The following is a 144179-nucleotide window of genomic DNA, read 5'->3' on the forward strand; positions in this document are numbered from 1 at the left end:
CATTTATTTTACATTAGCTTTAGGCTGTGCACGCCCCTAGTACCCATCAGCATCACAGTTGAATGGAGGCAGTGCATGAAAATCAAAGAAGCCAAGTGATTAAGAAACTTTGGCTTTGAATGGCGAGACTGCTTGATATCTATATATTTATCTATCTATCTGTATGGTTAGTGGTAGGTTATCTAACTATTAGGAATTTAAACAAGTGCAAATACATTATTAGAGACTGTTGCGAAGAGACAGCATACAAAAAATGCAATGTAAGGTCTTCCTTACATTGCAACTCAGTAAATTGTTGTTCACCTTACTCTATGGCATCCTGTCTGCTTCATTATACATGGTGTCAGAGAGTTAAAAAAAAGAACTCAAAATCTATGTGCTTTACTCTGCTATAAGCTGTGGATGTTTTTCTCACTTAGTAAATGCTTGGGGAGCAGCTTAGTAGCAAAAAGAAGTGTAGAAACAGCGATGAACGATGCATGCTCTTGAAAGCAGAGAACGCCAGCGAGTCTGCTCGAGTCTGTGAGGTGCTAGGCAACGGGGCCAGGCTAGATACACACAGGGGGAGAGAAGAGGAGAAACAATGGAGCGGCATAAAAGTTTTTCCTGTGTGTAAAGTAACGATAGGAAAGACAAAATGGCAATGGCAGCTTCTACAAACATAGAATATTGAAATTGTCGCAAAAAAAGGACATTATGCTGTACCCTTTCGCAGTCGTCAAGCAATACACATAGTCACACATCAGGGAGTGATGCTGAGGATGACTATGAGCTCTTAGGGGAAGTGAATTTATAAACTACAAGGCCACATATGGGAAAAGTGAATCTAAGTGGGGAAGCCATTCATTTCAAGATTGACACAGGAGCAGATATCACATCCATACCAGAAAGTGTCTTCAAACCACAGTGAGATGGGAAGCTGGGAAGACCACTTGGTTTGGACCACGTCACAATCTACTGGCCTATTCAACTGAAACGTGGACCACATCTGACTCAGAAGCAACCACCAAGTATTTGTTAATAGCAATGTCATTGTGTAGCCTAAATAGTTGTAGCACTGCGAGCGTGGTCTAAAATTACTAGCTTTCAGGAAGCAAAACCAGCATGATACATATTCTACCAATCGGGATCTTTCAGATCAACACTCAATGCTTTCTCATGTGACACAATTCTGATCACGCTAATGTTGAGGCTGAATGTGTAACCATGCTCCACACCAGCGCAGTTACTGATGGGGGCCCTACCCCAGCCTCCAAGTAAGCTGGATCCTCGGGGGTCAGAGTTGTAAGCTTTTTGCATGAAGGATGAGGAAGGGAGGCATAAACAAGCTGCACACTACAACCTCATACTAAGGGACATTCTAAAGAGGTACACGACCCACATTAGAGCCACAAGAAATCAGTCACCAAATCAGGCAAAGTGTAAAGGGTGATCGTAACCTAAGTTCATATGAGGAAAAAAAGGACTTGACAAAGTACAATGCTGTTCATAAGTGTTAAAGAAAAAGAGGCTATAGAGAGTTGTGTTAAATGAATGGCTTATTTTAAAAAGTCTGTTGCTAAGCTATAAAGAGGAGGTGTTGCAGTAGAGACTACAGCACCCATAATATAATGTAAAGTTTTAAATTGTTGGTGTTCACCTAAACCCCCGTGGCTTCCCCCTACATTATACAGAGATATACTTAGAACAGATAAAAGCAGCATCTCTATTTTTTGCAGTGATGTTTGCCTCTCCTCTTCTCAGTATCACCCAATTAACACAACCTGCCACAGACAAATCAAAATACACAGAATTCATACACTGCTAACCCATTCTTTTCAGCGGTGTCAGAATCAGAATGTACAGGTGTAAGGTGTAGGCTAAAAACATGCGGTATACATGTGGAGATAGTTGAAAGTTCAATAATCAAACATTCGCTGAAGTTCTTTCTCATTAACCTTTCACCAGCTATCCCCAGATGTGTTTTTCAATGCAGTATAGACATTCACTGATTCACTCGTCAGGTGTTACTTTTACTTGAACTTTGTGTAACTTTTCAGTAGAAGAGAAACTGATGAGCTGAACTTAGGGGCTCAAAAGTTCATGCATAAGGTCTAAGAGAACTATTTCTAACAGCTTTTTCAGTTTTCTTCATAAAGGTTTACATCTAAATTAGCGCTAATTTTAATTGACTTTCCAGAAAATCTGCAAAATAAAATCCAATTATTTCTGTAATGTAAATATTTGGCTTAAATCGTTGAGATAAATAGCTGTCAAACCTTGAATGACAAAGTAGAAAACAATTATGGACATACATAAATAAATGGCATTCATGTTTGTTTTATCTATCTATCTATCTATCTATCTATCTATCTATCTATCTATCTATCTATCTATCTATCTATCTATCTATCTATCTATCTATCTATCTATCTATCTATATATCTATCTATCTATCTATCTATCTATCTATCTATCTATCTATCTATCTATCTATCTATCTATCTATCTATCTATCTATCTATCTATCTATCTATCTATTTATCTATCTATCTATCTATCTATCTATCTATCTATCTATCTATCTATCTATCTATCTATCTATCTATCTATCTATCTATCTATCTATCTATCTATCTATCTATCTATCTATCTATCTATCTATCTATCTATCTATCTATCTATCTATCTGTCTATCTATCTGTCTGTCTATCTATCTGTCTGTCTATCTATCTGTCTGTCTGTCTGTCTGTCTGTCTGTCTGTCTGTCTGTTTTTGTTTGTTTGTGTTTTCCACATGAACATTTGTACCCCTTCACTTACGACCGGTATATTCAGGGCTAAAAAACAAAACAAAACACAGATTAAGAATGTCATTTAGAGTAAAACCAGGAGTTTAACAAGGTCTAACATCCAATGATTACTCCATATGAATCCAAACTAACTCTCTAGACTTATTGTTAATTTAATTGCAGCCACATTATTTCACTCCTGAGAGGATAAACAAGGACACAATTATTCTCTAAATAAACAAGTTGAAGTGATGTATAGAATAAAGAGTGTGCAACTGATCCTTTTGGAAGAGAAAAGCACACTGAGGCATTTTGTTTATGGGGCTTTAAAACCGAGCAGCTTCTCACACCACCAAACAAAGCCTCTCACCAGGAGAATCTCATTATGACTCGTAATGACAAATTCACCCTTTGCAATTATTTGCTGCCATTTCAAAGCTCTATCTTGTGGAGAGAGGATTCAGTTTGTGCATGGTTGGCCATAAAGCTGGTGAGGTAGTGCACAAGGCTGGACAGTGATATACTCTCCAACTGCAACATTACTGATGAAATGGTATAGTGTACATGGGACATCGGTGTTGTCCTTGCTTTGGCTGAATAGAAACCACCTTCTAACTTACATATAAGAAGTTATTCAGTTCTTGAATATGAATTATAGCACTAAAAGTTTTCTTACAAAAAATATCTCAACAATAGCCATGGAACATTGTAATTGCTAATGCAGAATATGGTAATCAAATGTGCCTGCAAATTACCTCAAACTCATCAACAAGAGCTTTTAATGAAATAACATCCTTAAATGAACACTGGGAGAGAGTGAAAAGTGAGCAATGGCTTTTCAGGGTAGTTTGAATTTTTAATTGCCTGTCGGGAGAATATTAGATAAAGCTTGATTAGAAATAAATTGAAAATCTCTGCTGAATGCATCTACTGATAGACGCACTAAAGGAGACAGGCAATGAAGGCAGGGCATCCATAAAACGGCCTTTGAAGACTTTTGATTGATTTTCTATCTATAAGTGTTCTCCCTTAATATCTTAATGACCATCTCACATATGCACAATTACAATATATTAGCTTTACATAACATCCTTTTATTTAACATGCAACTTGAGGGTTTTACTGGACACTGATGTCAGTCCCAGTGGTCGGCTGCTCTCCTTCAGTACATATGTCTCCCTCATGCAGGTTTCCAACCTTTGACTTCTCATTCTGATATATCCTGCATGTCTGCAGTCATCATTGCTTCCTGGGCACTAGTACAGTAATACCCAATTAAACCTAAAGGTCTACAGGCTGAATCAGACTGGGGGAAAAAAATATTTGAACTGTAGTTACGTAATTTCCACCTCTGCCTCACATGAATTCACTGCCTTTTATTTAATTGGCAATATCAATTCTTCAAATGACTTATTAATTTCTTTAACCTCTGATAAGAGCAGTGAGCCACACCACATTTTTCACTATTAACTATATGAGGAGTTAACATAATCTGTGTCATTGGTATAATGTAAGTATTTGATTTTGCTGCTCATTGTGGATCTTTTTTTAATTTTTATCGTAATATAAACTTAAAGACTTTAGTGAAAATGAAGTTGTTAACCTTGTTAACATGTCCATAGGGAGTTTTTCTAATGTAAAGACATGTCACGAGCAAAATAAGCAGTCAACTCCATGGCTGATCATTTCCACTTAGAAACGGCAGTGTACCAGAGACAGTCTCAAAAAAACGAATTAAGTCAGGCAGGATTTTATACGTCACAAATTTAAGGAAGCGATCATTTATAGAAAGATAATTATATTCAGAGTCTACTTCTTCTGGTTTTCCCTATCCACTGATTCTGATCTGCACAGAAAAGTAGTTGAAAAGTTGAGCCCGTCATATTGCTGTTTATCCAAGTTTCCGTCAGGAGAAAGAACATCAATAGTTCCTCATCATATCAGTCAGATCAGATCTATTTTGTTATTCAGTGAGCGAACGTTGACCAGAAAGAGCGATGGAATAGCTGGCCTGGTCATGTTAGCTTTTAGCTTGGTCCACTAACCTCTCTTCTGCTTCTGTGGATACTACTCCCCCTCACCTCTCAGCCATTGTAGTCTGCTACACCAGTCCTCTGCCACAGGGCGTTGTGCCCTCAGGAGCTGCAGTCTACTGAGTGCTACTCTAAGCTTTGGTGGAAATGAGGCAGACAAGTTGTTGATAATGTTCAGAAGATCGGTTGAGCTGCACCTTCTTGGCCTAGTTAAACTCTTTACACCATGAAGTCTGATTCATGTGTCTGCATTGAATCTATGCCATAGCTATGCTGTAGCCACGTTCCTGCACTGTAGCCTGCTCAGAAATGTAACTACATGTTGCAGCGACGCAGACAGCAACTACTTTGATTGGCCTGCTTAGTAGCATTGCATTTCCTCCTATGTATTTCCAGTTGCTCTCTGAGTGGCTGGACAAACACAAAAATTTCACCCTTCTTCATGCATGCCATCCCCTCAGATGTCTCCTCTCTTTTCTGTGTTCTACAAATTTCAGTAAAAATAACTGTTCAGGCTTTATTAGCTCCAACTCCAACATTTTAAGGACCTGTAGAAAACCATAAGGAACTCAACACTGTGGCATAAACCCTAAAGCCAACTAGTGTTCTGTTGGTGTAATTGCAGAGCGATGCAGACACACCAACACTCAAGTATAAATGCTCAAAATGGCATAACCCACTTGCCTAGCCTACTCTGTTGGCTCTGCGTAGTTTTAACGCAGAAGTATAAATCAGGCATAACTGGGAGCTGCTGCACTGCTGTGCGCAGCCGTTAATTAATTTGCATATTTGTACAGTCTGGAATTGTTTATGAGGCAGGAGTAGATGTCATTTTAAAGATTTTAAAGTGGTTCTATATATATACATTGATTTATGAGTAAATATTTCACATTTAAAAACAGTGACTTTTAAACAGTTTATCTTACAAAAAGACTAAACCAATGTTTTTGAAGGATGTATACCCACAAATCACTGATTATTTACACTACTGCTGTCTACAGTAACTTTCAAAGAAAATAATGTTTTCCTTGCCTTTCCAGTGGTCACTGGTTTCCATTCATCCAAATAAGTATTGTTTTATTTTTCTTCAACATTACTTTATTGTGTGCTAATGCAGCTAAAGAATGCAGAGTGATTTAAAACCAATGCATTCATTTATGGAGCTTTGATGTTCTGCTGGAAGGGTTGGACACCCCGGATGTTGAGGGTCAATGGCTGGAAAATTAAACTCAAAGTCACTCCACAAATAAACATGGAGGTTATGAAAATTGATGATGTGAATTTGTTACATTATTACAGTAAAAGATATTTGCTGACTGTGTCATAGTATTATAACAGGTTATAGCAGAAAAATGGCTTTACAATAAAAAGTATCATATGCATTATTAAAATTGTATTTTCTGTTTTCTGTTTTCTGTGTTATTTCAAAAGGTGCTTACTGTCCTAAAGAGAATAGCAATACAATACATTTTAATATCAGCACTATAAAAATGTGGTTAATTTGTGCATGAAACACTGTGATAACACACACACACACACACACACACACACACACACACACACACACACACACACACACACACACACACACACACACACACACACACACACACACACACACACACACACACACACACACACACACACACACACACACATTGTCAGGCAAAGAAAACACTTACACTGTAAAACATGAAGACTATCAAAAGGTCATAATTTTGTAAAATGAGAATGGTATGAGGGCAAAAAGTACAGATGTTCGTGCCATCTATAATATCCAAAAACAGTAACAAACCCAACTATCCAAAGGTCACTTTATTAAAAAAAAATTTCAGAAAAAAAGGTCAATAAGAACAAAGGACCACTACTCCTAAGGTAATTTGGTAATTTATTTACTTCATGTGTAAAATTTGAAATGGAAAAATCATAATTTCTGCTCAATGAAATATCAATTAAGAAGCAACATCATTGGGCAAGATTTTGAATTCCCATCTGCAGAGATAGTTGACTCTTAATGGATTCATAAGGGTGCATAGAACATAAAAACCCTCAGTGTTAACTGAAATATTGCTCTAAAGATGATTGCTCAAATTCCTCTTGGAGTAATCTCTTTAATGATTATTTTCAATAAAAGACCAGCAGTGAGGGAGACCATCTATATGAAATAACTGCTTCCAGATAACAGAGGCCATCACAGTGACAGGCGGGTCAAGAGGTCGGCAGACTGCAGAGCATGTGCAGTGGGCTGTGTGAAATAAAGGACACAGGGGACAGTGAGCTCGGCTCATCTGACCAGCCACAAAATATAGGCTGCTCTTTACTCACAGAACAGAAAACTATATAAACAAACCTGAGAAGAAAATATGTACACAGTGTATCTCACTGGATATGACTTGGCGCTGACATTGCTCTTGGTAAAAGGTCTGAAGCATTAAAGATATGAATTATATTATTATTGTGGTGTTTTATATTATGTGTTGTCTTAACTATTATTAGGGTATTGTGTTGCAGAGGTGCAGTTTTGAGGATTATTTTATAGAATTATTAAGCTAGTCACAATTATGTTTCCTTTTTTAAAAATATGCGTTTAAACAGTGAAAAAGGAGGCAGTAGTTTTTCCAAGCCATCACTGCTAAAGCAACTCCACTGAGAGAAGGCAAGTGTTTCATTTATTTGGATCACTATAGGTACATTGTTTATTGCTTGCTTTCTATCTACATTGAAGTCTGCCTGAATCCAGACGGCCAGAAAAAAGCTACACAAAGAATTCAAACTGCTTATTTAATCCTGTGCATCACAGCAGTTGCATGACCAAAAATTGTACTGAGCATGTGTATGTGCTGAGATGGAGGGGAAAAAAAGATGTATTGTTGAAATGTGTCTGTGTTGTTTCATATATCATTGATTAGACAAAATAAAAAAGCCATAACATTGGGTCAGGAGAACATGGGGCATGGGTGCTGACATTCTATCACAGCAGACACATATTGACTGGTGCTCTGAAAGTAGTCACTCACTCATCAGTGTGAGGCAGGCTGATTGAGTTGCCAGCAGCCACTAAATGAGGCCTCCATCCAGTGTGGGTCGAAATGAACTGCAATCTTTTTAGACACCTTGTTGCAGCCAAGAGACCAAGTGAGCATGTGTGTGCGTGAGAGAAAGAGAGAGAGAGAAAGAGAGAGGGGGAGAGAGAGAAAGGTTTAAAACCCAGGAGGATTTCAAATAAGTTTACTGGAAAAAGCGAGCAAGAGAAGAAAGCCATGAAAACAAAGCAACCAGAGATGCTCTTATTTCAACAATACTGTGCTCCCTTTGTTATCTTATACATTAAGCCTGAGCTGTGTCATTTTGTCATCAAATTATTATACCACATTGAAGAATAACACAACTGGTCAGTAGAAAAGGGCCATCCCAGCACATTATTTTGCATTTTCTCTCCAGCATCTGCACTCTCAGCCTCAAATTGGACTCTCTTGGTATTGCCAAGACAGAAAGCATGCAGTTAATTATGGCTAATGAAAGCTTGTTTGAACAGAAGAGGAGGGGTGTACATTAAGGGAGAGAGAGTCAAGCGGCTTGAACCAGAGGGTTCCACACACAATTTGTTTGAACCTGGGTCCTCCTCACTCTCTGCATGCTAATTTACCTTGGGGCTGCACCGCCTGTTTTTAAATATCGTTAATTGACTTAAGAGCTCATCAACGTGCTTCGTCTTCATTAGGTTAATGAAAAGGCCCAGTGTTTATTTTTCGTAACAGATTGTGGCAATGACATAATCTAATCGGTTACTTCCACTTCCTGAAGGATTGAGTCCTTCTCATGTGAGCTGTTGGTGCCATTCAGATGTTCTGTGTTTGTGGGTGTCTGTCTCTGACAAAGCAGAGACGGGGGAGGAATTAGAATAAACACATTTAGCCCTTGGCATGAATCTATGTTGCCCTTCTCTAATCGACAGTGTGAACTAACAAGAACGTAATGGTAGTTTTGATGTGTGGGTTGTCGGGGAGGCTGGGTGAAAAAAGAGGGGACAGCCTCTGAAAATGGGAGGATTGCAGATTCGTCTCTGTAATCCTAATGGGTTGAAATAAATCAGCCATAGTGGAATGTCCATGACCCATGTCATCAACCTAAGGGGCCTTGTAAGATTCTGAACAGAGGAAGGAAAATATTTCCTGCACTTCTAGGGGGGAGTACGCACTCTAGGACTGTAGGCTCCAATGAAATGAGAATGTGACTGGTGTAAAAATTCATTTTGATATTGTAGGCGACTCATTTTCAATATGTATCAGCTGCTTGTGCAATATCAATTTCAACCCTACAGCCAGATAGGAACATCTATATAAGATATTGGCTATGTTTTTTTTTAAACTTGCCAACCATCTTCACATAGCAACTACATTAATGTTAAGGTTGGGGAGCTATGCTTATGGCAAATTAACTAGTTAAGGTATGTTTGTAGCTAGGGAGGGGCATGACTATTTAGTGTCCAGTTGTCAGAGCAGAGCTAGGCTAACAATGTATGAGACCTCCCATAAAGAAAACAACACGATAGGTCATAATGTCAGTCACCCAAAACATTTGAGCGACAGATGCCATCTATCGGCCACTGTAATTATGACCTGATGCAGTAATGAAGTATATATACGTCAACAATTTCCACAGTCAGAGGGGGAGAGTTTAATGGAGGCATAAACCCAACAGTGGATTTTAAGGGTTTTGAAAAGCGCAGACAGATGAGGTTGTCCTGGTGATTACTGGCGATAGGATCACCAGATTAGAAAGCGCTACAATGTGTCATTCTGGAGTGCAGACATTTGTTGTTCATTTGGAGGACTTGTTGCAGTTTCTAGTCTTTGTGCTGCTAAACTAAGCTAAGCAGTTGCTGGCTCTAACTTTATATTTACCATACAGACACGACTGACTCTTGGTATGAAAGCAAATGAGGCTGTTTCCAAAAATAAACACCTGGTTAAGGTTTAGCAAAAGATCATAAATATGGTAAATAATAATGCTAACATGAATTGCAGGTGTGTGACAAGATGCAAACCTTGGTCACCTGCAATGAAAGCAGAGATTGTCCATTACATAAAGGAACTGCCACTTTCTGCTTTGGTGCTTCATGAAGTGTATAATTAACCAATATGGAGGTAATTCTAAAGGACACTAGTCTGATAAATTTACAATATCAACTCCTGTTAGCATCAAAGTAAACATAGGAGAAAAAACATCAGTGACACAAGTAACTTTATTGGCAGACATCTAATATTTTAGCCTCTCTCTTTGTAATGACAAGATGTACATGCAGTTCTGTAATTTAACCTTCCTTCAGGCATCTATGAGATACACATTGTGTCAGCAGCCCTTACATCGTGACCTCTGGCTGAAGCAAACATACAAAGCCAGGAGGAGCACACATTAGCTGAGTAAGTCTGTCTGAGCTGCTGTAACACTTAGGCAAAGCGCGCTGATCTTCCTCCTGAGGACAGTAACGTTTGAGACCATCTCTAGTGGTGTGGCCCATAAAGAGTGACATGGTAGTAAAATAAATCACCCCCCGCCCCCTTCGACCCCAGACCCCCACCATCCACCCTCCTTCGCTCCTTACTGTCTGGGCCATGTGGCCATCAGAGAGCTGCAAAAGCTCATCAGCGAGAACTTGAGAATCCTCCCAGGAGCTGTTCTGGGGTCAGCTCGGCCTCTCCACGCCATAAACAGCTCCCATCGCAGTCAGGTTCATCACTAACTGTTTCCCCCCACACTTTTCCTCACTGTCCATCCTTGCACTCCCTTTCCGTAGCACCCAATAGCAGACATTTCCAATAAATCATTTGACCCCTCCTCTTGCCTCTTGTCTAGAAGCCCCTGTCTGTCCCCGACTTGGCCTGAGATGATGCGTTCTGCTGAAGTCACTTAAATAAAAAGATCGCAGTGGGAGACATAATGTGTTAAAGTAATAAGATGGTCTCGGGCAGGTCACGGCCCCTTTCCCTGCTCCAGTGCTCCTGTGGAGGCTCTTTGAGTTAATGGGCTGTGGTCAGTGCACTGGTGAGCCATAAAGGCTGCCCTCCGAAACTACAGCCCTATTCAGAACAGGGGATCTTCCAAAAGCCACTAACTGGCCCATCTAGATAACAGCACACCAAGCACTATTTCCACAGTGCATCTGACACTCCCAGGACCTGTAAATCTCTTGTATTTATCATCTCCTCTTGTGCCTCTCCCCCCTGACTGCCATCCTTACACAACTGTCCTTCAGTGTCAGCTGTTAGCTGGATTTCAGTTTGTCTGGTGAAATACAGGGACACAATTTTCTTTCCCAGCACTTTTCCAACTTGTCTAAATGTGCTTGCTCTGAAATTATCGGGATGCAAGCCATGCATAATACCCCCTCTCCATTTAAATCTTACAACACAGAATAAAGTAACTGTGTTTACTAATTAATTAAATTGGAAGTATTAAGATTGGAAAGCTATAACAAATTATCCCATTGCATTTCAACAGCAGGTTATTTTTGTGATGGCTAGTGTGACTTCACTCGGGTGTGCAGGCTCGCTGAACGGAGGGAGTGACCGTTAATGAATGTAGCTTAGGGGATTAATAAGAAGAAGCAGGAGACGTGTCATGGAGAAGTGTTCGGGCATCATGACGACGACACCGCAGCCCCCATCCTCGTCTCCACTTACAGTGATTACATGTGAACCCCTGTCATGTGCTATAAGTGGTTTTATGAAATTGTATTAAATGCCATTGTTTATGCCTCACTTTTCACTTCCTCATTGGTCTTCCACTGTTTTTTTCTTGCCTGCCCTTAGCACGCTTCATTTGAGTCTCACTCCAGATTTCATCATCAAGGCGTTAGCATGTTAAGTCAAATTAACCAATTATTCCTCTTGCCAGATTTGTAGAACCTTGCATTTTTTTAGCCCACTGAATAATTTTGCTCCTGAATGATTAATTTGTGTGGTTCTCATAGAGCTCAATCGGTAACAACAGCAGAGAAAAAGTGTCTTTAGTAACCCAACAGATGCTGAAGCAGGTGGATTTACCACAGCAAATAATTGCACTAATAAAGTTTCTGTTCATTTAAAGGTGCAGTGTGTAGAATTTTGTGGCATTTAAAAAAATGGTTGTATTTTCATTAGCTTAGATTAAGCCCTTTAATGGCGGTCTCCACCATGGAGACCGCCATGTTTCTACTATAGCCCCGAATAGACAGGGCCATTTGCATTTTTCACAAGGTTCTCCTACATGCGTGAAAAGAAGGGATACGGAGAGGCATATTCAGTTGGTTGCAATCTGCAACCTCACTGCTAGATGCCTCTAACTCCTACATACTGGTACTTTAAGCTTGCAGAACAATCCAATTGTTGGCTCATTGGTGACAAGCATTAACGCAGAGAGAAAATGAGGACACACACCAATGTTTTTTAAGCCACAGTGGATGGTTGGCTGATAAAGTTAAGGCAAATCTATCTAGGACCCAAATCAAACAAACATTATTCTGAGCAGTTACTGTTTAATTTAGACATCTGTAAATGTCTTATCAGAATGCACTATATAACTAAAATACTTACATTTTAAAATAATTACATGGTAATGAAAAACATCTAATCCATGTAATTTTATCTAACAATAGGGACTAAAAGAATGATGTGAAAAGTGATTTACCATAAAGTAGCTATTGATATTCATAAGTGATGGATCACATGACTACTTTCATGTCAAAAGGGTGGCTTGGAACCCACAGAAAATTATTACCTGTTTTTGCAGATATGCATTTCATTTCAGTGTTCTGGTTCTCTAGCTCTCATGGCATTGTTTTGGCATCACCGGGCAACTGTTTGGCAAAAACGCTGACAGCTAAAGTTAACAATTAGCTAGTCAATGTAGTGGAGTAGTAAAATAGCTAAAAAAAACAAATATTGCCCTTAAAAGTTGGTGGAGACCAAAATAGAGTTAAAAGGACAGTGAACATAGGCATAGACAAAAAAAAACAAACAGTTGTTGCAGGTGTAAGGGATTTTTTTTCTTAATATTTTTTCTGCTTTTTCAGGGTTATGAGGTCATTTGTTTTGTTGTACTCATTAGCCACACACATCTGATTTATTCTGTGCAACAATAAAAACATAATTGATATTTACTGGACTCAGTCATTTTGTATAAGCTGTAGATGGTCTTCTCTCAAACCCTCCTTTTTAACTGCAAATATAGATATTCTTTCATCTTTATGTGTTTCTTAAACAGTTTTTCCCCTTTCTGTGTAACATATAGACACATACAAAAGGAGAGAGAGCAGCACATCAGACAGAAGGACTGCCTCCCCCCAGCATGGCTATAATAACCTCCTGGTGTTGGAGCAGACTATCTGAGAGATATCCTTGAGCCTCACCTCCATCTCTCTAACAGGTCACGCCGAGATCCAGGAGATAGTGAGCTATAGTTAAGGTCCAGATCTGCTATCTAGACTTGAATGATGGAGGAAACCATGTGGCGACATGTTTATTGTCACCCAGATGGTCCACAATGCAGTGGCTTGGCGAGCCACATCCGTCCCTAATATAATTCATGGGGTGGCACCATTGTGGGGTGACTGATAAGGCCTTCACTTTGCCCTGCACTGGTCACTTGTCTCAAGGAGACTCCAAAGAAACTTCACTCTGTACAAATGGTGGCCAAAATATCTAATCCCACCAAGGGTTGCACTTTAGTGCTAAAACTTGTAGCGAGGTTACGGTGCTGAGAAAGGCCATTTATAATAGGAGAATTCTCACTTTACCATTTGGCTCTTTGGAAGAATCCTTATTTAGAGGAAGAAAAAAAGCAATTTCTTGTAAGAAAACAGGACAGGGAATGCAGAGTAGATGAAAGGGACTAGAATAACTCAGTGCAAGCCCACCCAAAGTGGGACCCCATGGCAGCTGCGGCTATCCACACAAAATTAGGCCCCCAGAGACTTTCGCCTTGGCATGTCAAAACATTTTGGTACCTTCAACTTAAGGAATTTCACTCCAGAGTAAAAAGCTGAAAAAATGTTATTCTTACAAATTATTAAACTGTGTTGTGTTTGGTGACATTTTGATAACAAAGGACACCATCAAACACACATTTTAGCTGAGAAGGTTAAATGGAACCAAATGCACCGTTGTCCAAGTAAAGAGCAATGTGGTCACTGATGAGTAAGATCAGAGGAGATCAGCTTGGTGCTGTGGTGACTCCTCAAATCTGTTTCCCATCAAACCACTGTGGTTCAGATTCTTTAGAGAAATTTTCTCTGACAAGGAAAATATGTATAACTGCATTCAGATATTTAGAAACCTGTTCACCATTATCACAGCCTGTTATCATTCTGTGACTTGACTCACAAATGTGTTATTTCACATTGTTAATGCTCACGGACTTACCTGTTCATCAGTTAGTAATTTTGCACTTAGGTTTTAACACAATCAATATGGTACAAATTGTCAAATGTAAACCAATGCCTGCTTTCTTCTGCACATGAAAGAAAGTGAATATGAAATTCATAATATTATCATTAATTTGGATTAGAGTTTTTCAAAAGTCACGTAGTGATGATGCAGAGGTTCAACTGTATATAACCTCCAGGTATGCAGCAGAAACAAGAACACATCTTATACTATAGATGATCATGTATAGCCTAGGTATAGATAACATGCCTGGATATCTTTCTGCAATAGATATTGTGTCTATCCGTATGAGGCCCTTCACAGCCGCCTTTCAGGTACCTAATAAATATTAATATTCTCTTTGTGATTCTTTATCACCTTTTCGCCTTTCAGCATCACCTTTTGATTGTTTCCGACCTATCGCTGCATTAACAAAATACACAAATACGACAACAAAACACACTGAGCAGGAAAACACAAACGCCAGTATGATGCAATGTAATGCAATTCAATACAGTATCCCTGCAGTGAATACTTCCTTACCTTTATTGCGTGTTTATTGACTGCACTCTGTGGTACAGTCTGAGGCTTTTGTGATGTAATTTTATTTAACCGCCTCATATTTAAATGGTGTTTTTTAAATACTTTCCTACTTCATTTACATATGTGACAGAGCAAAAGAATACAACTGGTTGTTGAAGGTTAACATGGGTCAACAGGGATTAATACATGGTGAACAAACACACTTGGGTAGATTGTGAAAATTACGTTTAAACATAGTTTTTAGTGAAACATTGACTTGTTCTCTTTTTGCTCTCACCCTATGCACATTTATATACAATGTCGCTTTATGTTTAGATCAACAAACTGGAGAGTTCAGAGCTCTTTGCTCTGGTTTCTAATTGAAGAATTTAGTTACTAGTGTTTAAACTTGTAGCTGATGTCGGTAGGTAGCAATTTAAATTTAACATTTTGAATTACAGTGCTGTCAATGGAAACACAAAAGATTTTAGTCTGCAAGATTATGCTAAATATACAGCACTGCATGGTAAGTGCAAAAAGTGTGTAATAAACAAAGTGAAAGCAAAGTATTTTATGAAAGATCATTGTTAGAAAACATCAAAAATCACAATATATGTGGAGTGAATTTTCAGAAGAACTGCTACACCTCTATATATGCAGCATATGCAGTGTAAATAAAAGACTTAAGGCACTACAAATGCATTTATACACACAAAAGCTGTGTTCATGCACTAAAAATTCAAAAGGCATTCATAACTGGACTTCCAGCAGCCAGAGATTATTTTCCAGCAAGACCAATAGTTGGAGTTCTGCCTATCGAAGCAGCATCTTTATTCGGATGGAAAATGAATCCTCAAGGAACATGGCCAGGCGCTTTATTGTGTATGCAGTGTGTGGCCAGGTTCAAATTGGCAATCAATTATCCAATTAAGACTGACAGAAATGCACATCAGGAATTCCAGCCCATCAGTCCAAGCTTCTGATTGGAACACGATTAGAGGGACTTAATTAAACCCTAGGTGCTGGGTGTTTAAACATCATTTGTGCGGCGTCGGAGGGCTTGGAAAATATAAATCTGGACTCTAGATTTTCCACACCTATCCCAGTTACAGCCCAGGCAAGAGAGAAAATCCTGTAAAAATGTCCCTATGACTCCATCCTTTATGTGACCATGTTGGTTATTCAACGAGGTGCAAGGAGCATGGAATTGTAACATTAAAATACATGCCCTTGGGGAGATCAGAAGAAAGAGATAAATATTTGTGAAAATTGCACAGTACAATGCAATAACAATAGCGACCATGATATTGTGCCACATTAGTCTTAAAACCATTCCCACAGTTTAACAGGTTCTGAATAATTCAAGGACATACCATACCATGGAGAGCACTATAAGTGCGATGTGTGGAATGAAATGCAGCTTGCTTCTGAGATTCTTAGGGGTGTTTTCTTACTTGGCCAACCTCTCCTTCTCCTGTGTGGTTGTTTAGTGCCTGTATTGATTTCTTAGCTGTTTCTTCCTCCTATGTCAGACAGTGTGAAATGGAAGGCACTGCATTTTAATATCGGGTTGTGAATTAATCATTTTTCCTGATAGCCAAGCTCAGCTCTGTCCCTGTAGGAGAACACCTTATCACAGCAAATAGGATTCAAAGGGAGAGGAGCAGTATAATCCACAGCTAATTGGATGAAATGGCTGTGCTTCTCCCTCCTTCCAGGGGCTAGCGTCCATGGAGCCCCTTCCACAGGGATCTTGCAGCCACCGAAGAGGTTATTACAGTTTGTCCTAAGGGAGCATTAATACCTTAGCCCTTGTTCAGACATGCAAATAATCTAATTCAAGGTCTAGCTAATTAACAACTTAGCTTCAGTAAAGATAAAGAGGCTCAATAATAAGCCAAAGCTTTTGTAGGAGGGCAATGTACCACCTACCTCTGATATACCAATGTCACAAAAACACAGTGGCCACACTAGAAATTAGGGAACAACCTTGTATTGTAATGGAAAAGAGGGCTTTAAGCAAAATGGAGAACAATTAATACAAAAGGCTGGTGTAGAACTGGTCACTTAAGGGACTGTATGGAAATTATTAAGGGAGGATAGTCTTAATTTTTTTTGGAGGGAGTGGGGGATAGTCTTTAGTGATTGAGCACTATCTCTCCAGAGAGCACGTCATTTGTCACTATGCTTTAGCAGCCTCCACCTTCACATTATTGTGCATCTCATCAGAAAGTAGACCTACATAAAAAAAAGACTGGTATATTTAGTAAAAGTGTAGCAACATTTTATTGTATTTGCGATAATTTGGTAACTGCTACTTCCACTTCGATGGAGCAATTTGGTGGCTATCTGAAAATAATTATCCCATTAACATGTAATAGTCTAAATTGTTTTGAGATATTGTGGGGAAATATTTCACTTCCGAATTTTTGTTTGTTTTTTAAATGAAACATTATGTTCAGCACCTTGCCACACCCTCATAATTTTTACACAGTCCCTAACAATAAATGTTGATGTACAGTAAGCCTAAAATTGAAAAAAGAAATGAAACGGAAAGTGTACTATTATTTCATATTTAGACAGGTTTATTACAGCAAATACAATTTTGTTTTTTTATTGAATAAATGTTTAACCAGTTTAGCAGCCCTGGCTGTTGACCCCTTGGATTCATGTGCTACAATATGTAAAGTGATACGCATGTGATGTTTTCAGTGAGCAATCAGATGGATATGTCAACATTTATTTGACACTTAGCATGCTTAAGTCTAATAAGAGTTTCTCCTTGAGTGCTCATGCAGCATACTATGGGCACTTATTTGAATAGCCTCTAAAGGCTGTTGTCTCATAATAAGCAGCAGAAAATGGAACATGTTTTAAGGCATCTCTGGCTTTTCCAGGGTAAAATGTTAATCCAGCTTTAGCAAGGTTACATGGTCAAGGTTGCCAAATTACCGACAAGCGCTAATCACCCCTGCCTTGGAGCGAGTCTGGCTCAGAAGCAAACACTGTGGAACATTGCTCCCAGCCCCCGCTGAAATGCCTCACCACTCTCACAACCGCTCTCTGTGCCTTTTCCTGTTTATGAAATTGTGATTTACAACAGTTTACATCTGCCAATACCAAATAACTTGTCCTTAAATGCTTGAAATTTCTATTCCAAAGGGTCTGTTTTCTCCTTTGAGCTCATTAAAAACATATAGCATAAGCATATATATCAGACCTAAACAAACATTAAGATCATTGACCTTTGGAAATAATGACATTACCATCAATGGAAAATCAGCACCAATTAACACTGATATATTGCAGATTAGAAAATATGCACAAACCTTTTAGATTGTTTAGATTCTTTTTAAATTGGCCATGAAAATAATCACTAAATATGCTCACTAAGAATAATAGGATTGGCATTTTGGAGAAAAAAAATCAAACAAGTTCAAGAAAGTTCAGTCAGGAAGTAACAAAATATTAATTGCAGTCTGAGTTTTGTCATGTACATATGAGTATATGCATGTTTTTATATACTGTACCTTTTGTCCGATATGTATGTGTGTGTGTGTGTGTGTGTGTGTGTGTGTGTGTGTGTGTGTGTGTGTGTGTGTGTGTGTGTGTGCGTGTGTGCGTGTGTGTGTGTGTGTGTGTGTGTGTGTGTGTGTGTGTATGTGCAATTTTAAATTCTTCTCTTCATCTGTGGGATAACCATAAGGAAGGTATTACTGCATAATGACCACTTAGGTTCACCCGCAAGCAATGTTCCTAACAACCGATGAGGTTTGTAATTTACTCAATAAGACAGGCAGACCTTTACACACCGAAACTGCTCATTGTTTAGTAATAAGTCTGGTGATATTCTGATTCTTTTTTTGATGGTCAACAAATCCAATGAAAAAACTAAAAGCAATAATAAACCATCCCTTCTAATGTTACTAGTCTGGTAAAGTTTATGCCTCTCCAAAAACTATTAAAAGCACATCAGTGAGCCACACCATTGCACCAGGTGATTATTACACTGGGTGATTACATGTTTGTTCATTACAATGAACGTGAGCACCAACCATCTTCCAAATTATACAAAATATGTCCCTGGTTCATGCAACTCAGAATTACACATAGACATAGTTTTCTGCTCTGAAGCCCCTTTCAGCAGTTATCAGACTTCTGAGTCTTTTACACATCACAGCTGAACAATTGATAGGTTTTATGATGTGACAGCAATACAGCTAAGGTGTTATCAGTATTAGACACAAACACAACTCTGTTAGGTTTTTGGAAGGTAGTTTGGATTAAAATCTGTACTTTGTTAAACCTAGAGATACATTGTGTTTTGGGTTTGAATTACTACAAATTAAAAATCTTCCACTATTGGAAAGCTGGAAACAAACAGTGATGGTCAGTGTGTTTTGTTGATCCATCCATCCATGACCTCCCTATGGGAAATTTGCACTGATATCCTCCTCTGCCCCAGTCATTATTACCCTCACCCATGGAGGACGTCTGTCATTTGAAGTAAATATGTTGTCTTAGGGCACCTTTTTTCTTGGGAGGTCGGGATCTTATCCCCTAAGAAGCTGAATTTAAATAATATTGGAGTCTTTCAACAGAAGTCTTTGGCAATCACAATTTATGCCTTTATTAATGATTGAAGTGGGATGAAACACAGTGAGAATGTACATTTTCTATAAAGACAGAAGTCATGGTCCACACACAGACAATGACTAGTTTCCAAATTCTGTCCCAGCCATCAGTTGTCACCATGGGACAATGCATTTACAGCAAAGCAACATACATAAAGTGTATATAACATGGATATACATTGCACTTAGTATCATTTCAAAGGGTTAATGAAAATATAAAATTTGGTATACCAAGTCTTAGAGTCCAATCACTCTCTTTAATAGCTTTGTAGCGGCCAGAAAATCAAGTATTCATGAAGATTGAGGAAGATGATCCAGTGAACTTCAATTTAATTGGTGCAAATTAAAACAATCCATCTTTCGCAGCTGTCTATCTATCTGCTATCACCACTTCATTGCTCGTCTTGCACCTTGATTACAATTATCTTTTAATAGCAAAACTTGTCAGCAATTTCTCTCCCTTCTGATTTACGTCCCGGCCCAACACAACGTTGTTCCACTCATATAATTCATGTTTTAGTGTAATGCAGAGTAAGCCTCCACTGGGCAGATGTAAGATGTATTGACACCATCACCTCATATCTACTGGGTGCTATGACATATGGCAAACTGTCTCTCTGCAATATAGGCTGCAATCTTTCCCCGATTCATACAAAAAGAGCGTGTTTGCATGCCTGCGGTTTGATCCCCATGGACTACGTGCAGAGTGAGTTACACGAATGGATTACAAAATAAATGCATATGCAGACACTATTTTTGCAGTGTCCAATAATGGTTCCAGGCAATTAGACCGAAAGATGACACTCTGACTTTTAATTTGGGACAAAGTGATCTCTCTCTCCTCATTCATCCTCCCCTACCTCTCACCTGATATGCTGAGCTAAGGCCTTTCTCAAAAGAAACATAGCTGTAGCCTTATTTTATCATAAAATGGGATCTTGCCACTTCCTGGCAATGACTGGAAGTTGAAACGGTTGTCTTAAGTGACTTAAGATTTCACAGATGACACGGGGTGGCGGTGCTTTGGGAATGGAAGGCATCAATAGCTGTTGAGCAAAGCAGAACATAACAGATTTGCAAGATCCAAGCAAAAGAACACCATAAAATACTGTGAGTAGGCGAGAACAAAGGGTGCTCTTTTGTATTCAGTGTACGCTCTTCTTCTGCTCTGACCCCTTTCAAGGCAAGACTGAGCACTAACTTTTGGAAATCAAACCTAAGTATACCTCTGCAATAGCTTGTAGTGTCCAAGTGAGGCCAGAGCCAGTGTCAGAACAGCCTTCATTAGAAAAAAAGTGATATTCTGTATAAATCTCCCTTCCAAAGTATCAGCAGCAGACTCATTGTTGCAGCAATAACATTTCAGCCTTTGAAATTGCTGGGTATTACAATAAATGAGCCATGCATGGACAACTATCAAAAGAGAGATTAAGAAAAAAGCAGAGCAAATATATAATTTCATATCAAGATATGTGCTCAATGGGGAAAAAGACCTTTGCTCTCTCGTATTATGTTGATAATAATTATTCACTTACCAGGCATAATAAATGCATTATGCTCCTAGATTTCTTATAAACCTGACAATAAAAAAGGTACTAAAAAAGGTTTACAATTGACAACATTTTTTTTTGTTTGTAACTCATGGATGTAAGTGTTCCCCTAGCTTAAAAAAAAAATCTATAGGTGCTTTGGGGAATTGTTCGGCCATTTCCACCATGCCCCAAATAAACTTGGATGTTCTCCATCCATCAGGTGACTACATGGAGAGCTGACCTGTCATAAATTCACTCTGTGGGGAAGATGACAGGGCCAGAGCCAATCTTCATGAAAGAATAAAAAAAAAGGCAGTAGACCCCCATCCCCCACTCCCTGAGCCCCCGTCCAACCCCAACTCACCCTTTACCCTCAGTACTGGAGCACCCTCGCTCCCTATCTTTCGGCCTATCTCTCTCTGCACCCGTCTATCTCTCTCTCTCTCTCTCTCTCTCTCTCTCTCTCTCTCTCTCCCTCTCGCTCCCTTTCTCTCTCTCTCTCTCTCTCTCTCTCTCTCTCTCTCTCTCTCTCTCTCTCTCACCCCCTTTTCTCTCCATGGGTAAGCAGGTAATCATGAGCTGTCACAGAAAGGTGACCCATTAATGTGATGGATACGGTGTGAAAAACAAATGGTGTGAAACGTGTGGATTGCTGTCCTTACTGCACCTTGGCCTTTTGTTCTGTCATATCAATATCCACACAGGGCCTCATTACACCGCTGCACTACACAATGAGTGGAGAGCCAGGGTCAAGACAGCGCCACGCTCCCTTTGACTGGCTCCGACTGGGCTTTTCAGCTCAACCTCACCCCAAAGGACTCCCAGGTAAACAGTAAGAGGGCAGCCTCTGGAGCCAGAGACAGCGCACATCATCCTAGACTAAATAAGCAACCCCCAGTAGTCCTGTTTCCAACAGGGGCCCTGACTCTGTTGCCTATATATATATATATCTGCAGGCAATGACAGTAGTTGCATGTAGAAATCATTGAGTTTTTGGTTAATTCATGAACTAGTTATTTTGTCCAGTTAAGGTTTATTTTGAATTTTATCAGCACCTGGAGAGTTGAAGTTTCCATTATGATGAAGCCTGGAAATCAGTTGGGTGTTTAAATAGTTACAATCCATTTTTACATTTCATCTACAAGGTCAAAAATGTCTCTTGCTCATGCTGTCGATTTGATCTTTTCTGCAAAGTTTCTGGTTCCTTGGCCATAGATCACATTTTTCCCAGACAATGGCAGGTCACATAGTGATAATTGAAACTCTACATTGCCAGACTATGTGTGAACAGCAGCAAGAGGATCAATAAGTGGGACGTATATGAATGTGTATGGACTCCTAAATTGCTTCAGGCATACTGTAAGATGGGCACTTAGATTTTCAAAGAGCCATACTGCCAGTCAAGGTCAAGAGGGGAGGTAGTGAGGAGCTATCATAGTCCAGGCCTAACCCTGCTCTGTCCATTACACTTCCCCACTGGCTGGTCAAGCACTTATTAAAGACTGAGGCTAATTCCACTGCCAGGACCTGTGATCCACAAAGTAACAGCTAATCACCGATTAAGAAATATTATAGATTACAATCAATTGATTTTATGTGCAGGATTCAGACATATGGGCCCTGGAGAATTATGCCTGAAGCTTCAGAGTTTCTCTCAGGCTTTGAATATCCTGCATGCAGGTCAGACTTGACTTTAGATAATCCTTGCGAAGACTCATATTATATACTATAATTGCCTTTAAAAGGTTCTTCAATTTTTTTTTACAGTAGATTCTTTTTAATGGCAGAAGCTCTGGTTCCTTGCCTTTGATTTTATAGTGGATCATTGCACAGCTGAAAGTGTAACACACCACAGCGGTCTCTACATGTAAACCAGTACAAGGAATGTCGATACAGTCTCTGTGTTCCCCCTGAGGTCTACAGTGGTGGTCTAGTGGACACCTCAGATGAAACACTGGAGACTCTATTAAGGACAGTGGTTACGGGCCACAGACTAATCTAGTATGACAAACTGGAGGTGTCCTGTTATTTCCAGACCCGGTGATGAATCGAGGGCTGTAGTCCTCCATGCTGTCATGTCAGAGTGGAGCTGAAACAGATTGAGAGGGAGCAGACAGCAGATTGATGTTCCAGGCTTCTTCCTTCTCCTCTAAAACCCACAAAATCAGTCCATTAGCCCTCCTCCCATTTGCCTTACATTTTACACAGGCAGCTACCCCCACATTCAAATAGACTCACCTAGCCTACTGTAACCAAAGACACAGAGCAGACCAATTAAGTCTTTATCTTTCTTAGTGCTGAAAATATTATTTTTGTAATTTATTAAAAATTATTATTATTATTATTATTATTATTAAAAAAAAAGTTTTTAAATGTACAATAATTTACAATAAACAATCATGATTCCCTGCAACATATAGGTACAGTTGGTAGGTAGCTGCATGTAGGGAAATAGGTGGAGCCTATTGCTTTCTTACCAAAAATTAGATGAGAAAATTGAGAGAGGGAGTGGAAGTGATTGCACCTGGATTGCCAAGAAATACTCTTGCACATGTAAAAACCACAGGTAGTTTTTCAGCTTCACTTTTTGTAAACAAATGAGACATAAAATGTTAATTAGTGAGCTTTAGAGGTGTCAGTATGCAGACATTGTGGGAGTGGCTAGTTTTTATGCTAAGCTAAGCTAACAGTCTGCTAGCAGTAGCTTTATTTTTACCATATCAATCTTCTCCTTCAGCCTCAATCTGGCCAAGAAAGCAAGGACATTTTCCAATGTTCCTCGAACAGAAATCGACCAAACAGTGTTGGCTATGCGTTATTTAAAAATATACTGTAGCTTGAAATTGCCAAGAAGAAAACTTTCAAAGTATTTCCATTTCACATACACTGTAATGTAAAGTATACACATTGCATTTCAAAAATAAGTTTTATGTTGTTAACTTGATGTACTGTACAACCACTGAGCTCCTAACTTTGAAAAGGTCATAAATCTGAATTATTCCACTAATAATAGCCTCAAAGGAATCTTCAGCCAAGGGGTTAACTATGGTTATCATTAATGGAGGAATGAAGACAATGACAGTGCTCGATAGCAGGTCCTAGTGTGTCTATCTGTAACCCCCCCCCTCCATTGGCCCAACCCTTTCTCACCCCCTCTCCCTGCGATGACCGCATCCTCACTGTAATGTACCTGTGTGTGTGTGAAGGACATCCCGACCGGCAGGGCTATCACAGACACAATCTCACAGCACTTTAATAACTTTGAGAGCGGTCAGCACCCTGTGCTTTAATAACACTCCCTGTCAGCTCACCCCACACTGCGCAAAATTGTCTCGTTGGAATTCTTTATGGTGGAGGCCAAAGAACTCTGGTGATGGGGATGGAATATAGCCACGATCAACCCGCTTCTGCCTCTAAATGGTTTTCCAAGAGTATGTTTTTATCTTTGGCTCAAAACAAACAGAAGAGAAGACAGACACTCGCTTTATGGCGCGACAATACGCTTTTAAAATCTGCACTCTCCTCTTTGACAGAAATGTAGGTGTTTTCTTAAAGTGCGCCTAAAGTTCACTCACTCATATGATAAAACTGTCAGAGCTAGGAGGGCTGTTGAATCCACACAACACACTCAAGTATTTGCTTACAGAACAGCTTGTAAGCCATTGATAGGTTAAAAAAACTAACTGGGATGCACCCCTTCCTACTGTACTTAAAGTTAGTCACAAATATAAAGTTATAAAATAAATATGTAGTGTTTTCAACATCCAAAGATGTTCTTGTTGTGTTTTTGGTAGCTATAATTTGGCATAAAGCCTCAAACGTGGTTGGTAAATATAAGCTGGGGTGTATGTGTTTACTGCAGTCACATAACATGATTTCTAGATATCGAAGTGTTACATTTTCAGTTTCCTCTCACTACCATTTGGAGCTGTTGACATCCAGAGCAGCCGGGTGTAGCTTCAGTGTTCTTATCATTATGCAAATATTTGATTATCTGTTAAGGGAGATCACAGCTAGTAGCTTCACAAATGCAGCATGTTTATCTCCAGTAATACATATTAAAGGAAAATTCAAGCTGAGCATGTGAAGTGTAAATCACCCTGTGATGCACACAGTATGCAGCGGCTGTGTTTCAGAGCTAATGATGGGCTCGGGCTGTGTTTTTGTGATGCATCTGAGATTATAGCCTCTCCTGCAGCAGTGGTGCTGCGTTCCTGGTCATCACTGCCTGGTAGTACTGATTAACATAATCAGCCAACATTAGCTATTCATGTGATGTGCAGAAGCGCTCGGGGGTCAAATTTTTGCCCTGTCTAATAACCTATGTTAAATATTAAAGAAGTACATGGGCTGTCTGATTTACATGCCTCTCATCCTGCCTTTAGATGCACAAGTAGTACGGGAAAAAAAATCACTATAGGCCTGTGGTCCATTACTAGGACACAAAATAGTGTGCTGAAGATGCATTGCTTTGAAGATCTGAGGAGGAGCTGTTGTAATATCACAATGTAAAACAACTGTACCCAATAATAGATCATGTGTAAGACCTTACTGTGTGGTAACCATCATTGCCCTACACAATTGCTCTGCGTGTGTGTGTGTGTGTGCGTGTGCAGTATAAGAGGTTTTTCCACTCGACTTCATCTGACTGTCTGACAAAAAGGACCCCACTGGGCATGCATGAACTGACTTGCTGCATCTTTATGCCTCTGTTTCTTGATTAAGAACAATGAGCAGAGAGGCTAGCCAAGCGTTGAGCTGCCTATGTTGGGTGGGCCATGCACTGGGTGGGTGGAGGGGGTAGACCCTATGGGCTGCAGAGAAGGAGGCCGGTCATGAACCCTGAGGAAGTCATTAGGAGACCAGTGACCTCACTGGTGCAGAGCTCAAAAAAAGCTGCCCAGTGGCATGATGTCATTCTTCACATGTCAATCTTCATTATGGCAACACAGTGAAGAGTCCAAAACTGTGAAAACTGCACCTGGCAGCTTTACCTTGATTTTATGTACAGCACTGGCCTCATCTATGAACCAGATGAGCATCTACAAACAGTCTTGATGAGCATTAATGCATGGATCCAGAATCAAAAGAAAGTGTAAGATCCCAGCAATTTAATGTACAGTTTCATATTAAAGCCTAAGGATGCATATATACTATATATTGTTGTGTAGCATACAAATAAACAGGATTTTTGAGGGGTTGATGCAGGTAAAAGTAAATTCCCTGCTTTTTTATATATATCCACAACATTACTAAAAGAAAACTTTATAGCTTTATAAACCTAAATCCTTTGCATTTTCAAAATACATTTAAAGACCATTACACACATGGTAGTCTTTATTTCAGGAACATCTCTTTGTGAGCTCTCGAGTCCCACAGTATAAATACAAACAGAGCTACAGCAGCAGGGGGATCTCAGAGGTGGCACTATATTCCACTTCCAGACTGGGCCTTTAATGACAACTTGTGGAAGTGAATGGATGCACAATTTATCACCCATATTCCCTCACCCTGTAGGACCAGGAGGACCAAGCATGTAGACTAATGAACTGCAAACTCTCCTCTAGGCTTCCCTTTGTAATGATGGAACAACTCAGGATGTCTTTTTTCTTTCTTTCTTTCTTTCTTTTTTTTAATTTGGTCCTTAAGAAAATAGCAATCCTCCTTGGCCCTGCTCATTACTGCTTGGCTGTGGTCACCATTAGGAAATGAAAATAACTTTGTTAATTTTGTGTAAAGCAAAGGCCTTTAGGCTGAGGCTCTGAGTAAAGAATTTAATTTCTAAATATAACTTCAGCGCTCTCAGGCTGCAGTGTTATATAAAGATATGCTGTGGCGAGCTAGTTTACAATGCCACTAAATTGCAAATATAATCATTGTTTGATGCAAAGTAATGAATAAGTAATTTAAATGAAAATGTAAAAAAACAACAACAAAAAAAAAAACCTTCATTGTTCATTTCCTCATTATCCTTTCATGGGCAGATCACAAGCTACTGTGCGTGACTATGCACGGCTGATCTCACCCCAATATGGTTTCTGTTGTTTTTAGCCCTTGGGATGCATCTTGTGGGCACCCGCAGCAGGTGATAATTTTCCTTTTCACCAGCATGCTGTGATGATGTCAAGAGAATAATTTAACTTTTTCTATGCAGGAGATCAGTCAGCCAGTCAGTTAAACATCATCACATATCCCACTTTCATTTTCTACAAAAAGATATTGATTTACTAAGCAGAATTATTAACTGTTTACTAGTATTGTAAGAATTAGTACCTTCAATAATGCTTGATGCAAAGAGGATATATCTGTCATCATTGAATAGTGAAACTTACTTTGCTTGGACTGAATGGACACAGAGCTTTTTTATTCCAAAGTTATATGTTATTGTCATTGAATATCATAATGAACTAATAATGTATACAAATGTATGGAACACTCTCAGGCACTTATTGGATTAAAAATGTTAGCAATCATAACACTGGAAACTTCCGGTTATGGCGTGGTGCTGGTGAGACGCGCCCTGGTGAGGCTCCGAAGCTAACTTATCGAACCAATTATTCACGAGACCACAAACAGTTCAAACCTCACATAATTTGAAACGATACAACACCACCGACCAGTCTAATGGTTAGGAGATCTCGAAGAACTGCTCGGCAAGGTTCAACGACTTTGAAATCGCCAGCAACTCCGCAAGCTACTTCGAAAGCTACAGCTAGCCCGTCTACCCCCAGCATGGAGAAGACAGACGCCGCAACAGCTGAGCTCAACACTGAGGTTCTCAGCGCCATACGCTCGATGAAAAAGGACTTCACAGAGAAATTCGAAGATGTGCTCGCCGGGATAGGTGGACTAAAGAACGAACTACAAACCCAAGCTCACAGGATAACAGAAACCGAAGACAGAATTGGGAGGGCTGAGGATGACCTGCACGCTATGCACAGCACTATTAAAACGCTGAAAGAGAAATGTGCTACGCTGGAAAGCAGAGTGGAAGAGCAGGAAAATAGAGGACGACGCAACAACTTAAGAATCATTGGCATCCCCGAAAAAGCTGAGGGTCAAGATATGTGCGCTTTTTTAGAAATATGGCTACAAAAAGCTCTTGGCACAGACATCTTTCCCTCCCCTCCCGTCATCGAGAGAGCGCACAGGATAGGGCGACTTATCGCTGGACAGGATTCAAAACCAAGAGCGGTAATTATGAGATTCCTCAACTACAGAGAAAAAGAAAAAGTTATGCGAGCAGCCCGAAGACTGGGAGACGTGAAGTTTGAAAACCACACTGTCCGATTCTACCCAGACTATTCAGCGGAAACTCACCGGCAGCAGCGGCTCTTCGACGCAGTGAAAAGACAGCTACAATCCATGGGTCTGCGCTACGGCATGTTCTACCCGGCCATCCTGGTAGTCACACACAACGGCCAGCGACATTCATTCACGTCAGCCCCCGACGCAGAAAAGTTTGTCCAAAGCATCAAGAGAGATACCGCCTCCACGTCGGCGCCGGATGATGAGTAGACTGAACAGAATACTGCACCGGGGCTATTCCGACACTTACTGCTTCCAGGTGGCCAGAGGTAAACATGACAGAGTAACGTCAGGATGATTGGCAGGCTGAATAACTTCATAGTGACTGACAGGTTGTGACAAGCTATCAATGCGGTACCCAGTAATGTTAACTGCCAGTCCAATTATGCGGTGCAATATTGGAAATTATTCGTTTCTGAACGGCTGCGTAAAAATGACCTGACGCCTAAATATACAAATTAATCTGCCTTATAATAATGATGATAAATCTCAGTTTGGTTTAATCTGAACTTTTTATTTTATTTTATTTTATTTTTTTTCTCTCTCTAGCGAAGCTATTTTACTCTGTCATTTCTTATCTCCTTATTTGATAAGTCTTATGTTGACATATCAAGAGGCAAGGCCCATTACATGTTCTCAGAAATGTTCAAATGGTCAGATTATTTAATAGTTGGCTGGAGCCCTTGCGGGAATGGGGCTCATAAAGTTCTCACGCCACACTGCTCCTCACTATGAGGATCAGGTGTCTAAAATAACCGAAGTCTGTAGTTACCTAAGGGGTCATAATGTATTTCAGTTGGGGAAATGCATAGGGGTTCTCAGGGTTTTTTCCTTACTGTATTTATGTGGTCACTGTTTTTTTTGTTTTGTTTTTTCTTACTTTCTTCATATACTGTTTTCCTGTTTGATAAAAAAGAGAGGGAATGTTGGTTTTCATGGAATACCCTGCTGCATAGCTACTTTTAAGCTTAATGATAGGTGAATCAGAGATTAAGATCACATCCTGGAATGTCAGAGGATTGAATAAACTGGTTAAATTAAAACAGGTATTAGGCAGAATTAGATTACTTAAATCTCAAATTATCTTCCTGCAGGAAACACATTTGATTGAAATGACTAAAGTTAAAAAAAGATGGCCGGGACAAGTCTTTGCAGCCCCATTTAACTCCCAAGCCAGAGGGGTTATTATTTTAATTCATAAATCAGTCCCCTTTAGGCTCAGCCATGAAGTAGTTGACTCAGCAGGCAGATACATTATTCTACAAGGAACAATATTGACTTCCCAAATTACCCTAGTAAATGTCTATGGACCCAATATGGATAATCCCACCTTTTTTAGGAATTTATTTCTCACTATATCCTCTACTCCCGGACAATATATAATTGGTGGTGACTGTAACTGTGTGCTGGACCCACTGAAGGACCGCTCCACAAGTGTTGATGCTTCTCATTCGCAAGCCAGAAAGGTTCTGCTTCAGTCTATAAATGATCTTAACCTAATTGAGGTCTGGAGGAAACTCCATCCTAATAAAAAGGAGTTTTCATGTTACTCCAGTACTTATAAAACTTCATCACGTATTGATTACTTTCTGATTTCCATGAGTCTACTACCTCATGTGAAGGAATGTGCTTACGACAGTATAGTATTATCTGATCATGCTCCCATATCACTTACTCTTAATATACCAGGACTTGCCAGGTGCCCTCCCAGATGGCGCCTCCAAACAAAATGGCTTCAAGATCCCGAATTTGTCAAATTTCTTGGTGTTAATATAGATAACTACTTTTGTGTCAACACAGACCAGACCAGTGCGGCCACGCGGTGGGAGGCATTTAAAGCGTATGTTAGGGGTGTAATGATAAGCTATACAAGTTATAAGTCAAAGTCCCACTATAGAGAACTAACCAGCCTTGAAACTCAGATTAAAGCTCTGGAGCTAGACCTATACCAAAATGACAGTCCAGAGAAACATAAGGAGCTCCTTTTGTTGAGAACTAGGTATAAAGAACTGTCTACTAATAAAATTGCAGCAAATCTCCTTTGGCTGAAACAGTCTTATTATGACCAAGGAGATAAGGCTGGCAAGCTACTTGCATGGAGAATTAAAAAAATGCAGTCACATAGAACTATAAATTCAATTCAGCTAGAAAATGGAGAGCATACAGTGGATCCAGTTGAAATTAACTCCTCCTTTAGAACATTTTATGAATCCCTTTATCGATCAGAATACCCAGACGACACACAGTTACAGTCTGAATTTCTGGACAAACTAGACATTCCAACTATGACAGATCACGACAAAACTAAACTGGACAAACGTTTAACGGTTGATGAAATGTCAGAAGCCGTCCGCAACATGAAAAGTGGAAAGACCCCAGGTCCAGATGGGATCCCAATAGAAATCTATAAATTGTTCCCAGATAAACTGCTCCCCCCCTTGCTAGAAATGTTTGAGGAAGCATATGAGTCAGGAATCCTACCTCCAACCCTACGAACTGCACTAATTACCTTGGTCCCAAAGCCTGGCAAACCACCCACAGAAAGGGGATCTTATCGTCCTCTATCCCTAATGTGTTGCGACACCAAAATACTCTGTAAGGCCTTAGCGAGGAGGTTAGAGAAGTATGTTCCATCCCTGATTCCCAATGACCAGAACGGTTTTCTTCTTGGACGCCAAGCATTTCATAATATACGCAGAGTATTAAATATATTATATGAAAGGTATGATGCTAAAGATAATGCAATCCTGTCGCTTGATGCCGAAAAGGCCTTCGACAGGATTGAATGGAAATACCTGATGGGGGTCCTGGCAAGATTTGGATTGGGGGATAGTTATCTTAAATGGCTGAAGCTCCTATATACAAATCCAACAGCCGAGATATTGACAAACAATCAGATATCCCAACCATTTAGATTACACAGAGGCACGCGACAAGGCTGCCCCCTGTCCCCTCTTTTATTTTTGTTTGCTATTGAGCCACTAGCCCTGGCCATCCGGCAACATCCAAGAATCCTAGGGGTGAAAATAAAAGAAACAGAGCATAAAATTTCACTTTTTGCAGACGATGTTATTATTTATTTGACCAGCCTTGCATCATCTGTACCAGTATTGGTTAAAGTTATAGAGACCTTCGGAAAATTCTCAGGCTATAGAGTTAATAAATCCAAATCCAATATTTTATTTTTGAATAAGAATGAGAGACAAAACCCACAGATTATCTCGCCCTTCTCAGCTTCTCAAAGGGGTTTTACATACTTGGGGGTCAATATTGTTCCAGAAATTGAAAATATTATTGCCTCTAATTATGATCCTTTAGTACAGTCCATTACTGAATCTCTGAATAGATGGATGCCCATGCCCATCTCCATGTTAGGCCGCATTAATGTTCTTAAAATGTCAATTTTGCCCAAATTTCTCCACCTATTTCAATCTATTCCTCTCCCACTTCCACAATCCTTTTTTTGTAAACTCAGAAAGCTGTTCTCAAATTTTATATGGAGCAACAGACGTCCAAGATTACGGCTCTCCTTATTATATCTTCCCTATGATGGTGGTGGACTTCAAGTCCCTAATCTACAATGGTACTACTGGGCAGCACAATTACGTACAGCAATGTTTTATTTCTCTGCTTCTGAACCTCCAGCATGGTTAGCTATTGAACGCGCAACAACATCCGGTCTACCTCTTCAGTCATACTTGTATTCTACTCATGTTAAAAAATTCAAGAAACAGACAAAAAACCCCTTTGTAAAAAATACCCTCTCTGTTTGGCATGAGGCACATGCCTATACTGGAGATGCACCTAAACTCTCTCAATTTGCCCCAATATGGGGTAATGAAAACTTTTTACCTGGTAGAGCGGATGGTGGATTTAAACAATGGGCTAACAAAGGTTTATGTAAAATAGCTGACCTATACATAGATGGGAATCTAATGACTTTTGATCAATTGGTCTGTAAATATGACATACCTAGGAATCATTTCTTTAAATACTTACAATTAAGGAGTTTCATAAAATCACAGGCCCACTCCCTGGATAGACCCTCCATGTCAGTTATAGAGAAGTGTATTGTAAGCAATAAGGATGGCCGAGGTCAACTGTCAGCATTGTATGTTATGTTACGAACCAAATCGAAGGACAATTCTTACTGTAGACTTAATGCATGGAGAGGCGACTTAGGAATAAACATTACAGAAAATGAATGGGAAAATGCTTGTCTAAAGGCACAAACAAAGACTATAAATACAGCACTAAAACTCATACAATACAAGTGGCTATTCAGAACTTATGTGACACCTGTAAAACTACATCTTTACAACCCCAACATTCCCGACAGCTGTACTAAGTGTAATGATAGTGTTGGCACTCTGCTGCACTGCATGTGGGAATGCCAAAAAATTCAATCATTTTGGAAAGATGTAACTTGCATGATATCACGTATGACTAACATGGTGGTCCCACTTGAGCCAAAGCTCTGTATATTAGGTATTTATCCTGATAATTTTGTACCGGGTCGCAAAAATGCTCCCATTATTGATCTATCCTTGCTTCAGGCTAGGAGAGCCATTGCACTGAGGTGGAAAAGTTTGGACAGCCCTACATATGGAATGTGGCTACAGGAAATGGCGTCATGTTTGACACTGGAGAAATTAACGTATCTGACCAAAGGGAAACTAAACAGGTTTAGAGAGATATGGGATGGTTTTATGCAGTTTCTGGAGAGTGATCAGACAGGTATCAACGATTAAACTTGCGCTTGCGGTATGAATAAACAGGACCACTATTGATTTTGTTTTATTTATTTTTCACATTATTATTATTATTATTATTTATTTATTTATTTATTTAATATTATTATTACTATTATTATTATCATCACTATTATTATTATTTACTTATTTATGTATCTATTATGTTTGTTTTTCATTCCTTGAATGTTTATACTGTTGAGGGTGGGGGGAGGAGGGATGTTCATAATGTCACTGTCCCTGTGACTGTATGTTTTATGTTTAATGTGTATATAAAAAAAAAAAACCCAATAAATATATTGTTAAAAAAAAAAGCAATCATAACACTGCATGTCATTGAATCAAATCACAAGTTTTGTATATTTTTACAATTTAAACAAATACTGTACAGATGAGTGACAAATTAAAGGAAAAATAAGTGGAGAGAATGGAGAAACATAATGGACCCAGATGCTTCTACACATGTGCACTGCATGGTACAGTTAAGCAATTAACATCCAATCATGCTTTTTTGCATGTATAAAATTACTGAGCTAAACAACATATACTGTATGAAAGCAATTTATTGTCAGGTATGTTACCTATTTGCTAAGCTATGTTTTCGGACTTTCAGTTGCTAACATTAAAGTGTACCAATGTGTCTTTATCAATGAAGGAATAATGATGAATGCTGAAACAGTTAAAAGTAGCACAAGTAAAGAAAAGTTTAAAGTGTATTAGTAATGTCAGTTATACATAATTGTCTATTTATTAAGTTAGCTAACATTAGCTAATATTAGCCACCATACGCTTCTGTTCACACAAGGCTTAGCAACAAACCCAGTGACTGTCCTGAGTTCAGAAACAGTATTATTGATTATGAAGTCAACTTTTCTTTGTCAGAGATAGATTGTGTTGTTTTATTAGTCTCACAAGCCAGGGCTACATATTAGTCCTGTATACCTGCTACATACAGTCAGATATGAGATAGATAAAAAGATCATATTCAAATAAAGTGTTAATTCACTGGGTTCAATACTGTAACACTGCATAGATTCTGCTCGTGTCAATATTTGTGTCAAAATTGGTTTGGTCTTACTCTTTAGGGAGCAAGGAGCACACATGTAAAGTCTCACAGCGCTCGTACACCATCGATTCACTCACTCCAAACATAAATGTGGTGGCAAGCACGATGTATTTGGCAGAGACCAATGTCCAGTGGTTACTGGATGAATGGGCCACAATATTGCACTGAGTGAGCGCACTCCCACATCGAGGCTGGACTGCTGTTTAAATCAAGCGGGCGGTCACACTCGATGTGTACATCACCACTGAGGCATGGTGAGCAATGAGACGCCTGTACAAGGCCCCTGCCGGCCCATTGCAGGGCTGGACTGCTGAGGCCCCTGGGCTGCCTAATCAAATCTGAAACCATCACATTCACTCGGCTCTCAGGCAAGGATGCATGTTAAAAAAATATATATATATATATATATATATATATATATATATATATATCACCAATCATATATCCCTCCCCCACTTAAATATCACCATTAGGAAAACATAATAAATGAATATATGTAAGTAATGGAAGTACAGTTTATAATTTATTTCTACTGGTTTCCCATCAAAAAGTGGCTTTGTGGTTAAACAGAGGTTAGAGAAACTGCAGAGCGCAGGCCTGTGCTGGTCTATCCTGCCAGAGCAAAAACACTTGTGATGTACAGTACAGTATCTGTATCATCAACCATATGCAGCTGATAACTACAATCTCCCCTCAATCTCTAACTTTCCAGACCTATGAAATTGATGTGTTTATTTAGCGTGTCCAAGCCAAGGCAGAGCAGTAATAGCCTTGTCTAGGGGGTGAAGATGGAATCCCGTTGCTTCACCATCGATGTAGGATAATGGTTTCCTTTGATGGAGATTTGGGCCATCTAAACATAATTAGGCAAGCGTGAACAATGATCTCCATAAAGTGCAGAGTACTAATTAAAACTGTTCAGCATTACATTATTTCAAACATGACAATAAAAATAACAAGAGGACCCAAATGGATTGCACACTGTGCCAATAGTTCCAAAGAAAACATTGTATCAGATATTCAAAGGGCATTGAATTCACTCTAATGGAAATATAGCTGAGGAAAAAAATGTAATTATAGAAATATATGTGTATTAAATCAATCACTTTTTCCTTTATCCCTGCTTTCCCTCTCTAATGGCATCAGTAAAGTTAAAACTAATTTTAAGATTCTGTCACAAAAAACTGCTCCAAGCTGTGAATTAAGGCAAAGTTATTAAATGAGAAATTGAAAATCAGATGTCATTAGTGTATTTGAACATGAGGCATCAGTCTGTTTTTGGTTGTTAGATGCATAACATAAATAGATGCAAACTCTGCAAAGCAAAGCACTTAATGAATCCAGATTTTCTTTTTTGTATTACTTATAGAGTATGAATGCAAATTGTATAAGTTTAAGTCATATGTTTTGTTCACAGCTTTGATCTTGTTTTAAAAAATATTCTAATTAACATGTTTCATAAGTGTTAAGTTAAGCACCATTACCTGATAACATTTTGATAACTAAGTACCTGCAGTCCACTAATGCCGGCTGTCTGAAAGCATTCAAAGCTGAGAAGATCAACATAATAACAAAAAGGTTTACCGTGTGTGTGTGCGTGTGCGTGTGTGTGTGTGTGTGTGCGTGTGTGTGTGTGTGTGTGTGTGTGTGTGTGTTTGTGTGTGTCTGTGTATGTGTATGTGTGTGATTCAAATAGCCAGTCTCTTGAGAGGCGCATTGATTCCTAAATGAATGCAAGGCTAGAGAAAAATGGATTTCTTCCTTAAGATGTGACTTTATATCTCTTCTTTAAATCCCTGCAGCACTGTGTGCATTTGATTACACACTGAGAAGGAGGAAATCTTTGCATCTTTATAAAATATTCATCGGAGTGGATGGGTGAGGCAAGGCTCTGTAGATGGTTGCTGGGTGATGGAGGAAATCTTTGGAAGTTCAAGTGGATGGAAACAGAATTTGGTGTCTGCTGTGCAAATCACATAAGTAGGTCAAAGATTTTAAATGCCAAAACTGCTTAAAATCACTGTGATTTTGTATCCATGTCAAAGATATGGTCTAAAGTATCTGATGAATTGGATCCTTCTTTTTTTATTTTGTTATTTATTTAAAAAAAAGATGTGCATCTAGTAATGAGCTGATCAAGTGATTTACTGTTGTGAATCAGCCACAGTCAGAGGAGGCTTTTGTTACTGCATCTTTCATCCATTTTACACAGACAAAAGATTGATTTAAGATATGACCGTGATTAAATTACAGTTGGATCTTTTATTACCCACTTGGCAGTCTCTGCTTTGGCTTGCCCATGCTAATTGAGGCACTTTCTTATATTCTTCAAGTTTATACATCCTTTTAGTGAATAGTAATTAAAATAACACAAACTATCTCTTATATGTCCTACATCAGTGTGCTATTCTGTACTCCCATCACTGGCCTTGTGTTTAACTTGTATCATGGGTAAAAGTAAAGAAATATATTTATTACCAAACTGGGCTCAATACAGATTGTTGATCTGATAATTGGCCCAGAAAATAAATGGTGAGTAATGATGTTTTAAAACAAAAACACTGAAGCAATTAGCTAGTGTCCTCTCAAGAGTACCTGCTGTTCATTTTCTTTTTCTGCCATGGATGTGCAGGTATATCTCTGGTAAAGACAAAAAACCATTAAAAAAAACATTATACTCATGAAAGTTGTTACCATAGCAATGTTATGAAATTACAACTAAATCATCACTTGAATTATTCTAAAAAGCTTCTTTTTTAATGTATAATTACCTACCTAACATAGCACCAACATCATGTGTACAGTATGTGACGATTGATAGAGAAAGATCCCAAGTTTACTTTAACACAAAAGCACACATGAACATAAATGAATCTGCATTAAACCCTGTCTGTTTGTGCTTTCACTAATTTATAATGAGGATTTTCAATGTAAGTTTTAGTCAGAGTTCCCTTATTTGAGTCACATGCAGCAATCACATAACAGTAACTGAACTATGTGCATGGCTGGTTGAATTGCTGGTTGAATTGCCCCCCAATGAAGGTACAGTAGTTAATGATAATTACTACTTTGCAGTCTTAATGCCAATGCTGCCTGTGTGACTGCTACATATTTTCAATATGAAATAGTCAGTGGCTGAAATTTCAAATCCAGTCATACTTGGCCTTTCCACAATGCCAGAAGGTGTCACTGTTCATGCAACACTTCCACACTTCCACTGGGAAGTTGAGAGCAACCTCCTGGTACAGTTTACCAAGACTGGGCATGAATTACATTTTGAAATGAGCTTCATTACAACAATGACAGATGAAAAATATATTAGAAAATATTGATATATTATTTTGAGATGAATCCATTAACTATTTTAAGTAAATTAATTAAAACAAATACAATTGCAGCTTAAAGAATGTAATTGTACAAATGGGCATTAAATGTATCAATAAAAAACATACTTTCTTTTTTGGGCTGTATTGTTAGAAGTAAACTAATATAATACAGTTACTACAACAATGTGATATAAGTATTCGTATATGTATTTGTAAGCTAACTAAAAAGTTAAAACAGCTGACGTGAAACAACAGCTCTGACAGTATAGAGAGAAAAAAGGTAGGCAGAGCAGAAAATGCACACACACACACACACACACACACACACACACACACACACACACACACACACACACACACACACACACACACACACACACACACACACACACACACACACACAGGTTGAGTGGAGGGGCTTGTCAAACGAGTAATACCCCTTGCTTGGTATCTTCAAAACTGACTGGATGACAAACATGTCTGTCAGCGCTGTGCCAATATAGTTTAGGGCCTCTCGTGATGGGGCACACACCCAATGACAGAAGCAGGTCATTTCCGTTCCCTGGCATCATAAATCCACCGTCTGGCCCCTGTCCGGCTGCTGATGCTGCAGAACACCACACACAGTGGACCTGTCGGAGCACCATGAGCTACGGCGCTGTCCCCATGGCACGCAGAGACACGCACACACAAACACACACACACTGCAAACAATCTCTCCTTACAAAGCAATAGTTGTGGCCAGCACAACACTGTCCCATCTGCTGTTCTATCTATCTATCTATCTATCTATCTATCTATCTATCTATCTATCTATCTATCTATCTATCTATCTATCTATCTATCTATCTATCTATCTATCTATCTATCTATCTATCTATCTATCTATCTATCTATCTATCTATCTATCTATCTATCTATCTATCTATCTATCTATCTATCTATCTATCTATCTATCTATCTATCTATCTATCTATCTATCTATCTATCTATCTATCTATCTATACCTTTACTTATAGCTTACAGAGTATCTTTCAGATTTTTCTTCTTGTCAAAAAAGAAAGCAAAGCTGCCATGCTGTGGTTCACCTGTCCTTTGTGCAGGACCTGACAGCTCATATTCCTGTCTGCAGTAAAAACTGCACTTAATATACAGTAGCATAGCAAGAATACAGTGCGAGCACGTCAGCTGGGGGATGAGGGATACTGCACGTAATATATTCATGTTTGCTTAAATCAGGCTCAAGGTTAAAACAACACCTATTTCTCTTGGCGTCACATCTCTTTGGCAGAACACAGAGTTTCAATGTGCCAAACATGACACCTCCACTCACTAATACAAGAGAAATAAAGGATGAATGATAAATAAGTCTGCATTTTCACCACCTTCCTCTACACCTCACCCTCGCGTTCCTCTCCTCTCCTAGACAGAAATGCAAATAGGTCATTGAGCTTCATCCCCCTTTTGCCCTAACATGCAATGACAGTCTTTAAATTTCCGTTTGAAGCCACATCCCCAAGAAAAAAAAAAATATATAGGAAACTCTTCCATTTCGCATGAAAAGGTATTAATGTAAGGCTAGGGATCAAAATATGTGCTTTAGGGAAGCCATGACCGCTTTCAGGAAGCCATGACCAGGGTTGAGTGGAATGCTAAATGCCATGCATCCTCAAGGTTATCTCTGAAGACAGAGTCCTTTTGGAATCTGCCTCTGCTTTATTTTCTTGAATGCATGCATCAAGTCAGCTGAATGGAAAAGATGAAGGTGACTCCTAGAACGAGTCAAACGCTTTCTCTCTGTGCACGCTGCTGGTGGTTGTGGGGTGTACACCTTGCTCTGTCTGCAATGAATGGTTGTAATTTGGTGGGTCCGTACCAGCCGCGATCTCTCAGTGCTGCGTGCGGTTCTGTCTGTGGACTGGGATTAGGCAAAGGTACAGTAAGCCAGGGGCTAATATAAAGCACTTAAATGTGAACAGTGTCATTTCCATCCCCAAGTCCCTGAATATTGAAATTAGGTCATCAGTGCAGCAGAGGCCAATTTTCACCCTCATATATCATGGCTGCCCCTGCACCCAAGGTCTCATTACACCATACATGGTCAATAAGCCATTAACATGCAGCAGACAATGTGTAATGTTCACTCACACAAAGACAATGTATCTACTGTACAGTAACGATAGTGAGTCACTGTTTGTCACATACAATAATACAGGGCAAAAAAAATACATTTCACTGTAATATGTAGGATGACTAAGAACCATCACTTGAAGTATTTTGATGCTGGTGGTCGTTTGGAAAGGGAGGGAGAAGCTTTTGTATGCAGCGTCCTTTTCCCAACATCAGTTTGCCAGTGTGATATTCATTTGTTGGAAGCTGTGCTGCATAAACAAACAACGCCCAAGGCTACCACTGGCTGGTTAAACAACCACAGGCTGTTTTCTCTTTTCTCCACCATAGCACATTGTAAATTCCTTGTTGGACCACAACATTCTCTGCTATGTTTATTTAACAAATAGCCTACATGTACTGACAATTCCACCTTACAATATTTACCCCCTTGCACCTTAGAAGAGTATGTGTTAGAGAGAGTTTGCTCAATCATGTGTTTGTCGTTATGTGTTCAGGCTTGAAATAATTAGTCAAAATGGCAAACATAAGAATGTGTCAAATATCACCTGAATATGCTTGTGGAAATGTTTTAGTAATGATTGAATGGTTTACACATTACATCCTCCTTCAGTCGTAATGATATAAACGTTCCTTTGTTTGCCGGCATCCTACATTTCTTCTTGCCATTACCACGCAATAAACTGAAGGCATCAACATTCTTCTAACAAACCAAAGGCAGATTGAGGCCCCTGGCTGCCACTGCTGTAACAAATGGGGCAAATCATTGTCACAACCCATGTTTCTTTCTCCTTTAACGTGGTTACATGACTGTGCTGGGACATTTATGGACTGCCTGATCCAGTGCTGGCAGATTAAAACAAAATCAAGCCAAACCGGTTCAAACCTCTTCTGTGACGAGTCATCCAGCATATTGTACACCAAAAAAGCAAACATTTTATTACCAATAAAACATTGTTTTATTTTATTTTCTTCCTCTGATTCAATCTATTCTCCTCAACATTTTTTTCCCAAGTACCTTCTTCCTGCTTGTGAAAATGGGGTTTGTATTGATGAGCTGGGCCCGATATTGATTTCCCATCATTCCTGGTGTGGACATTTTCTGGTCTATTATACTACAGTCGCAGCATATTCCCCTAGCAGCCGTAAAGTGGATATATGGACAACCTGACCTTGGCAATATGGAGATAATGAAATATCCTTAATGACCCTTCCTGAAAGATTTTACAGGCTGGACTATAGACTGCCAACCCATGTACAATAATAGTTAGTGGAGGAGGATTTTAGAGGCCCAACTAAATCTAGAGCTCACTACACATATTGGGAGGACTGTTAACTTGTCTATTTTACTAGGTTAATGTAACCATTAAGTGCACACAGTTTTATGATGGGAGCTAATCTGAAAGTCTGGTTTATTATTTAGGGGCATTGTCAGCCATTGCTCTCTGTCTCATATCATTATCAGAGACATAAGGAAAACAAGGTGTTTATTTTATTTCAACCGCCCCTATTTAGTATTTATAAGCAGTATATAAACACTATTTATATTCATGTTTGGAAAGCTGTAGTAAATAACTTGGTAATCTAGTACGGTATTAACATTCTGCGGCCATCATTAATATTAATTAATGAGTGGCGGACTTTAATTAGTAGTTTAATTTTACTTAATGACCCCTTTCCAGTGTAATAAATGGTTAACAAAGAGGTTTATACAACATTACTAAATATTAATTGGTGAACGTTCTAACCTGATGAATGTGTTTGCGTCAGGAAATGTTTCTATCGTAGCTCGTAGAGATGCGCCTTTATGCTCACCAAAAGACAGCATGTTTTGTATGAACTGCAAGGTAGAATCACACATTCTATTAGTTTTAAAACAAGTAATTTAGTTAACATTTAAATCATTTATCAGTGTCAATAATCCATACATAGTGCACACTTTAATTTAGGTTCCCTTGTAAGGTTAAAAAATGTTAAAAATGTATAACAAGTGGTAAAGCAACATTTATAAAGAGATTGCACACATGTTCAAATCAATTGTGATGTACAGCTTTACACTGTTATACTGTTATATCAATGTATAAAATGATATGTACAAACAAATATTGGCTTATAACAATTTTGTGTTGTAATGCATTTATTAACTGTTTGTACAGATGTGCAGTAAGTTTAAAACTGTATATAGATGCATTTAAAAGTATTAAAGATATATGATAACATCTGCTATACTGTGTTATCAAGCATTTGTTGTTATAGGAGTTAAAGTTATTAATGCTTAACTTATTAAACACTTAAAATGTCATTACAACTTCATTAGATGTGTTATTCTGTGTTTATACGGTACTGAGTACAAAACAAGTGCAAAATAGGAGGGGAGTAGAAATAAAGTGTTGCCAAAATTTCAATAATTTTCATGAATTGTCTACTGCAGACAAAGAAAGAAAGAAAAAAAAGTGAATCCCTGAACTCTAGTAGTACTGTAGGTATTTAGGTGTCAGAGTTGGTTAGACGTCAGCAGGTGAAAAAGGGAGATCATTATTCGCATGTCATGCTGACAGTTGTTTCAGAGATTCGTGCCGATAGCAGCTGATAATCATCCCCAGAGCGACGCAACAATGAACTTGCCCTACCACTCCACTGTCTTCAGAACACTTCAAACATGCTTCACTTCAAACACAAAAGCAGCCATCTCCTTTGATGTCATTGTCAAAAAATGAGTTTTGTTCCATCGCATTTAAACTCCACCCCCTCCGCTGAAACCTAGACGGAGACGTGCCAGGAACAGATTTTGAACATGAAAAGAGCAGCTGTGTTGTCTGATACAGCCCTCTATCCTCAGGCTGCCACACTTCTCCCGGTGCCTCACCAGGATAGGAAATACAGTCACAGCTATGTATTAACACTACATAACCTTTATGCAGCTGTATAGATGGAGCCAGTCAATATATATTTACACTATATATGGCTCAAAAATAAATAATTATTTGTACTTCCCCTTGCTGTTATACCATGACTGCAAGAATCTGTGCTAAGCCATAGAGTGCAGTTGAAATATCCAGAATTACATCTCCAGCCAGTTCTTTGTGCGGCTCCTTTACTAAACGGGACCTGGTTGCAGAGGCAGCTGGCTGAGCATGTCCGCTCCTGATGAAATCTCACTACAGACACGGCTGCTTCATAATGACTATAATCACAGCAGATAAGCAACTAGTGCATGGGAAGGAGGGTGGAGATCAGAGGGTGAAAGAAATAGAAGGAGAGAAAAAGTAATTGAATCTTTTGGAGGCACATTCAGATGAAAGCCATTGGCTGTGTGGGAGATGCTTTTCACTGAATGACATTTAGATTACAGAGGTGCCCTGTTCACCATCATGGTCAATACCTCCTTCTTCACAATAGCACTCCTAAGTCTCAGCAACCCCATGCTCTCAGAATAAAGGAAGAATTTCGGCAGCGATGTGGATTTTGGGGATACAGAGTTTATTGTGTGGATATTCTCAAGATTTAAGGGGGGGGGGGGAGAAAACTGGCTCTGCATTAAAATATGAGAGCATTCTATCTCTACATTTCTGATTTGATTGTAATACTTCATCATCATCATCATCACCATCATTGTTATCATGATGCACCAGCACCACTGCTTTTACATTCAAATATAAGAATATTCAGTTCCTGCTGTGTACGGCCATTTGAAATATTCATTGAACTGCCTTATCAAAATGTAACCCACGGCAACTTTCACCCCAACACCCCCTACTGCTTTTATCCGCTCCATCTCCTGTATTGACACAGACCAGCATATTCCTAATATTAGAAGGATCACATATTGCCCCGGTGACACACTTCAAATGTATCTCAGATTAATGATATATCACAGTAAGGGATCTACAAAAACCATTAGTAAGGCTGACACTTTGACGTCAGATTTTAAAAAATTTCCAAGTAATCTTTTTGATTTATGAAAGTGTGTCCAGGTTCATCGGGAGTGATTCCAGATTTATCACATCCTGGTTAGAATTATTAATGATTTTCAATTTGTAAATCTGATGCTGCCATGTTCAGAGGAGCGCCACGGAATCACCAAAGGCTGATATCAGAGTCCGAGGTTTGCTCCTGAAGCATGATTACTTTATCAAAATATTGCTACCTATGACTTACATTTCACTTATTTTCCACTCTCGCAGAGCCTTCCGCGTCGCCTTCATTTCTCTCTCCTCACGTATGAGTGCCACACACATTTTTCAAAAAACGGGCCTCTAAACACCAGAGCAGCCACAGCTTATGTCATTGCTTGGCTAATCTTCTGAAGTTAGACATTGCACTATTAGTTCCAAGTTCCTGACACATGCACTTTTAAGGACCTACTGTGTCAACATGTCAAATGGATGCAGCCCTCAAACGGCTGTACACTGCAATCTTTCTCACTGTTGATGAGAAGCGCTGCTAAGATCATCATCACTTTCCAAAGATAGCCAAGGAGCGTTGAGGTTTGCTTTGATGTCATGTCAATGCATCAGTACAACTACTTTACTTCCACTTACCGTGCAGGCTCACGGTGAAATCACTGCTATGTGAGGGGCCCTTTGTGTGGCATATGCCCGCTCAGACATGAATAAGAATGGCACTTTGCAAGTAAGCACTACAAACACGTAGAAGATGTATGGGTGTGACACCTTTTGCTGAAATGTGCTTTTCGGTGGAAGCCGTTGGAACAAACCAGTTGACGTGGACAATAAAAATATAAAGCCCTCACAGCTTGGCTTGTTTTGTAGGAACCCCTCAGTAATTACTTTAAAGGCTCTGCTCCATAAATAATTACAGGATAAGGATTTTGCCAGCATTTCTTGTTACTTGCTGTTCCCATTTTGACTTCTTTATGGTGTATCTCACTTCAAAGGGAATCAGTGGACGTGTGAAACTGTTGATAACCCTCTTTATTCCCCGTCCTGTTCTCGGATAAATACAGCCCTTCACCACATCCATGATTCATTGCTGATAGTGCCAACATGAATGTGTTAGTAATAGTGTCTCTTTACTTATTCAAAAGACTCAGCCTCATTGTTTCCTCTGCTGAATACCACAGGCATTGTGGTGATAGTGATACTTACAAGCTTAGTAAAAAACAACAACAAAAAAACATAGATGTGGATGAAATTCCTGGTGAAACATTAGGGGAATTGTTTGACATTTTGGTAAATATGTAAATTTTTTTAAAGACTTAAATGAAAATGTAATCATAAGGCTACAGTCAGGTGATGGTTGGCTTAGCTTAGGATACAGGCTATAAGTAGGGGGGAAGCTTGCTCGGTCCAGCGCTAACAAAATTCGTAATTATGGTCCTTCTGACTCCATTATGACCTGTCTTCCTTTGCATCCCACGCACTCAGGCACCATGCTCTTAACCAGTGATTAAACTGGAAGGATTGCAAATGTTAGGAACACCACAGTGCTAACAAGTAACTTGGCATTTATTTCTTTGCTACAGTGCTACCACAGAAAATCCAGCCAGAGCACAGCGTGTTGCACGTCGAAGTTGGACCAAATTCACTTTCAGACCAAAAGTACACAATATTCTCTGTATTAGTCCCAACACTGCCTGCTGGACTGCTGGTTGTGTTTTGAAGTGATAGAAAACAATGAAGAAAATCTGCTGTTTGCTCACTGCTATATTCCAAAATCGGAGTGGTGTCATTTAATATGGCTGCTTTTCTATTTGATACACTTGGTAAAAATCAAGCATACATATGCAGGTGAATTTGTTGTAGAATCAGAAAATGATGAACTATTTCCAAGCAGCTGTGTCTGAAAAAGCTTAATTCAACAACTGAAGGCAGATACATGCAATACTGACTTTGTTTTATTGCTCTGGAAACCATTTCCCCTGGTGTAATAAATGCTTTGTAAGATTTTGCACATTTCATGTGAGTCAGAGTGGCGAAATTGTCCATAAAAAATGAATGTCATGTTTTCTCTATTGCCTCTGAATTACCTAAATCAAAGACAAAAAATGTGAAGAAACATAATAATCTAAAACAAGGCAAGTGTGGATCATTTTTATAGAAAACATGATAACTGCACTGCTCTGATTTAGTTACATGCCTAATACCTTCAGTAACAAACTGCAGATTGTTATTATTTTACAGAAGAAGACCACAGACATTGCAAGGGAAGAAAAGACTATATTCAGTATAGTATACAGTATATTTAAATGCTGAAAATAAGCAGTAGAGTTTTTTAGAACCAATCAAGTTCAGTTGCACATGTAAAAGATACACAATGACATGTAAAAATGAAATCAAAATACAGATGTTATACGTGTCTTAGGGCAGTAGTTTGACATGTTGGGAAATGAAGGTAATCACTTTCTTTAAATGAAAAAATCAATGTAATTGCGAGGTTAGAGGAGCCTCTGGTTCTGGGGGTGGGTTTTTTTTTTCTTTCTTTTTTTTTAACCATTGTGTAATCCCATTTCAATTAATTTGTTCAACAATATTGTCAATGTCACTTAATATAGCCACATGAGACTCTACCATACAGTTTTAATAATGTCAACTTCATTTCTGAGAAATCATGCTTTGTCTGTAATTTCGGCACTGAAAGCTCAAAATAGTACAGTACCCATGAAACAGTCAGAGGTGTGTATAAGAGCAGCAGCCAGTTCAAATCATAAATTGTATTAAGCTCCAGAAATAATTCACAGTTTTCAGTTTTCAACATCATAGCCTACCTCAAAGTGTTTTATGTACACAGGCTTCTTTCAGCCTTATACCAAATAACCAGATATTTGCAGTTGTTAATCTTTTCTACTGATGATTTCAGGTGGACATTAATAAATGACGGTAAGCTGTGAAAGTAGCCTACTGGCTGTAGCCTTACATTAATAGTAATGGACTGATTCAAGAATAGCATCAATCTTCTCATGTAACTTTATGGAAGGATGTAAAAAGTGGGTATATCCCCAAATGTTAAAACTGTTAAACTATTGCTTTAAGATTGTACCCATATTGCACATAATGAAACATCAAATATGAGATAAAAGATGTACCAATATTCATAACATTGTACATCATAAGTGAACAGGCATCAGATGTGGATACTTATAAACAGCCAGCATCAAAGCTGTTTTTAAAAAAAGTAGCAGAATGAAAATGAAGGGAGTAGTAGAGCATTTATTCAATGTCTTGAGGTCAAAAACAGTCTCAAAATTTTAAGTTTTACCAATAAGGCAAATGGCTTGTGCTGTGTAATTGGTTACTTTTATTCTTGTTTCTTTGGCAGTTGTTTGCCAATTGGTGAGTCAGTGTGATACAATGTTTATTGCTTTTTGTTCAAGAGCCAAAGGGAATTTGTTGTGTATTGCTGTGGCAGTAATTAACAGAGATGGAGAGGTGGCAGTGGAATGACGGCTGACCCTCCACTAGAAGATGTTACAAATTTTCTTTTTTGCTCCTGATTTCTGTGTTTCCTGTTGACGTTGTCCTGGAGTACAGATCATACCTTACCTACTGTATGATGTGATAAGCTTCTTTTTTTTTTTAGATTGCAATGGACTTGTTAATATTCTCATATGTTGAGCATTGACTGTGTCCATTCTTTGGTCAGAATAAAGAAGGGATGATTTCCCAACCCTCTCATCACATTTCCATTATGTGTGCTTGACTAGGGACATAAGGCTGTTAACCCTCAAGAGCTGCCCACAAGAAAGACCATTATATGTGTTACTCTGCTTCACTGTGTTAGAGCTTAAGATGATCTAGACACACTTAAGAGAATTTATATCTGCTCATTATTACCCTGCGGAAGAGTCTGACCCATAAGCCACAACTAAATCTACGTATTTTTCTTGTATTTTCTGTAGCTGGGACATTTGCCGAGGATAATTTCACATTTAAAAAATTACTTATTTTAATAATTAGCATTTTCACTCTTATTCAGTTTTACTGGGAATTTCCTCATAAAGCATTGAAGTTACATTTAATTTGAAGAGGGATGTGTTGTAAAAAGCCAGATGCTCTGAAAAGAAACAGAGACAGTTTGATTTCTCCTGGGGGGTGAAAGATGGAGAAAAGGAAACATGTTCTATCCACCAATAAATCTTGTTTTTAAAATATCTCTTAGTTTAGTAATACGTCTGTAGTGGTATTATATATATATATATATAATGGTATATGCTTTACCTACCCCTATGACGTCAAGTGGTATATTTTACGCTTCGGCTCAGAGGCAAACAAGAGTTTTGTGTAGATAATGTAGGTGGGATCCGAGTGTGAAAATCATGTTGCTCTCTCCCTGCCAGTCTGTGCAGCCCTGACAGGCTTTGACAAAGGGAGCTGCAAGCTAACAGACTTGACAACAAGTGCCTGCGACAACCATACAAATTAAGGATGACTTATGATGAAGTATTGTGGTCTGAGAGGCAAGACAGAAAGTACCAGGACTTAATTTGTGTCAGACTAGCAATGATGGTAATGAATTCCTGTGGTTGGGTTGGACTCTGTGCCAAGGTCTTGAAATTCACGCAGTGAAGATCCTGAATGTAGATTCCAAGTATGCCAGCACCATCATTTATTGTTGGACCGCTTCTTAAATGTATTGCTCTTGTTCCTTTATGTGAATCAATTCATTGATCTTATGTCCATGTCAATTTTGTAAATACATACTATTTTTTGGTTGTAGCTCAGACCACAATTTTCAAGTTCATTTTACGCTATGAGGTTCTCAGACGATGGAGGCTGATCATTTTATCCATACAATAAATGACCTTTTATTGAGAATGTCAATAGGAGGATCTGGTTACCTACGTTGAGGGAGAGGGAGGAACTTAATTGCTCCCAGTGAGTGCAGTCTGAGGACTTGATTAGACCTTGAACCACTTCTCATGTTTTTCATTTGTGTGGTGACGACCTTCCTCCTGACTGAAATCAGCCCGGGCTCATTCCATGTCCACTGCTCTCTGGAGATTCATGCCCCAGTGACTCCAACTGACTGCTGACTTCATTCTGGTAACTCTGAGAAAAAAATCAGTTAGCTCTTTAAAAAGCCTAGAGTTCATCATATTCATTCTGAAAAAAATATTGCATCACTTGGCTGATGAACAGCAGTACATTATTTAACTACAAACACAATTAAGGGCTAATTCATATAAAATCTTGTTCTAATTTATTAGAATTTTGTATCTGTTTTGTAAAACAACACTCAGTTTGGAATAAAAGTTTATATTCAATAGAAGAATCAGTTCAACTGAGGGCCAGATGTCTGCAGCATATACAAACACTGAACTTCAAATCCCGACAATTTGTGATTCTTTGCTTTTAACTGAAAACACAGCTGAATTTGCATATCTACCAAATGATATGGTATAACAAGAGGGAGAACATGTTGATGGCAGGCAGAGCTGTCTTCTTTTAAAGCTGGTTTTGCTATTTTTATTAGATCAAGGAGCCGCAGCTACAAAAAAAAAAAGAAAGAAAGGAGAAAAAAAAGGAAATCACAATTATAGCGCTCAACTGACCCACCTGCCATTAGCAAGATGAATTAGCTGGGTCCATGCTAGTGACAACAGCTACAGAGGGAAAATGATCCTGGTGCCTCATAGACCTGGGCTCCCAGACACCACCAGGAAGCAGACAGGGGCCGCTCGGACCCCAGAGACCCACAGACCCAGAGAAAGAGAGAGAGAGAGAGAGAGGGAGAGAGAGAGAGAGAAATAAACAAGATAAACACATTTACTAAGGCTGCGATTGTGTGGAAGAGTGATAGGGTTTACTTCTCGTGCAATAAAATTAATTATGCAGCACAGTGGTGCACATTGTAGCACAGATCAACATAGTGTATAGTAGCCACACACTAGTTATACTGGCTGTTTGCAAAGGCTTAATACAAAGAAATGTGAAACGTCTAAAAGGGGTTTTGATGAATGCAAATGTACACACGTGTTTGAATGGAACTGCCTAGTTTATCAGTAAGCCTACAGTTATTCTCTCTCTGACTGATTATGACAAACCAGTTCCAGTAAGTCGAAGGGTTGTGGTATTAATATATACTGTTGTTCACAACATACAATTAGTCTTAGCTACAAATGAAGCACATTCTTAGCTTGATTGGTTATCACTGACTGTCATCATCTAATGCACACAAAAGAACGAACAGAATGGTTATACAAAATAAGAATATAATTCATAAGAAATACATAAAAACTATTTATTGTTATATAAGATCATACAGTATGTATTGTTCCAAACTTTTTTGGGTGTTGAAATATTTAAAGCTGCAATAACTTGTTTTTTTTTTACCACATGGGGGCAGCAAAAACAAACCGTGAACATAACATTGACATATTATCTCTTTCCTATTTACACAACGAGTAGTTATGGATTAGTATTAGCATTGATTTAAAATCATGTTTCCTTTACCTGAGGTATTTAAGCCTAATGTTCACACACTAAATGCTGCACTACGCTTATTGCTTACTTTGTCTGTGTACTGTGTGGTGTTGTGCAGGTAGCATTCACTGGGTATTAGCTTTTTCAACAAAAACTGGTTTCTGCTGGAGCTGAAAACAAGGCTGATGAGGGTAGCCAGACTGAACCATTAAAGTTGCAGGCAGTAAAAACCAAAAGTATGAGCTTGCAGACACTTAAACGCATCATAAAGGGTGGGTTTGTCACTAAACACCGTCATTTTACATGCAAATAGTCAAGTTAACACCGGCTGGAATTTGGAAACATACATCCAGTACACATTGTCAGCAGCATTACATATTACACAATATATAAAAATCACAATACACAATGACAAACAGGGATTTGATATAAAGACAGAATTCAGAGTCTTTATTGCAACTGAAAGATGTTCTGTCATTAATTAAAATGATTGATTACAGGTGATTTAAGGTCAGAGTTGTAGCGATCTCACATTTACAAAGGTAATGGAATTAAGAAAATCTTTGGACATAATGGAAATGAAACATACCTTCATCCTGTAATTACACATGGACACAGTGGCTGCTTATATTCTGTATGTGCTTGCTTTAAATGTGCATACAATTAAATTGTTTTAAATTGCAGTGAGAACACTACAGCAACATAATTAGGGTACAATATTGCACTTTGTTAACCCACAGCAAACACATGCTTTAGATACTGTCAAAAGGTGACATTAAAGACCAGAATAAGCAACAAACAACAGTCCAAATGATTCATAAGTGCAACTTCATATATGAAATTAATTTACTTGCCTGTAGTTTTACTTATACTGTGAGAAGTTGTTGTGAGGGCCAAATATGCACAAGAACATGTGGTGGAGGATATTAACATCAGCGGACTAAAGTGACCAGAAGCCAAAGGTTGTGATCAGAAATCTGAGGAAAAAATCCACACACAACACATTCCTCTTAATGATAGTATTCTCAAATGGTCAATATCTGTATGCTGGTTAGGTTTGATGGCCAGCAGTGGTGAAATGACTGATGGCATGTAAAATATGACATCATGCCAGTGGGCAGCTTTTTCGAGCTCTGCACCAGTGAGGTTACTGGTCTCCTTAATAACATCCTCGGGGTTCTTCTTCTCTGCAGTGCAGGGTCTCCCCCTCCACCCAGTATATGCCCTGAAACACTTAGCTAGCCTCTCTGCTCATTATTGTTCTTAATCAATAGCTGAGGATGGATGCAGAAATTACAAATAATTTACAATGTATTATTATGCTTTGTTTACACAGTGATCAGAATAAGTACAGTGATCAAAAACATACATCTTATCAATGAAACTGACCAGGATCTAACATTAACTGATTCATATAAAACAACAAAATACATTTCTAATAAATTAACAATAACTAGATTCCATAGTTCGCACCACATTGAGTGAATTTCAGATATTACACATACTTCTAGGATTTTAATTATGTAATGACATCAATCCTGTTGAATCCTGACATGAAATGTCTCACACACGTCCCTGTGAGAGAAAACTGTGTGATGATGTTTGCAAAAGCTAAAGCTCTGGTTGCTGGACAAATATGTCCTCAGTATAACCGCCTCACATCTGTATTTGTTCTGCTCTGAATCATAGGTGGCCCAAAGCTGTCTTGATAAATAGCTACTCCAGGCAAGTATGGTGTATGCTCTCTGACACTATAGGTCACATAACCTTGTTGTCGGGACTAAGACTAATGCAATGTGAAGTGTCAAGTTATTATACTGAAACTAGACTGTGGAGCGGAACCTGAGCCACTGTGGTGATAGCAAGTAGGTGAAACAAGGCAAGGTGAATGTAAAAAGGTCATAAAAGGAGGAGATACTGAGCAAATGAGAGGGTTTGGAAGGGAAAATATTTAATACTAAGTGGGTCTTGTTGGAGGTGAAGAGAGTCACTGAGGTTCTTGGTAGTCAACGTAAATCATAATTGGCTGCTCCGAGTTGGAGCGATGCAGAGCACAATGCTGACTTGGTAGTCGCACATGATGCCAGGAAAGGAACGTGTTTGTTTATTTCAGGAGAACTAAATAATGCAGTAATAATCCACCTCACCATGTCTCCCGAGCAAATGCCTCAGCACCTGTCAAGAATTTGCAGTATGTTGTCTATTGAGAGAGTTGCAAGAAGAAAACATGTTATTATTACAAAGCCAAGTAAACTAAAGTAATTGTCTGCAGATGGCAAAAACAAGCCACAGCTGTTAATACAGTGTGAAACATAAGATATGAAATATAAATGTTGCAGCGAGGGACTGAGAACAAACTGCATCAGACCAAAAGCTAATGACTTCCCATTACACAATGTAGCCTATAGCCACTCTGCGCTAGATAGTGCATAGAGGAGGGAAAATGTGTTGCAAAAATTAGTTGTTATTTCAAGTAATTACCAGAATCAAAGCAGCTGGGTGCGGAACCTCAGATTTGGATCGATTTCAATAAAAATGAACATTTCACGAATTTATTATGAAGGCCAGTATTGTGCAGTGGTATTTCATTTTCATCATGTACTTTTGGACAATGTGTGCTTTAAATCGTCGCAATGAACGTGATGAAAGGATTCAGTGATGAACACATTGATATCACTCTTATATCTCCTAAATATGAAGCTACAGCAGCAGCTGTTTAGCTTAGCACACAGACTGGAAACAGGGGAAACAGCTAGCCTAGCTCAACTGCTCGGACACAGAGAACACATTGGGAATATATAGAAGTATCCAAATCTGCTATTATATATAAGAAATGATTGGTATCTGTGCTGCTGGGAAGGAGCACTAAGAGTTACTATAGACACAACTCCACAGTGTGTTCATTTCAGAGTCTACTGTAGTTACACCAAAAACAAATGACCGCTCCATCCTCTCTGTAGACTCTTGGAAGTGTAAACCTATTGCTGAAACAACTCCTGTGTTGCAGCAGGGTGAACAATGAGGTTCATCCAGATTATAAATCTGAAATATAACTCTGACTGTAGAGTTTCTTCAGCAGCTCAAAACTACTCTGACTACTTGCAGAAGCTTTTGATAATCTTTCTCAGCGTGTTGTCATCCTCTTTTGAATCATCCCACCTCCAGCGTGTGGAAATGTAGCAGGGGATATATAACAGCCCATTTTATCTTTTTTTTCTTCTTTTTTTTTTTTGGGGGGGGGGGGGGAGGGGGGAAATCATAAACATACTGTCACTTTTGGAAGACATGTCACTTTATGCCTTCTTTTAAAGCTTGTAAATAAATTTAGTCTGTTGTCTGCTATACTTATTCAATGACCCTCTTGTCTAATCTTGTTTAACAATTTGGTTCAGATGCTCTTTCTTTCCAGTAACTGAAGAAAACATAATTTGTTTCCCAGACACAAACTTAGACGGAAAAAGAAGAGTGTTTTGTGTAACATGGCACTTTTAAGTGTCTTGACATGTTAGCAGGGTGCAATGAGTCATGTTTGCATCATATTAATGTATATAATATATCCCTGCTTCCAAAACACAGAAATGACCCATACATATTGTTTTATTTAAAAACTGTAAGGATCAAGCAGGAATTTTAATCCAAAGCAGATGCTGCACCTCTATAGATCAAATTTAAGAGCTGTTCACACAGTCAGTTTTATATTACAGCACTTGAACCTTTTGTGACTTTCTATGAACCTGAGCTCCATAACCTCAATAACTTTACATATATCTGCCTCAGCCACCTCCACCTGCTTTGAACATTGTACAGTTCAGTCAATGTGGAGACATTCGGCTGACTAATGACATCCTCAAGGAGCCAAATTGAAAGGTTCAAACTTTAAATTACTGCAGCCATTGATTTAATAAAGTTACATGATACAATTATTGAATTTTTTGCGTGTGATGTATATGTGTGTGAAAAGAAAGAAATTGACAGAGACAGAAAGAAAGATACTGTTTTTGTTTTTTTTCTCAGTTTTTTTTTTATTTTCAGTGACTCGGTGTCAGGATATTTGAGCAGCACAAAGACAGCCCTTGCTCGCTGACACGCGTCTGCTAAGAGGTAAGGCAAACATCTGTCTCCTGTCACAAGCCTTCACATGCCTGCTTTTGCTCAACAAGGTATGATAAGCCACCATCAGTTCAGAGACGATGCTACATGTGATCCTGAAGCAATATTCGAGCACCTAAAATGGGTGAATGGGTTGAAATGAAATTGAAAATGAACTTCTAAAGATGTAAGGAGAGGTAGGATCAAATGTTAATTAACTCCACTGTTTTAAGCTCAAAGGCCACACAGGACTCATCTCTTAATAGAAGTCAGTGCTGCTGAGGGGATCAGTGCAGGCAGCCTCTGGTCCATTATACTCCTACTCTGTAAATCAAACTACTGTACACTACTCTCAGGCTCATGTATCCAGCTTGATGAGCATCTAATGAAGCAAGAATTCAAACAGTGGGATATTCCAGAGAAAGATTAACAAATTAACCAAATCTGTTAAATCGAAATTATGGGAGATCCAGCATTTTTTGTCACAAAACATATTCTCCCAAAATAACACCTGTTTCAGTAACTGGGTAATTGAAATGGAAAATGTAGAGCCTCAGCAAAACTGACGTATTTGCTTTTCTCTCTCTCTCTCTCTCTCTCGCTCTCTCTCTCTCTCTCTCTCTCTCTCTCTCTCTCTCTCTCTCTCTCTCTCTCTCTCTCTCTCTCTCTCTCTCTCTCTTTTTTTTTTTTTTTTTTTTTTTTTTTTACAGTGGAAGAAAAACATATTTTACTCCCTTATTTGTGTGTTTTGACACAATTAGATTTTAAATTAAATAAAACAAATAATATTTAAATTAAGTTCATGGCTACATCGCATTGTGAGTTTTATTCAACATTCTAATTCCTCAGACTAAGCTACATGAATTGAGTAGGGGTTAAAGAAATAAAATAGGTGCATTTAGCATTTTACTGAAAATAGAAGTTCCAAGAGGCAGACAGCTGATTGGAAGTGTAGTATTGTGTCACTGGTAGCTAACTGTTCTCTTTCATTCTTAAAGCCCTGCTACAGTATGACCATGTAGGAAAGTGTTTATTTCTATTTTCAAAAACATGAAAACTCTTGCCTGAATATCTTACCTATATTGTCAAGCACACAAAAGATTCATGCAATTAAACCCAGAACTTTAAGTGCACTGTCACACTGAGCTAACAATGTATAATGTCTGTCTGAATTCTGCTACATAGTGTCCACCCTGCTGAGCATCAATATACATTCAATCTGGTTTAGAGGCAGCATTTATAGTGCTTTTGATTCTGATAGCATATACAGTAGGTTTCCCTGTGGTTGTGAACACTGCATCTGTCTCTGAAATCTTTGCCCTCTTCGTGGGGAATCAGTGTGCTTTGTGCTTGAAGTCTCTGATGCAGTCAGTGTTTTAAAGTCGAGTATAAGTGATCCTGATGGCTGAAGAACCTGATCACATTAGCTGTTAGCTTTGTGAAATGACATGAACAGTTGTTGTGTGTTATCTGTAATCAGCTTCCGCCCCATTCATTTCTCTCCTGTGAACTATAATCTATTAGGTGCTATATGATCCTTTATATTCTTTATATGACTTCACTCAGACTGACCTATGCTGTTCTCACAGAAAATACTAATTATTCCATCAAATCTGAGGTGAATGACAACGTTGCTGCAGACACTGTTGATGTGATAGTTTTGTGTGTATACCACACTGTGTATAGAGTCACATTTAAAAATGAAAAATACATATATTTTGAATTTCTGTTTGAACCTCCAACCAATTAAATTTAGCAGTAGCGTTGATTCAATTACAGCTTTTTACATTTTGATATAAACAATCTCTCTACTGAAAAATAGTATAACATGGGACTGTGAACAATGCACTATAAGCAATAAATCAAACTGAAAAAAATGCATTCTATATTTAATCTAATATGAACTCTACCTTAATAATATAAATGATATCTTTCTCTGATTTAATTGGCACTTGCTTGGTGTATATTGCTAATGTAATTCTGGATTTCCATATTTAATGATGCATGCTTTTCATGGTGAATTTTACTTAGAAAATGTCATCTTTAATGAACCCTAGAAAAGTCCCTAATAGGCATAATCTCAGAAAATGTTACTTCTTTATTTAAAAGGGTCTGAGGCCAATTTTGCTGAGTGCAGTACTTAAAATCCAATAGTTAGAGTCTTGAGAAAGCAAATGTATCTATTTGTAAAGGTAGAATGAGCAAATAGATTATAATCCAAATGGCAGAGTACAGCAGAACTGGACCACAGTCTCCAAATGCTTTCATAATTCCTGTGAGAGGAAATATGTATGCATATGCACACTTCATTGCTATTAGAAAACAATAGTTTTAAATGAGCACACTAGCTTGTGTGTATCCACTATGTGGTAATTAAAACATTAGAGAAAGGTGCACAATCTTTCCAAAGCAGGATTTAATAATTATCAATAATAATTAAAGTAAATAATGATATGCAAAGTAGTTTGGACATCTGTGGCAAGGGTTTCAGGTATGAAGATATTTCCACAGAAAGGTGTTCAATGAAGTTCTGCACTGGTTGAGTGGACAAATATGCTCTCTCGGGAAACCGTCTGTGCATTGCGCTTGAATTAAAGTCATGCCATGCTGTTACATCTCACTTGTCTTTTTCCTGTCTATCTACGCTTGTGTGTTGAAATCAAAACAACTATACAGAAAGGCTTTAAAGCCCAAATTAGCTGAACATCATGAATGGTGATATTCTCAATTTGCTGCATTGTATAAATACAGTGTGTTACAGCAGTATTTATACTTTCAAAGATCCAGGAGGGTCGATGGCTGAGAGACACAAACGCTGGACACGAGCACAGGAGAGGGAGACAGGAATGAAGAACTCTGCTGAGAAAATGAGAATAAATGGATGTCAATTTCCATGTGGAATTGGTAACCAATGATCCATTAAGGCAGCCTTTCCACAACAGACAAACAAAATAGCCGGAATTAGAAGTGCCTGACATTTCAGTTAATTGCACTAACAATGTCAGCTCCACAGTAGCTGCAAACCAGGTTAAGTCCTCACCTTCTTCCCTCCATAAGAGCCACATACTGTATGTACTGTATAAGCAGGGATAACTGCAAATGATGAATACATTTTTGATAAAATTCTATGAATAAGGAGAATACACAAGAGGTGTTGTTTAATCATTGAGTGGTGCTGGCTTAAATGAGTTCAAAGTTAATATTATTGGACAGGTGCAGCACTCCCTCCATTCAAATATATCCTTCTCTTGTTTATGAGGAGGAAAAGTGGCAATCCTCTCTCATACTGACTCAATAAACATGAAAGAATAAAACACGACTTGCTGTCATGAAAGCAAAAGGTTTATTCATGTTTGAAATTACACAACTACCACAAGGAAGACTTTTCAGTCCAGGGTGTAGTCTGGTTAGAAAGTAACACTAAACATCTTTAATACATTAGAATCACTGCCACAAATCATTTGTCATGACTTTTCAGTTTCAGAATCACATACAATAGAAAAAAGAGAAAAGAAGTTTTGAACCCTGTTGAACAGAGCTGGAAATATACAGTTCTGAATACTGAAACCTCTATGCATTACAGTTTTTATAGTGATTTTTTTCTTTCTTTTTTTGCATGATTTAGTAACAAGATGAGCAACATTCAAAATGTTTTTTTTTCTTCAGTATTTACAACAGTTTTACTGTTTGGTGTTAATTTATCAACAATGTTCATCGCACCACTTTCATAAAAGCCACAGACCAACAACTTCTTCACCCCCCCTCCCCATCTACTTTTCATGGTATTAATATTGTTATCATTTTCATTTTTTTTATTTTCGTCGTTTTAAGCTGCAATACAGCAACGGCATTTTATTAAAAGATTAAAATATACATTAGATTACATAGAGAATGAGGAAGTTTACAGTGTTACAAGATGTAATCAAAATAACTACATAAAAAACATTAAATAAGGGCAGCAAAAGAAAAACTATGGTGGTGATATTGTTTAGAGGTAGTAAGTGAGCACGCTAAGCTACAGAAATGTTGGAAATTGTTTGTTTCTATGAGTTTTAATGAGGTAATAAAGCTGTGTATTGATTGGTGGGATGTATAATTACTCTTAAGCTATATTATGTACAACTTTTCATATGTAACAGGGCCTGATCCTGTGTGCCATGAGGGAATGATCTACTGTGGGGCGGGGTTTGTTGATTTCCATAAGCAGTACAAAAAAAAAAAATGTTTACATATGTACATACTAAACTTCAAATTATAAAATATGGAATGGTGTCATGTTATCGTCAAGCAATCAATTACACTTCTTTATGTTCCAGACTTTGAATAGTCATTTGCTTGTACTAATGCATACGGCTGTAAGGCAAAATAAATCTTGAAAGTAACTACAAAGCTGCCATTGAGCTGTCAACAGTAGCATTGATGAGTTGCTGAACAAGATTGCAAGCACATTACAGTCAAATAAACAGCTGCTTTAATCTATGCATTGTTAGAACTGAAAGAGAAACCAATTATCAAAATGGAAAATAGTAATTAAACCAAGAATCAGATAAATGGCCATTTAAAATGTCATAAAATGTCATGTAAAATACACACAAGTGTCATCCAGTATTTTGAGTTCAGCAGAGATAATTATCCTGAAAGTTTTCTGAGAAACATCTGAGGGCTGTTTGATCATTTTGCATGTGTGTGCTTACCCCTACAACAAACAAAAGGAGGGCATGGTGATTTATGGAGACAGAAAGAAAACACTGAACGATCGAGAAACACTGGGTGTTCATGACGGAGAATGTCATTTGCGTGTGCGGCGTGTTTGCAGGACTTTTTAAGGTACAGGAAAAAATGGATCTGTTGTGAAAATGTTCTTGTATATCCTCTGCAGTTGGTCAGCCAGTTAAAGAGTCCATGCCCAGCTTCAGGCGAAGATGCATTAATAGCGGATCAATTCGAGGTATCGGAGTGCACACTTCCAGGTCCTTCTGTCGGAGATATTACAGAAGACGGAGTCGTTGCATCTTGCCATCCACCATTAGCCTGTAAGACACAAATAGGAAAAAGGTTGAGATTACAATCACATTCTTTGCAATATGATCTTAGTACCCAAAATGTAACCAAACACTCGAAAAATGGAGAGACTTTGAGATGCTGGTAGCACTTCTGTGTCAGCTGATATTTAAATGTTTTGGATACAGTGATGCTGTGTGATCAGTCCAGACTCTGAGCACTCGTTGCAATTCAGTAGCATCAGCAAAGAGACTCTTGGAAACAAATTTGTCTCCTGTCCCGACCAATGGGAACGGTCCCTGAAATCAGTGTCTAAGCAGATTTCAGCAGCGGCCGACAGCTTGTCGCTACATATTCTCCTGTCAGTCAGGAAGAGGGAGGGCTCGGGCTGGGTGAGGTGGGGAGAGCTGAGTGAAAGTGACAGGGCAGGGCCTCTCCAAGAGAGCCAGTCTTAGCCAGCCTGACTTTGCTTTGCTCCAGGCATGACCTAGCCTTTACAGGATCCTTCTACGTCACCACCAACAAAGCTAAAGGTTAGTCTATGCTAATGTATCTATAAGGCACATTCTGGGTTGTTGCTACAAAATAGGAGCTTTGCAACAACTCAACTTATTCAAGAATAATATATTACTGCAACTAATTTTGTTCTGATTCTCTGTTTTCACATGTGAAGGTTAGTTCATTACCGTCAGCTGCTGTTTTAGCAGGGACTGCACAGAGCTTTGTTGAGCCACTAGGCACAGGTCTATACTGCACATGGAAGTGAGAAACCTTGTGAGAAAGTGAAAAAAGCACTTGATCCTGCTAGGAGCTGACATATCTAAAGAGCTTATAGCAATAAGGCTTCAGCAAAGCCAAAATGACACCAAAAGAGCTGAATTCTGGCAAAACTTCCCCATTTGTTTACATAATATGTATTAACTATTTTTTCACAGAATATGGATATTTTTAATTTCCAGTAAAATTGCTGTAAAATGTATAAATTGGATTCTTAAGCTTTAAATAATATCAGACTGTGAATATACCGTGCATTTTACCCAACAGGCATAACAATATAAAGTGAGCAAATACTGAGCTTCTGATATAGTGAGCAGAGAGAGAGAGAGAGAGAGAGAGAGAGAGAGAGAGAGAGAGAGAGAGAGATAGAGAGAGAGAGAGAGAGAGAGAGAGCTGTCTGATACTATTTCTCTCTCTCTTCATCCTCTCTCATCAACGAAATTAATCTTTACTCTGATAGCTTCAGATTATGTGCTGCTTTACAAAAAGGCGCCATATCAAACCTCATCAAGGAAGATGGAATTCATGTCTGGGAAGGGCTGCGGGCGATCACATGTTCATATTTTATCATGAAGATAAGGCTATGGAAAATTCTGTGAAGCATTTCAAAATAGCTAAATGCAACAGATACCGTGCAGAGAAAGCCTTTTTTTCATCTCATTTTGGCTCGCGTCAAACAAAGTATTAAGAAACGTTTATTAAAGTAAAGCTCTGGGTTTCACACCCCTGCGCCGCAATGTGTTTTATTAAATGCTACTTTTACTCTTATCAGCTGACAAAGTGACAAGATGTTTACAATGGCTGATATTTTATGACACATGCTTCTTTACACATGCAAAGATTGGTCTACCTGTATGTGCGTAATGCAATATAATGTACTACACAGTCATTAAACATGATTAAAAATATAACAGTGCAGCAATTTAGAACAGCATCAACTCATATCACACTGCCTACATGTTACTGATGAATATGTGAAACCAATAAAAACTCTACTTACATTTAAGCCATGTGGACTATACATTGTGTTCCCCCCAAGAGCATCATTGTATCCTGCCGTCTGACTGATAACATGGCGCAGGGTATCCACCTGAGGGGACAGACAAGGTGGACATGCTGGTCAAGTCGGTGTCTCGCAGCAGGCCAACACTAACTGTAAACATGCTCGGTGAAGCAACAGATACTGACTAGTGTGAAATCACAAAAGGGACTCCCGAGACACCAAATGTACTAACCAGATTTGCAACACAGCTAATAGATTTTCTAATGAAAAGAAAAAAAAGAAAAGAAAAAAAAGAAAAGCATACTAATGTTACTAGCATGCTCAAATCCATGGCATCTGCTATAGTGGCTATGGATTACTACATATCAAAATAAAAGCATAAGTGACAAAAACATTAAAAAAACATAACACATATACTATGGCAGTTTTAAATTAGTTTTGATTTTTACCTTAATCATGTATAAGCATAGATTGTTTTGCATGGTTGCGATTGTGTGTCGGTTGCGTAGCTGCGTTAAACTTACAAAATGGAAGACATCAACAACAAACAATAACAAGATGAGACAGGAAGATAGCAATATAGAATACAGAAAAAAGGGGGAAAACACAGTACCAAAAACCCAATACCAACCCAAGAGCTCAAGTCAAAGCCAAATGCATTCACAAAAGTGTTTTACTTGAGATATTTGGAATAGTAACCAGGAAATTGCTTTTGCGGCATGATACAGCAGTGGGGTGGGATTATATTTTGGCTGCCAAAATATTCCATCCAAAGCGAAATAGTCAGTAAACACTTTGTTCACATCAGTCGGAGGTATCGGAGGCCTCACTGTGGTAATTTGAACTGCCCTCGCATGAGCAGCATGGTTTTCTTATTTTCTATTTTTGGTTTAATGTGCTTCAGACTGCACTGTGGATGGCTCAGTACACAGGCAAGACAAGGACAGCTTTCTGCACTGGTAGTCAGGAACTGTCCCTGATTGTTGATCCTACCTGTGACTGTACATTGGCTCCGACTTGTGCCCCTTGGTAAGAATCCCCATTCAGACTCTGCATGCTCAAGAACATGTCCCCAGAGTTTGGGAGGTTAAAAGAACCTGAAGAACCTGGAAAGGGAAGATGTAAGTAGCTGAATACATGAGAGGGCTATAAAGGGAAAGCACACACACGCACACACACACACATACACAAACGCGCACACAAATAACGCAGACACACGCACACACACACCACGCATGTGTCTGCATACACAGACCCAACTCAAGCAGACACATAAAAATACACTGAAGAAAGACTCCCATAAAGCAGGCAACTACAAAGGTGAAGGAGGAAAGGAAAAGGAGCAAAGAAACAAACAGAAGAAGACGATATGCAGAAGGACTTAAGAGGATATACAGATCTTTTTACAGATGCGGTGGGGACACAGATGAAATGAAAATCACATGACACAAGGGACTGGTTCTATATGTGGTTGGTCGCTTAAGCTCCCAATTGTTCCACATCACCTACTTCCAATCTAACGTTGGCGGGAGGTATCACATGGTAAATGACAAGGACAATAAGAAGCTTATGAAAAGACCAGTACCAGTAAACATGTTGGTTAAAAGAGTGTTTTTGCTCTCTGCAGAATCCAGCTGAAACTCTTCATCTTTCATCTGGAATCCTGGGTGCAAGAAAAAGGGACCACTTCATAAGCCTACCACATCCCGACGTAGGTCAACCTAGTCCAAACTCAGCATTACATTACTAATTATGCCAGACTAAACATGCCCTTTTAGGCTTTGTGTGTTTATATGACTATAATTCAATATGAAGTACATATAATGTCATTTTGGTATAGTTATATTAAATGCTCCCAGCAATTATGTTTGACCATATTTAGCGAAAAATAAGCACTACCATTCACTGGAACTACATACCATAACATTACAAATGACAGGAAGTTGACAGAAAATCAAGGGAAATCAAATCCCATGGCATCACTCTGAATTCTCGCTTTTTTTATTTTGCCAAAAATACATGTGTTCTTGGTTCACAAGTCAGGAACGCTCTCTTTATGCATGAGTTTGCTTGGCATCAACTGTCTTATAGACAGGAGACACTGTGATCCCCAAGCTGGGAGCAGAGCCTGTCACTCTTGCCTGTGTGAATGGTGCATGAGAGAGTGAGGCAGGTAGGCAGCAGGTTAAGGGCTGAGGTAGAGGGCAGATATTTATTTATTTTTCTCTGTTGTCTATATGCAGGAGTGCCTACCGGAGTTAGGTGTGGTAGGGGAGTTGGCCTGGCTTTGCACTGCAGCGGCTGCAGCGTGTGCTGCATTTACAGCAGTCTTGGCGGCATACAGGTTGGCTTCTTCCTGAAACTTGCCGATATTTTTCTTGTACCGGATCCTTTTGTTGCCAAACCAGTTGGATACCTGTGTGGTAGAGCAGAGGGAGGAGGAGCAGAGGAGTCAGACGTCAAGCAGCCACAGCACCGTGCACTGAACAGTGTGATTGTTTCAAGATGTCATGTTTGGGTCCATCAAGTACCCAATTCCCAGCCCCTGCAGTAATGTCCACTGGGTACACAAGCTAATTAAGCCATAATCAGGAGCCACTTGTGTCTTCTCATGGATGGGAGCATGACATGCTCTCAGTTCTGTCTCCAGACAAAACTAAAACACAAGGGGCTCCTACTAAATAGATACTAAAGTTTTTGTATTATCTATATACAGTATATATATTTTTTATCAATTTTTTGTTAAACATACACAGATACAAATTGTGATGTTTCCCCAAGTGTGAAATATATATTTATATTTTACCCTCTACAGGAAGGTTAATATTTTACAAAAATACTTACATATTAAAGCATGCATACAACCTTCAAATATAATAAACTATTTCCTTTCATTAATGGCTGGTTTGAGCACCGCTCTTACTGGAAGTGCTTTAATATTGATAATAAAAACTTTAATACAGCCATGAGACATTTATTTGTCTGGTAGCATTTGTGTGTGTGTGTGTGTAGGTGTGTGTGTGTGTGTGTGTGTGTGTGTGTGTGTGTGTGTGTGATGATGGTGGTGGTGGGGGTGGGGGAATATAGTGTGCTCAGTGATTCAGAGAGCAACTTTTGTTTATAATTATCAAAAACAAGAGTTAGAGGCTAAAGACCTGTAGACATGAGAAGCAGTAAACACAGATTATTGGGGCAGTCAGAGTTAATTGGTGTGTTGGAAAAGGAATTTTACCAAAGAGAAATGGAACTCTAAAGGCAGGAGGGAATATTATTATATGAAACTGGGTATATTCAGATTTGGAGCAGTTGGGAATGCTAATTTTGTTGAATTGAAATGATGACATCTAACATTACTCATAGACGGAAAAGTTGTATGAACCTTATGTGTGAATGCTGGCTCTGCAATAACAGTGGAATAATAATGAGATGATGCTTGCTTTTAATGGTCCTATAAATTAGAGTGTCTTGTCGCGGTACTGCTGCCCCCCTCTCAGGCCCTGCAGCCCACGGTTGGACCAGCCAAAGAGCAGCTGCCCCTAATGACGCTTTATTTAATTTCCACCCATGTGCTTAAATTTTAATATCCCCAGCAGCCCGCCAATGTTGTGGCGTAAAAACTGACTGGATTTGCAGGACATCAGATCATTTCTATCCTGCACGTCTCTGTGCTCTAAATCTTTAATATCTAGGCAATTAAAATTAATGACCATTCAGGCGAGGCCCACTGTTGGCAGGGTTTCCTTGACATCAATTGTTTGATGGGTTTACCTAGAGGTTAAACTAACAAGCAAGGTTTAATTGGAAGCAATGAAAGCCCTGGCCATCATCCTTTTTACTTAACCTGTTTATAGTGGATTGTAGGGCCAAAGACGATGCAATATTCTCGCTCTTTTAGACAGCTTACAAAGTGCCCACAAACCCCTGGAAATCATAGAAAATGTTCTCCCAACCTCATCAGTCTGTTTAATTTAACAATATACAAAGTGTATTAAACACAAGTAAATGTATTCAAATATCAGTTGAAAGGACTTTAAACTAGTTTACTTTCTACCACATAATATTACTTTAACCAACATGGCAGTGATGCAAAATCCTACAGATTTATGGTAACATGTCACTGACTAGTCCATGTAGTAACAGCTGGAAGATCAACTTTTTGTTTATTCTGCTTCTGCTATCCTTTGGGATAACGTGTGTTATAAATTTATCCAACCACTCTATGGTGTTACAAGGCTTAACAGACTCAGCAGTGTTGGCATTAAATCCTCTAGATGTTACACCACCCTTCTCCGGTCTACACACACATTTCTCTCCTGCCCACTGAACTCTGGCTTTAGTGATTCTTGGGTTCAGCTAAATATTGAACAAATGCAAGGCGCTGTAAGGTGTGGAGCACAACCCAATCTACAGAACTAATTCCCTTTTATCTTGTGGCAGGCCATGCATTCAATTGACTCCTATGTGTGGTGAGAACCAGGTTGTGAGACTGAATTACCTGACATCAGCAGCCTCAAAGGCAGCGATTGTATAATGACCATGCAGACTCCTTGCAAGAACACGATATCGTTGCCTTTTTTGCTCCCCACTGGAGAGGCAGTGGAGCCATAGTTAATAATTCAAACTATTTCACCCTATTTCAGGTCAATACTCCTTGCTAGTCAATGAAAGGCAATCTGTCTATGATCTCAATATATCTGAGCTTATACAGCCCTCAGCCTTAAATACAAATACAAAAGGTCTTGCTAGCTATGATACCATCAATTATACAGGCTGCATTAATAATGAATGATACCTCAAGTCTCAGTTTCTCTAAATTTACTATGATCTGAAATATTGAAAAGTGTCACTCAGAAGAATAAATCCTATCAATGTAGGTAATCTAAATTAATATCTGCACTGGGATCCACTTTCAGTGTTGAACACAGCGTCCCAATCTCACAGATTATATCGGATGTGGCTTCTGAAACATTCATAAACTCTAACACAAACCAAATCCATCCTTTCCCTTGCCTTCATTCAGCACTGCACATGCAAAGCGACAGAGGAAATAAGACGCATCCTGCATTTAGAGAGCCACCCCCCTGGTAATGTCAGTAGTTCATTGAGTTATTAGATATAAACAAGAAGGATTTAGTATTAGTCAAATCTGACAAATCAGATAATAATGTATGTTTAAAAAAAAAAAAAGCTGTGTGTTTGTTCATCACTGAAGCATTTTCTTACAGCAGTCTGAATGAAATAAAACTAGAAGCTCTGCATCTGAACCGCAGGGATCTAGACTTGCACTCGGGGAAGTCGACAGTGCATCACTTGCATTTTAAATGATCCCTGCTAGAATGATGCAGGGTGTTTCGTCAGCGATGATGTATTGAGCAGAGCTGCGGACTGATATTGGCATACCATTCACGACGGATGGTTTTTACTTAATGAACTGCTTGTGTAATCAACAAAGCCCGCAAAAGAGTTTGGGGTGTTTGAAAAATGACTTTGCCGAGCCCTCAGAGTGGCCGTAGAGAGCGGTTTGTGATTCTGAAAGGGCTGGGACACGGTGAGGGATAACACACTTAGGGTGCACTCAGCATCATGTTGAGCCTCAGAGTTTGCTGCTCACTTAAAATAAGCCAAAGCACCAAGAATAAGTCAATAAGAATGTCTGCCGTGGCCTCTGCTCGTCGAGGAATCCACCGCTAATGGGGCCAAAGATGAGTTCAAGTGAATTTTTAAAAGCCCTCTAATTTCTGCATAGACTGATTTGTTCTCATGGGAACTTGTACAGTGGCCTGTTTAGCGAGGCACTCAGAAATCAGAGTGGAGCTCCATTTGTGAAGGTCTGTGCCCATTTCTTTAACTGCTATGAAGCACGCAGTGACCGGAGGTGGGCGGGAGGGAAAAGGGGGAGGCTCTGAGTTTAAATAAACTCAGACCGCAGTTTGAAGATTCAAAAGACCACACAACCTGTCAACGCTCTACAACAAACAAAAATAATGTAGTGAACAATAGCATATAAGTGGAATTTCATGTGACACATTTTGTACACACAGAATATGGTGATAACATGGTGGTTTAAAATATGAATTAATCAAAAAGTAGTCTTGGTACTTGTGTGACTTAAAGGTGGGATGTGAATGCTGAAAAAAGTCTTATCCACTCTTTTTTTTTTTTTAAATGCAAATTCAAATACTGTCATTTATGATAACATGAGCATTGAACCAGCAGTGTGAGGGAGGGAGATTCTGTGCAGTGAAAAACTGTGAGGCTATTACATACATAAATAAACAAAAGAGGTACAAAAAAATGAAAACAGTGGATCAGGAGAAGTTATGACATACCTGTGATACTGTGATGGTGCTTCCCACCCCCTGAAGGCAAAAAAGAATGGGCTTTTACAGTATCTGACTCTTCATGACTACACTCAATATACCCCTCAACACCCCCTCCCCACACAGAACAAAACACGGCAGATTAATCGTTATTGTATAGATTAATGTTTCTTTGATATTGTCTCACGAGGACAACCATAGAACAATAGAGTATAAAAAATCTAGATAGTAGTCACATTCATAGCAGGAAAGGGAGAGCACAGGATAATAATACTTTGGATGTGGGGGGTTAGGTGTGAGAGATATTGCCTTCAGGTTTACCCAACAAGGAGGCTAGGCTATATAAAAATATATATATATATATATATGAAGTGGGAAAGTCACATCTTGTTAAATTTAAAACATAACTGTGAATTAGCAGAGTTCTGCAAGGTCACTTGAACAACAAACATACAAAAAGTAAATACCCAGCATCATCCGGTGTTTTGAAGCACCAGACTTTAACAGCTTTTCTTACAGTAATGGATGATGCCTTTTTTTTCTTCCTAGCTTATGACCTGAGTGACTGACCAGGCAACAGAGAGAGCACACATGGTGGATGGGAATGAGAGGGGGAAATGGCAGGGGACCCAGCGTTGGGGCGGCTAAGGAAGGACAGCATAGTGCTTTGATTGAGGCCAAGATGATATAGGCCTCACCTCCCTGTGGCCCTGCTCTGACTGACTGGGACCAGCCTTGACTGAAGCATCATTAGGCAGTCACAATGTCAAGGTTAGCTAAGGACATTGTCTCTTGGTGGTGTGACCTTCGGTAACTATCCCTCTAAGGCTTCAGCCTTTCCCACCCTGATTACCCACCAGCTACTATTAGTTTAGCAGTACCCACCTGGGAAACTGTGATGCTGCACTTCTTGGCCAGCTCCTCTTTAGCTTCCTCGCTTGGATACGGGTTGCTGAGGTGCGAGTAGAAATATTCATTCAAAATTTCCGTCGCCTGCTTGCTGAAGTTTCTCCTTTTCCGCCTGAGTGGGGAGCAAAACGAGAGAAAGACAGAGCAAGCCTATTAGTGGGACCAGCATTAACTCATCCATTTGGATCGCACAAATTGCACAATCAATCTCACACATAAATGGTGAAAATAATGAGGAATGGGCTCTAAGGGCCCTCACGACCAGAATATCGTGTCCTGCTCCAAGAGCCTCATCAACACACAGAAGACCGGACTCCAACCAATAAACTGACAAGCGCACACACACACACACACACACACACACACACACACACACACACACACACACACACACACACACACACACACACACACACACACACACACACACACACACACACACACACACACACACACACACACAGAACCACAAAACACATACAATGTTTAATTTGGTCTGTTGGTCTCCAATCTCTAGTCCAAGCGTGTAATGTGTAGAGTTTAGTGCAGCGGATGGGTGGGCTTCGTGATGGAGCGCAAAGCCCAGTCGGAGTGCATCTCGGTACATTATAGAAATCATGGCATGCACAGTTGAGCATTGTTCCTGAAGTGCCACAGCCCCAGGGATCTCCAGTAGAAACAAGCAAACTCTAACTAGATCTGGGTCCCCTTCCCTCCCAAGGGCACTACTTATCATGTTGTTGAGCATTTGCTTATTTTGCCTTGTTTACTGCACTTCACACAGGCAGTGGGCAGCAAATGTGCTTCCACTTGGTTTGTTTGGCTCAAACTTGTGCCACTCTGTGCACAGCACCCACTGCACCACACTGTTAGTGATTAGAGTAATCCACAACACCTGCTGATGACCTCTCCTCCATCCATTACACATGACTCGGTCCCCATTTCATTTGGTCTTAACTGCTCTCAGGTGTGAGGGCATGATTGTATTGAAAATGGATAATGCATGGAACATAGACATAATTAAAACCATGCATCTCTGTAGTACTCATACTGTGTGCTGTGCCAGAAAAGTGAGGAAGAAATAAACTTCATGCCTGCATACAGACTAAAAATGACCTCGCCCACCGGATTTGCCTATATGGGTCATACGGAAGCAGGTAAAGTTTCTAGATGCCAAATACACACTCACGTACACACAGACAGAAATGTACATGATTCACTGACCTGGCATCAAGGAATCTGGAGCGCAGGATCATGACAGCCTCACAGGTGCTCTGTTTCAGTTGCATCTGGATGGAGCTGAATTTACGGTGGATGATTCCCACCATGCGCTCAATCTCTTTGGGAGAGATGGGCCGCGTGCGAGACTGTTCCCTCAGCAGGTTCATCACATGGGTAGTGAATTCGTTACATGCCTGCCGAGTGAAACGGAGACAAAAACGGCGAAGTTGAGTTTCGTAAACGTCGCATGAGTACTCTAAAGTTGTATACATTTTTCATATAGGAAATGAGTTCTGTGCATGCTAGCTCTTTTGGTTAAAAGCTTCGACAGAGTGCGGCGTTTATGTATTACTTTGATGACATAATAGGTGAAGTCATCTATGAATATAAATGCCAATTTGTAATTTGGCTTGGGCCTAATGCAGAGCGAATTTAAACAGCTTTTCGTTAAACCAGTAGTTCATACATGATTAATTAGAATAACTCATTTACGTAGTGCACACTTTAGCTCATTACTCTGAGTAAAATTCGTTAAGTATTTACATTTAGATAATTAAAACCTGGAAACACCCTTAAGAAAGATGCATTTACTCCAGGCGAAGTGTTGTGTGCTCCCACAAACCCACCTCCTCTCTCAGAGAGCACGGAGTAAATTAGTCTAATTTACCTCTCTGGCTTGCTGAGGCATCACTGTTACACCTTCTATTTTCGCCCATAACGGCTCTGTGTTTAATGGCAGGCTCAAAGTGCTAGGTGAGGGAGCTGATCATACTTTCATTTAACACAAATGACTAAGGCACTCCTTGGATCTCTATAATCAACTACAACACAGTGAGTAATACAGCAATTTTTATTTCTCCAAGCTGATAACACATTTTCCACCATCATGCATACTCTCAGTAATTTTCTTGCTACAGTAATGCAGGGATAAGCTGTTCTATGTGCTGAAGCAATGTGAGGTATCAAGTTCAACTGAATTGGTCCATTTGAAAAAACAACAAAAAAAACCCTCAAATGTCAAACAGCTGTTGGTCATATGGTTATTTAATTTCTCTTGAAAGGAGAACCTAATTTTTGGAATTATTCAGAGCAAAAGTGCACACCTGAAGGATCCTAATGATGTTCTATTGGGGAGATGCAAGGAGACTTACCTGCTCATACTTCTCCAGCTCTGTGTGGTAAATCTGTCTAATCTGGGTGAGTTTGGCTCTGTAGTCGGAATGTTCAATGGAGTTATCAGCCGCCCCGCCCGAGGCTGCGGCTGCAGCTGCGGCGGCGGCAGATCCGCCACCTTTTTCTGGTCCTGCCACGCCCTCTGCCAGCAGCATGTTGTCTAAACGCATGAGCTGGGGGTCTGGTGGGTCCTCCTCCTGGGCACCACGGATGCTGAGACCTGCAGCAACACACAGAAAAGGGACAGAGGGTCAAATAAAGTCATCCAGTGACATTTCAGACTGGAGGATAAAAAAAACTACTAATAATGAAAAATATAAGCAGATCAAGTAATAAACAGTAAACCCAGACTGAATTGTTAAGGGCATTATGTCTGTGTAGACTGCAACACTGTGATTCTTCCCCTGCAGGTATGTTCTGGGTGCCTCCTGTGTATGTGCTGTGTTCCTGTTGCCCATGTCTATGCCTGTTCTCTTTTATTTACACACTGCGCTGCACACTGTGTGTACGGGAAGGCTGACATGACAGCAACATCCATAAACTGACAAATGCTCAATGGTGAAGTGGCACTTCTACTCTGTGAAAGGATGCTAAACAGAAAACTATACCTCTAGTAAGTGTCTCTGTCTTTGACACAGTGGATGCCAGGAACTCCAGAAAATAACTCCTATTTTCCTCATTTCTGTTTGTTTCTAAGATTTAAATCTTGTATTATTTTACAATCCTGGTTTTGCAGTATTCACCATCTAAACAACACAAATGTGCTAGTGAAATAAATAAAAAAATCCACATAAAGCAAAAATGAGTGCAGAGTAATATTTATGTAAAGTGCTCATTCATTAATTCTGTTCATGCAATCAGACCCCGCTGTTTATTTCCTCTGGTTTTCTGTCTTGCCAGTCTGTCAGCGAGTCGTAATCATCCAGCAGATAGCGCGCACACACACCTGGATGCATTGGCAATGCAACCACGGTGCCAGGCTTTACAGAGAGTAAGCAAACAAAAAAACACTGCGGGTCAGAATTACAACAAAAACAAGCTTGAGCAATCCAGTCTAATAAGTGGATAAAAATGTGGCTCAATGGGCAGTAAATACTGAGTGGCTACTCGAACGTTATGATTACCAGAGTTGTTTCAATTCAATAATCCCTCCTGCAATTCAGGGATTTTCAACAGCTCATTACAGCTTCATTAAGATATGGCCAGCCTCTGGATTCTAAATAAGAAGATTAGTGGCTCTATTGTGTCAGCCAGTAGGCATGCAATCAGAGAAGCCCTTTTACCACGCTTTGACCGACTGACCCTGCACACCATCCACAGGAGTAAATACTAGAGGGAAAGCACTCCATTTTTTTCAGTATCTTTCCTATAAACACAGTCCCGAATGAGAAGAAAAATTAGGAAACACATCATCTTGTGTAGCCACTCCTCTGGTGTTTTCATCTCTGTCGGTGTTTTGTTCAGCTGCAGTGGCACTGAAAAACAAATTTGCCTCTATTTATGGATCGGCTGGCTTTGAGTCTTTTAGGTGTAATGGTGTGAGAGGAGTGGATGAATGTGGCTATTTGTGTTGGAGACATTGAGATGCTGGACAAGGCTCCATCAGGCTTGCAGAGCCAAGCCATCCATGTGGACAATATGCCACTGCTCCACTAACCCTCATCCACATCGCACTGCATCTGCACCCAACTCCACCCAAAGCCCTCGTTCTGGACAGGCTCGGCTGTTTCTCTTCCAGTTTGTGCAGCGTGAAACAAAACGGCACATGGCTTCAAATGTCGACTGACCAGACGCCGGGCTACATATCTCAACATGCTCTAATGGCTGGTGGTTTGCCTGCCACTACAGTTCATATTTTCTTAATTCAGTATTTACTCGCGCTCTCGGATTCCACACAAGCTCAGCAGGACGCACTTTTCCTTTGTGCTGCTGCTGCTGCTGCTGGTAAGTAGGTAGGCACGTTTTTTATGTCAGGTATATTAAATATAACTCTGGGAGCAGCGTACATTTCCACACCAAACCCAGTCGTCACTTTCACTCCACTCACTCTATATCCAGGGGAAATGCAGCTGAGGGAATTTACAGGGCTTTTCAGCTTAATGGGCATAAATCACTGGTTTCATTCAAACTAAATAATCACAGGCCATAAAGAACTACTTGTCTCTTACCATATATTACCACAAAGTTCCTGTGTGCAATAATGTGGCCATTCGAGGCAAAGGAAAACAGAGCGAGACATTAGAAAGTGACATGTAATCCTGTTAGTCCACTGACATGTGGAGTGGCCGTGACATTTTTATCATACGTGTCCATTTCTATTTGGGAAATCAGCGGGATAAAAATGATTACTCCACTGCCCTGAGAAGCAGACAGCCCTGCAGGAGTCCACCAGGGTGTATTTGTGCCACAGTAGCTATGGCCAGCCATTCATAACACACACATGTTTGGAGGGATGATGCGTCTGCCTCGCGCCCAAGCACATAAATACTGAAAAAAATATATATTTTAAAAACAGTACAATGTATCTCTCTCTCTCTCTCTCTCTCTCTCTCTCTCTCTCTCTCTCTCTCTCTCTCTCTCTCTCTCTCTCTCTCTCTCTCTCTCTCTCTCTCTCTCTCTCTCTCTCTCTCTCTCTCTCTCTCTCTCTCTCTCACTGTCTTCCCATGCACCTTTTGTTGGAGAAGCTGAAGATTGCGGATTCACTGTCTAAGCTCAGCATCATCACACAATTTCCACAAAAATGGGCTTGAGTGAGATAATATCTTTAATTTGCTGTGCGGTTGACAAATCTGTATAGTAACTTGCAAAGCCACAGTCACATTCTAACACTGAAATGCTGCTTGCCTGCTCAAATCTTTATCCTTTTTTTGTCTGATGATATGGGTATTAAAACAAGTTTGGGCACCCGAGTTAGCTCTAATCCACCTCCACAGTCAAAGTGGGATTAATCTCAGTGCAAAAGGGAAAGTGCGGGAGTCGTGTCACCTTGGTAAAGCCTGCAAGCAATAGGAACTAGAGATGAAAAATCTATACATGGTCCAGTTATTTCACAGAACTCTAACGATGCTGGCTCACTTAATTACCAGAACGCATTTAATGATGTAAAAGGGGGGAAAAAAAATCAGAAATCCTAATAATAATGTAACATGTCCTTAATCGGCCTCATTTGTCATTAAACAATACAGGTGGAGTAGCAGGGAAAAAAAGCACTTGCCTATATGATTGTTCCTCATTTCTCCTCTGTGGAGGAGAGAAAGGGAGACACTGTGATTAATCCATCCTTATCAGTCAGGGGTGGTTCTTCTTTTCATTTTTTACAGGTCTCACCGTCAGTATCTGATCCGAGGAAGTAACAAATTTGACAGATAAAGACAATGCAGCCCTTTCTCTCATACACTCTCCCTGTTCTCTGTTTATAATCATTTCCGGTTTGGGGCTGTTGTCTCGTACATCATTCCCTGCTTGAAACCCTGACAGTGATCGGAGCACTGCCTCGGGCCGCTCTCCTTTCCTCCCACCTCTTTTCCCCCCTGTGCCCTCTTTTATTCTGTGGGCTTAGCTGACCTTTGGCCCGCTGCTTGTTTACTCTCATCACTGAAGTGTGAGCAGGAGAGCCATAAAGGCAGAGCCCTGCTGGGTTAATGTGGCCTGCTGAAGAGGGAAGGGGTTGCTCAGGGCTTCTCCACCTCATTCTGCTGCACTGACTGCACTGCCAGACGCCAAACAATGTACTAGAAGAGTTGATAAAGCCAGATTTATTTATTATTTTAAGCCATTTTTTTGTAATTCTTTCTTTTTCTGTAGTTTTACTTTCTAAATAGTGTTGTATTAAATAAAAATCAAGCAGAATGTGTTGCAGTAAGTTACTCTTGCCTGCGTTTTTAACTGTGTTTGACAATACATAGTGTGACTTGGTTATTTCCACCGCTGTTTCCAAAACATCCTGTTCATTACAAGTAACCCTGACCTCCTGCGGCTCCTCTCCTAGCCAGTGCCTCAAGTGGATGGATCCGGCCACGTATCAACACTGTGTTCATCTAATTGCATTGATCCACAAAGGTCTCCCAAAGTTAACTAATCGAAACAGAATTTATTTTCTGTCAATATTTGCAAAGGTCATCTCTCTTAAAGCCGCAGAGTAGACAGTGTGAGGCAGCTAAGAGGAGGAGGAGGAGGAGGAGGAGGAGGAGGTAGAGGAGGACCGTGGCATCTAGCCTGTTACTGAGGCTCGTCCAAGGTGAGCTTTAACTCTGGCTTGGCACTCAGGATCCAAGGCTTCTAATCCACCGTGTTATTAAAACCCGCTGCCAAAGCAACACACTAGAGACTACAGAGGGCTTAGAGTATCCATTTCACAAAGAGGCCAGTGTCACTACAGCCGCGTTCCACGTCTCCTTTGACTTCATATCATCTCCTTTGTCATGGCGCCTGGATCAGTGACTTTCAGCTCCAGAAGCGGGGAGCTGGATCAAATTACCATTGAAAATCTTTTGTTCTGACAAATGAAACATAAGGATCCTCTTTCATTGACGTTCTTAAAGGCTTTTTAAAGCTTGGCCTACATCCACATGGCACAAAGAATCTGAGAGACTGCCTGCGGGCTCTCTCTAGCATGTACAGTAATTAACATGCCATTAACACATTAATACACATTAACTATTCCCAATGTTAATGGCAGAGTAATTACCATACCTGATACCACACTGTGGGGAAGCGAAAGCACATTTTGCCAATTTGTGTTTCACTTTCTTTGTCGAGTGAGCTGAAACGAATAATTCAGAAGATGACTCACTTTGCTTTTTCTTCCACACAGGGAGGGAAAGTTTCGTTTTTGACAGTTTCTGTGTCCATGCATACAAGGTCTCCATTTCAAATAGTAAATAACTTCATTGCAAAAGGAAAAAAAGACACAGTGCGCTTCTCATTTTAGGAATGGCTTTAGAGGTGAGGCTGAAATACTGGAGGGGACAGTGAGTCGGGTGATTAAATGCAGAGTAAAAGGAGGCAGGGAACAGGCCCGAAACTGGGGAATCCCTGTCTGGAATGATGATGTATTTCCTCCCAGTGCAGTGAGTGATAAGCTAATCAGCCGCGCTGACAGTGAAGTGTTACAGCCCCCCAGTGCTGGGTCAAGACTTCTCCCATCATACACCACCAGCACACACTAAACAGACAGCGTGTGGAGGTGATGGCGGGGTGGGGAGTGACAAAAAGTGGCTCTGGTCAGAAAAGAAGATCTCTGTCAGTTCAGGTAGCCTTTGTCCCTCGATGATGATGCCCACCCCCTCCACCCCTTCAACCACCACCACCACCACCCCCACCCCAGAAAAAGGGGCTGTGACAGCGGGGGGCGAGGGACAAGTGGGAAAGGAGGAAAGGCGGAGGAGGGGGCTTGCCACTCTCGACCCATGACTCCCAAGACATGCGGGGGAGGGCAAGTGGGTGGGAAAAGACAACCCAAACAAACATCTTGAAGACATTTTGCCAAGCACACCAAAATTAATCACTGTCCCACGGTGGCACTGACATTTGTGGGAAGTGACACACAACATGACAGACTAGAGGGAGAGGATGAAAGGAGAGTGTGGCGGGGGGGCCGGCTGGGATCGGCCGGGTAAACAAGAGCCACTGTCACTCGCTGCGATCATGTGTGCGTGTGTGCGATATGTGCGCGCGTGTGTTTATACGTGGATGTGTGAGTGCCCGCTTTGTTTCCTGCCCTCTAAGACTCAATGTGGGCAAACGGCCAAGTGGTGTAGTGATGGCTGACCAGGCCTGGCGGTGGCGGCCGCACGCAGCGGTTGGGGAGACTGGCCAAATGAGTGGACAGGACCTCCGCTACAGATCAGCACACTGACTGACCCTACAGGACACATACAGCATGGGGCTCCAACATAGGGCTCACATGGGTCACATGGTCTGCTAGTCACAGAATGAGCCGCAATCACTGAGACACTCATGTGTTTTCAGCCAGACATCCCATAACTATGATGAACATAAAGGATACTCAATTGAATAGTCAAATAATATTCCAGTCTCTGTGCTGTAGGTAGACTCACAGTTAAAAGTCTAGTCTGAGACAGTTATTGTGTCTTATGTTTCAATATTTCATTTCATCCCCTTATATTGTGTTAGCATGTTTTGCTTTTTTCTTTTCTTCATTTTCATTTTATATTTTCATGTATTGATGGTCTTGAGCTGCTAGCCTAAATTTACTGCAAAGGTAAGCTGATTTGTTATTCAGACCCCAAGCAAATAATGCAAATGTGGCACTGAAAGCCACTTATGAAATACCCAAAGGCAACTAATCACTCCTCCTCTCGTTCCAGCCTTTCTGCAGCCTCCTAATTAGAAGATGGAGATTGCATGAAACCAGGTCACACAGCAGGTCTTGTACACACCGATAACCAGGCAAATACGCAGGCAAAACTTCATCCAGACACCAAGCCAAGCATGCATTATTTTAAAGGCTAGAGGTGAAAAAATAATGCTATTCAGGTTATTAATCCCATCGTTCAGGTTATTAATCCCACTGTATGCTTCCAAATAAAGGGTTTAGGCTGGAAGCATTTTTGTCCTGTATGTGTGTGTTTCTCTGTGCATACATACAGCATGCGTGTGTGTATCCGTGCATGCATACGCTCATGTCTGCGTGTGTGCGTGTGAAGGCTACACGCTCACATAAACAAAGGAAAGGCATTGGTAGCATACAGCCAACCATGATCCACTGCCAGAGAGATTATTCTTTGCAGTGGCATTTCTGCAAGAGAGTTGACAGTCCATCATTTAGATTTTGCAGTGTATCCACGAAAAGGCTGCATTGCCTGAAGCAGAAGGAGCTGCTCTTTCCTTTAGTGTCTTTTATAGAAGAGAATTCAGCTCTAAATTATAAAGCCAGAATCCTTTGCTAGCTGTGCTAGAGTGTAAGGACTCTGCTACAAGGCAACTGAGGTTATAGCAGTGGAAGAAGACTGTGCTTGACGGGCTGAATCTCAGTGCTTCCATTTGTGAGGACTCATGCAGCTCACAAAAAACACATCTACCATCCTCCAGCATCTTACGTTGCACGCACCTGAACAATAGCAGCGTTTTCTGGAAGCATCCTGAGCCTGATGTTGCAGGTTAGTACTTGGGTCTGCAGAGAGCAGTGCAAAGAGTGGCTGGGCAGATCAGGTCCAGACCAAACAACAGCTTGTGACAGAAGCAGGCCAAAGAGGATGTAGACACGGAGAGACTTAACAGGCAGCCGGCCTGCCATCCACTCTTTTTCAGCTCTCCTTATACTCAACACATCACTTCAGATCCATCGCAAGTGTCTCTCAAAGAACATGGCAGCAATAGAGTTTCACATTACCATAAGAAAGGAGTGAAATAACTACGACGGCCAGAGTTTTCAAAGCAAATGAGTGAATGATCGCTGGGAGAATATCATCTCCCCCTCAATTCATTTGACCAGCCTAATAGTTTTATTGTACACCTGCAGACGACACTCCACCTTTTTGTGTTGTGTGATAGCCCGCGAACAAGGTAGCGAAAAAGGTTATTTAGTGCTAATTATTGCCAGCATGTACTTTACACACCATTTAATGAGTTAGACTGGAGGCGTGGCCATCGGCTGTGACTTGTTCGCCCAGTTATCCAAGATGAACCGTGCAATCTCCCTCACGTCACCCCTGTCATGTGTACCAAGTCCCCCTCCGCATCCAATTCCCTGCTAGGGCTTCACTGGAGCAGAGACGAGGTGCCACTGAAGCAACACAACAGCTCCCGTTGCGTCTCCGCACACCGGCGAGGGGGAGGGGCTGGAGAGGGAGGTTGTGGGGGGGGGGGGGGGGGGGGGGGGTGGAAGTGTGGGGGGTGGGGGTAGAGCTGGGAGCTCACTCTCATAATTACAATAATTAACAGTTGCAGATTTAATTGGAAGGGAAGGCATTAACAGGAGGAACATTGTGGCGGCACATGCAGAGGGAACCTTTGCTGCAAGAAGCTTTTGTCTTCTCTGTACCTAATGGTGCCTTGGCTGCGGTTGGCGAGTGCTGACACAACACAACACAACACAACCGAGCCGAGGGTTCAGACGGTGGGGCTTGTCAGGACTCAGACTGGAGGCAGATAATTAGGTGCCAGGTTAATGAGAGCACAGGCTCTTGATGGCATTTGGTTACTGTATGTGGGCAATTAATGACTTTGTTTTTGTGTTTTTATTGCCCACTTGAGTGGAAAACATAATACATTATTCACCTCAGGCCTGTATGCGCTGTTTGATGGAGTAGCAGGGACTCCGGATAAAGAATCAGTTTCATTCATTGTGGCGGACGGTTAATACAAAACAATACAGTATATATGGAGTTAGCAAAATGTAATCTCAGTTCGCTCATGGCTACTCTGCTGTATGACCTTTTCAGAGTGTACTGCCTCATGTCACCAGTCATGATGTTAAAAACTCCAAAAAATGTCAAGCAAACATTAAAGTTGCAGGTCAGGCACAGGACAATGCAACCACAAAAACACACCAGAACAAAGAAACCAAACCCGTTGGCCATAAGTGTTCAGTTAATTCAGCGTATCACGTTTCATAATGTATTTGCGAAATTCCATACCCCCCTAGAAAATCCCTGCTTTCATTCCAGGGGATTTATTGGCAATGAATCCACTGAGAGGTCTTTAGACATCCTCTTTTTTAGCCCAACCACTCAACGCCTCCTATTTTGAAGTTAGTTGTTCTCTTGCCTGTGGTGGCCAATTAGAGTGCTATAAGATAAATGGGCACCCACAACTTTGATGTCCATCTTTTTAATAAGCTTTGGTTAAGATGACATTTGTGTGAAAGAGTTCAATATCTTCACAGTGGGAGAGAAAAGAGGTTTATTCTAAAATGAAACATCATGTAAATACTGCTGGAGGTTTAGGCTGGGTGGGGGGATCATAGCGTTGGCTGTGACTCTGGTGTTGGCATTCATTATCTTCCACTGCAGTTGTGCAGATTAGTCAGCGAAAGAAGATTTTTAGAGCCTCATGAAAGCTGGGCTTTTATACTACTGAATCAGCTTCAGCATAAACAGAATTTCTTTTTTTTTTTTTATGTAGCATTCAAATATGGAGAATGTATCAAGCCTGAAAAACAGTATGCTGTTTTTTTATACACATTTAAAACAGAGAAAGACATTTAATTAGCCTAAATACTTGCTCATTCAGTGCCGGCAATATGCAGTAGTATTAGGGGGAAAGTACAGTGTAACAATATCTAAAATGGTGGGGTAATAAAATGGTGCATGTATGAATGTAGGAGAGATGGAAAGAGAGCATATATCTAACCTAGCCTGCGGACGTGCTCCTTTATACGTGTGTGTAACTCAGTCAGGAATAATGTAAATGTCTGGAGAGTCTTAAGACTGAGCAGGCCCGTATAAAAGCACCCTGTTTCAGGCTAGTAAAACAAGTCAATAAATACAGCGGAGAAGCCGGTGCTGTCTGCTGCACTCTCCTGAATGAAAACAGAGGTGAACTGCTTATTTTCAGTCTGGCACCAGAGGTTGACAGCAGCATTATGGGCGCTCATACATTCTGACTATCACTCGTCACAAGCTATATCTGTCAACATTACACTCGAGTGCATTTTAGATGTAAAACAAGCATCTCCTGGAAAGACTATTTATGACTTCATGTGGTCAGCTGCTAAATGAGCTAAACACTTCCCACAGCGTGCGACTGACCCAGGTTATCATGTTTTTAAAAGGCTTCTCTTTCTCACCCGATTCATCAGTTTGTCTTTTTGTTGATTCTCACAGACAGAGCAAACACAGAAGTATTATACGCTAAGCCTCAGTAGGCCAGCAGTTACTGTTAGAGAAGGCAGATCCTTCCTGCCGGTGCTCCAAATGGGAAGCCGATGACACAGGCTCAGTCTAAATGGAAACGCCATTAGGTAGGCAAACACTTCACTGCGATAACTGCTACCTGATTACAGCGGGAAAGCACAGCCACAGTTCTCCTTTTTTTTCAATACTGTGTCAACACTTTGGGAAAGCAAATATTTCAGTGACTACCCTGCCTGCGCTTTAATCCATATGGTGCATTCTGTTTGTCACCACAGATGTTACACTCCCAGGATGGGTTTTCAGAGTAGGAAGAGCTACTCCTCTACAAGCTGTGGCTGGTTTGCTCCGTGCTGCACAATGAATACACAGAGGTCACACACAATATCACACCGGGGCCAGCGTCAATCCTTTATTAAATTACCTAGCTATCTTATTTTCTGTCACCACCCTGATATGAGGGTTATCTTTTTCATTTATGTAGCGGATTTTCAGGGGATTATGCATTAAAGATTAAGGGTGTGTATACCTAACACCTCAGCACAACAAAATGCAATGCCTCAGACAGTGCATGGCTGATGTGTGTAAGGGAGGTGCTATAAAACAAATCTTCAGCAGCCAGAACTGGGCAGGGTTTATTCTCCTCAGACAATACAAGCTGTGACTATACAGAATGTTTCAACCCTAAAATACTGTGGTAAGCAATACAAATCCCTTGGACAAAATGAAATGTATTAAACATGTGGATTTCATAAATCTCCCTTTCCTCAGTCTGGGTCAGAGGTATATTCACTATAGAGCTCAGCAGGCACTTTTCCCTCAGCATTGTTACTCTGAGTCGCAAGTGCTCCGAGTGGTTTCAAAATGAATGTCAGCAAATGCTGCACGTGTATGGCAAACAGCAGATCCTCACAGTAAAACGGTTCAAATCACTTACCCCTGCTACTTTATAAGAGTATTACAGCAGTGTAGGGATTTAAAGGTCTGCTATAGAAATATTACAGTTGTGAACTAGCGGACAGGATCTACATTGTAGATGCACCGTGTAGAAATGTTCAAAAGATGAACAGTTGTGGATACAGCAGTTCTCCAGGTTCACTCTACAGTGCAGATAGTGTCAAGAAAAAGGGGGAAAAAGCCATTCGTATCTGAGCACAACACTGTTAAACACCCAACTGGGATGCCTTTAACCTTGAGTAGCATACCAAAGGTAGAGGCAGCCTGGGGCTATGGGGGGAATGGCTACCACAACTCCCAGTGCCATGCTGTTCCACAGTGGGGGCCCAGCATGGCCAGATTGCCAGAGAAGCCGGCAGAGGTGGTGCTACAGCGTTAGCAGGAGCTGATCATTCATCTGCTGCAACATTCATTTAAGTTGCCCCATTATCTATTTGTTTTGTTTTTCTGTTCTGGTCACCTCGCCGAGGAAAAAGCGCACCCGTATTCACCTTGTGGCTGTTAGAGCATCTGTCGGTGGCTTGTTCATGAGACATTCCCACTAATTATTTAGCTAGCTTGATGGATAATCTGTGATCATTAAAGATCAGAAGAGCTAAGAAAAGATTGGGAGTAATTATCATTTCTCAGCCGTTCTCACTAATAATTGAAGGGCTGTGGATACTGTAGTCTATGCAAAATGGAAAAGGAGCATATTTTAAATACTCTTCTTCTAGTATTTTTATTAGCTTCAAACTAAAAACTGGTAAACAAACTATGAATGATGTATGAACGTTACACTTTGCTTTGCTTTGTGTGTGGGGCCTGGGAGAAAAAGATGAATAAAGATGGAAGATAAATTAGTGTGTGAAAGGAATATTCTTTCCCTCAAGCTCACGTTAGGGCTGAAGCAAAACAAATAAAGCCTACAACCTATGAGTCACTTCAGTGCCATTGTATAATTCAATCATTTTTGTGACAACTGACAATTACTTCATCATCGCATAAAGACAGATTAAAAAATTGTCAAATTAAATATTAAAGAGGGACTGCAGGCAGTGGTGAATTTTTAAAGGAATAACACAGATTGGAGATGAAATGAGGCACCTATATGCATATTTTATGCCATAGGGAACGAATGCATATATTTTCCTCTAGGCCACCTACTTTGTAATAAAGAATAGTGAGTGTATGGATTTGGTAATGCAGTACGGCGGAAGTGATATGAAAGAGAAATTGGTTTTACATAATGATGTCAAAAGGAATATGGCTTTGCATGGTCATGCGGAATAAAGATAAGATTCTCTTTCTCCGTGAGTGAATATTTTGCTAATGGTTTCTTCATTTCCTTAAAGAATAAAGAAGCCAAGCTTTGTATGAACCTTGAATGAGTTTCTATTGAATGAAGTTAACATTTATCTTTCAATGGCAGAAGAGATCTGTTGAAAATACCCGTGAGTGGAGTAGAATACTGGATGTAAAAGCTTTGTCATCTGTTGAAATAAAAGGAAAGTGACAAGTGACAGTAATGCTATCACATTTTCTGCAGAAGGAAGGTTTGAAGAGGAGAACAAAGCAGTTAAAATGCAACGCAAGAGGGTTAAATCTCTATAAAGAACAGAGTGGAGGCTGCATCTCACAGTCATCATCGATTGGAGTGAATGACTGATCAATACACACATAAAAGCCTCTTTCTAACAAAGACTTGCATGCAGATTTCATATATCATATCTCACAAACAGACCGTATACTACACAGATAATGTTTTCTCAAGCCTGTTGAATTAGCAGCAGTGCACCTTTTTTTATTAACGCTGTGATTTTTTTTCTATTCAGCACTAGTACACAGATACACTCTGGTGTCCATACACACTTACTCATGCAATAAGCATCATTGTCACAGAGCCTTCCTTTCCAAATGGTTCAGCCTCCACCATCTGCAGGCGTTCCCAGACACCGCTTTGAGTCTGCCATAATGATGCATGACTAAGTACAGTTAAAGTGTTGCAGTCTGTTGGCAAAAAGCAGTCAAGCACTTTGCAATAGTGTCACTACGGATAAACCATACAGCTGAAGGTTGACGATGGATAAAAGGCAGTGACAGGCCTAGTGATGTGTCTCTGCGTGTGTGTGTGTGTGTGTGTGTGTGTGTGTGTGTGTGTGTGTGTGTGTGTGTGTGTGTGTGTGCTAGTGTGGATTCACATGTGTATGAGAGGTTAGAAACCATGGCACAGCAGATTTGTAAGTATGCTTAACTACGATGTGAAATAGGGTTGGATACTAAAATAAAATGCTGTGCTGGAGTCTGTTGAAAGTAAGACATGGTTTAAAAAGTTATTCTCACTGCCAAACAGCAGGCATCTTCCTCTACTACTGCGGTTTTTAAGGGAATCAACAACATCATGGATTTGCACATTGTATGTGTCACACACGTTTCTGCAAACTGTTGCAATCCCAGCACATTATTCTTACTATATTATGGCAATGTTTTCTAAAAAAAAAGATCTTATTCATGGATTTCTGATACACAGAAGATCATGTGCGGTCACTCACTCAGTCAGCCTCAAGTCCAGCCTTTGCAGAGCACTGTTTATTTAGCTTCATTAGCCTGGAACACCCTACAATAAGGGACTCGAGCCTCTCTCCTCATTTCACTGTCTCCTCCAGCACTCTTCAGTGTAGATACTCAGCGTACAGTGAATGCAGAGGAGACAAAGAACTATCCGTTATACTGTACTCTCTTTGCCAAAGTCTTTAGTGTCAAATGCTCCACAGACTTTGTTGCTGCTTTGTCGAGTTCACCACTGCAGCTGCTTTCATGTAAATGATCTTGAATGTTATTTTCTAAAGAATGCATTTTAAAAAGAAATTCCCCATCTCTGCCTCTGCATCTTGTCACAAACCCTTTTCTCCGCTATCTCCTCCCCTCTCTCTTCCTGCTCCCTCCTGCCGCAGCCGTAGACTGCATAATTGATGCAAATACTGTCACATGTGTCAGGAGTGGAGGCTCTTCTAGTTTACTTCTGTGTAACACTTTATCCAAGAACATTAAGTGGAGAAAGCAGCCTCATGCCAGGGGTGGAAAATCAGCTTGTCAGTGGTCTCATTCACACAGCCATCGCTTTGGGATTGTTTCATCAAGGTGATTGAGAACCAAAAATACGGGGAGCAAATTCCAGCTTATGTTTAAGAGCCCCGCCACATACATTATTTATATTTGTTGCCCACCCTAGTCTCTCCAGCCATCTGAATACATCATTGCCTAATTCTCAAATATTTCCTCAGATTTCCTCCTACTTGCACTATATCCTTTCCACATCAACCACGACAAACCATTAGGCTTGTAGAGCTCACTTTTTTTTGTATGTGACACAGACCTGAAATTATAGATGGCTGCTTTCAAGGAGTGCTGGGGCCTGATGGCAAAGCTGTAATGGCTATAGAATGACTGGAGTGCAGTCGAGACAGAAAAAAGGATTTCATTTACAACAACGATACAGGAGGAATTATGTAAAATGGTAACATTCCATGCCATTTAATGAGCCATATTCACTAATGTCTAAGTCTATGGTCTAGCAGTAATAAAACGCACCGCCTACCAGAACTCACCGCTACACTGTTTCTGTCTATTTCGAGCTCTGTATGAAACAATGACGCATAACAGAACAGGCAGACATTTGCAGTTCTTTACATCGCGCTGAATGCTCTGCCTTCAGACAGAGTGAGGCGCTTGTCTACCCTTTCCCCCTCCTCCCTCTCCCATGCTCTGCCTGTCCTTTTTTTTTTCTGGCCCTAGTCTGTGCTACAGATTAAGTGACTTGATCCTGCAAACATCTGAAGAATTCAGCTCCACAAAGGGGTCAGACAAAGGCCAGGGGATAGCCTTACAGGTCCTCCTCCATTAGCAGATCTACAGAGGTGTCATCAGGAGGACCCTGCAGGCAACAAAGACGCCTTAAATGGAGCAGATTGCCAACTGATGTTTATCTCTGGACTCATTATCAAAACCCTCACAGCCTGCGCCTGCTTGGACATATGATCTCTGAAATTAATGGGAGAAATTGATTAGCTTTGCACTGTGCGCATGTTACACGGGATGGTAGAGAAAAAAAATTGGACTGGTAAATGTAATCCTATATCTTTTCTCTTTGTCATATCTTCACTTTTTAAAAATATTTTGCACAAACAAGTTCTCGCTTGTGAACTGCAATACTCAAGCCAAGTAAACTGCAAGTGCTGACTGTCTCTTTGTTTACATGTCTCTTGATATAGACAAACAAAAATACCCCGTATTTTCGAGGCAATAGCATTCACAAAGAATATCTGGGGCTCCTAGAAAAACATTTCAACTGTAATAAGCTTTCTCCATAAGAGTCTGAAACATTTCAGAGGGCTCCTTTGAAGCTCTCACTATGTTGACTGTTCATATATAGACAGTGCTTGGAAAGCCTGAGCGCCATATCGCTGTAACCTCTCAGTGCTTCTGCATTAATAATTAATTTCCAATGTGAGTAAACACCACTGTAGATACAAGAATGCCCCTAACAACACAAACTCTGCTGCTCCCACTTAAAGCTGTAGGCTCAACAAATTTGGTTGGGTTTGCGGATACATGCTAATGTCGTAACTGTATTCTGTCACATTCACTGTGGAGAAAATTTGAGCAGTAACTTGTGTGTATTTATTCTGCTTTAAATGTGTGGCAAAGTTATTTGGAAAGACTGTGATTTACTCAATTCTGTAAAAAAAAAAAAAATCCATGAAGGAGATGTGATTCAAAAAGGTGGCTCCATCTTTCATTCTGCAGGCTCCCATGTTCCAGTCAGACCTGCTCACGAGGAGATTTGGAGGCGTTGCTCTTGTGTAGTTACCCTTTAGCTTACAGGCAACATGCTGTGAGTTTACGGCTAACACAACCTCATTTATATTACTTATAGTGAGGAATGTATGTGCGGGGCCTGTACAACATGCTGACCTTGTCACTGTAGCAGCGTCTCCCCCTGCTAGTGAGGAGCCTGCTGGTGTTCAGGTACTGTTACCCAACCACTCAGTGGCTTCCTGCTTGTGGTATAGGCCTACATAAAGGAAAAACTAAGGGCCTGAGCACAACAGCAGAGTGGTTGCCTATTTAATAGATGAGTAACAAAACATGCCCATTGAACTCTGATTAAAAGATTGTATTATGCAGTATGAGAGCATATCATATAAAAGGGCAATATCTGCTTTTGAATATCTAACTTGTTTCAATATAAAAAAAATTGAGAGTGAATGTAATATATAATATAATGCAATCACTAATCATATTGCAACAGTTGTGTATGCATCAGTAGTGAGCCTTATTTAGCTTTTTGTGGTAGAATGTGGCCCGCTATTCAGGATTCAGGAGAGCGTCTTTTATCTTACTATAAATCCTCATTATTTCTAATAGCACTTCTGAAGGCTAAAGAGTAGAGCAGAGCATGTTCTCTTTATTCTGCAGTCACTGACAGACATGGCCAAGCACTATGGGTTAATGTAATATCACAGTTGGATGCCTCCTCAACTCACTTACATTCCCTGTTAGCTTAAAAGTCCTTCTGTGGAAAAAAAGCGAGGAAGAAAGTATGCAACGCATGAAAGGAGGTGACGATTGTGGAAACCCATAACAGCAGACGGCCAACAAAAACTTCAAAAGGATTATTTCAAATAATTTATATATTTCAAACAATGATTCTGGGCTCCCATAAGATATGAATTCTGATAGATTAAAAGGATATCATATTTGTATGCTTTCAGTCAAGCAATACGTTATCATAATGTTGTAAATACCAATTGAAGAAAACAAAAGACTAAAGAAATTCACATCTGTGGTATCCATAGTTCCATTTTGTCATGGGGAAACGTTGATCTAAGAATAGAAAAATGGACTGTAAAAAGTCCATGGTTCATCTACTGAGACTGGCATATCAATTAGGATTGTGAATAAGAGTGTAATTGAAAGCAACAGGAGCAGAAAGAAGCGGAAATTCATCAAGGCAAGCATGGAAAAGCACAAATGAGTTCCGAGCGAGACACAGAGAGCCCCGTCCCTATTCTTCTGCTCTGTCTTTTGCCGTGAAAACATTCACCTAATCTCTCCTACCATTACCAAACAATGTAATCGGCAACCAAACAACTCCACCGTCTGTAGTTTCCTTTAATAATTCTAAGGAGGCTAATTGTTTTATTGGAGGTACGAATAAATATTTCTTAGACTGACTCTCCTTCCAGCCACAGCAGATTCATAAACTTAGTGTTAACAGCACATTGGGTGCTAAAGTGTGCAGCCGCGGGGGCCCAATAAGCGGTAAATCTAGTTTTATAAAAGTGTGGAAGAAGGAGCTCGATCTGTGGCATTAACCAATTACTGTTGGCTCATCAGTCACAACCTGTTGAAGTGGCTCACTGCCTCTTAGCATGTAATTTTGAGAAAACGAAGAAATTTAAGTGGCGTTGAGGTCAGAGGTCACCTTAGTGGGACTTTTATAGGTGGGTTTTATTGGGTGTATTGGTGCTCTGTGCCTGTAATTACTTTCCAGGCCTTGCTTATTACTGAGGAGCTTACAGGCCAGCAGCATCTGTGTCTTCCTATAGTCTTATCTCTGCTGGCAAGCGAGCACACTGGTGCAAGCCTGCCACACAATCATTGTACCACGGCTCCACTGTCACTAAATGGCACGTTCTCTCAGCCCCAGTCCTCCCTTTCCTAGGCACGGGCTTCTCCAGCTGCAGCCTAATTTCCTGTGACTTGCCTAATTACTGTAATTAAGGATTAATTGCCATTAATTATTCACACATAAGCTCATCGCAAATCATGGGGTAAATGTCTTATGAAAGCTGCCATACAAGCCATGTATAAACACACTAGGATGCTCCAGGCTGCTGAATCGATCACTCAGCCCTCCAGCAAATCTCCATGCCACACTTAGGAAAACAGCGATAACTCTCCCCAAAATCAACAGCCTTTCCAGGTGATGGAGGAATCAATTCACATGCTTTATTCGTCTCAGTTACTTTCAGTTGCTTCTAGTAGTGCTTCCTGAATCTCCGAGACACCAAGCAGACAAAGAAAAATGTCTATGAAATGTGCTGTAAACAATAACTTTTGATAAAAAGGTGTGACGTCTTGTAACACAGCACTGAGATAATGGAAGGAAATGAAGCTGAGTGAGGGATAAGGATAAGTCGAGGCTAATTCCACTTTAATCTACTGCTGTCATCTTATCCTTGATGTCAGTAGTGTATGAATCAGTCCATTGGCTGATCTGCTATCACAGCAAAGAGTCGAGGAACATGAAACTCTGGTAGGATTTACACCAATCTGTCATGATTAAGGTCATTCCCTGAAAACTAGAAGGAAATCTATTCATGTGGCACTTTACTTTTCATTGTTTCTCTAAATTCTGGGAAGTCCACTTAAACCTGAAAGATTGATTTTGGGTCAAGGCGAAACATGTCATTAACTGCAAATGGGAGAAGCTTTTATCTCTTTGAAAAAAAAGTGACCAGCGACGTCTGTGTCTGGGACCTTCCGCTTTTGGTGGGAGAGAAACTCAAACAAAGCGTAGGCAAATATTTACACTTGCCAATACTCTGACGATTCCCAAGCATTTTTGGGGAAATAGTTTTTAAAAGCTACAGCATCATAAAATCATAATAATGGCCATAATGTAAATCTGCTGAGTATGAAATGTCTTCCAGGGGGGCTGCATGCAAACAGTATTTAAAATCAGACATTTTTACAAGGCTTTAAATCAGTGGAGCAGCCAAACCCATGTGTTGACAGAGAGGGGAAAAAAGAAGAAGTAAACTGTCTGGTTCAACAAGACCTCAGAGCAAAGCCAAAAACTTTGTCATAACATACAAGACTGACAATTATTTTTTGAATCCTGGTCCCATTGTGAACCATGTGTGCTGCTACAGTTCTTGTTTTTCTATAAACACTGAATGAGAGGTGAATGGGATGAGAGGGGACTAATTAGTGGACCAAATGCAGATGTGGTAAATTAATGCGAGAAACATCTTCATTTTGGGCGCATAACTTTGTGTGTGTGTGATTTAAACATTTATGTTAATGGACCTTCTGGAAGCTCTTTAATGAGCTACACTCTCTTGTAAACAGCCTCTTTGCAAATCCATCATTGGGCCATCCTGCAAAATCCAAGCTGCACAAGGAAAGGGGACCAGATAACACCATTCTAGATCAAGACAAGGGGGATAACAAGACTTCAGACATAGAGAGACGGCTTGAGCCAATGCTGGCAGATTTTTTCCCGATCAGCATTATTGCAGCCACAGTTTAATTTATAGAGCTGAGCCAGTCCTGTTTTATGCGTTTCTTAGATTAATGTGCACAGTCATACTTTTTTACTGCTATGGTCTTTGATAAAGTTCAATTTATTAGGAATAACCTGAGGTTAGAGAGTGGTCTATGATCCATTTCAAGTCATTATTAAGAAGCCTCTATTTTTCTCCAGGTGTGACCGAGTTTTTAGTCTGTTAAATCTGTCCTCCGATAATGGCACTTCTTTAATGACCCTGCACCATAACATAATCATTTCTTCTTATTTTGAACTTAGCTTTCTACGATTTGACTTTGCAACGTGCCCCATAAATTAGTATGTGTTAATTGTTACCTTATAAGCAGGGCAACGCTGTGATAAATGCTACTTTTCACTGAGACACAAGAGAAGTGCCTGATTGTGCTGTGGTGTTAATATGGAAACGTGTTCTACAGTCAACGTGTCACCGCGCACTGTGTCAGCATGTGAGTTACAAGACCCCACAGCCTGCGCAACTTTCTGTGGACCCCGCTGCCCCCACACATTTCACACTCCCACCTCCCTCGGTGTGACACCTCCCAGCGCGCACATGCATCATCGCGTCATTGATGCCTAATTGATACTTCCCTATTTATTGTCACCTTCCCTCTCTGTCAGCTGACTTAGTTCTCCATGTCGCTTTGCATTTATGGACTCCCGGCTGCCTTGATCTCGGTAATTAGAGTTTATGTGCTAATTGGTGTAAATACAAAGATGGGAGTTGCAGGCGAACACTTCACACTGCAGCTATAAATTGTGGCTCTGATAAGTGTGGGTTGTAGTGCTGAGGGGATAGCAAAAGTGTCTGTAGGAAGCCGATATTTCTGTCACCAGCCTTGTTCTTCCTTACACATTCAAAGCTCAGCACAGCTTGTAAAATATTTGGATAGTTTAAGACATCTTTGCATGGTCTGGTTTTGAAAGTCAGATAATATTTTAAGTACAAATTGTCAACTTGACATGAAGAATGTTTCCAGGATATATGTGATCTGCAACTACTTTAACTTTTTTATATATTATATATAATACTTATTATTTTTTAAATGATTAATTTGTGTATACTCACGTAATCATGAATACTAAGCCACTAAGGTACTCTGGATAATAAGGGCAAAGACATGAATGCTAATACTTTACCCGGCCTACAACAACATATCTTTAAATAGTCTTATATAGAGAAATGGGTGGAGTACATGCATAGGAGAAAAATAATAGCAAGATATGATTTTGATCTTTCCAAATCAAAGCAACCTATACTTAATGTTGAGTGATTATATCTTTTGACAGCTAGAATAACACAAGTTCAAAGCCGTAACATCAAAAAGCAGTCTGTGTGAGTCCTCCTATTACTGTATAATATGTTTCTTAAGCCATCTGCTTCAAAATGTTCCATTTCACTGAAATGTAAGACACAATTATGCAGATATCAAACTGCAAACTTTTGCACTGATTAAAATTGCTGTTCAGCCGTGTGCTTTTCACATGCAAACACAGAGATGTATGTTTCTTTCCCCCTTTTCATTTTCAACTTGGTTCTTTTTCAACTCTGTGTTGTCAGCAGATGTCCTTCTAACGGAGACAAAGAAAATGAGAGGGGGCTGGATATCATCAGCATAGAAATGAGCCTCCTCTCGATGCCCCTTCTAAGGCACAGCCACAACGCCGCTCCAGCCACTGCACTACCTTTTCAACTTGCAAATGACAGTGTCACCAAATGCTATCCTTCCATCAATCAAGTCGGGGGGGTCATGAATATACAAAAGGCAAAGCGGAGACTGGCTGCCTCCCGCAGCTCTACTTGGCCTAATTATACAGGCTCAGCTTTCTCCTCTGAGCTTCCACTTTTTGTTTCAGTCTAAAGGGTACAGTCCTAGGCAGCCCCAGGCTTAATCAAGGTAGGTCACGCATACTGGACCTCTCAAGTGGACTGCAAATGCAAGTTAAATGTGGACACCAAATGTCATCTTTCTTTTACATCATTACTGCTAGGGGCTAAGACAGCAGGGGTCAGTTCCGCACCCCTTTTTCCTGTGCACACTCTGCCACATCCCATGTACTGAAGTCCTCCTCTTTTCCAAAACACAAGACCAGACCACTAGGCCGCTGCAGCCCCCTCCTCTCCTCTCCCAGAGCCTCTCTGTGGCAGCCTGCTTGCCCCTTTCTTTACCCCAGCTGTCAGATCATAGTAGTGAATTAGCATTCTAACGGATACGCCTCAACCCAGGGATGAATTAGCACACAGGAGTAACTAATGACCTCCCTGCTGAAAGTGGACCTTATAGTCGATGGCACAGCTGATCAATACAACTGCTTCAGCTGAGCTTACCCTCTCTTCTCTCTTTTTAGTTTTCACTGAAATCCTTTGGCAGCCTTAAAAAAAGATATTAAAGAAGTAAAATGAAGTTAATACAAAATGAAACATGATTGTTATGGGAGCTGCAGGTTTTCATTTTGATTTGAATTTTTAAAAAACCCATAAAACTCATCTATACACCTGAATGGTGAGTGTTGAGCACAAAGCACAGAGGTCAATAACATCTCTTTGTTAGGTATTTATTATGATGGAGAATGTAAACAAGACAAATCCATGTGTTAATGTAAGTAATGTTACCTGATAGAGTCAATCACTGAATACAGCGATTGTGTTCTTGCTGTGTGTTGACAAAGTGTTGCGAGAGCTAACTAATCAATCATCTCATTAAAACTGATGATTCTAATTGTTTTTGATGAGTGTGGCACTATTGCAAAGGTTAAGACCATTTTGTAACGTTGAAAGCAGGCTCTTTGGATGAATGTGCTATAAATTTGTCACGTGAAAGTGTGACACTGATGAAACAGGAGTGAACTTAGTGTAACAATGACTTCTTTCTGAAGCTCTGAGTAATCACCCATTTCTGCTCAGGGAAAAATAAAATATAAAACATTGCGGCTGTCAATTTTGTTTATCAGACCATCTGAAAACAAATTCATGATATATGTTGAGTCTTGAAATAGATGTGACAAGCAGTTTTAAACGAGCTCTGATCAGCTTTTTTGATGTGTTAATGTGTCAGCGGACGCGCAGCAATCAAGCCACAATAAGTCTCAGAGGAACGTGAGAAAGCAGAGGGTTAATGTGGGCCTACGGCTGAGAAAATAAATTACTCTAAATATGTAAGTGGACGTCGGAATGGGCTCTGTAAGAGCAGAGTGGGTTTGGGTAAACCAACAGTCTGTCTGCAGTAATTTATAGACAGCTATGATAAATACTATTTGTCCATGACAGTCACATGAAATAATAAACCATGGCTGGCTATAAACATTACTAAATCCTGACACTATTGATTTATAATGTCTAACAGTGACATCAAACCAAACAACTGACAGAAACAATGCCAGGGCTTTAGGAGCAGTTTGTCAACTATTAATTCTGTCAAAGGGGGTTTCGCTCTAAGCCGAGAGAGCTTGTCTTGCAGTTGTCAATCCCTCTGCTGGAAACGACTGCAGCACGTCCGTGGGTAAGGGCCCTAGGCGCTGCTCCGTTAGCCCTAATTACCCCCATCCCTGCTTTGGCAATGACAAGACCAGCCTCTATTTAAAATGCATGTTAATTATGCAAATTATTAATTGGGCTGGTGCTTGAGGATTTGTGTTTATGCCCGGATTAGAGTTAATAACTGTATCAAGCTACGTTTTAAGCCTGACCTATGACAAGTAATGCTGAGGTGCTGAAAGGGATATTTTCCAATACATTACCCTCTCTTCTCTTCCAAGTCCATTCCCCATTACAGGAGGCTGAATAAATGACATACAGATTCTCCAACCCTCGCAACAAGAGCCAGACAGTTTGGATCTACACTGTGTATAACATCATCTTACACTGCTGCCTCACAGTGCTTTGTGAAAGGATTGTGTGGCAGTGTGGCAGTTTATATTTGCTGGTAACTAGTATACACAGTACACATGTATGCACACACACACACACACACACTCACACACACACACAGGCGCGTGCGCAGTCACATAAACAGTAGAGGGTCTTATTTCATGGCAATCCAGGACTAGCTGTCAGGCTAATTGCACACACCTGTGATGGGGACCACACATGCTCTGTCACCACCTGCCATGGAGAATAGTCAACAACAGTCTGCACTCTGGTCACCCAGTTATCAGCAAGTTCAAGCAGGGATCATAGAGGAGACCCAAATGTCTTGCACTCTGTTCCAATCAAAACTTGTTATATGCATGGTGGCTGTTCTGGTTTGAAAGTTCACGACTTAATGTAGCAAGTGCACACAGCATTAACTAAAGAATTGCAACGTCTATATATCCCTTGAAATAATGACTGCCTGTTAATTGTGGATTCTCTTCAGTTCCACTCAGTCGCCCCACATCCTGCCTGAGCTGGCCAAACCTTTGGGAGCTCTGGGAGCGCTCCCTCGATGGGGTTAAGCTTGAGTTTGTGTGCCGACAGTCATGCATGAACGAGGAGCAGCTACACAATACCCGAGAGGTATGAAAGGAATATCAACTGCCAAAACCTTGGCATTAGAAGAGCAGATAAACATTTCATTTATCGCAGTGTTTTTCTCTCCTTTAGTTTGTTACATTTTTTTCACAGGTCAAGACACATTGTTACGACATTTAATGCTGTGATTTGAAAAACAGAGGATGGTCTGTAAGTAAAAGACTAGCCTTGTACTGTTGACAGTTTTTAGAGGTACCCCTTGATATGAGTTTAGGGCTACAAGTGAAATGTCATCTTGTGTCACATACTGTCAGCAAACTTATGTAAAACCATTACCCAGTCCGTCCTCACAGGAACTGTCCTCACAAGAAAAACAACAATATAGATCTTAAATTCAGGCCAACAAAAACAAGTATAGTTATGTTGTAATGGCTGTAGTAATTATGACCTGGGAAAGTGATGCAGTTTAGATGATAGTGTAGGGGTGACTTGATAAATGATTTTGCCTCATAAGGAAGAAGGTTGGGTTGATGTGGCCAGATAGTTATAGAGAGATAGCTGGATAGATGGCAAAATGAGGACTTTACTGCAGGAGTAACGTCATGGTGACGAAGGTAATGTAGTTTTAAGGAAGCATAATCCATGTTTCAAGTGAGGATGTGTTGCCATTAAGGTTAGTTTGTTGTATTATGGTTAAAATGTATCCACATTCTATGCATACCTCACAGTCTGCTTAGCAAAATACGTTAGCAAGCTAATATATGTAGCCTGCTATAAACACGCCTCTCTACAAATGTTATTCTGCTGCGCTTTTCGCAAAATCAGACACACTTCATGATTAAACAGTCAACAGACTGCAGAGGGTGTTGGCCCCTGTGTCAGCCAGTCAGCAGTCTTTCCACTTCCTGCCACGACTGAAATGGTTAAGGGCGCATTAAGCTGTTTTGCTCAATGGCCCTTGACCAATATAAAGAAGTACTGAGATAGCATGTTCTGATTTATGCCCTGTGAAGACATTATGAATGCATGCAAGCACATGCATGAATACCAACACGCACAGTTGCTGATAAATAAGTAAATGTAAGAAAAAAGATAGATAGATAGATAGATAGATAGATAGATAGATAGATAGATAGATAGATAGATAGATAGATAGATAGATAGATAGATAGATAGATAGATAGATAGGTTGTGTTAAAATGCATTATGTTAAAAACAAATTAAATAATGGAGACTAAGGAAATAAGCCTGATAAAAGAGAAAATTAATAAAAAATGCAAATAGAATTTCTATTTTCAACAGAGCGTTTTGTTCACTTGGATCTAAATTATAGCTTGATTAAAGTCTAACAGAGGGCTACAGTAAATCCTGTGTGAATGTTTGCTGCAGTTCCTCTAAAATGGGAAATATTGATCAGTGTGATTTCCCTTGGTAGTAGGGAGCTGTGGAGGAAGAGTGAGAGACATTATTTAAGGGACATGGAGCCTAAGTAAAAAAAAAAAAAAAAAAGGGAGAAAAAAAATGTTATGGACTGTGCCTTGAAACATGGCTTAGTCTGAGTGGCCTTTGATGGTAAGGCAAAAAGGTAGTTCATCATTGTCTGCATGGGAACCAGGGGGGTGGTTGTCTTGTGTTGATTTTACATTATTAATTTGAGGCACCCAAGGTCATTGGGGCCGCTATAGTCATGAGAACCAGTTGTTATCTTAACACAGCTGTCGAGCTGAATCTGCATTGACTGATTATGCCATTGATTAGTAGCACTGTGAGAAGGGAGCCTTTAGGATATTACACCAAATTCATAGCCTTTTCAATGCCATAATTGCATTTAGCTACCGAAAACATCTCTAAACAGGCGTTATTATTTCTATTTTACATTCTCTTCTGTGTTAACCAGGCACTGTAGCTCAAAGAGTATTGTATAACCGTGTCTGAGACACCTTCAATCTGCTGTAAGCAAATCAAATGTAAATGTCAAATTGTTGCAAACATATGCTAATGCAGGAAAAACCTCATGTGTGAAGAAAGGAGGGGGGGGGACTAAATAGAAAATAAACATTACAAAAACTGTGAAATCTTAAACAAAGGGGTTGAATCCTGAGCAGCTGGCATGGAATGAACTCTTCTGGAGAGGGAATGCCAGTTTCAGAGCGCCCCGAGCATCGATTTGGAGCCAAGGCAGTAAACAGCTTTTATCAGCAATAATGATGGCATAATCCCAGCTAAAGAGGAAAGTAGCATATGGTGCAAAGCTTACAACTGCAATCCCAACAAAGTAGGGGGGATTTTCATCACTTTGTCCACTTCAAAGACACTCTGCCAATTATTTTTTTTCTCCCTGCAAGGATCATAATCTACACAGTAAAATTAACATAACTTGTGGGAGATACATTTTTCTCATCTGTTGACTCTAGGCCAGTGTGATTTATTGAGCCATGCCATTGCATATCTCCAAAATGTAACATTGATAAGATAACACTATAATCATATGTACACATTTACCAGATGACAACTACTGCCCTACAAGCAACCAGGGAGTCACTGTGATACTGCATTATAATCCCACATATACATGTGAAGTGTGGATATAAGCAGTCATTCCCCAGCAGCAAATTAAAATAAATTTCAAACAGTGCATACAGCTGCCACCTACAGTCAAGTCAAACATTCTTTGCTGCAATATCTATATTTCAGCTGTCAGATTTATTGTATCCTCCTTCATTAAACCTATCAAATTTTCCTTTTGATCAGACAACCAAGGCCAGAAGACAGCTCTTTTCCAGGAACAGTGTAACGTTGCCAAGTAGCACTCTAGACTGGCTTCAACCTCTGTCATTGATTTTCCTCCAAGCTGTGACCATTCATTGTTTGTGACATTCTCCTGTCGGCTCTTTAACACCCTTCAACCAAATCAATTTCATATTTTTGTCAATGCCTTGCAACTGGATGAGCCAGATGAAAAGGGACGTCACATGATTTAGGATGTCGATTTTCTGGCAACAGTTTTATCTGCAGTTTTTACAAGACTTAGAAAGCTGGCACAATGGGTTTATTTAAAGACATAATAGAGACGAAAAGATACACATTATTGTTGAGCTGTTAACAATTAGTCATTGATCGATTAGTTGATTGACAGAAAATTGAAAGGCATCTACTGAAAATACTTATTTCTGCTATTTTTTAAGCATAAAGGATCATCATCATCTTGTTGTAGGTTCTATATTGTAGGATTTGCTGCTTTTCTGTGCATTATGTCATAGTAAAGTGAGTTGTGTTATTGTGAAAAGTAGTTCCCCAATTGTCCCCAATTGTCTGAGTAAGGTTAAAAGAAGAAAAACAAATCATTAAAGGCAGCACCACAATTTTGAGAATTTTTAGACTCAAGTTCAGCCCAGAGGAACATTTGCAGTATCATCATCAGTGTCAGTTATCTGTTAACAGTCACCATATGTGTTATCAGTTATTAATTCATTAATTATATCAAAATCAACTCATTTAAACATCAATAGTTTGACAGTGAAACTTGAACATCTATTTCTGGAAACTGGCAGGTTATCTGTCATGTTATTATTGATGATGTTGGTATTGGTAGTAAGTCTTTCTGTACAGATTTTGTCAGTTTTAGAAATTAAATAGCTATTTAAAAGCAGCAGTGATTGTCATGAATGTGTCAAAAGGAACCCAAACTGCATATTACTTGTTTCCTAGACTCGAACAAATGACTAAATTCATTCTTTGCCTCTGTAAGCCTTGCAGACCATATGACTTTGCCCTCTATTATACCCTCAATATCACACACTAACAATGACAACAATAATAGCATGAGTGACCTTGACTTCGCTTCTGGACTCTAAGAATAATATTTGATAGCAATATTAAGTGCAACGATAATGAGATGAATATTCCCTATTTAGTGCAGACAGCTTTAGGACAAATTCTGAAGGGAGAGCTGCCTGCTGCAGCTACATGCTGGTCACTCTTAGTTGTCAAGGCTGATTTATTGCCTCCTAGCTGTTCAATTTCACATTTTGTCCTCGTCATATCCCCGACTCATGATCATTCTGCACTGACCCTTGTAGGGCAGGCAGGGAATATTGATAAAACAATTATCTGCTTGCCGTTCATTTGATTTTCCATTTCAATTACGGATTGGAGGAGGCAAAAAGAAAAGATTGCAGCATTGATTTTTTTTTCTACCTTACAACAGGAAGGAGGCAGGCTTTGATGGGATGCTTTGGTGACATGGAATAGGGGCATAGCTTTAGGCGCTGTGCTTCCCTTTTGCTGTTGTACAGGCTTTGCTTTATGGACTGTTAGTGAATTAAATATGATCTAGAATGACAAAAGTGGAAAAAATATGACAAAAATAAGAACATACAGGCTCTGCATTTCCCTTCTCTTTCTATACCAGACAAGTGCATCTAATCTGATTACAGGTCATTTCACTGATTATTGATTTCAGTGATTCAAATGATGGCCGTAACAGGCCAGGCTTTTCTCCATGGGGGATCCGCATGTTCACACTGCTGTTGACCTGAGGTAAACACTGTATGTGCTGTGCACTCTGGAGGCCAAAGGACCCAAAGGTCATAGCAGTTTGTCAGCGACACCATTCCACTCTCTCCCCCTTTCTGATGGTCTGCCACTGTCTATTTGTCACTCTAAAATGACAACATAGTTGCATCATACTTGTTTTTCCTGCAGCACTGAAACAATGCTCCATCACCTCTACATTGTGCAATATTGTACTGTGATGGAAAGCATAGTGTGAGGATGATTTGAAGGCATGTGTGAGGCAATCGCCACTAAAACAGATAAAAAATAAAAACCAAACACAAAGACTACAGTAAGGGGTTTCAATTGGGGGAAAGTGCATGTTAAATGTTCAGTTTCTTCAGAGCAAGCCATGTCAAATGAATCCATTACCACATAAAGTAAATAGATTCTTCTGTAAATGATTTGGAACATTGGTAATGGGTAAAGACCTAATGGGAATCCTGGTAAAATAGCCTTTGGGGAGCCTGGGAAAATCTGCCTCAGTGAAGTGGCCGGCTCTTGGCCAAAAACCCTGTGTAGAGGGGAAGGGAGGGGAGACACAGACTTCACAGAGATGACAGAGAGAGAGAAGGAGGAGGAGGAGGAGAAGAGAGAAAGACAGACAGAGAAGGGTAAGAGAGAGGGAGAGAGAGAGCGCACACTCTCAAGGAATCTCCACCCATGGATGATGTTAAGTTCCACTGTTGGGCATAATCGCGTAAAAATGCTGAAGACTTGAAAGGGCTGATGATAATGCTATTGCTGTCCAGTGATCCAGCACGGTCACAGGCAGCAGCAGCAAGGCACAGTGCTGTACTACTTCCTATATCGCAGTCCGCTTCGGCGCACACAGCGGCTCCCAGGGGATTTCACATGGCTGACCTTAAATAAGTTTGGCTTTGATCAAAGTTTAGCGTTAGCACGATTGGTCTGCTTGCTACAGATCAGGGGATCAGGGAGATGAGACCTGGGCTAGGAGGTCCTGGCAAAGACTCCTTCCCAAAGCTCCAGTGCACCCTTCCAACACCAGATTATATTGGGCAATTAAGGTAATGAACTGGCTAACGTAACAGCGCATAATGATCCTTTTTATCCCTGCTCTCTAAGGTGCCTCTTGTACTTTCTCTGACACATCTTCCTCTGCATCACCTAAAAACAATGTAATCTATTTACTATCTTAATATCTTCTATTCTGATGTTCGGTCATTGCTAATACAGGAAATTATATCACAGGTAATCCGAGAAGAGAGAAAACCACCACTGGATTTTGTCTGTGAGTAAAACAGACAGCGTTTAGTAGCACAAGTGGAACAGTGGAGCCCTTGTTCAAGGTTTAGCCATTGAGATGAGTCCAAGAAAAGTTTGCATGGCTTTGGTTGAAGAGGTAAAGAGTCGGAATAGCACAAATGCACCTGCGTGGACATGCTGGTATGCGCCTGTGTGTGTTTGCCTGCGCCGGCATACGTACAAGTGAGTGATCAGGCTTTGCGTCGATCTGTGTGGCAGCAAAAGCCTGCATTCTAGTTCCCCCAATCAACCTCCCATCCCATCAGTGCGCGACTTGTCTGCCTGCTCCCTTTTCATTTGAACACATTTTCTAGCCAAAAATTTCACTTCAATCTCACCTCATCTCTCCATACTACATTAACCCCTGGCAATTGCCTTCCAAATGACCCCATTAAGCTGTAATTGCCTCAGCAGGCCTGCTCCCTCGCTTGTAATTCTGTGCAGCGAACCCACCAGACGTTCCCCCGGCATTGTTTCATGTTCTGGCTCCCATCAGCCAGTTCAGATGCTGACCCTCCCCAACTCCCCCCACCCCCCCCACTTACTCCTCTCTGTCGTGGCCAGAGCTGTTGGTGCTCACCACTACCAGTGCCACTGGCAGACTTTCCTAATCTCCACAGTGAGCTCACACAGGAGGCGCCATGCCCTCACTTCCTCCTCCACAGCCATACTCAGTCAATTACACAACCACACATACATCCACTTACATGAGGCCCTAAACAAAATAAACCTCAGTGTAGCTGTTTATTATGTCATTCCTACAATAGGTATTCTTTTCATAAATACAGCAAGTGCACAGAGCAGTTATCTCAAGACCAGCAACAAAACAAGATATTTGCTTTTGGTGTTCAGATTTCACTTCACTTGTCAATTACAGAATTAATTATGTCATAAAATGTGTTATTGTTGTTAAACAATAATTTCTGTCTTCATTTGTCATTAGGATTCTTGTTGGGTGCAGAGAGTAAAGCCCAGCGATGACACTCGCCATGGCACCTTCCAGCACAACTTCACCTTTGCTGTTCCCACAAGGGAGCCGGTGTCAAGACTGCTCAACTTTTTGACGAAGGCCTCCACGGATAAGTAACGTGCAAATGCGGATAGGTGGAGAAAGCGATCCTGACAGTGATGTATTGCAACTAGTTGCAGGTGTCAAAAGAAGATGCTCTGCCAGCCATTGCGCTCATGCACTGTATATATGCATGCATGCACACGTCTGTGCCCCTCCGTGTTTTTTGCTGAACGCATGTCCCTCTGCACATCATGTATGGTCGTGTGTGTGCGTGTGTGTGTTCGCATAGATTTGATGTGTGTGTACATGTGACTGCTCATGACGCCTTCAAGCTTTTACATGTGACCTGGTATGGGAGGGAGGGGGGGGGGGAGACTCGGACTAATAACCCATTCAACACTCCCTCCATCGCAAGCAGCTCATCCTCCCTGCCGCCCATAACAGATTGGTTAGCTCATAAAATTTCTCCGCTGACACAGACTCACACACACACACACACATACACACATACACAGCCTCTATCTGCTACTCAACCTATAGTATAATCAACAACACACCATCTTCAAAACCCTCTTCTACCATAAATTGTGATTTGTTAAAAAAAAAAAAAAGCAGCCACATCTTGAAAAAATACAGTTCGATTTCCCTTTTTACACTGCAGCGATTTACTGTGATTTGAAATGTGGATTCTAAATTAATTCTAAAGCCTGAGATACAAAATATTTCTCTGAACACACAAACCTTCAGAAATGCTTTAGATCATTTCGTTCTCTGGTTGCCCGTTTATTTAAATTAATTCTTTTCCTAAGCAAATGTTCCCAGGAATATCAAGGTGTTTTTGTTGCAAAGCTCTAACTGATCCAGGGGGATTTGCTTCCAACAGCCTGTCTCTCCCTCGCCTTTCAACACAAAACTCTGCGCTCCAATCAAAATGAACCACCAGGGACCCCCCCCCCCCTCCATCCCCCCTGAGCTACGCCTGCTCCGAGTGCTGTGATAGCAGCCTCTGCCATTGATCGCGGAGTTTAGCACAGAGCATGCATGCCACCGTTAGCAGAAAACAAAGACCTCTCTCCCTTTAATAGTGGCGCACGCCGTTAATGCAGCTAACGTCTTCTGTTTCCCTCTGCCCTGAAGAATGAATGAAAGAAAGCAGATAGCAATTAAAAAGGTTAACTAGGGTCCACGTCTAGTCACAACTCATCTTTTTCACACAAATCTTTTTACCTCATAAACAGATTGATATCTGGGGCGCACATTCACTTGCCACAAGTGATAAAAACACGCATTCATGTCTTACTCATAATTGTGTTCCACGTTGCAAATCTAATTGTAGACACTGAATTCAAAAAGGAAACACAGCTTTATTGATCCACCTAACACAGACCAGGAGGATCTCATGAATTAGGTATGAGATAAATCACCATTAACCCCAGAGAACCCAGCTTGTGGTCGACCACTGACATACCGCACTGAGCTTTCTTTTTTTATTTTTTTATATTCGGGATAATCCTTCCTGGCAAAGGATAAATATAACTCTTGAATGAATACAGCATGTGTCTGTTTATTTAATCAAGGGCTGATTTACTTGTGACAGAGAATAAATTCTTCTATTTTCTGTGAGCCTCTATAAAATTGCCATCATTTTTAATTAATTCTTAATTAAAATATATTACACCACAGCTTCTACCCATCTCTCTTGATATTCTAACATAATCAATTCAGAACCATTTACATATCATTAATTAAAAGCTTTCCTCTCTCATCCTTAAAATCATAATGAGGGCCGATTCCTCATTAGTAACCTATAAGGGAGAAAATAACAATACAGTAGAGAATGGATGGCGCATTCCACAGTGAGTCCTTTGTCTCGCAGTTTCTAAAAAGCTTTTTTTTTACGCTTCTCAATTGGATTTAAGAATTACTGAGTCAATTTTGTAGACTCAATGAAAATAAGTGAAGCAACACAGGCTCTCTTAGTTTGTGCCTGCATGCTCCTTTGAAGAGGAAGTCAATCAGTGTCATCGTACAGATCGACTTCAGACTAAATTCTATTTAAACTGCAGAAAACTGAAAAGTATAATCCATCATTACAGATTTTGAGCATTTTAACAGTAAAATATACAGGAAAAAATATAAATAAAAAGTTTTGTAATTTAAAAAAATTCTTTATAGATATTGTATATACACATTTTATTGTTTTCTACATAATACACCTCTGAATAATGATGCTGAACCAGAATAAATAAATGTCCTAACCTATAGCCTGTTCAGTATTTGTTGATGTGACATTACACACATATATGTTTGTATATATTCAATGTGTCTTTAAATTTTAAGTGCAGCTATGCAAACAACATCCTAAGATCATTTATTATCCAGACCTTAAAAGCCCACACGTTCACACTATCTTTCTATCTTGAACTCCCTCTTAAAGAAGAGTAATAATATCAAGTAATGATAGGCATTGTTATGCTGAGGATCAGGCATATCCTGATTTTTATCGCCCGTCTCTCACAGGTGCTACGGCGTTACTTGTCAGGACTGCATGTCTGGGTCTTCCACATGTCAGATAAAAATCGCTGCACTTTCGGCAGCCTGACAGCAATTTATTTGAATGTTTTGTCACACTGGTGTTGGTGCATTTTGTGTGGGCTGCTCACCGGAATGGCAACAGCTCGCAGCTTCCTGACACTTGTGCGCACACACATACACACACACACACACACACACACACACACACACACACACACACACACACACACACACTGACTGGCACAAAATCACAGATGCATACTGCATGTGCTGCATGTCTACTTTGGATAATTAAAACCTGTGTATGTTAAAAAAAAAAAAAAGTGGAATGTTGGTAAACTGAATGTGTTCATTAATATTTAACACTCGATAAAGCAGGTGACACTACATCATTAGCAGCAGCATCCTTTTAAAAATATACACTTTCATTTACACCTCCATGACCATACATATGAACCCAAAATAAATTATCACACCAGGCTTTACTGAGGTGAATCCACAAATGCAGTTTAGAAATAAAATGTAGTTTGTATTTATATACAAACCTACTACTTTCTTTTTTTTTTTACTTTTTCTACTGAGTGTAAATAACATCTGAGTAAACAGTACAGTTGTGTCAAAGCAAACCTTGCTGCAATCTGGTGATTCTTTGAGCTGACATGGAATATTGAGTAAGTTAATGAAATTCTCTCAAAGACAGGAACTCTATTTTTACACCATGATAATTAAAGTACGACACAGTTATAATTTACAGCCCTCGCTTAATTGCATAGGAAAAGTAAAATGGGAGAGGTCTATGAGAGGAGATTAAATGTGTGTGTGTGTGTGTGTGTGTGTGTGTGTGTGTGTGTGTGTGTGTGTGTGTGTGTGTGTGTGTGTGTGTGTGTGTGTGTGTGTGTGTGTATGCACGTGCATGCTGGTGTGTGTGTGTGTGTGTGTGTGTGTGTGTGTGTGTGTGTGTGTGTGTGTGTGTGTGTGTGTGTGTGTGTGTGTGTGTGTGTGTGTTGTGAAGTTGTATTTTGTGCATGTGCCTCTTCACTCAACAAGAGTGAATATAAAAGAGCTTCCTGTATCTAAACAACAGGATTGTATCTTTTAGCATCATGGAACGTATCAAAGATTAGGTAATGAAATATGCACTGTCCTATTTTTCTGCTAGCAGACCCTTTGACAAATCGAGTACAATCCAAAATCTCCATAAATCACTATTAAAGACAAGTATATCATCACCAGCGCATATATCTTCCCCAGCCTGACCTGTAGACTAATGAGAAAAGGCCCAGACTATCTTGTCTGATTAATTAATTCAAAATGTCGGCTGTTATTCAAATGTGAGGCTGGTGTTATTTGAATAACACTTGACAGCGACGCCTGAAGAAATAATTTCTGGTTTGTGAGGCTGCTGCAGCATTACTGATGATGGCTCATGGAAATGTTAGAAGCCGAGGAGTATATTTTCCCTCTTCACCAGTCCTCTCGCTTTCTCTCCCTCACCTTCTCAGTCATGATAGCTCCAAGAAGTATTTCATTACTTCAGCCCACCCCACCCCCACCCCCGTCACAATTATGGCTCTTACCGGTTTTTTCCACTGTCTGTCCTTTCTCTGTGTTTGTATTCCCTCCCACAGCCAGCCCAGATCTACAGGGCAGCGCTTTGGCTCTGCAAGAGACATGCTGGCAAAGAGGAAGGTCATGGTTTTTACAACTGCAGCTCCCCATTGCTGACAGCCCGTGCTGCCAAAGTGACACACTCTGTTTGGCTTTCCCACGTTCATAGAGCTCCACAGCACTTCGTCTTTATCACAGAGCACGCCGCACACACAAACACACACATTTAATCAGCCTCATAGCTGCATTTCCTCTCAATGTGCAACAAAACAATCACGCAGACAGATATAAAATATCGCAACAGACAGCGATGGAAATTATCCCATAAGCTGCTTCCTTTTTCTTTATTTTTCTTCTTTTTGTGCAAAACCCAGTCAATTGAGGGTAGTTGGAAAAATAAGGTGCAAGAGAAAGAAAACCATGAATGTACGTGCTAGGGCCTAGGGGCAGTGCACACCCCTCTATCGCTTCCCTCATCAAGCATGGATTCTAATCAGGGCTGGGGAGATATAAGACGCTCAGTCATTAAATAAATTAACTCTGCCACTCCATGCTCTCCTTCAGCACCCGCGAGAGGCCCGCCGTGCTCTGCATACTTACAGAGGCTCCGAGCATCACACGCACCTCACCTTCATGCCACAACCAAGCAGGCCTGCCAGCACACACACACACACATACACACACACAAGTTAAGAACTCCTCTTGAATATTTAGAGAAGGAGAAGAACCACACCTCCTCCTGTCCCTGAACAACCAGTGTTCACATTCATATGGAAAGCTTTTACATAATTGTATCACAACAGCAAAAACAACCCTCAGGACATTTCTTGTGAAGAATACAGGTTTGTCCCACAATTGTGCCTTAAAAAAAAAAAAAAAAAAATCTACGTGAACGCGAGTGATAAATAACCTCTGAGGACCAATGCTGATTCACAGGGTTGGTGAGACAGCGTAGACATGAGTTTTTTGAGGATCTGTGCAGTGTGCTGCCATTCATCAAGAGGAAGCAAGTGCAGTGAGAGCTCAGTGTCGGCTCGGATCACTGACACAAACAATCAAAGCTGACACAGTCTTCGTATAGCACCTGCCACTCCGGCAACACAAATAGATCAATATGAGGGGGAACTCATTCACTGTTTAAAACTCATATCCTTGCACTCACATCATCTCCCAGAGCACCGTGATGTAAAAAGTGCATGCTTAATACGTATCAATCACTCTGACAGAGGAAATGCTTATTTGAGAAGCCAACATGAGGCAAATACACCGTGTCAGCAGAATGGCCGTTGTCAAAACTTGCCATTTGAATTTTCAACCGCATTGTGCAGAGACAAATGTCCTTAGAAATCCCTTACATTGCAATTTATATCATTTTAATGCATGCTTTAATTCTCCATTACTTAGAGAGGAAGTACCTGGGATGGTGGAAACACATTAGAGAAAGTAAGAAATGAACAGAAGGGTCTTGGGATCTCTCTAGCAGACACAATTAAATATTCATGTGTCTCCTCCTAGGACACAACAGATACAGATCATTATCATGGCAACAGCACACCACCATTTTGTTCACACGTTTGGCTCTAAATCAATGTGTGTGTGTGTGTGTGTGTGTAAAATTCCATATGAACAGAGGACTCCATTATTAAAATTAGAACAGCTTCTTTTTCAGTCCAAATTATCACTTCAAATGATTTTGCACGGATCATTAAAATATATGTCTAATTATCGCTGTGATATTCAGACTTTTAATTATTGCAGTTATAATTATGAGCAAGTGTGTGGATATCTTTTCAAAGGTAGTCAGGTATGTGTGTGTGTCTCTTTGAGCTACATGCCATGAGGGACAATACACTCGCTCACAATGTTAGTGAATCATTCCAAAATTCATTACAAACGCTCAGTCCTTTTCCTGTCTCCTGCTTGAGGAAAAAGCAAGAGAAGAATAGCAGTAATGTACTCTGGATGACCTCCACTTTCTAAAGAGAGGAGAAACCAGCCTTTTTTTTTCTTTTTTTTTTCGCTTTTCAATCCCCATCAAAGAGGAGCAAAAGGAGGGACAGCATTCCCCTGCTCGCCGTCATTAATCATAGCTTTCTGGGAGCAAGCGCATATTAATTTCTGTCATCCCAAACATCATTTGGTATTGTTATGCCACGGCTTAGTCCTCATTCACCAGCAGATGCCGGCCGTTCCTCCTGGTTGAAGGAAGACAGGGCTTGTGTGGCTGTGTTTCAGAGCAAGAGGCCTTTATCCCTGGGGCTCTGACACCAATTAAGCCATTTCACCGAGAGACGAAAACAGGGCCCGCCGTTCCACTGTAACATGAGCCAGCACCTAGCTGTTGGCCCCACGCCATCTTTCCATTACTTCAGACACAAAAAAGAACTTCAAGGACTTACAGAAATAAAACGATGGTAAGCTTAGCCAATGGTCATACTTTACTGACCACTGACAAAATTACAAAGAGAGGAATGTCAGTATTTGTGCATTGATCATCGGCAGTAGCAGTCAATACACTTTCCCTGTTGTTAGCTCCAGTAACACGGTTAATTCAATTTATTTTAAATACATATTTAAATTCACAGACAATATCAAAACAATATAATAGTATTATGCTTCATCTAATATAGAAAAATGCTCAGTGTGCAGTTCCTTTTACGTCTTTTTTTCCCTCCCCATAGTTGCCTTTTGGCAGGCAGCAGAGTGGAGCTTGTCTTAGGGCTAAAGCAGAATAATGCAAGGTTTGTTATGAATTAAATATTAGAAATCTTAACACAGCAGCCAATAAGAATTATTTGCCTTATTAAAGCAGCAGAAGACGCTGATTAAATTTTCATTGCATTGCAGTCTTTTTCCCATTTCTGCCTTCAATATATCATTCTAATGTATGAAACATGTGGAACAATGGCATATGGAACAATGGGAAGAGAGGCTTCATTTCCAAGCTTGCAAATGAGGAAAAAGACGGCACAGATTTTCCCTTTTTCTGCTGTTTTTTACAAAACAATCGTGTAAAGAAAAGAAAAGGTGACAACAATGCATCATTCTGTTTTTGTCAGCAGAGACTGGTAACAAGCTACAGACTGCCACTATCAAAATATTACACATGAGATTTAAAATGTGTCCATTTACAGACTTCTGCCTCTAATTCTTTCACCGCTTGATCTACAGAAATCCATCACCTGTAGGAGTAACACCCCCACACAGTCGAACAATACAGGCGTTCTAACTGCCTACAAAACATTTAGATAACAATCTATCAAATACATGAAACACAGAAAAGGTTACTTGAGCAAAAGCAAAAAAATAGTAGTGGAAGTGGGATTGTTTTCAGTGTTCCTGCACTCACAGATGATAGGTCATTTAGTTGTCCACATGTAATGTGTACAGAGTAAATGAACATCATGGTGTCTATCGTCCCATGAGGAAAACTCTTCCCTGAAACACTAGAGCTAATGAAATAGGGACCTATAAATAGCAGAGTCATTACTGAGAGAGGACTTGCTTTGCACCAGTCTTTCACTCTAACCCTTTTTACACTAATAACCGGCTCTATGGCATTACATTGCTCGGCCATCGACTGACATAGTAATGAAGTTCGTAACACAGGAGACACCGGGAAAAAGTTAATGTTTAAAAACTTCTTTTTTTTTTAAAGTTAGAGTTGACAGCTGGTAGTATTCTATGCACAATTATGTGGCAAGGTACACTCTCATAATCATAAGTAAATTTCATTACCTCATTTTTTGCACCAGTGTGTTTCATAATTGCAGGTTGAATTGTTTTTAATGTTTGTTTTTTTTCATTCAGGGAAAATTACAAATGTGACTTTTGGTAATTTTGTCAAATCAAATATAAAAGTAGTAAAATATTGACTAGTGCGTGTAATTAAGATTAACTTTATTTCAAGCTGTGAATACGCCATATTTCAACTCTTGAAAATGTTGTATGAGTATGTGTGGCAGGTCAAAGGTCTTTCACTGTTTTGATAAGAGTGTAGCTCCTTAAATGCAAAAAAATTAAAATAAATCCTTGCTTCCTAAGTCATGACAGCGTCCTGACAAGAATAAAGTTGGATGTTTCACATCTCTTCATACATCAAGAATTTCTTCAAATCAACACAAAAGTGCAATCTATTTCTACATGGGTCATCATTCAGGTTTACATTTTTACATTCGGCGACAGACAGACGTCAAAAGCGAGAGGGGCATGCAAAGAGTCTCCACCAGCACTCCAACACTCCTACTGCTGTAAACTCATTTCAATCAATCTTTTCCTTTTTGCATCCCAAGCAGCCTCTGCTGGCTGCTACCGCCTGAAGATAACTATTTCACCACCTCTGTCATGCCTAATTAACAACTCAGATGTACAATTCAGAAATTTCGCAATTAACCTACTAAAATATTGTTGGAGGATGCTAATTGTTATGCCAGTTGCCATAAAGACTCATTTGCATAACGTATGTGCAAAAAACAATTATGAGCTGTTGATCGCGCAGGAGCCCGCGGAAAACGCTTGCAGCGATGGAGGGGGGGAGTGAGAGAGACATGTGCAAGATGGGTGCTCGTGGGTGCAGATGGAGGGACAGCACTGAATCATTGTGCAAAAAAAACAAAAAAAAAAACAACGATTTGAGGAGCCGTGCAGATAGCAGGCAGCACCGGTGCACAGGCATCTACCTCCACAGCACAATAGCATTTCCCCCTCCAAATGAAACTGATATGTACTCTTTGTTTTTCTTCCTTTCCTCTTTGTCTGGCTCTCCTTCTTTTCATCTTTGCAGATGGGCAAATAGAGGGTATTTGGGAGCTACTTAGATAATAGCCACATCTTCCCAGTCCCCCTTGTGCTTTAAAGGAGGAAGCACTAGTGGCCCTGCCATTGAGCCAGTCAGGAACCCAGCTGTGCACGAGCCATTCGGCACAACACTATCTAGTCACTGCAGCCGCATCACTGGAGCTCTCTGAGACAAAAAGCAGCCAAAGTCAATTGTCTCTCTTGCTGAATAGCTTTCTGTTCTCTGCCATGGATTTACTGGAGCTTTTTCAGCACGAATAAAACCACAAAGTCAAAGGAAGAATAAAATAAAATATTAACAAATATTGAATTTTGTTCTCTGGCTTAAAAAAAAATATTATTTTAGTCGCATCTGCAATAATAATTTATAAAATAATAATAATAATAAAAATGTATAATAATAATAATAATACATTGGTATTAATAATAATAACCTAATTGGAATGAGAAGGCTCATTAAGTTTGTCAGGGAACATTGAAATTAATGTTCCCTGTAGATTTCAGAAATGCTTACCTCCTCAGTCCTAACTCTATTTACTCCAGGTAATGCTTTTAGTCATCCTTGCATGTGGTTAATTACAGGCTCATCCTGAACTGCATTTAGTTAACACAGTCTTCCTAGCTGAACGTAACATATAGCATGGACGAGCCAATAAACATACGTGAAAACATGTTTAGTGGTTTACAGAAGACAAATCAAACATGTGCAACAGAATGTCGACATTGGCTCGGACTGTGAGTGTAGTCCCTCCCTAATCCACTGCTTGAAACAGTGGATCGAGCGTTTATCAGCCTGAATCTGCCACTCTCTCTCTTTCTCTCTCTCTATCTCTCTCCCCTACCTCTCCAGACCCCCCGTTTCTGAACCTGATGAGTCAAAGGTCAGGAAAACAACAAGTCAATACGCAGCCAAAAGAAGCGCTATGCAGCTGAGAGAGCTGTGGAGAGGGCTTAGCCTCTCTGTGGCACTCCGTGATTTAGCCTGTAATAGTTTTCTGTAATCTCTTTCTATTGATTAAACCTCACATCAAAGAGGAGTCTTGCTACAGAACCTCTCTTTTCCTGGTCAGAAATACCATATGGAGGTAATCTTTCACCTTTGTTATTCTTGCCGCTCCCGCTGCTGCTGCTGTGAGCCTCTCTTTCAAGCATGAGAGCAAGACAAGGGAGTAGCCAGCAGGATAAAACAAGCCCAGCACAGAGGAATAACTGCAAAACTCATCTGAATCGCAGGCAATTTTCACTGAATGCATTCATTGTCTTCTTATACAGCCTAAGGGGAAAAAGGTACAACATGAATGTGTCCTTTGTCCTGAAACAGCAAGAAAAATGGGAATAATTGAAAGGCATTTTTTAAGGTATGTAGCAAAAGAAAAACACATTACATCTGAAGGACAAAGAATACCACTTGCCAAACTGAATCTCACATTTAGCTTATCTAAATGCAAAACCAAGAAAATTTGGAGGGGGAAAAAAACCCTCCTGTTAAAAACACTCAATTTAGTGACAGGCAAATGACTTCATGCTGCCACTTAATCTCATTTCTTGCATAATGCTCTCTAATTAGCATATCAAAGTGAATTAATACTTCTAGGGCATTAGCAATGCAGAAATATGCTGTAGCTCTACAATAACAGTTAGAAGAGTGCCAGAAACTTCAAAACACTCTGAGAAGTCTTCCAAATATCACGCTATTACTAGAAAATGCAACATTGACCACTTTGATTTGTCTCACCTCTGATCACTACAATACTAGAATACTTCTATTGACAAAAACTTGTAACAACACCTTTAAAGCTTCGAAGCCGAACCCCTCTGCATGCAATTCATGTGCACACGAGACAATGCATTCTGATAACGTGATACATGCATGCAGTAATTACGCTGATGATTCTTGGACCGCTTTCAGATTTATTATTAAAAGTCATTTTCAGCCAATGCTGGATCCCACGCTGCTAAGACAGCCAACCCTGTGCCATCTGAACGGACATGAAAGGGCCAACGATGCTACAGGAGCCAGTGAAAGGCTCACTGTGTGCTGGAAAAACAGGCCGGTCAACAAGGCCACCAGACCAGCTGAGCTCTGTCAATGGCTAAGAGGGGGAGGCTGTGACTCTAAACCACAGGTTAACCATGCACACACACACACACACATACATAGACACACACACACCACACATGCTCTTTCTCACTCTCCTCCTCTGTCTCGTCTAGTTCATTCCCGGACACAAACACACACACACACACTCTGTCACACACACCACCACGCACCCACACATCTACATTATATTTACCTTAAGTTTAAGCCATTTATGTTTACTTTTTAATTATACTTTGACTGGATTATTTAAACTTTAGAGCTTGTTTAAAAGGAGAAACAATCCAACCAGACCCCATCACACAAGCTTCAACAAACTAATTACTGTCACTGTGTGATTTTAGTGAATCACAGTGAAATACTTGAAATGTAGTGTAAGTTTGAAAATAAAAAAATCTTATCTAGTCATTTTTTCACTGAGGTCTAAGTTGCACAGATGCACTGATGCTCCTCTACTGAAAAAAATAAACGTTCACGTAAAATCAATGAAGGCTTGCAAAATAAAATGTAATATTGTGTGATGTACATCCTCTGCTTTTCTTGCTCTCTATCTTGCATTGTCTGAACTCAACAGGCACATGCAGCAGATCATCTCGGCTAGACTGTGGACACTCTGCCTGCCCCTGTGGACACCACCTGTGCTGGGGAAGTTCATAAACTTTTATGATCTCCCCCAATTTCCTCATAAACCGCATAAAGGTCACAAAGCTGACAACACATCAGGTTCCCTAAATTACACTAAACTCTCAGGCATTGTTTGCTTCCTCTTCTTATTTTTTTCTTTGCCTGAGAAATATACATATAGTCTGGAAAATAAATAGTGATGTGCAATCATTTGAATATTTCAAGTAACTGTTTCTTTGGGCTTTGTTTATTGCAGGAGCAGTGCAATCATATTTAAAAAATGTAAAATTAGTATTAAAAAAATACTGCCTGTGAGAATAGCTTATCCTTAAAGAGTAAGTTTGCATTTAAGACATGTAAGCAATGCAGTTTATTATACATCATGTTAGTATTGTGGAAAAATGAAGAATAGAGGTTCAAAAGTGCAATCTGTATGCACAGTTGTGACCTTTCTAAAATATAGTATAGCAGAGTTTGAATTATAAGAAAAGTTATTAACATTATAAACATTAGCTGTAATTACATCTAACTCTCATACATCTGTGTATATGTACGCACACACACTGAAAGTTGTCATAAAAATCTGCACACTTGATGCTTACAAAGGGCACAATATGCAACTTTCCTCTCTTTTTTTAAAGTTAAGATTCATCAATAATTTTATCGACAAGCTATTTTCATTTTACCACAATTCACTGTCCACATTGATATGAAAGGAGTCTGCATGCAATTGCAATTAAATAATTGCCTCAAAGTGTTGTTTCCTTCATATGTTGAAAATTGTTTTTTTTTGTTATAAAGCATGAATCCTGTGTGATCTCAGATATGTAGAACATATGCTTTGGGATTCCCCCGTCCTGTTCAGTGCCAGGGTAGTGAGGGTGAAAGCTGGAGCACACTTTTAAATCCAAGAAATCATTGCTGGGGAAGATATGCTCCTGCAGAAACATGAGCAACTTCAGCGAACAAAAAATCTACCTCTGCAAGCTGTGACAACAGGACGGTTTCTGTACGACACAGAGTCATATTTAAAGCATTGATTGATTAAATTGGGCAGAGGTCCCCTGTAGCCTGGATGCAGGCTGCCACCAGATCATTGGGAGGTAAAAACTGGCTGATTGTGCTGAGGCTTCAATATTTATTTCCCCCCCCCCCTTTGGGTATATAAATATTTTTTTCTGAACACATTGCACAAGGATCTTACCTGTCTTTTCTTTGATTTCACAGAGAACGCTGAAGAGTGCTGGTTTCATTCTGTGACAGTTCAGTCCATGTTTCCTGTTTCAGTATAAGACAAGATAATACTGAAATAAGTTCACTGATAAATCACATGTCAGACATTTACAAGAGGATTAATTATCACTTCCTTATGTTTTGCAATGTTCCAACCCAAACATGCCTCTCAAAAAAGTTATTTGCTGCTGTATAGGGATTAGTATTGGCTCAGTAGAAAAAGAAAAGAAAATAACAGTAACTTTTAATTAGATTAGACTCATAATAATGCTCCATTATAAATAAAACGCCCAATGACAATTAATTCATATTATGAGCAGAGACCTGGATTATTTCTATTTTTTCAGCTTCAGCTGTAGTTTTGCTGCTATGTTACCACAGGACATGTGTGCACACAAACTTTTTGAACACACGCTCACTCAGATTCACGTTGGCATAGTTTAAATAAAAAATGCCTTTGTTCCCTCAGTTACAACTTTCTCATGTGTTGGAGCTTTGCGAGGCAGTAAATGCACCTGTGTGTCAGTTTATCATTAAATGCACCCCAGCCTATTGTTATGCATGGTGGAGTGAAGTTAAACGGGCCACATCTCAATAATGATGCGTTCAGCGTTTTGGTGGGGGGGTTGAAGGGTGAAGAGAGAGAGAGAGGGGGGCGAAGTTAATAAAACATAGAAATCAACCAACTTTGCTTGCGCCTCGTCCAGACTTTGATCAGTTATGGTCATTATTTGATGAAGAATGTCACCAATGTCTTGTTTTCTTCCGTCTCCGTCTGTCCCATCGTGTCCATGTGGAGGCGGCAGTGCCATGCCTCCTTGTACCGAGTGGCCGGCCAGACTGACACCGCCGATCGACTGCATGATCCGGGCTTGATCGTCCATAGTAGCCGCTAAAGAGTCTGTGCACTGAGCCACACAAATTGAAAAACTCATATACGAAATCGGCTAGAGCATGTGCCGCAGATTAAGGGGTTATGGACGGTGGTGTGATTCTTCAGCGGCGAAGAGCACACACGTTTGTTTGTTTTGTTTTGTTGTTGTTTTTTTAAAAGCAACTATAGTGATGTTTTTGCGTAAATCTGATGTCCAAGTTCTCGCTGTCCTCTCGCTTTTTTACGCGCGGTCCAAAGTGCCAAAACGCGTAATTGTGTTTGTAGAAAAATGCATAAATCTGGATCTTTTTCTTAAAACTTCTCTGTCAAAATTGACGGTCGTTGTCCATCGTATCCAACGCGAAGCCTCATGCCAATCTGTCTTTTCTCTGGGATTTGACGGGTGGTAGGCTGTAGACAGAAACGCTCCTTGGTGATCTCTCATTTATCAGCGCTCTTCATGGGATTCCCGGCGCATTCCCTCTCAAAACAAATGTCCAAATCCTCTGCGTGAAGCACCGCCAACAAAATATCCAAAACGTGTAAACAAATAAAAAATAAATAAAAAAAATCTTAGGCTTGCAGGTGTTGCAAACTATAAATTTGCAGAAATGATTCCCGCGACAAATGGCAGTATGCCTATTTAAAAAAAATACACAATCTGCGGTATAGGTGTCCAAATGTCACTATAAAAAAATATGAAATGTACAAAAAGTTGGGAGATTTCTGTTTAGAAAAAAAAAGCAACAGCGACAAGAAATTAATTAGGATAGAACGCTGTATAAAGGCGATGCGCAAAAAATATCTTGCCCTGCCGAAATTTATGAGCTCCAGCCTCTGCCTGTGTGTGTTTTATGTTGTTTGATGGCAGCGGTAGTGAGCGATTGACAGTGTGCCAATGCCACTCACTCAGTGCAGACGTGTCAGAGCAGGGAACAGGAGTAAAAAAAAAAAGAAAAGAAAAAAAAATACAAATACGAAATGAAAATGCACGCTCCGCCCTGCAGAGGAGGGGTCTATATTCTTGTCACTTCTCGCTTGAACACCGAAAAACAAAATGTTAAGAGCTAATACTTAGGATGGTGATTATAATGATGAAAGCACGGCAGAGTCCCCTCTCTTTTTCTTGCAGCGGCGGCAGCAGGGTATCCTCGTTTCCTCACGCGTGCACGTGCAGCTATGTGCATATTCTCTACCAATAATAAAGATTTACCCCTGCAACAACACAGGCAAATGCATAATGAGAGTTTTATACAGTTTGATGTAGAACTGCATAGTCCCTTGTAAGCCTCGGTTCAAGCCAGGCAAGCAGTAGACTATATTATTGGAAAGTAAAGCTCCTCGACCAATCCCCGACCAGAATGACTAAGACTGACGATCCGTGTGTCCTATTACTGGCAGATGCATGATGCTGGAGCCCACCCACTCCATCCCTCCATCTTCACACCGCTCGTACAAAAGGATGGGAACTTCTGATTGGTCGTTGCCACGAGTGACATCCATTGCACAAGCAGGCGGCGCTGCTCAGTGCTCCTCCGCAGTTGCTATGGCAGCAGACAAGTTGTTGAGCTGGATGCAAGGCAGCAAATATACTGTGCACCCCTAAAATGAGCATTAGGAGTAGTATTTTTGAAAGAAAAGGAAATAAAAATATAGGTTTGTCTTTATTTTATGCACATTTCATATGAAACATGAGCAGATAGTGTGCAGGGATGGTAAACTACAATGTCTTGAGGCTGAACTTTTGATACAAGGGGTTTGTTTGATGTGAGTTTTAGGATGACCAGAGAGGGAAGTCAACGCAAACAATACATGTGCAGGGCTGTTTGCTCGCCAGATGCCAAAGTAAACACTGTGAATGTCATCTCTCACAAATCTAGGGGCTAGATAAACAATAAAACATCCTTATTACATGGTTTGAAAGTTAAGATAAAAAACAAAACAGATTATTTGAAGAAATGTGCTATGTTCTCTGATCCTGGGAAAACTGTCAGCCACACTCTTCTCTTTTTGAAGTTGTGATGAGTCAAACAGAGATTGGAGTCCAGACAAACCTCATCCTCATGAACCACTCTTTACTCTGAGAAACTTGACATACTAGAGATTTGTTTTGACTCAGTAAGACTGGTGAACAATTCAGTGTTTCTGTAGAAATTCAGGAAACATATTTCATGATTTAGAGCTCTTGCTGTTGGTAGCATGCAGACAAAATGTTTTTAACACATAAAGATGTGATTTCTCCACTGTTAAATGTAATGTATGTAAGCATTTTATGGCAACATTTTGCATTTTTTTCACATTAATATAACAAAAAACTAAAAAAAAAACACCATAACATACAAACATAACGAGTGCCTTTGGTCAGATTTGGCAGGAAATCCGCAAGAGAAAGAGAGATTGCTTTATAGTAAGGCAAATTAAAAAAGACACAAGTGTCTAACATTTTGTAAAAATGAATAAATAAGCATTGCTTTTCAAATTTACTTGAAATGTTTACCCTCTTCAACAAAAGTTAGGAGAAAACAAACATTTGCAGGGTGACACTGGGATTAAGTGCGAGTGGAGCATCACATTCATGACAGGAAGCAACAGCGTTCATGGAAAATGTGGGTTTAATTTTGATACATAGTAAACAACATCACTGACATGAAAGCTGTTGGTCTTATTTTTTCATGGTAATTATACCAAGGTATAACATTTCATTTGACACACTGATGTTTTCTCAAAGTTAACCCTCATGATACTTTTAAACCACTTTTCATCACAATAAACACATGGAAATAATGTCTGATTGTGACTAAGTGCTTGATAATAAAATGCAAATTTCATTCAATTCTGTTTAATTGAATTGTTTGTTTTTTGTCACTGCAGACATCAGATTCATTTGGAAGGAACACCTGAGTTAAGCGTATAAATTAACATATTGTCATTATAATTAGTGATCTGAAATATGTTCTTTTTGGTCCGCTCAGTGAATAGATCACAGACTACCTGGTATCAAGAAATGATTTGTGCTTGTGAGTCAGAACTGAGTGAATTGATTACTCCTCAGAAGAGGAAGCAAGTTTTAATAAAATGATTTCAATTAAAGTCATTTTACAGTGAGTTATTACTTTTTTTAAAGAAACTAACCTTTGATGATCTGTCTGGATAAAGATTGGTCCTTATGCTGCCTGGCTGATTCTCATTGTCCAGGAAATGGGATCAAAGATTTCTCAGAATGAATGAGAAATGACATTATTCTTAGTACATTTCACAAAATAATGAATATGTTTTGTTTATTAATGAAAACAATCTGCATTATGTATTAGGAATAAAGTGTTTAGTTTGTCCATAGAAGTAACTTGTGGACACCATTGATGTTTAAATGTCCTGTACAGTTTACATGACTTCAATTCTAAAGTCAAAAATCTTACTATTAAAAATGTCTACATATATATATATATATTTTAAACTGATTGTATTTGGCGTTCTGTGTGGTTCTGCTCATTCATTTGACCTTGAAGTATCAGAGCAACACACTCTTGAGTTTAGTGAATGGGAGTCCCAGGACTACTGCATTTATCATTGAAATACTGAGCTGTCAAGTCACACTACATACCTGTCAAGAAGGGCTCAAAGGTACAGCTCCGGCTCCTCTCCTCTGTTGCAGTGCATGATTCTTCATTGCATTGCATAGCAGGCTTATTCACCGTTGTTTTCAGCCATATGTCAACATAATTCATTTCCGTATGTGACAGCTCCTTACAGTAAGACACTGTGCCACTACTACTTCACAAAACTATGTTTACATAACAGGGAGCTGTGCTATTCACCGTTTTCTGCTTTTCTTTTTCACACTTCTAAAAATCATAAAATCATGAAAATGTTCTGAGAACGCTGCAGGTCACTTTCTTTGAGAGGGGAAAATAAATTACATGTAATTTGACAAGTCGTTGCCACTTGTGCTGTACATTAGGTGAAATACAATGACAATATTTTTACAAATGAGGTAAGCAAGGCATAGGAATAAGCACCTATGAGTGTAGAGACAACACTTTGTCATCATGCTTCTCATTGTGACATCTGAAAAGACCCACAGGTGCTGTAGAAAGTGACTGTGTTGTCATATTTCATTTAGGCATCCTTCTGCAAAGCTGTAATTGCCTAATTAGCTTGTTAATTAGGAGATTAGCATTTACTGATAGAGTGGCTTGCTCTGTTGTGATGAGAGTAATACAGATTAAGTGAGAAGTTATGGGTGCATGGTTTCACAATTTTGCTGTCCACAAAGGGGTCACAAATCATTAAAAGATTTGTGAAATCGCTGTGTGTTTTACATCTGAAGAGGACGCTTGTCTTTCTCTAAGCTATCAGAAATGGTGTTGAAGCCGGTGGAAGAATGCTGGAGCCCGGTGAAGGCAGCCTGACTGACACACGGCAGCGAGAAACCTCCTGGTCTGAGTGTCGCCTCTATGATCCCCTGTTGCTCAGGGAGATTGGAGGAAATGACTGAGCAGACGGTGCCAGAGACATTACTAACCCAATTATGAACAGTCTTTCATTCGGTTTGGATACTTTATTCTTATTTATTTCCTGGTATTTGTCGCTGCTGTGCGTGCACTTTGTCTTCATTACTGCTCTGCACACGTGAAAGCAGAGAGAGGTAGTATGACTATTTGTGGAATCTGCTCCTCGGATTCGTGCAGCGAACTAATATCCAAGAAAATATGCCTCTAAAAATTCCAGTGTATGAATCAGAGAGGAAATTTCAAGTTTAATATATTGAGTGTGGTGTATTGCATGCATATAAGTTTCAATAAGTCCAGTATAAAGTGCAATATCACAGTGTATAAATACTCAATTACAAATAAAAAACCCACATTTAGTATTTAGTATTAGAATTTAGATAAAACATTTTAAAATAGTTTAATCAACAGCTTGTGTCATATTTTATGAGCTGATCATATGTTTCAAATGTAAATGAAAGAAAAATAACATGAGAAGTAATCAGTAATTAAAGATCTCAAATTAGAAGTACCTTTAAAATTGTATGTAAGAACTTGAGTGATACCACATAAATAAGAGAGTTTAAAAGGTAGATAACTATGTGGGAAATATTGTATCTGTTAATGAGTTCTGTTAACTCCCCCTGTAGATGTTAAATTATTGCAAGTGTTAGTGTGGGAGGTAAACTAATAAACTGTTAGCAATGTTAAATGCACAGTTAGTGAGTTGAAACATCTCCAACATATTTGTCAGACAGGATTTAGCTTATAAATTTGTAGTTTGTGGTTTGACAGTATGGACCGGCTGGAAAAAACCAAAACAAGCAATCCCCTCCCTCAAAACTACTGCCGTCACAATGCTCTCAATCAATACACTCACTGTAACCCACACAACTGGAGCTGCTCGGTGTCCCCCCTCTGACCACACTGGACACTTTATCCATGTGAGCGCCTTAAAATATGACGCAGGATGTTGCTTAAAAATACGACCTTCCGATAAAGTTTTAACCCCAGAGAGCAAAAAGTATCATATCTGAGGAATCTGTTTCTTTAGTAAGTCAAGACAGATTTGAGAGATCAGGCGCAGGCAGTAATCGGGGGTTGGGTGGGGGTTGTGGAGGGGGGGGTGAGAGGTACACAGCTATACTGCTCACCACGATCAATCATACTATACTTGTCCTCCCTCGACTCTCGCTGTTACTGTCTCCACTGAATGCACTTCTCTCTTTGCTTAAAATTATTACACAGGCCATAAACCCAGAGAGGTGAGTGTCCTGTTAATGTGGGTACATGTAGTGGTTGCAGTAACCTTTAAGATTGGCCAGCGGTGGCGGCTTGGACACGCGCCATATATTCTGGTCAATACTAGACACAGATTGACTTGAGGAGGCATTTTAAGGCTTTACGTTTTAATTGTCATCCAGGCTGCAGCCCAAATTGATTCCCATGAGCGGAGTAAAATCAGTCCTTGATTACGCCGCTTTCATGGAGAAATTCACTTGGCAGAGTTCTTTTTGTGACGTAAAGCCGGAGGAAGTTGCTGCTTGCACTATTGCCAATGTGACAAAATAATCTAAAGACAAAATTGAAGACTTAAATTCATACTGTCTACCTGAGCTTAATTTAAGGGCCTTTAAACATAATTTCTTTTGAGCAATAGCTGCATCATTCTTTTTTCTAAATTGAAGTCTTACTCAACTGCTGCCTGCATATTAACTAAAAGACTTTAGATTTGATCTCACATACTTTATCTACTTCACATATTGAATTGTAAAGATTTAAACATTACATTTTACAACTTTTTTCTCCCTTCAACATCAATTTGTCTGGTAATGAAGAGAAAATCTCTGAAGAGGTCATGGTGTGGTGTGTTTAAATCACTGTGGCCAGACTGCCCTCAACTCAGCTTGAGTATTGACATTATGCCAGCTATGACACCATAACTCAGCCCACTGCGATGGTCATTTGATAAATGGTATCATAAATTGTTGACAAAACAATTTGTGATGTATTATGTTACCGATGGGTTGTACTGCTTATCAAATCAAATAATCTGGCAGGGCTCTCCATTCATCAGCATAATGCAAGCGCTCGCTGTAGATAGTGATGACTTTGTTGCTTTGTCGACATACAGTTCAAATGTAGTGTTGCTGGAAGCAGGAAAAGCAGCTACCATCAGAGCATTGAATTATTTTATGGGGCTATTACACAGGTGCATTTTTTTCTCAATTGGGTATATTGTGCTCAGAAATTGACCGTCATTATGTTGAAAATATTTGATGCATGACAGAATAGTCAGGTGCAAATGTTCATTACATTTTGGATAGAAATGAATGACACAATAGCAAAAGGAGAATAATGCATAATGCATATTATGCATGTAAACTCCACCAATGTTTTCACCTGTAACAAGCTTTGAAATGAACAAAACTAATCCAAAGATTTGCCAAAAGTCCAAAGAAAGCTAGGCCAAAGACTGGAAACAATGGTGGTTTAGTTTTACAAATGTTGTAATTGTCATAATTGCAATTCAATGAAACATATTTTTCATACAGTTTTGCAACATGAAGAATAATAGATTTCACGTCATCAAATGTTTGTGAGCAAGGTTAAAATAAAAAACGTTTTTCTTCCAACACATTCCACGAATTTAAAGGAACGATATACAACATTCAGCCCCACTACATGTTGCACTAGCACTAGCATCTAAGACCTATCTAATTTTTACTCAATAAAGTTGGAAAGGAAAAACAAAAGGCTATATCTTCATGATTATATTACTTTGCCTATTTCTCGCTACAAATGTTTTCTGAAACATATTTTAGTGTACTGTTTACTGTTTTAGTAATATCAGAAAGTTTATGACCTCGCCACCATGTTGAAAATGGATGCGCAGAGGACAGCGAGGGACTCACGTTACACACTTTAATGCGTACATGCACTAACATGACGCTATTACTCCACTATATCTTTACACAGCAAATAGTTGTTTGCTGACATCTAGTGGAGCTGAATGCCGTATGTTGCACCTTTAAGTAAAAACTCCTCGATCAAAAGCTGTAAATTTCCTTTTACCGTAATGAGTACTTACTTTTACTTTTTAATGTTTCAATTTGACATAATGTGACACCGCATGGCAGGCAGCAGTTAAGACAGTTGTTTTTTTCCACTTTTCCAAACATTTGTCACCCATTCTGTCTCATGAAAAAACACCAGATAGAAAAAAAATCTTATTGTACCTAACAACTCAACAGTGAGTTCATTAATGTTGGAGCACTGACAAGCAGTGGTGTGACCATACTCACCAATACCTGTCGTTTTATATGAAGTGTCCTGAGCTCAAAGAGAAGAAAAATGAAAACAAAAAGAAAGCGAGAGAAAGATCAGGTGCGTCTCAGCAGTCAGGCTGGTTTGTGTAATCAGGAGCATTTTAATAAATGTTAAAAGCAGATTTCTTTATTTTTAGCTTCTATGAAGTCACGAGATAACTGTTTTTATTGTCAGCTTTCTTCAAACATCGTCAGGTGAATATGTCTGTCTGTGTCCCGTTCGTCTAGTTAGCGAGGCATTCATGTGAAACATACACTACAATATTTATGAAGTATAGCACCATACAGTCTGTGCTACAGCCAATTTTCCACTGAAATATTTGATCTTAAAAGCCAATGCACAATAGCAGCCTTGTGCTCTTGATCAAGAAACAATGTTGTGTCTTTTCATCATGTGTTTCTTTGGTGGAAGTCGCCTGTCCATCCTTTCTCTGACAGTGCCATTTCTGTTTGGCTGGCAGTGGGCGACCCCTGGGCTTCAAAGATACATTGAAGTTCTGCAAATAATCTGTCAACCATGGAGCCCAATGACTATTACAACATCTGTCCACCACATCTCAGCAATCCTATTCATGAATGTGCCGTTTGTTGTTGACATGATGGAGAACGTTTGTTGTCATCAAAGTATTTAGCGCAGTGAAGCCCTCCAACACAGCCACTGCTTATTCCTTATCATTGTTTTAATGCAGTTTGTTGAGGAAAAAGGGATTAGATGACCCACTGGTTTGTGACATTTAGTATCCACTATCTCACAGAGGAGGCGATGGGATTTATGAAATGGGTCATACACATGCACATGAGTCTTACTTAAGCCTCCCGTTAAAGCCACATGACCTTAAGAAAGAGGAAAACGTATCACTGGAAAATGCTAATGTGGTGCATTTGGTGCACATTAATTCTGTGCATGAATACGATACATATTTCACTGTTGGAAAAATAAAAATGGAGCAAAAGAGTGATGCATTCTTGTCTCTATCTTAAATATTAAGGGAATCTGCTCTTTAGCAATTACTACCTGTAATTTGTTAACTGATGATATCATCATGGCCATAATTATTTTTCTTGAGATGAGAAAAGGGGAAATTGCTGATTTGAAAGGTTTTCAGTACTGTATGTCAGCAGGAGCATCTTACACTCCAGTAATTACTGTGCATGTGTATATCAGTCTCTCAGGGGGGGTGATAGGTGTTAAGTTTTTGTCTTAAAGGCATCATCAAGTACGTGAGGGGATTTACATCAGCACTACCTGAGTTGCTGTGTTTATAGATGGTATCTCCATTCTCTCCCTGACCTATACAGCAGCGATTTCTCTAGAAAGTGTACTGCACTAAGAGCTCAAGGTTAATGCTTCTCTGGAGCCTTTACCTCTGGCCTTCTGTGCAGATCACCGCAATTAGGCTTCTCACTGGTGAATTAAAACAGTTTGAAACCAAGAGGTCAGCTTTCACCATCTGACCCTGCACCCTCAGAAAAAAAGAAGATAACAGAGTTCAACAGAGTCATATTACAGGGTGAGAATTACGGTGAATTCTGAGCGGTGCATAATTTAAAGCATGCACGCCAGGTTTTGACTGTTTTTCCTGCCAATGTGTGTACATGTCTGATGTGCTCAGCTGGCCCTTCATTCATTTCACATTAACTTGTTGCCTTGAATGCAATCATACTCCCTAGAAATTATGTTTATATACAGTACTGCTAATTTGTGTTCCCAGAAAAGTTTTGAGGGAAATGTAATTGCTTCCAGGATTATGCTCAGAGGGAATGCTTTTTTGTTTGGTTTTTCCATTGGAGGTGGCTGGAGTGGATGATGGTGCTCAGACTGTTCGTGTGTGCATATTCAACAGAAGCACTTTGGGTTAGGTTAAATGTTAAAACAAGAAGAATACTAACATGGTCACAAAAATAAGCCGATGTTTAGCAGGAATAATGTTTACCATGTTCACAATCATAATTTAGCCTGTTAGTGTGTCAATAGTTGCCTGTAATAAGAATTGTGCCTGATGAGGGCAGTAGATGAAAAGTTAGAGGATTACTAAATGTCTGAGCCAAATTTCATGGAATCCATAGTTGTAGTGACAAAATATCAACCTCATGCTTTCCCCTGGAGGATTCAGAGGATCATTCTGATTTATCCCCAGGAGACCATGAATGTCTGTATAAACCTTAGACTCAGTCTATTTTCTAGATATTGAGATATCAGTCTGGATAGGTGACATGGTGGCGCAAGATTAAAAAAATCAAGGATCACTAAAGTCAGTCGGAGAAATCCACTTTGCCGAAACATTCAATATGAACATTTTGTGACGGCATTCTGAGAATTTGTTTCCAAACATATTTGCTCTTTGGAAGTGTATAAAGCTAATTTCTAGGAGACTAAATCAGATCAACAAACAAAACATAGCTTACTGCGCGCCTTTAAACGCAACATCTGCCACATCTGCAGCATCATTAAACTATAGCTTCTCGCTCTCCACCTAATAACTTAACTTGTTGTTAAAATGAAAAATTATAAACAGCTCTGCCTGAAAAATTAAAGAAAAGTGTGGTTACTGACTGCAACATAATGTTAGAAAAAGTGATTGATGAAGACAACGCTAACAACTTCAATTGCAATTAACCATGCTAACCATGTGTCTATTGATATTCTGGGAAAATAGTGCACATTGCAATTGAATATATTGGAAGGCTGCTTTAGAGCTTGAGATGGAACAATGTTGCCTGTGTGAGGAGAGATAGCACAAACAGTTCTGTTGATCAGGAATATTTTTTTTGCCATTTCATTGTACTGTGACACATCTTTCATTAAGGTTTAAGCATTAGATTAAACTGGAACCAGTATCCAATAGTAATTAACTTGAGTATATCGGGAGGCCATTATTCACATTAAAGTAACCTTTTAATAGCTGAGCCTTTAACTCCACTGCAGGTAATGACTTTAAAGAGTGCTTATTAAAAGAGAAATGGTAATGAGCTTTAATAAAGCAGAACAACTTTGAAATGAAGAGCACTTTTCAATAGAAAGGGATGGAGGGATTGGACCTGTGATTCCATTAACGAGACTAATGATTCTTTATCAGCCCTCTTATGTGTACATGGAGTTAACATTAACAGTGATTGAGGATGGGTTTCAGTGAAAAGATGGGCCTTTTCATTGCCCTTTAAAAGATCAGATAAGAGAAAAAGAACTTTAGTAATTTAAATCATTGAGAATTGATAACACAAGTCCTACGACCTCAAACTCAGCAAGCGGAGCAGAAATCTCCTTCAGCACTTATGGACTATAACAATACCGTACATCTGTAATTATAAAATGAATCTGTCTCATTATGTGTGAAAATGAACCGAATGAAAGGAAGTAGATTAAGTGATATGAGTGTCAAAATTTGGCTCAGAAAATGTGTTTTTCAGTTTTTCTGTGCTGCTGCTTTGAAAGATTGATGGAAACTTTATTTTTGCACGATGACCCCCCATGCAGAGATTTGAATATATATCATGTATTAAATGAGCATTAGTTTTGACAACAATAGAGCTGTTGGATTTCATATCATCAATGAGTCAGGACTGAGAAAGAAGCCAAAAGGCAACAAGGTAGAGAAGACAAAGAATTAAAGAAATACAGGGACAGAGGGAATGGAAATAATTAAATCAATCTCTGGTGAGCAGCTGGAGCAGGGCTCCAGCTGACAACAGCACCTGGGTGTGCAGCACAGGCTGCCTGGGGCTGCGCTGGCTCCCCCAGCCTCAGCACGACAACCCCCTCCTCTGCTGGAGCTCTGGCTGGTACCCCCACCCCCGTCTCCATGTTTTCAGACAGCGACAGCGTGGTCACTCTGACGCTCACAGACTAATTAAAGGAATGATTTGTGAAATGCCATCTTTTTATTCAATTAATCAACAACACAAACCCATAAAACCCTCATCTAAAAATATTCTTGATGGTCTGCTGTGTACCTAATAGATTAAGATACATTAAAGAAGCAACGTGATGATATATTTACAACACGGCGTGTGAAAAGGTTGGCAAACCTCTCAATATTTTTAAGGCCTGTCAATCCACTTGGTGTGTCAGCATTACGGCAACAATACAAGACGAGTCTCTCTCTCGCTATTAGTGACAACGACTTGCTCTGTGTTCGTACATCACTTTGCTTTCTTTAAACAGAAGCCAAACATAGGCTACATGTCTAAATGAATGACTGTGTAGTTCTCAAACAAATGCTCTCCTTCTTCCATGTTCCTCCTCATCTCAACGTGTTTTAATTAGTCGTGAAAAATGAGTTCATTTGGAAGATAAATAACAGGAGCTGTGCATGTCTGTTTTTGGTTGGCAGGGCTAAAGATGGGTGTTTTTCACCCCATTCTCACAGAAAGAAGAGAGACACAATTTGCATAGCTTACAAAGCTACTTAAATGGCCACAAGGAAGGTTTCATATCCAGCAAATTAAACAAGGGATTTAAAATATATATATAGAATATGGCCATGTGTGCGCTGTCGCCATGTTTAAAGCTACTTAATCAAAATGTGAATTAATGAGTTTTTCCAGTTACAAACAAACAGTCATCTTTTTTTCTCTTATTTGTAACTGACAGTGAATTATAGAACATCAGACTATCAGAAACACATGTTCAAGGTAGCACACAGTTTCAGAGGTTTCTGTTACCACAAGAGCAGCGAAATGAGAGGGAAAGTTAGAGATTTAAAAAAAAAAAAATCCTTAAAAGACTTTTGTAAGAGGCCAGCTCATGTTGAAATAATTATTAACTTTCAATGTCAAGTACGGTCAGGGAATAGTAATGACTGATACTTGTTTGAGTATTTAATTGTTTCAGTTTCAACTTGCCTTCAAAAAAGCCTTTCAAGTTTTTCACCTTGAGGAGCAGCCCTCGGCTCTTTTCTACATTTCATTCAAACAGCAAAAAAAAAAGAAGATAAAATGCTGCATGTTTTTTTTGAAAGTTTCTCATTTCATCTTTATTTTCCTTATCACCAGAGCTAAACAACTTCACCGTGTGCAGAAGAAATAACAGATATCATCGATAAATATTTATTCAGTGGGTGTGTTGAGCAATGGGTGTGAGAATGCAGGTGTAATTTGGTTTCAGTCCATCAAGATTAATTTTGTCAGGAACATGATGAATGCAATGCGGGGCGACGCTCCGATGCATCAGTGTCATTCCAGATGAGATTTTTCATGGGAGTTGAGAGTTTCTAAGATTAAGTGCAGTATTAGTCAATGTTTTTGGGATAAGACTTCACACTAATTTAGTGAAGAGCAACAACCTGCAGAGGAAGCTCCATTAGCAATGACAATGAACTACAGCTCTGGTGGGGGAATCTGATTAACGCTGCACACTGGAATTGTGAACTCGTTGCGCCGGTTGGGCGATAATTCCACATTTACAGGAATACCAGCTCATAAAGTGTCTTTGTCTGTGCCAAATTCGCTCTTTACTGGAGTATTGTCATATCTCATGAGTCTCCAGAAGGTGACACTGTGGTTAGTTTTGACATAGAATTTATAGATATGTCAAGAGACCGCAACATGCTTCAACGTATCTAAAAAAAACATATCAGAGTTATTTGTTTATGAATTCAGAAATATGTAAGAGCTCATTTGTGCAGCGGTGTTATGTGCCAAATTTCAAACAACAGCAAGAGCGTGCCTGAGGCAATATGGAATGTAAAGTCTGTAAAAAGCATGCTGGTAAGATTAGGGTGTTTTCTTGAAATATATGTCCTCATCAGGGTATTGAATACTTACAGCATGAGAAAATCTCTGTGTTTTAACTTTATTTACAACGTAGGATTGACCTTTTGCTATGAAATATCTCTTCATTATTCCCTTTTTCAAGGGAAGTTTGGTTCCTCTATTGAGATCAGATGTTCTGAATATATAACACTGACAAGCTGCTGTCAGCATTGATTTCCATTTCTCTCAGAAATATGGTGTCGAAATCCTCTCCAGGCAGATAAGTATCTTTACACATGACTGCCAGATTTGATTGCCTTCTGTAAAGGGGGCTGTATTGGAGTCACTCTCAATGCATGCCACAGTACATTGTATTCTTCTTCTGTTATGCCATACTATGCCCCTCGCAGAGCCCTCATCTAAATAAGAATATTTCTTCCATGCTTGGCTGTCCTCAGAAGGATTGGTGTGCAGCAGGGCTGAGTTGTTGGATGTACAAGGAGGGGGGGGGGGGGACAAGAGACGAGAATCCACTCTCTGCTTACTGTTACGGAACATGTGACCTTACCAAACTGGAGATGTCAGCTTGTATTGCTATATGAGGTGGATTTTTTTTATGTACTGTGCACTTTGAATGTCTCTTTTATCCAAAAATACAAGTAGTAAGCAGTTTATTTTTCATCTTTTCTATTCATTTAAACTCTTTTTAGGTGCATCAAAGTAAATAGCCATCATCCCTTATTACCTTTAGTAAATCTTTACCAATCACTAAAACTAAATACTTATTACTTAAATGCAATTAAACACATTTAAAACATCTTTAAGTCTTCAAATACACCAAGTGTGCACTAATAAACATCACAGTCATGTTAATGTAAGGTACAACAAAAATGTTCTGTGTTATGTAACCACCATATGTGTTCTCTCATCACAGAAATGTTTCCATCAAAGCAAATGATTGAATGACAACAGTTTTGAAGCTGCAGCCAGATTCTTATGATAAAGACTGTTATTTGGCCATTGAAGGTAATTAGATCTCATCATAATGCATCTACGATCCCATTTATATCATGATTCTCATAATAATCTAATATCTCTCATGAAAAACAACATGTGCAATTAACAACACAAACCTCAATAGCAAGAAATGATTCAGACATCCGATAAACATTAATGAGCAAACAGTTACCCATTACACAGATGGGCTTTTTCCCCCTTTTTTTCGGTACTGCTTTTCACTGCCATCTCTGAATAATCGACCGTAGTATGCCCAGCAAAACAATAATATCTCTCTGCTGTTCATGTAAATGCATGTTTTTTACAGATGGAATCATTCTTCACAAAATTTAGGATGGAAAACATTTAAAAAGTCAGATAATTTTGCAGGCCTTTGAAAGATAAATGATCCCAATGTAAATCATGTCTGACACCACTCACATTATCTGTACTGTATAATTATTTTGAGCAATTTGTCATTAAATGTTTTTTTTTCAGTATATAAATAGAGAATTGAAATAATAATGATGCCAGAAATAAGGGAAGGAAAATGGAACTGAAGTGTAAAATTCAGTTTACTGCCTCGTACAGTAACAGCTAACTATGCTATCAACTTTATTCATGCTTTATAAAATCTGAAAATTTTAATATGTGATCAATATTGAGAATGGGGTATTTATTTTACAGTGTGAGAGCAGTGATGAGCGTGGTATGTTGTTATGAGGGGTGCTAGGTTTGATGGTTGCTGCTTCACACAGTGCAATAATAAATTTGGGGGCTATGGGGGTCTGACATTGTCTGTGCTCAGTATAATTAAGCGGTGCATTAGAAAGAGGGCTGGAATAAAACATGAGTATGTAAATGCAGCCTGGAGCTGATGTTCTAGTGATTATTACAATGCAGATAAAGCATTTCTCACAACTGCCTGTGTCTACTGAAGCCTCCAAAAACATCTGGACCTTTTAATTGAAAAATGGCGCGGTGTTTCGCTGTGCTGCTTTGTGCTAAGTGAAGTCAACAATTAAGACGAAAATGTAATTGATAAGAATTGCATTGCTTCATTATTTGGTGTTCTAGTCAAGAAAATTGATTTATCAATTATTCACAGGTCACAGAGCAGAGGCCATGCATTTCTGTTCTCATTGCATCATCATCTCAAAACATACAGCACAGAGCTCAGTGCATCTCCAGAGTTCCTCCACATGAAATCAATCATAACATGCATATTATGTTCAAACTAATTACTTTTTTGTGCTGGTAGTGGTATACCAGGTTAAACCAAAATGCATGGGTTGGTTCTTTACTCATGTAACCATTTAATCTTTGTCAATTTTAAATGTGAAATTGTGGTAGAAAAAAGCAGCAAATAAAAAAAATCCAATAACAGTTCTTGACAGCATGTTACTCCTAGCTTGTTTCTGTGGAGGTTGAAGGTACGTCTTGTCAGCTGATTTGGACAAAAGTGTCTGCTCAATTAATTGAATATTATATAAACAAGGCTGTTTAATTTAAACTCTTTGCCTGCTTATAGAAGCTCATTAAATCCTTAAATACTTTTTGATTCTCAGTGATTTTTTTATGTGAAAGTTTTATTGTAAGCACATTAACATGTTGACATATTGTAAGCTGGTAAAAGCTAGATAAACACATCAATCAGTCATCACACACCGTATAGCAATTATCATTCAGTATTTACACTAATGTGAAGACCTCCACTTTAATGCACTGGTTAGTCACTGTGTCTGTCAGACAGACCTATGAGCTTAAAGTGACCTGCTACTGTCTCACATTTTGGACATGTGTACTAATTTGATAAAAAGTATTGTTGCTTATAGTTTTGGCCAATACATATGTTGATATGATGATGATGATGATGACGACGATGATGATGATGATGATGATGATGATGATGATGATGAAGATGAAGATGAAGATGAAGATGATGATGATGATGATGATGATGATGATGATGATGATTATGATGATGATGATGATGATGATAAATACTCAAACTGATACAAACGTGTGACAACCTTAACATACGGTTTTACTTTCTTTCCCTTTATGTTACTTTAAGTTTAATTATTCCATGTCTGACATTATCACATGCAGTGTATTTTGCATCAACTTGTCAATAAAGCAATATGATGTTTACACTGAGAGAATTCACGACAAACCCAAAACTATGTGTTTCATGGCTGTATCGTTCCATCAACTGAAAATATTCTTGTAAGTCTTTTGCATCTTTTTTTTCACATTCCCCCAAAATCCACCCAGACAGATGTATTGTATTTGGAAACTGAAGGATTTAAAATAAAGTTGTGTGAGTATAAACAACATACTTAAGACTGATCCACTGGTACAATCTCCTAGCGAAGTGTACAATCTCAACAACAACAGTTTTACTGTTAAATAATGTTTGATTTGCTTCCCTCCTCTGCTGTGGTGTAGGAAGTGCTGACATAACAAAGTGAGAGAACCTTATAAAAGTAAAAAACAATCTGCAAATTCTGCACATAATTTGATGGCATATGTCTTTATGAAAAATGGTAAAAGGAGTTTGTCCTAATCGCTGCTTTAAATCCATGATGTCTTCAAAAAGCCTCACCCTCAGTCACAGATCACTGAAGCAAAGACAATAATTCTGAGCATTTTATTTGAACTGTAAAGGCCTTTATACCCCTATGGCTTTTTTCCTCCCAGGTGACTAATTAACACTGTATGCAAATATTATGTGGCCAAAAAGTAACGTTTCTTTTTTCAGAACGAGGTAAATTTTTCTGAACTCCAACCAATCACATCATGTGGAACAGACTTAATGTCACAACTCCTAATGACAATGGTGGACCTGTTGATTGTTTCTGCTTCTCATCACCCTGTATTGTATGACAAAGGACCCAAAAATTATAAAGACAATGCATTAGAGCCCAATAGGAAATCAAACTGTCCCACCAACATCCAACTAAAACACTGTATGTCCTGAATCAGCCGTGGTAGAGCTTCAGCTCCTGTATGAGGCACATGAGCTCATCATGACTGGCTGATGTTTAAATCCATAATTTTTTCTGAAGAATGAGCTGTCGCAAATTCGGTTACAAACTGTGTTTCTATCACAGATTAAATGACTAGTTCTCATGCGAAATATTCGCAGGAGAGTATTTTGTATTTTCAAGTCATTTATTATGCACATCCCTGGTTAAGTATTACACCAATTATTGCTCCCTTCCATGAGCACTGATGCCAAGGAGTCTGTATTTGATCTGACTGAAAAGAGTGAGTCCAGTCTTTTTGATGCTCGGCGAACATTCCTTCATCCTCCCTGTCTGAAGTCTCTAGATTAGTGGGCCTGGGGCAGAGGCTGTTCATCTGCCAATATGGCACCAGCCTGAGTGATGGGCATGTGGCGATGTCACTAATGATCAGACCATAATGATTCGCTGACAGGGGAGGAGAGCAATAGATTGTCACTGGGGGCTGAGTTAAAGAGGGGCCCTAATGATCTGCCTGCAAACACTGCCGGAGCACCTCCTATATCACTCCATCTCTTTACTATACTACTCATCAGGTTCCTCTCCAATGGAGGGAGCCGCTGTGTTGTGTCTCAATGCCATCTCGCAACGCACTGTAAACATCTGTCACCTCCGTATCTATATTTCATGCTATTACCTTTTAGGCCTTGGGCTGCGTGCTGTAAGCCTCGGGGTACTTGATTTCCGCCAGCATGAGCTTTCAGTGGAGGAAGGATCAAGTCGTAATCATGGTGCTGCATGGTGGTGTTTTAGCAGCGGGTGTCCTATATACCAACATCCCAAGTGGTTCCAATTCTGTAGCACTCAGCGAAATGAAGAATACTTTATGACCTCTATTTTTATCAGATGCTCTGTTAGCCCTGTCTCTACTGTAGTTCTTAACCTGCTGTGAGAATTAATCTGACAGGTTCAAATTTATACAAAGCCATACATTCATAAAGATTCCTTTTTTCAGCATATTATATTAATACGGAGCACAGAAGGGCAAAGTAAAAAGCTGTTTCACTTGATCCACTAGACATAGAGTATACATCCTAATTGTGTTGCAGTTTATCTTCATAAAAAACACTTTTTTTAACATGTCATCTTCTCACTCACATATATCTATACGTGCCAGCCATGCACTTATCCATCACGCTCCCACTCACAGCCGTGTGGATTGAAACATAAGTGCCTCATGCGACACAGCAACATTTTCAAACACCACCAGCACTAGAGAACACTCTCACCCCATCGGTGTATTTAATTATGGTTGGACTTGATTCAACGCTCATCCTCTCAATATTATTTTATCTCATTTAAGGGGAAAAAATGAAAGGAGGGAGAAAAAAAAAGAAGAGGCAAGTACTTTCGTAATTTAAGAGAGTGTTAATGAGTGGCTGCTAACCTTTCTCAGTTATCCATCATCCAGTAATGGAGGCAAGGATCCCTTTTCCAATCTGCTTCATTAAAAACTTCTATTAAATCTAAATATGACGCTGCGTACTGCTGAAATTAATAGAGTTTCTGAATGTCTAATTCATCCTTATGGTGCTAAAATCCTCCTTGAACATTTTAGCCGCATTGATTTTATATGAATATTATTTAGGAAGACAGAGGTCCTTAAAAGCATGTCTGAACAATAAAATGCCCAACCAGAATTACTTGAGACTGAAGTTGCATCATTAGCGCTGAATTTATCATAGCAGCTGTATAATATAGCGAAGTGTTTGTAGCTATATCAGTTGATGTCTCGGCTTTATGGTTGCGGGAAAAACAAACCAAAGTAAAATTTGAAATCCTGTTTGAATGGACTAATGGCCTGAGGTTACAGGGACACAGTATTTTTGCTTTAAAGCAACAAATCTATTAAAGTGCACAGAGTTTATGGTGCAGATAAGGAGCTCTTTGGCATCCCAGGTTATAGTATTTATTCATATGTTTATGAGTTTGAATACAGCACTTGACCCTACTTACACATCTGTCCAATTTTCTCTTATATTTAATAAAATGGCATCCTTTAAAACTGAACAACTCAAAACCCTAGCTTCCTGTACATTCAAAACACGGGTCTTTTACACTGTGTGGTTAGTGCCAACAGTTTTGTTTGGGTGCAGCAGTGGTGTGGTTATTTATATAAGTAGGGCTGCAGAATTAAATGTTTTTACTGTCAATTAATCTGCCAATTATTTTCTCAGTTAATCGATAAGTTGTTAGTAAAAACTTGCATTGTGGTTTCAGAGAGCTTAGAGTGACCAAATGAGACGTACTTACAGTTGAAGAGTGTAAACAAATGTTTAATGTTGGGCATTTTTTTCTTAGGTAATGGATTGAATAATTGATTAATTAACAATAGATTTTTTTGTAATTTTTTCTGGGATACATTAGAAATTGATCATCAAATCAATTTTATTTCTATAATACTTTATAAACAACACAGAAGATCCAAAGTGAACCTCAGCACACCACGTTGAAGCCAAAAACAAAATGACAAAAATCAGTAATCAATCAATAATAATTGCCCTTAGTGGCAACACAGACCTACAGAGACTTTAGGAGAAATATCTGAGCTTGATTAAGTTAGTCACTGTTAAAGTCTAAGGAGTGCAAATGTGTTTTAAGAAGACTTGAAAATCTCAACAGTGGGAGAACTGGATAATGGGAAGAAGTGGCTTCCATAGAGAAAGCCCTGTCTCCATAACACTTTGTCCTGGATCTCAGGATAGACAGACTTTGGTCAGACTATCTCAGTTCTCTGACTACGTGTAAGTGATATGGGGACAGGAGTCCTTTGATGTAAGATGGGGGCGAAACCATTTAATACCTTTTGAACAAACATCAGGATTTTAAAATCAATTCAGTAGCTGACAGGCAGCTGGTGTAGGGAGGCAAGAATGGAAGTAATATGCTCCCTCTTTTTGACCTTGTCAAAACTCTTGCAGCTGTGTTTTGGTTGTTGTTGGAGACGGGATAAACAAAACTGAGTGATACCAAAACATAATGCCTTGCAATAATCAATAATTATGACATGTCACTGATGTTATTACAGTAATAGTTGGCTTTTGTTATGATTTTGTCTCCTTCTCTTTCTTTGTTTTAATTTTTGTTTGGAATCTGGATGATTAGATCAGGATGGAGATCGTAAAAGAGTTGATTAGATATAAATATGTGTCAGCAGTATGTTTTGTCTGGGGAGGCCATTACTTCAGAGGGAGGAAAACTAAAGGAAAAGGATCACTGTGGAGTATTTTAAATATCTTGATTAAATATTTAGCTTTCTTTCAACGAAAATTCATTGCAAAAAGTTCACATTACTGCCTCCTTTAAAAACAACAACACCTTTTTTGTGGATTCAGATGAAAATCCAGCTAAATGCATCACATTTGGACTTTATTTCAATCTCTATTACTCTAACAAGAAAAAAAAAAAGTCTTAAATCTTTCAGTCGGACAGGTTGCAGTAATATTTCAACTGACACACCCTACAGAAATCCTGGACTCAGCAGTGTTGTGTTATGTGAATTGGGGTTGGTCGCTGCTAATGTCCACCAGTCAGCATCCAGTATTTCTGTGTGAGAACATATGCTGAAAAGATGTATCCTGTCCTAAATCTACATTTACTTGAGAAAGCCCACAAGTCCATGATTCTTATTTGAAGTTAGAGAAGACTTGACAACGCTTTGGATAAAAGTGTCTGCTAAATGACTAAATGTAAATGCAACAAACTCTTGAGAGCCAACAATGTGGCATTTGTAAAATATACAAAACAATAATATTCTTTGTCATGGATACTATTCCCTCTTTTGCCACATCATATTTCCACTTTCCCATTTCCACCTATTTCCTTCAAATGGGTTGTTGGCTAGAAAAAGGCCGGGCTATATTTCCAAACCAGATGTGTGCAGTTGCTGTGTCAATCCAATACCCCCGAACTCCTCTTGGCCGATATGGAAAAGTGCAGGAGGGCAAATGGTGAAGTCAGAGATTCCCCCCTCCCTTTCTTGTCATAAATCATGCTTGGCAGCACAGAATAAGCTACTTCTACAGACATCGCTACTGGCACTATACCCATTGCCATTCATCACCTCCAAGGAACTACAAAAAGCTGGAGAAAAAAAAAATCACCACAAGCTACCCATGTAACCTCTGGACCAACACCACCAACATTAGCAAAAGTGCATTCCTCTCCTGAAGACAAGGCAATGTTTGCCACCTGTACAATCATTCCATTTTATTGCCATTGTGGCCTTTTGGAGAATTTAACAGAACCAATTGATCTTCATTTACTCGCAGGGATAATGAGGCATTTGAGAGAGAAAAAATTACTTTCTCACATGAAAAGATTTTTCAGAAGGTAAATCTCTTCAAGTATCTGGTGCAAAGTTGAGGACACTTCAGCTGTGTTAAAAATATTTGTTTTATTTATTCTCTTTTTTTTGGTAATTTTAACTTTATGAACTGAAGCATTTGTCCTATAAAATCAAATCCCAATGCATCTGTTAGTTTCAGAATACTTGCTGCAGTTTTCCTTTTTTATATAGTGACCTTTTTAGATACCAAATTTAGAGGCATTTATGAACTTCCAGGCATACTCTTGCTCTGGTATGCACAATGCAATACAGAATATAGCAGCATCGGAGAGACGCATGCTGGAAAAAAAAATGCGCCAGACTCCCTCTACATGAACTAACCTTTAGCCTGCGCCTTAAAATGACTGCTGTTTCTCATTTCCCTCGAATAGATCTGACGGGCATGGCAGTAATGGCGCTGATGAATGCCAGAATAAACAGACGGTGGGAGACAAGAGAAAGAAGAAGATGAATGTGTCTGAAGGTGGGATTCTTGGCAGTTCTGAATTCAGCAAAAAACCTGGATTTCATTTTTGGAATTCATCTGTTTGCATGAAAAGGACTTACAATGTTTATTCAGACAAATATGCACTTGTATGCACATTTGCTGTGTGCTTTAAACATAGGACATCTCTTTCTATGAGCATGTGTTTTTATTTATAATCTTTGGTTCTCCTGACCGCTTCAGTAATAGTTCAAGGCCACTGCTCTGTCACCATGGATGTGGAAGATGAAGGAAAAAATTCACTCAATTGTCCTAGTATGTTAAAAGATAAATGTAATTCATTGTAATTAACTCAGCACTTAGTGAAAATGTACTGAAATTACTTCATGTTTTCCCTTTCACATTGACACTGGATTTCCATTTCGTCATTGTATGATACACGTGAGTGAGATACACGCTGTGTGAGAAAAAGATGAATTCTAAAACTTATTGTATAATGTACTAAATAATCTTGGAGGCCTCTTCACTGCTCAGCTCTGGCCTCTCATCTCTGCATCCCATTGGCACACAGTATATGTTGCAATATTCTCCTCTCCCATACACTGCGGCACATACACAAGGTCTTTTCATTTATTTGGAAGTATTTTACTGTCTCTCAATAATGTAAATTGCCCTTGCTATCAATCAACTGCTGAGCAACCACTGATTTATTTATTACCTTTTTTCAAAAAATATGTACATTTGCGTACATTAGCAAAACGTATGATCTGTCAGTCATTTATTGATGGTTAAGCCTAACTTGAAGCAGTGGCAGCAATTACTAAAAGAGTGACAGCTACTCTTCATCTTATCGCACCTTTTTCCACCACATATTACTTTAAGAGGTGCACGTATAAAAAATGATGAGCCCTGTTGCTTCTGAGTACACAAAATTGCTCTCAGATGGAGGATCAACAGATAAGCATGAAAAGACTTGGCCCAGTTTGTTTTGCGAAGCTGAACACAGAGCCATGATTTTCAAATCTGTTGGAGGCTGCTCCATTAGCTTCACAAAGCTTTGGATCTATCAGGTAACATTACTTTTTACTACCATTAACATTTATAAGCAGTATATTTATACTTAATGAACAGTTAATAACACACTGTAATTATGTTGTAAGCAGGAGGCCTATACGTGTCTACATGTTTATTTTGTATTTGTGAACTATTATATCTGTAACTGTGCATCAACAGCCAATGAATTATATAACACACTGTAGTAATTATATTTAATTCACATAAACAATTCATCACAATGTGTTTTAAAACATTTATTCAGCTTATATATGCAGAAATAATCCAAAGGCAGGAATATCAATGCTTTCAAATCTTATTAAGACATGATGAGCCTCAAGGTTCAGAAAAAGCAGTTTCATAAAGGAAAAAAAAATTCTAAAGATCCACTTACTAATGTCCTCTGGAGCTTACTGGTTCATCTACATCAGTTAACTTAGTTGTCATGAGTGTGAAGAAGTATTCATAAAAAAAGTAGAACTTAATTAATACTTATAGTTAATGTAATAATAATGAGTACGTAATCAATAATCATATAAATACAATGAATAAACACACAATATCCCATATTAATAATTAATGATTGCAGCTGTTTTATATTATATTGTAAATCATGAATTATTTATATATATAGTTACATATGCTTCATAAAAAGAGTTGTTGACGAATAGATTTATAAATACATGTTTTTATATTTGCTTACAGTTACATTATAGTATGTTATACATAATTCATTGTGTCTATATATTACTTATAAATGCTAAATAAGGGGTATTAAATTAAATTGTTACCGTCCACCAATGTTAACACTACATTCAATTCACCAAGCACTGCTGGGATAGTTAATGTAATAATAATAATATAATCTGTGCAACAGAGGTCATTGGTTCATTAATGATCTTGGAATAGACAGTCATTACACACACACATACACAACCCTCATTACGCCCAAAAGGGGCAGTTGGACTGGTTACCAACATCTCTGCATGTCTTCCAAAAATTGTAATTGACAGACAGAAATCTGAGTGTACTGTGCTGTAATACCAGACTGCAAGTGAGTGTTTCTGTGTTTTGGTTTTTCAATCCTCTCCCTCCCTGCAATGGCTTATTTTAGTGAGAGGATCTTAGTACTTTGATAACTTATCTGAATTGTATCTTACTGTAAAACAGCTCTTAAATCAGACTAAGGAGACAGCCACAGCAAAATGACATCCATCATTGTGAGACTTTGTAAACAAATATTAATGAAGACGATCACACAGAGTTTTACGCTGTTGAAAAGGCTCTAAAGTACCATGTCAGTATTTTTGCTTGAGGTCTACAAGGAGAGTGGGCTACAAAAATATAATGTTAGACTAAATATACTCACTTAGTTTTGCCCTTTTAACCTGCAATAATTATTTTTTTCGGTTTATTTATGAATGCCTTTTATTAAAATTGTCCTTCACATGTCTTCCCAAGATTATTCACCTGTAGCACATAGAACCAAAATATCAGATTAATCCCACATACTTGACCTGAGTGGGGACTTCCACTTTAATTTGCATTAAAAATGTGAAATATAGATGGATTTACCATGACAAATGTTCTTGGATTGGTTTCTGCACAGCAATATGAAAATTTACAGTTGGCATTAATATTAATGCATCATTATCAGCTGTCTGATTTCATAAATAAGTACAGCAGTGTCAGGTGTGGTATAGATTACTTGGATAGGGCACACTTTGCAAAACCACACTTTAAGAAGCTTTGTGAATTTAATTGGGAAAATTGCAAATCAGGTAGTCAGCCGTATAACTCATTGTCACATTTAATCAATAAACTTTGTAAATCAACTCATTTCATTTATAAATGATCTTATATAGATCAGGCAACCAATTAAACAATTAGCATACATTTAGCAATTAATTAATTTAACCATTAATCACGCCATTACAGCTCAAATTTTAAGCCAGCAAATTTGGGAGCAGACGTGCAGACTGGCTTTGGAGCAGTACATCATGCCTGGGGAGTGCAGATTGTGACACAGCTAGATTTACTGTGCTAAAAATCAATGCAATTAGGAAAGAGGCTGGAAGCTGGCCTGGGGTCCAGCACGGTCTTTAGGAAATGTTTGACACAGGCACTCACATAGGCACACACATACTGCATAACTTTTGTATGTATGTATGTATGTGTGTGTGTGTGTGTGTGTGTGTGTGTGTGTGTGTGTGTGTGTGTGTGTGTGTGTGTGTGTGTAAGGGGGGTATACTAAGGTTACTGTATCATTAGCAGCAGTAATATTATATACCCAATAAGTTCTCAGGAAAATATCCAAGGCTCTGTATAAAGGCGCAATATGTTGTGTTTTCAAACATCAATATGTCATTGTCAAATTAATTGTGACACCTTAGTCTAATTACCAAGAGCAAATGAGACAATGGTGCAGATGATTGGTTGGCCCGGCCTCGCACCACTTTTATTGATGTTCGCGTTTATCAAAATTAAGACCACATTTCCCACAAACCCTTTTGCCTACTATCATGTTACACCAGTCAAAGGTTACATGTCATCAAGAGGTAGCTTTACTTGTATTTTTTGTTGGACGAAAAGCATTTCCTTGTGTTTAGTACCACAAAGGGCCCCAGGAAATATCCTGGAGATTTCATTTTAATATGTTTTAGCATGTTTTTTAAAGTTGCTAAGCAAAGACATTAAAAGGAAAACAAGATAAGAGTTGAGCAATGAAGCGGTTAAAATATGAGCAGGAGAATAGAAAAACAAAACAATAACTTATGTTAATCACAATAAAGCAGCAATCATTTATATATTTATTTAGCCACTGGGGGCAGTGGATCAAGCTGTAATTAAAACACTGACATATCACCTTATCAAGCAAATTCCTGCCTACTTACACATTAATCATGACCAATTATCATCTATATGGAGTTATGTTTCTGGCCACCTAATGGATGTTAAGTCCTATATTTCCTCTCCTTTTAGCTCTGTTTTGGTCTTCACCAACTCCTGAAAGAACTATCTGGCTCTAGCTGCTTAATGTTCCACTTTGTTTACCAGCTGGTAGTTCATTTTTTCTGTGTGCCTTTTGGTGGTAAGCAGTGTACTGTGGGTTTTATCAGTTTTTTCCACCAACAGCTGCAGCTGGAAATGAAGTTCATGAGCATCAACAACAACAAAAAAGCAACATTTTAGGCTGTACAACTAAAACACAGTTAGGCAACAATTCTCTTCTTGGTTTGTCACAATAGCATCCCCCCTCATGTTATACATTGTCATTTGATCTATTGTTAATGTAGAAAACTTTATTCGTGCAGCTTTAAGTATTAGCATTAGCAATAGAGTACATTCCGTATCTTTTCATAGTTTTAACTCTTACAGGCTTCAGGCTTCACGTTTGCAGAAGAAGGAAAGGTGAGTTCAGGTTGAGATGTTGTTGAAAGCTGCCCTCAAACACTGAGATGCAGGCAGAGTTGAAGAGCTGTCCGGGCCTTGGGTTGCTGATTGTCTCATCTGTCTTAGCTAAGTCAGCAGGATGTGACAGCCGCCCTCTCTCTGTTACCCGCTGACCACTGGGCTTGGCATCCTCTCCGCTCACCTGCCCTATCACCGCCTCCGCCATATCTCTATCCTCGCCTCACTCTCACCTCAAAGTCTTTGCAGCAAGAATGAGGATCAACGCCTTGGTGTCAAAGAGGAGGCTAATAATTTCTGACTGCGGACTTACAAGTATCGGTTCCGGGTGCTGACTTCGGTTTGTTGTTTTTTGATAATACTCCCTGCCTGACAAAGTGACAAACCTTCACTTTAAATGTAAGTGACTAATTAGGTATTACCTCCTTTAATTCTCAGCAGTGTTTGCTGAAAGTACTGGCTTTGATGACAAACTGTTTTGCTTTGTGCATGCATTATTATAGCCAAATAATGTAAAATAGCACCCTACAAACTAGTCAGACAATACACTATGTTTAGTTTAGTGAGCTACATGTTAATTCATAGTGATGAATATGTATGTAGAAGGTGGAGCTTCATCTTCGTCCTGACTGAGCTGCAAATCCTTGTCACAGTGATTGTCTCTCAGCTTGTTCAGTTCACTGTGTCATTGTGTCTCTATGCCTGTCACTCCATAGCAGCTGTACATCATATACATGCCTGCCTGTGTCACCACTCTGTCTTTTTTTTTTTTTTTTTTTGCAGCGCATGGATGTCAAAATAATATTACGGTGTGTCATGTATGATTACTGTGCAACATGAATTTTTTGGGGGACAGTTTACCTTGTCAGGCACCAATATGTGCCAACTAACCCTAACCCACAATATGTGTTTCATTTTATCTGCACGTCAAACTTGACAAAAGTATCCACTGGTGCTGGCTGTAATGTTTCTGATAGAAGAATTTCCACAAATATTTGGCATTATACATCACAGCAGGCTACATTTTGAGCTAAATTATATTTTACAGTTAAACAACATTAAAGTTGAAAATTGTCTTTGAAAATCTAATTCAAAGGGGAATTTGATATTTCACACCTCAAGATCTCTGAGATCTGATTTTATTAGATTTTTTTTCTCTTTCATTACAGCTCCTTTTTACTTTCTGCTTAACACAGTCCTGATCCCAGACTTGAAGCAGCGACAAAAGCCGACTCGTCTCGGGATAACAGATGAGCGCAGATGAACAGTGTCAGGTAAAGTGCTGTGAAAGACATTTAATGTGTTTTATATCAGTGTGTCTGAATTGTCCAGGAACACTTGAATCACTCAGTGTCAACCAAATACGGCGTAATGAGACTCGCCTTCTCTCATCTGAAGACACATGTCTCTCTGCTGTCACTCAGGCTAACAGAGGAAAAAGGGGCTTTGGAGCCTTTTGAAGCACATGGGCTATATGATAGTACTGGGCTTTGCATCAGGAATTGCTCATGCGGGATTATTTCATTACAAGTCTCCCAGAGAGAGGACAGAGGTCACACTCTGGAGCTCATTCAAACATCTGGAGTTCAGGAACATAAATTATAAAATGAGGCAGCAATCTGGATTGAGACACCTAACTGTTTTTCATGGTGTGCTTAATTTTTTGAAGGTATTCGGTTTCCAAAAGCTGAAAAAAATTACATGTCTTGTCTTTTTTTTCACTTTTTATGTGCACTGAGCTTGAGCTGTTTTGAGCAGTAGATTAGTCTTGGCCATGAAATACTCCCTAAAGTCCCTGTGCCTGTGGTTTTGCTGTGTTTCTTCCACTGCTGTGACACAGCCGAGCCTGACAGAAGAAGGTCTGCTGAGGCGTTCTTCTTTTTTCCAGTGGGATGTTTGCTTTGTGTCTATTTGGAAAAATCCAAGTTTCCTCCATTGTTGCCAAGATAAACCAGTGGTGGGCCGGGTCCAAAGGTGTCACTGACTGTAAAGGTTGAATTGTATTGGGTGATGTTTTGTTGTTCTTACCAAGATTGCAATAGGGGTAAGGAGGTTGGTGATGGGAGGAACATAGCACAGCATCCTAGCCTCCTTTTGCTTGTCACAACTGAAAAAGAATCCACTTTGAGCGGAGAGAGAGAGAGAGATCTCTAATTATCCCCACCTGTGCTGGGCTACAATGGGAGGGTCGAGATGAAGCCATTAACTGTCTCTCCACTGGCACCACCAAGAGTTTGTATACATCTGTGTCTTATTTTCTTTTCTGGCACAATCAGTCCAGCAAGCTAAGCAGGCATGACCGGATTTGGCAAGTTCCAAGGACTTTGGCAAAGTTAGACAAGGAGGAAGCGGTGAGATGTAGAGAGGGGGATGAGCTGGCATGGACTGTGTGTTTGCTTTCTCCCCTGCCTGTTACTTGAGCTGGGTGTGTTGCTTAGAGAGGCTGCTGTGTTGGTCAAAACAATCCGCAAAGTGCTGCAGGAAACAAATCGGGAGAAAGTTGCAAAGAGTACGGTGTGGGTTCAAATGTGATTAAATGGGGGTTCTCATTACATGCGTTTTTTGGTGCTCGTGTTACTCAACAGGCAGCATGAATCGCTCCGGTTTGCAGGTTATCTCTGCTGTGAGGGTGCTGTTCAAGATTATTGGGATACTTAAGCTCATCTTCTATTTGACTCATTGTGTTTGATAGAAAAAGGCTCATTGTGATTTCAGTATTGTCAGTTTTGATTAGCTGAGTCAAGCCTTTGTCTGCCCCTGCAAGTGTGCATGTTGTCAAAGCTATTTACGAGCAATGAACAGATATGAAGGCCAGACTATTGCGGTCATGTAAACAGCCACATCTGTTTGAACCCACCTGCTCCCCAGTGTTTACCAGCCTTGTAAATAATGAAATAAGTCCGGGATATTACTACTGCAT

At 39.6% G+C, this 144179-nt stretch overlaps 1 protein-coding gene across 6 annotated transcripts; it reads right to left on the bottom strand.

Annotated features, from left to right (window-relative positions):
• Positions 1 to 57288: 57288 nt before the first annotated feature.
• pbx3b (pre-B-cell leukemia homeobox 3b) lies at positions 57289 to 115410 on the bottom strand. Of its 6 annotated transcripts, XM_062417574.1 has the most exons (11): positions 114305 to 115410; positions 113589 to 113662; positions 70330 to 70571; positions 69182 to 69372; positions 67934 to 68069; positions 67058 to 67087; positions 62982 to 63144; positions 62314 to 62391; positions 61722 to 61834; positions 60726 to 60815; positions 57289 to 58978 (listed from the first exon to the last, which is right to left on the bottom strand). In XM_062417574.1, the coding sequence occupies exons 1-11, from the start codon at positions 114550 to 114552 to the stop codon at positions 58886 to 58888; spliced, it is 1458 nt and encodes a 485-aa protein (XP_062273558.1). In that variant the 5' UTR covers positions 114553 to 115410; the 3' UTR covers positions 57289 to 58885. The 6 variants fall into 6 exon arrangements, with proteins under 6 accessions (XP_062273558.1, XP_062273553.1, XP_062273559.1 ...); XM_062417569.1 differs by lacking the exon at positions 61722 to 61834; XM_062417575.1 differs by lacking the exons at positions 62314 to 62391; positions 67058 to 67087.
• Positions 115411 to 144179: the final 28769 nt, after the last annotated feature.

This window comes from Scomber scombrus, chromosome 4 (genome assembly GCF_963691925.1).
Source record: "Scomber scombrus chromosome 4, fScoSco1.1, whole genome shotgun sequence".
Lineage (NCBI taxonomy): Eukaryota > Metazoa > Chordata > Actinopteri > Scombriformes > Scombridae > Scomber > Scomber scombrus.

Excerpts from the sequence above, each read along its gene's own strand:
- pbx3b (XM_062417574.1), bottom strand. The coding sequence starts at position 114,552 with ATGAGTTTTTCAATTTGTGTGGCTCAGTGCACAGACTCTTTAGCGGCT. Across the intron at positions 113,663-114,304 it reads CTGGACGAGGCGCAAGCAAA|GAAACATGGACTGAACTGTC; the intron begins GTTGGTTGATTT and ends ATACTGAAACAG. Across the intron at positions 70,572-113,588 it reads TGAAATCAAAGAAAAGACAG|GTCTCAGCATCCGTGGTGCC; the intron begins GTAAGATCCTTG and ends GTGTTGCTGCAG.